This window comes from Diadema antillarum, unplaced genomic scaffold, assembly GCF_040938485.1.
Source record: "Diadema antillarum isolate AM-2024a unplaced genomic scaffold, OU_Dant_1.0 seq00001715_RagTag, whole genome shotgun sequence".
NCBI lineage: Eukaryota > Metazoa > Echinodermata > Echinoidea > Diadematoida > Diadematidae > Diadema > Diadema antillarum.
This window is the reverse complement of record NW_027272404.1, coordinates 551,559-695,737: the sequence shown is the minus strand read 5'-3', so window position 1 is coordinate 695,737 and position 144,179 is coordinate 551,559. Positions and strand designations below refer to the sequence as shown.

At 39.0% G+C, this 144,179-nt stretch overlaps 2 protein-coding genes across 2 annotated transcripts in view; one reads left to right on the top strand and one right to left on the bottom strand.

Moving 5' to 3' along the window:
* Positions 1–6,578, top strand: part of LOC139711857 (ribosome biogenesis protein NSA2 homolog) — a 43,473-nt gene extending 36,895 nt beyond the window's left edge. The window contains exons 8-9 of the mRNA XM_071623709.1: positions 2,310–2,361; positions 3,246–6,578. Of these exons, the coding sequence (XP_071479810.1) occupies positions 2,310–2,361; positions 3,246–3,313 (120 nt within the window). The 3' untranslated portion in view covers positions 3,314–6,578. The remainder of the gene's footprint in view (positions 1–2,309; positions 2,362–3,245) is intronic.
* Positions 6,579–28,735: 22,157 nt separating this feature from the next.
* Positions 28,736–138,748, bottom strand: LOC139711856 (GON-4-like protein). Its single transcript, XM_071623708.1, has 28 exons — positions 138,604–138,748; positions 123,685–125,092; positions 119,177–119,269; positions 116,159–116,212; positions 111,319–111,453; positions 108,863–109,156; positions 89,377–89,554; positions 88,729–88,848; positions 86,465–86,505; positions 83,601–84,035; positions 82,730–82,816; positions 82,079–82,265; positions 79,444–79,603; positions 70,226–70,394; positions 68,895–69,020; positions 50,985–53,009; positions 50,202–50,252; positions 47,948–48,037; positions 47,375–47,473; positions 45,848–45,988; positions 44,943–45,086; positions 43,953–44,045; positions 40,436–40,573; positions 39,135–39,802; positions 35,260–35,383; positions 32,118–32,413; positions 29,637–29,739; positions 28,736–28,915 (listed from the first exon to the last, which is right to left on the bottom strand). Exons 2-28 carry the CDS (start codon positions 124,570–124,572, stop codon positions 28,736–28,738), a joined length of 7,119 nt encoding a protein of 2,372 aa, XP_071479809.1. The 5' UTR covers positions 124,573–125,092; positions 138,604–138,748.
* Between the last annotated feature and the right edge of the window lie 5,431 nt (positions 138,749–144,179).

Sequence of the window (144,179 nt, the reverse complement as noted above, 5' to 3'; positions counted from 1 at the left end):
TCTTTAAAGATCTTCTCTAGAACCAGAAGTGATAGAGCTAAGTTTATACAATGAGTTAGTATATTGATGACTGCTGTTTCAAGTTTGTTCATGGCGGATCAGGGATGCTCCCAATGGGACCCAGGGGAGGGGGTGGGGTGGGTCCAAATGGGGACTTAAATTGTACATGTTCATATTCTTCTTGAAGACCCCTTGATGAATTTTCCCCAAACTTTGCAGGTAACATGCCTAGGGGATTAGAATCTCAATTTGTTCAACTAGGCACCATTGCCAAACTAAGGAATATTTACATGTACAAATCTTCTTCACTAGAACCAGAAGTGATAAGGCCAAGTTAAAGGGTGTGTACAGTTCTGGTTGAGGTGAAGATTTGGCTTTTAACGTTTTGTGAGATATTCAGAAACCACTCTATGAGATGTCAGAAGAGCATGCAGTTCTAAGGGGTATCAAAAGTTTATTCAGTGAAAGTCGGTTTTGAAATGGCTGAGATATCCAAAAACAAGTTGAAACAAAGAGATACTAATAAAGTTGGGGCATGTCGCCTTTTATTATTAGCACTTTTTTGGATATCTCAGCCATTTGAAAACCAATTTTCATCAAATAAATGTTGAATCCTTCTTAAAATTACATGCTCTTTCATATTTCATAAGAGGCTTTTCATTATCTCACTTAGGAATCTTCAAAACATGAATCCCTACCTCAACCAGTACTGTACAGTCCCTTTAATACTATGAGTCAGTACATTGATGACTGTAGTTCCAAGTTTGTTCATTGGAGATCCAGGGGTACCCCCACCCCACCCATTTGAAGCATGGGGGGGGATGCCTAAATTGTACATTTTCATCTTCTTCTTGAAAACAATGTCATGGATTTTCAACAAACTTGGCAAATAACATTCCTAGTGGGATAGGATCTCAGTGCGTTCAAATGGGCACTATGCTCCCCTTGCCCCCCCCCTCCCCCATCCCCCCCCCAAAGTTTCCAATGTTCTCAGGTAAGAGTCTGCAAGAATGCATGGAAGGTGAACTTGCGATACTCAGGTGAGCATGAGACCCCCGGGTCTCTTGTATGACTGTAGGATCTGATCTGGAGGATGCCCCCCTTGTGGCACTGGGGACCAAGTTTGCTGCATATTTTCACATTTTTGTCTTCTCTGTGAAAATGCATGGTCAAATTTTCACCAAACTTGGCTGGCACACACTGCATGCTGTGTTATGTACACTTTGTATGACTGGAGGTGACAAATTTGTGTCCAAAATAACTGAAAATATGTTTAGGAATGCAATAAAAGAAGCCAGTTGCATAGTGATCAAGTAGTCCATCATGTGTATCTGTAAGCAACAATCTGTGTGGTAATTTTGTGCACATGTAGACATGCAGGCCTATACAATGTACATGCATACTTTAAAATATGGACTTTTGAAAGTATTAACTGAAAATTTGTACTGTACCTTTCAGTGCTGTGACCCCATTCCCATCTAATTTCTTGTCCAAGGATCTGGTATCACAAAAACTCTCGTACCAGAGGAATATTCAGTGGTACATGTATTTCTGCACTCATACACTGACGACAGTTGCCCTTGCTTGGCATTGTACACATAGGTCAACACACAGCTGACACATAGCTAAAGGTGTACTCACCTCTTAAACTGTGTATAAAGTATCTGATGTCACAATCGGACACAGGAGGTATAAGATGCAAAGCTGGCAAACAATTAGCGTATAAAGTTTCATCTACTATAAAAGCGGTATGGAAACTTTCGCATATATCGCGCGACCACAAACTAGCAGGAATGTAAAGGCATGCAAATATTCAACACTATGTATTGTCTCCATTCTGTGAAATTAAAATCACACAAAATTTGTCTTATTCAGGAGAGTGTTAGAAATCATGCAGAAAATATCAACTTTTACAGAACCTGATAAAGCCACAAAATTTAAGTGATCTCGTGAGCTCAAAATTCTGCTCTACTGTCACCCAAATAATTGCAGTGGAGCTGTAATGTTGTCTTTACTTTTTGTATTATGAAGAAACTGTCAATGAGTGATCTTTAAAAAATGTGATAGTACTGTATTATAGTGCTCTGTAAGGATAAATCTAAGGTTTGTGGGTGCTTTGTATTGTTTTGTTTTGTTTTTTAGTGTTAGTGTGCATGTGGACATCATGTATTGTGTTACTGCAACAGCTATAAAAATCCTTTTTTATTCTTTTTTTTTTTAAATGGCCAACCATGGACAGGTGTTTATTTTCCTACTCTGAAAATGTTTGTTGAGTAGTTTGTTGTTTGTTGTTTTGTTTGCTTTCATAGGTCAACGTCAGTGAACTGGGTATGGTAACGCAAGGAGGAAAAGTTGTCTGGGGTAAGTGCTTGAGAATTCATTCACTTTTGTCATACTTACTAATGTTTCAGGTTGTTGAATTATCTTAAAGGACAAGTTCACCTTCATAGACATGTGGGTTGAGTGAATTCAGCAATATTAGTAGAACACATCAATGAGAGTTTGAGGAAAATCGGACAATCTGTTCAAAAGTTATGAATTTTTGAAGATTCTGCTCAGTCACGGCTGGATGAGAAGACTACTATAGCTTGTGATGTCATATGAGTACAGCTATATAAAGAAAGTATAAAGAAAATTCAAGATATTCTCACTTTTCTCACTTAATAAAAGACCACTTGACTTCTCTCTTTCAGAAGTCGGGGGGAATAATATTACCCCTAACATAAGTCAGTAACAAGTCGAAGAAATGTGCACTTTATTCAAAAAGTCAAGTTTTGTGAAATTCTCTTTTTATTTTCCTCATATCGTTGTACGCATGTGACATCATACACTGTAGTAGTCTTCTCCTCCAGCAGTGGTTGCACAGATATTTTAAAAATTCATTACTTTTGAACAGATTGTCGGATTTTCCCCGAACTTTCACTGATGTGTTCTACATTGTACTAATATTGTTGCCTTCACTCAATCCACATGTCTATGAAGGTGAACGTGCCCTTTAATGAGCTCTGCATAATAATGTTCATGCTTATTGGATATATGGTATGTGGTGTGGGCTAATGTTAAAATTGAATTTCCAAGGGTGAGTGCAGTATGAAAAGCCATTGGTGTTTTGATCGTTCAGTTTTTGTGGATTGGTTATTTTAAAAAAGACATGACCACTTATGCAGACATAAAGACAATAAGTGAGAATTTTTTTATGTCAATATCTGAACTACTGTACAGGTTTTCTGTCTCATTCCTTGCAGGTAAATACGCACAGGTCACCAACAACCCTGAAAATGATGGTTGTATAAACGCGGTCCTACTTGTATAGAAGGAAAGAGACTTCACATTGAGCAAGTGCTTTGGATTCAGGAACAGACTCAACTTGCTGACTTGCAAGCAGCAATAAGTGCTCAAGAATATTCATGATGGATGGTATCACAGAGTGTTTGGAATCAGTGGAGGAGAAGAAACGGTGATTGTCATTCACCTCATGAGGAATCAACATTGATCCAGGATAATCATTTTTGGATATTTTTGAGACTGTTCAGTGAGTTGGCATAAATTGTCATGAGTCATGAGTACAGATAGCATGCAAGTACATCTGTATGCAGTCATGTAAGTGCATTGTATGCATCTGCAGTAACTGTTATACATGAAAACCCCATTGTAATGTGCTGAGGCATAACAAGGTACTGCTGTCAACCAGTTGAGGATGGACTGATTTTGCTGCAACACGTATTTCCCATAGACACCTGCCCGAGTATACTTGGGACTCGTCCTCAACGGGTTAAGGAGGTTGATTGTCCTGGTCCCACGTTGATGTACTGTAAAAGTGGAAATTTTCGCGGTGTTGTATTTTTTTCACATTTGGGAAAACAAAAACTAGCGTGGAAATAAAAGCATGTGAACATTTTTGCTTGCCATATAGTCTAGTAGTCGATGTCTTGATTCCACAGGATTAAGAACACACAAAACTCATCTTACGCGGCCTAGCGTGAAAATTTAGTTGCACTAAAATATCCACTTTTATAGTACCTGTTGTTCAGTGAATAAGAGTACAGTTGTACCATTTATAACCAGCTTGGTTATAGCAAAGTCTTGATTATGTAAAGTATTCTCCCATCCAAGTGATGAAGATAAAGCCCTCAGAATTTCCTTGCATTAACGAGCAAATAGAAAACACTGTGTGCTGACCAAAGTCCAACAAGTAAATGTTTGCAGTCTGTGTTTCAGTGCATAATGCAATATTCACTAAGGTCACCTGCTTCCCATAGTGCAATACAATGTTTTGTATTTTGCAGACTCAATAATGAGGTGTGTTATTGCAACTACCTGTAGTTGACAAAGTGCCCGTCATTGACCTAATGTGCGCGGAATGTCAGTTGTTTCCAACCTGAGTATGTATGCCTATGATTTTTTTTTTTTTTTTAATGGCTACAACTATAATACTAAATGGTCAGTGCTTATTAAGCCATTGAGGACAGGCTGAAATTGCTACAGCACGCATTTCCCATAGACAACTGCCCCAGTATACTCGGGACTCGTCCTTAACGGGTTAAAGGGTGTGTACAGTTCTGGTTGATGTGGGGATTTAGCTTTTGAAACCACTCCATGAGATGTCAAAGAGCATGCAATTCTAAGGGGTATCAAAAGTTTATTTGATGAAAATATCTAAATATCTAAAAACAAGGTGAAACAAAGAGATCCTAATAAAAGGCGTGGCCTGTCGCCTTTTATTATTATCACTTTTTCGGGATATCTCAGCCATTTGAAAACCAATTTTCATCAAATAAATATTGAATCCTTCTTGAAATTACATGCTCTTTCATATTTCAAAAGAGGTTTTTTATTATCTCACTTAGGAATGTTCAAAACATGGATCCCCCATCTTAACCATTACTGTACAGTCCCTTTAAGATCAATTTGTCAAACTTGATGCAAGAATTGATTTAAATGGGATGTGTGTTCTGGCATATTGCATGTAACAGGTGCTGTGTTATTGACATACCAGTATTCTAGTCAGCCACAATGCGGCTGGCATGATAAACAAATATAAATTCTGATCACAGACTTGCACATTTCTTATTTCTGTCACTATTCTGAAATCCGGTTAATCATCATTTGTCGTGTGATTTTCCATACCCAAAAGGACTCCTGCATTTGTGTGTCCCACAAACAACTCCGACCCCTGAATCAGAGAAGTACAGGACGTTAATAGGTCTGTCACTATGTTAAGATGCCTGGCTTTTGGTCCCAAGGGTGCCAGATGCATGTTATCAAGTTGCCCGTGCATTTCTTCTATCTGTCTTTATGCATGTCCATTTGATCACCCCGGATCTGATCTGGGGTGATCCGGGGAGAGATCCATGTTGACGCCTTGGACATCCGTGTATGTCCGTGTAGATCTGGGGACATCCGGGAGGCCAACACAATTTTTGGAGGTCAAAAACATCCGGCTCATCCGGGGATTGCTGTGTTGGCAGAGCAATCCGGGATGGTCCATGTGGCTGCCGTGTAGCTGCCGTGTTGATACTGTGTGTACAGTCATATCAAAGCTCGTTGACACTCCCATCGAAGTCGAAACTATCCCGGATCTCCCCGGATCACCGTGTAGATGCTTGAGGATCTGTGTTTATACCATGTATGTGACTTGACTGGGGCCTTAGCAAGATCCAGCTTGGTGTGCAATCTTATCTTAAATAGTGGTCAGGATGCCAATTCTCAGAGATTTTATCAATCATTTGAAATAATTTGAATACCCTTGTGTGAACTAAAAACAAAACAAAAACAAAACAAAATTAAACATACAGGTGACAAAATCAGATTCTTTTCTGGTAATCTTGCTTGTGTTACACCTCATCAAAGAAGAGTCTGGTTATACATGCACATTGTACATGTACAGGGCTTGACACTCGTGCTTGCTCGCAGCAAGTGAAATTTAATGTCCGATCAGGCATGTAAAATTCAGATCATATTTGTGTTTGCGTAGAAGTCCAGGAAGTAACAAACCTACCGCACTGCTACTGTATTGCATTGGTAAGGAGCGGAGACAGTTTTGTGGCTGTGACGACCCCGAGCAGTGTTAGGTACCAGCTGTCTCGATGTCAAGAGCCACCAGTCCAAGAGCTGAGAGAAGAGCTTTAAAGGGTACTACGCAGTATTGTTTACAATTGAGATCCGAGATATGGTGGTTCAAACACATGTAAACATGTTGTGTACACTGTATAATGTTGTGTATGTAATGCAAACACTTGGTGACTGGACTCAGATTGCAACACAACAGTTGGGCGATAGCAAAAAAAGAAGAAGATAGAGGTAAAAATGGACTTAATTATTATGTTTGTTGACTGTTGACATCACACGAAGAAGTAAAATTAAAACCAAATCATTCAGTTTCATACCTCAATTGTTGTTTGTCTGGTGATCACAGAGATTATGCCCGTTTGTCATCTTTACCTTCTACTTTGCCCTTCTCCACTATCTCGTAGCGTCATTGATTTAAGTCTCAAATATTGTACAGTGTATAACTTGCTTACAGGTTATTTAAAAATTTCTACATCAAGATCATGGACATGAGAACCAGGGCTCCTTCCTCTGCAGCCTATGTTTTTAAATATATATCTGAAAGAAAAAAACAAATAAAAAGCATTAAAAATGTTTAGAGACATCAATGAAAATTATAATTATGCCTACCTGTTTGTCCTGTCTCACTTTGTTGTGACAATATTGTACAATGTATATATAATTATATTGAATCACAGCTCATGCCACCTTAGATGAATTTCAAAATGAAGCCAAAAAAAAAAAAAAAAATGCATTCCATGTAGTGATAGAGATTTCATCAAATGAAATAATAATCCTTACTTTTCCACCTTTTTTTTCGACAAGTAAAAATATGAAAAGTGATAAAATCTTCTCTCCAAAAGGGCAAGTAAAAGAATCTTTAGTGTGGAGCCCTGCCTTGAATTACCCATTTATTGGCCACCTAAAGCCACCACGTACAAGTACACTGTAGCTAATCCTCATTTTGGATGATGAGAGAGATTACCAAGAGTGAAATCGATACTGTAATAGTCTTTACAATGAGCTGATCATTGAATGTCCTGAATACACACAATCATAAAATTATGAAAACATTAGGTTTCAGTAGGCCTATTTTTGGCCAGTAAAATACAGTCAACCTTTCCTAAGTTGAATCTACTGTAAAACGAGGAATGTTCGTGTGCATTTTAATTTTGCGAATTTCGCGAGTGCCAACATTTGCAAAATTAAAATGCACATGGAAGTTCTTGCCTACACAATATGCATTGGACGCCAGTGGCATTCGCAAAAATTTCGTGCCGCCAGAAAGGTCGTCGGCTCCAATTCAGGAAATTTTCATGCCGCTAGTATCATGTTCTACAGTAATTTGGACTGAAAAAATACATCAACTTAGAGAAAATTCACCTTATGAGGGATTAAAATCAATAGAATATAAAGAGAAGAGGACTTGGTCCTACGAGTTACACCTGAAGGCAATTATTCAACTTATGCGAGGTCAACTTAAGCAAGGTTGACTGTATGCGTACATATTTTTGCTGTTTTCTTCAGCTCTCTTTGTCAAATGGCACATGACCAAGATCATTAGGTATTGTGAATCCCCCTGGAAGAAACCTGTATTGTTGGTGTAATATCTCATCACATCTGGGCCCTATTTCATAAAAGTTGTATGAGACCAACTCTTGCTAGAATGGCAGCTTCCACTAGCAACAGCCATTAGTTGCTATCATATCAACTCATGTTTCATAAAGCTGTTCATTAAGTTACGCGTGACTTTATGAACGCGTGGAATAGGAAGTGCCAATATGTGTGCCCATTTTTTCCCCTTGCGTGTAACAAAGTACGACTGTACGTCAATATTTCATCTACATTGGGGCAAAAATAACCTATAAAGGTGTGCTAACATGTAAATACCAGGTAATCATTATCATCTGCGATTAGGAAACCCACTTGGCTTGCCATATCATACACAACTTTATGAACAGCTTTATGAAACAGGGTCCTTGTTTACCAGTCAACGAACAAGTGCATGTTCTTCATTAAATGGCTCATCAAACTCATGGTTCAGTGCTCCTGGCATTAGGTGGTCCCTGCCTTCTTCAGTAGAGTAATGACACTGGCTCTGCACCACTCGACCAGTATAAAACCTTCCGTATAGACAGTGTTCATCAACTTGGCGACTGATTCAAGAATTTCATCTTCAGATGCTTGCAGGATATTGACCAGAATATGCTGGTGACAGTGTATTCTTAATGTTTCCCCATGTTATACAGTGGACTCCTGTTATAACAAAGTCCTCAGGACCAGTAGTTTTCTTTCGTTATATCAAAATTTTGCTATAAATGAACAAATAATAAAAAAAAACAAAAACAAAGAGCTAGTAATTTTTGACTTGAATTTTTTTAGCTCATTTTGAATAGAAGAGCTTTCAAATTCATAGCTCAGTTGGGAGTTGTGTGGGGAGGAACAGTGAACACTATCCCCTCTTCGGTTGTTTTGGGGGAAAACATGAGAAAGCCATATCTTTTTTTAGGCCAATGATTTGGCTCAGTCGGTGGTGCGTCTGCCTCCAGATCCAAAGGACTCTGGTTCAATTCCCAAGTCTAGCAGAGCAATGTTGTGTTTAATTTTACTGTCCCCTCTAGTAAGAGGCAAAAACACTCTGTCCCTCGGATAGGACACTGAATGGAGGTCCCATGTGTGGAGATCCCATATTCATGACTCGCAAAGATAAATAACTCACGTCATACATCTTGTACATTCATCACACTGCCAAGGTTGCTAACCAAGTGAAGTGGTCTCCCTATCTAATTGTACATGTACCAACACAAGATAATTTAACGGGTGAATGATGCCGACCCCTCATGGTTCACCCTAGGTGACTAGCAATTGTTACCAAACGGTATCAACAAAGCACATTGTGTCATATGAAGATTTGTTTTGGGTTTTTTTTTGTATTTGTTTTTTTCAAATTGGAAGGTTTTGCAGGAATGTAGTGCAGGAGTGTGCTTTTCATATGACATTTTTCTTTGTATTTCTTAGAGTCTGGAGAGTAATTTCATGGATGTACATGTATTCCTTGGAAACAATGCAAGACTACATTGTACTATTAAAAACTAACCTTGATCCTTGATGTAGTACATGTACAATGTACTTACTAATCTGCTGTTCTTGCAGACCTTTACAGTACAGTTTTCTCTGCTTAATCGGGTAGTGCCTGGCAGAGTACAGTTTCTTACCAGATTACTCGGAGTACCCAATTAGCCAGAAAGAATCTGTACTTCATTCACAACGCAGATACCACATACACTGTACTCATCACCCAGCAGGGTATATGTCACTTACAGCAACAGCTCATCTAAAGTAACACAACAGCCCTGAATACCTTCTGCAGCATAATTTTGCAAACAATCTGCATGCAGCTCCTGAGTCCTCATCAAGACACATGCACGCTTCCAAACATTTGTCATTTAAAACTACATGTACAAATGTAGATTTCTACGAACATTGTACATATGTACATTTGTGTATGCAGGGAAATACTGCAACAAATTCTGCTGCGTCCTCATGTGTTTCATGGAGACTACCAGTTTGTTGTCCCCGCCGAACGACTTCGAGCAGGGGACTATGAAACGGGCTCCGAACGTGTGTGTGTCCGTGTGTCCGTCCGTCCGTCCGTCCGCCCGTCCGTCCGTCCGTCTGTGCGTCCGTGTGTGATCAAAATGTTCAATTTGCTACTTCTGTCATTTATGAGCCAATTTTGATTCTATTTGCTTTATATGATAGCACTACATGGGAGCTTTGAAACTTCTACACAGAATTTCAGTTGTGACCTTTGACCTTGACCTTTGACCTATATTGTACATTTTGCTTCAAAATGCTACTCCTTCGCCATTTCTAACCCGATTTCGATTCCGTTTGCTTTATGTGATGGCACTAGGTGAGGGCTTCAAAACATCTATACAGAATTTTGACCTTTTACTTCTTTGACCTTTGACCTTGATTTTTGACCTATATTGTACATTTTGCTACAAAATGCTACTCCTTCGCCATTTCTTACCCGATTTTGATTCCGTTTGCTTGAAGTGATGGCACTAGGTGAGGGCTTCAAAACTTCTACACAGAATTTTGACCTTTGACTTCTTTGACCTTTGACCTTGATTTTTTACCTATATTGTACATTTTGCTACAAAATGCTACTCCTTCGCCATTTCTAACCCGATTTTGATTCCGTTTGCTTTATGTGATGGCACTAGGTGAGGGCTTCAAAACTTCTACACAGAATTTTGACCTTTGACTTCTTTGACCTTTGACCTTGATTTTTTACTTATATTGTACATTGGCAACAAAATGCTACTCCTTCGCCATTTCTAACCCGATTTCGATTCCGTTTGCTTTATGTGATGGCACTAGGTGAGGGCTTCAAAACTTCTACACAGAATTTTGACCTTGACTTCTTTGACCTTTGACCTTCATTTTTTTACCTATATTGTACATTTTGCTTCAAAATGCAACTCCTTCGCCATTTCTAACCCGATTTCGATTCTGTTTGCTTTATGTGATGGCACTAGGTGAGGGCTTCAAAGCTTCTACACAGAATTTTGACCTTTGACCTTGATTTTTGACCTATATTGTACATTTTGCTACAAAATGCTACTCCTTCGCCATTTCTAACCCGATTTTGATTCCGTTTGCTTTATGTGATGGCACTAGGTGAGGGCTTCAAACTTCTACACAGAATTTTGACCTTGATTTTTTACCTATATTGTACACTGGCTACAAAATGCTACTCCTTCGCCATTTCTAACCCGATTTTGATTCCGTTTGCTTTATGTGATGGCACTAGGTGAGGGCTTCAAAACTTCTACACAGAATTTTGACCTTTGACTTCTTTGACCTTTGACCTTGATTTTTTACCTATATTGTACATTTTGCCACTAAATGCTACTTCCGGCGGGGACATATGTTACGCACCGCGTAATTTCTACTTTTCCTTGTTTTCAATTAACGACCTGAAGAAAGATAAGAATCCCAATAGAATTAGTTTATTCTTCGTTTTTCTTGAGAGCTAGCCATATACAAACTCATAGGTAATAGTGATCAACGTGTCGCTGTGTGTGTGAGTGTATTGGTAGTGTGTGTGGTGCTGGTGCAAGGGTTCATACACAACATGCCTAAATTTGTCTTCTTATATCAGTGATTCGCCGAATCGGTTGTAAACACTGCACATTTTTCTTTATAACATTTTAAAATGCCTACCTAAGCGCTCTATCGACCTTCAGCACCTCACTGTTCCTTCATAATTTATAATTACACAAACCTTAAAGGCTTTCTGGGGGAAACTATGGCAATAAGCAGGCTAATCTGAAAAATACCTGGGTACCTACAAATTGTATTTATCTGGAATGCCTACCTGATTATCTGGTAAATATAACACTCACCAAGAACTGGTTGTCAGCTTCCAAGCGGAGTTTATGTACAGTACATGTACCTGATTATAGCAGAGAGTACAGTGTACTGTATTGTCATTTTTACTGGGTTTGTCTGCTGCCTAACTAGACTTGATGGGGAGTTTTAAAATTTTTCACTGCTGCTATGAATTGAGAAGTTCATTGGAAGTGAAAGGTCTTTTTTTTTTTTCAACACATTCTACTTGTACAAGTGAACATGTACAAAAATGTATGTCCTTCATACAGTGTTAGCATATGTGGATTACAAAATTGTACCTTCGTTTTGCTTGCCCCCTGCCTTGTGACCGTCACTCACACAGCTCACAAACCAAACATTAGCGGTACATTTTTCACATCTCCTCTTGGAAGAAGTGTACATGGTACCGTACATTACTTTCCTCATGAGATACATAAAGTGCACTCCCATTAAAACCAACACGGCTATAGCAAAACTCTCTTTACAACAAAGACAAAGTTAAAGTCTCAAAGTTATTGTTTATATACTGCAAAAACATGATATTTTCGCAGCATGAAATCTTCGCGAGCTGCTTCTAACATTCAATGTATAGACAAGAACTGTCGCATGCATTTTAATTTCGCGAATCTTGGCTCTTACAAAATTTGCGAAATTAAAATGCACGCGATCATTCCTCGTTTTATATTACACTTTCTTTGTATACTTTATTGTTCAGCTATTACAAAATTTAGATAAAATGAATGAAAACTGCTGGTTCTGAGGACATCATTATAACAGGAGTCGCCTGTACATGCACGTCTGTCCTCCACTCTTCCATGTGTTTGTGGTTTTGACGCTGTAACAAGTCATTTCTCCCTGATCTACATTCAGATATATAATGCATAGCCACTTTGGTTATTGCCAGGAAGTCAGGACATGCTATTGTCATTGACCCTTTAAAACGATAAGTGATAAATAAATAGCATAATTTCATTCTAGTAGCGGAAATATTTTGTCACTTGAAGCTGTAAGATCTTGGAGAGGCGAGACCATTATTTTAGTGCCTTGAGCAGCTGCAGCAACTAGACTGCTTGGGTCTGGTAGCAGCAGCTAAGCTGATGAAGACGAGCAACAGCAGCATGTTGAGCTGCAGGTGCAAAACTGGGCATGGCAGTTTCGTGGGACTTATTACAATGCAGCTTGTTACACCAGCATTGTCTTTACTGGACATGGGCTGTTCCTGTTCAAGGCTTCTTGTCATCACTTTAAACTGTAAGTGAATACAACCTGCCACCTTTGGTACCGGCACTGAATACTGTAAAAGGGTAAATTTTTGCGGTGTTGACATTTTCCCCGCATTTCACGTAACCAGAACCTAGCGCGAAATATATCCCAGTATACATTCCAGTAGTTGATGTCGTGATTCCACGGAATTGAAAACATGCGAAACTCTTCTCACCTGGACAAGCGCGAAAAATTAGTCGTGCAAAAATATCCACTTTTACAGTACTGTATACACTAACGAAGATGCCAAACAAAGAATATTTGACCTTTGACCCCACTGTGCACAGCCAAGATGGTATCGGAGCAATGAGTTGGTTTTGTTTGTGAAATGATTCTTGGAACACGGTCTTTACATGTGCAAAATATGGGAAAGATAGGACATGTATTCAACAAGATACAGGATGAAACATTTGTGACCTTTGACCCTAATTTACCTATTCAAGATGATGCTTGATGAGGCAGTTTTATGAGCCGATGTATGTGACATGGACTAAACATGTGCAAAATATGGGGGTGATAGGGCCTGTTTTTCTCTAGCTATTCTGAGGAAAGTTGCAGAACAGAAGACTCAGTAGTGATTCTCTTATCTACGAGATACAACTGGCCGCCTGTCTCTCAAAAGTATGCTATTCTTAAGGCTACGCCAAAAAACTCGAGAGCATATAAGCACAGAGAAACCAAAACAAAAACAATCACTTACCGCACGCACCCTCCGTGCGCCTGGCGCACATGCACTCGGCGTGCAGGAGACTGCAATTGAATCATCCTCAGTATTAACGCAGAAGAGGGCCCTCCGACAGGAGCGACAGCCCGGTGCGAAGCGAAGGGCGGGCGCCTGAGACAGGTGGCCAGTTGTATCTCATAGATAAGGAAATCACTACTGATTCTTCTGATCTACATTCAATACAACTGGCCACCTGTCTCTCAAAAGTATGCTAGACCAGCACAGATGTAGGTGGCCGGTTGTCAAGGCCCGGAAGGAGGGTGTTTAGGATTTTGGAATCGCTGTGAAGGCTTTGCATTGAAAGGAGCCTTCAGAGGCGGGTATGTCCTTCAGATAGAAAGAGGTGAAGGTGTTAGAGGAGGACCAGTATGCTGCGGACTGGATTTCCTCGAGGGGGACGCCGTCGAAGAGCGCCCAGGAGGCACTAATGCTGCGAGTGTCGTGGATGCGTGGCGTGGCATTTGAGATGAGAGCTGTCGGGCCTGCGTCTTTGATCGCAGTCAAGATCCACGTGGAGATGGTATCACGTGAGGCGGGCATGAAAGGCTCTTTAGTAATTATGATTTAGTAATTTAATAATTCGCCCTGCTGCTTAGGTTTCGTGCACGCTAGATACCATTTTAGCGTGCGAACAGGGCACCATACTTTGTCCTCGGGGACCGAAGACAAGTCTGCGAGAGGACAAAGGATGATCTCAACTGGCCCCGAAGAAGCTGATTGGTTTTTAGCAATGAAGTCGGCGCATGGGATGAGGCGAACGGCGCTCTTTCCCAGCAGCTGTGGCCGGGCACAGTGGATAGGGCGTGGATCGTGGATCTTGTCTGTCCTGAGGCTATGGCCGACAGAAAGACAGATTTAATGGTGAGATCTCTGAGAGACGCCTCAGCATGAGGCTCAAATGGTCTTTTTTAGAGCACTTCGAGAACCGTCAGCAGGCTCCACAAAGGAAGAAGTCTGCGCGTAGGGGGCCGTTGGAGGAAAAATGCCTTGGAGAGGCGCGTCAGCGTGGGCAGAGTTAGTGACGGACGAGCCGTCGGCAAAAACCCTTGTGAATGGCGCTATGGCTGATCTATAACCCTCTGATCATGGCTAGTGGTAAGCCTTTATCGAAAAGATGGATCAGGAGGTCCACGATCTGTTCTATGGGGGCGGAGCGGGGCCGGATTCCCGCGCTCCTGGCACCAATTGAAGAAACCTGCAAGACGGGAGTTATAGGTTTGGGCCGGGGATTGTCTATGAGAAGCTGCTACCCAGGGAGGCGGCTGCGCTCGGAGGCCTGCCGCCATCCCGGCATCCCTGATAAGGGCCATGCAGTCAGGGCGCAGGTGGTGGAGGCGGGGGAGCAGGGCTCCTGAGATGAGGCTGGGAGAGGGAGGTCTGGCTGGAGTAGTAGTGGATCAGAAGTCCCACTACCTGGCTCCTCAGCTCTGGATACCAAACCCTCTTGGGCCACATTGGTGTGATGAGCACCAGGGTCGCTTGATCCTCCCCGTGATGCGGGGAGTAATGCCGCAGCAGGTGGAACTGCAGGGGGTGCATTCGCATCCTGCAGGCAGGAAGGATATCCACGAGGCTGGCTAGCAGGCCCAGCAGACGTAGCCACAGCCTGGCTGGGGCGGTGCCCCTGGCGCTGGAGCGACTGAGCGTTGCTCACGATAGTATCCGATAAACTGCGGGTCGGACGGGCAGACCCACGGGATGTAGATTACGGCCGCGAGGAAGGTGGGGTGTTGTGTGGGAGTGAGCTGGGATTTGTCCCAGTTCACGAGCCAGCCGAGATGTTGAACCGTCTCGTGGAGAAAACGCAGCTGGCGATTGAGGAGCTGTGGTGATGCAGCCACTAGCAGCCAACCGCCGAGGTAGGCATAGACGCGGTAAACCGTGTTGGCCGGAGAAAACCTATCACGTGGAAACTAGTCGGCATGAACAGTTGCGGAGAGGATTTGAGACCGAAGGGGAGCTTTGTACCGATAGTTTTGCCCCCGACGCGCCCACGCATCCCACCTGTCCAGCGTTTGGGCCTACATTTCAAAAACCGTTGCGCTACTTGGCGGCGGGGCGGGTTCCGGAGCAGGAGGAGCCACGCCTGTGGCTCCTGCCGCAAGAGTTACAGCGCTGCTGTCCGGAGGAGGCATCCGACTTCGGGGCTGGGGCGGGGGCCACCAGCGGAGGGGGGGCTGCTGGGGCGGGGTGCGGAAGGCCCCGCGGCCGCGGGCGGGGAGGCGGCAGAGTTGTGAGTTAAGTTCTCTCGCTTGTTGACGCACTGCAATTTCTTCACGCAGCCGAGGCGCGAATTGACCGGAGAAGAGCTGAGGCCCTTCAAAGGGGACGCCTCTGGTCAGCTGGGTGCTGTGACGTTCAGAGAAACCGAGCATGCGCAAGGTCAGGTCGCAATGGCTGCGCGTCGTATACAGAGCTGCCCACGTCGATTGTTGTCACAGCAGTTCGGTCAGGGTGATCAGTAGGGAAGCCAGTAGGGACCGGTCCTCCTGAGTGACCGCTAGTGCATCGGCCTGCACCGAAGGGAGACAAAGGGCGGGGCTCGGAAGAGGGAGCGTGGGTGGGAATGAAAAAAGAATCTTTGAAGACCCGGTTACGGGGCTAATAATTCCGGGAGCCCGAAAGGTATAAACAAGGCTCCGAGAGCGAAACCATTATAGACAAGTCCCGTCACAGTAGAAACAAACAGGAGTAGGAGTAAAGATGCCTACGCGGCGCGCCATACCGACATGGCGAACCATACAGCTCGAGTGGAAAAGTACCGAGCCCTGACCCGCTGTAATGAGGTATGGCATTTGGCACTGTACCAACAACGAAGGCAGTATGTTATTTAACCTTATTTGTTAGAGTTGTAACTGCCGGGAGGACTGAGCGAGATAAATTAATGAAGTACTGTAGAGACGCTTGTATCCTAGGGTGTTCTGCCCGGTGGAGAAACCAGGGCGGAGGCCGTGGTTTCTCTGTCCAAACGAAATTTACCGCCGATAATATTATAACTAAGGCAGGTAAATTACTTGTCTGCTAAATAACCATAGGTTATTTGAAGCCACCAAATAAATAAAGGGTGGGTCTGGACCTTCGTACAGCCGAAAACTGCCTAGTCAAGTCAGTCGGGGAAAAGTCAGAATCACGCGGTAGCAATGTAGAAACACGGAGCGACTAGCAGACTCGTCCGGGCTCTGCGATTCGCGAGCGGTAAAAGAGGATGATTCAATGGCGGTCTCCAGCACGCCGAGTGCGTGCGCGCCAGGCGCACGGAGGGTGTGTGCGGTGACTGTTTTTGTTTTTGTTTCTCTGTGCTGATATGCTCTCAGGTTTTTTGACGTAGCCTTAAGAATAGCATACTTTTGAGAGACAGGCAACCAGTTGTATTGAATGTAGATAGAAAGAAACATCTCCCTACATCAAAGCTAAGCTTCAATTTCAACCGAATTTTGCGACGTGATCCCAACACCAAACAAATAAATGGAGGGCACACAAGCAATAGCCCAAAGTGTCAGCTACAACATATTGAAATCTGGGAGAAATTCACCAGAGGATAAGTGAGCTAGTGCTCGATGAAGTCAGTCATGTCAATTTCCATTTCCAGAAAAAATGCACTCCCATAGAGATAACAAGTAAACTGGTCAAATTTGACAAGGCTGCATTCAATCGATTTTTTTTTTGAGGTGATGACGTCATCCAATCTAAAATCTAAGGTTACATATCTGAGAGCATTCAACAAGCTACACCATACTGAAATCTGGATGAAAAACGGCCGAGGATACGTGAGATACATCGAGTGAACTTGAAATTTGATGACGTCAATTTGAAAATTCATTTTTTTTTCATAGAGGAATTTGATACCTTTTCATCATTTTGCCGGCATCAGGCAACCATGAAATATCAACAACCCATCAGCTTTCAAAATATGTAAAGAAAACAGGGGGTCACCTTCAATGCTAACGAGCTAGAATGGATTGAAAATAAGCGTGTTTTGCATACTTGCACTGTATATTGCCATCAATGCACGCACGGAATTTCAACTTTGACTGGCCTGTATGACGTCATATTGAGTCGGATTGACTTGAAACTTGGTAGAATCATTCCTTAACATCTCAGACATCCAATCCATTTATAAAAAACAGGAAAATTCCATTGCGTACAAGCTGTGCGTATGTATATCCGCGCACACGTATGTGTCCGTAAATTTTTTATTAAATGTTCCAAATGACCTGAAATGTGTGAACAATTCTGGGCCCGACTGGAGCATGTTAAAATTTCAACGCGCGCGTACACCCATGTTTATCTATACATGAATTTTGAAAACATAAATGGATAGAGCTTGACTTCAACTATATGACATGTAAATTTCATAGAGAATTTCTATCCCATTAATGAGATATGATTGAGAATGTGATTTGAGATGACGTCATACTGACATCACAGTTGACTGATCACAATGATACATTAGATTTCAAAGCCTTTGTGGTTGTAGATGCCCTTGTGCATATGTACAATATAAATGACTGATGTTTATGAATAATGCACTACTACAGTGCATATCAAATAATGCCTCCGGCACCACTTCGTGGCGGAGGCATAAAAACAGAAAGGTAATCCAACTTTGGAGGGCTACTACAGTTGTACATTATTTCATACCTGTCAGCTATGGAGAGCACAATGTTGGTTGTGATCGAGGAAAGAAGAACTCTTCCTCTTTCCATTGGTACCTAATTATGTTGACAAATGTCATTCATGACTGAGCACATGAACTTAAAAGACAATGACAAATTGCACTTTTTCACATGGAGGAACAATGAATGTCTCACCGAATGGATATGAGATCTGTCAATGAAAGTGGCCAAATTCCCCAGCCTGTATGAATGCAGGTTTGTTTTTAGGGGTTCTTCTGGCATTTTACAGTCTACAGTGCACTCCCGTTATATAACGAAATGCTCGGGACCGGCAGTTTTCTTTCGTTATAATGAAATTTCGCTACAGCCGAACAAATACAATATAGAACGAAAAAAGGAAGCCACGCATATATCATATTCTGTTTGTTGAATACTCGTCATACACTTGAAAGCTATGTGAACAATAAAACAAATAGTTATTCAATTTCAGATTATAGTATTACAATAAGGCAAGTTTCCCTCGGAAAATGTGTGTGACACACCAAGCGAACACACAGTGATGTGACGCGTTCGCCCATGCAGAGATGATATAAATGCTTGTTCTGTTATGTATTTTTGAAAGCGATTCTCATTTCGTTGTAACGGAGCACACTTCTTTTGTTTTTCTTTGTCAGTGGCACTCGGAACAGACTTCTTATAACGAAAATTTCGCTATAACCATGTTCGTTATAAGCGAATTTTGTACCATAGACTTTAATGGCGATAATTTTGGGACCAGAAGTTTTACTTCATTACAACGAAATTTCGTTATAACCGTGTTTGTTGTAACGGGAGTGCACTGTATAACCTATAACATGGCCACATGTCTGACAACTTGGTCACTCCCACAAAGGGCAACCCACATAATCAATTTTTCTCTATACATATTCATCACATAGCTTGCTATGACAAACCATGTCTTGAATATGAAGAGACAAAAATGGATAATGGATTAGCCTTTTGTGGGAGCGAATAAGTTTTCCACTACATGGCCATGTTGATGTTTATGGATCATAAAAGTTTAGAAGAAACCCTGAACACAAAATTGCAGTCATGCAGGCTGGCCTCTTACTTTGACCACTTTCATTGATGATCTCATCCATTCAGTAAAACATTTATTGTTGCTTCACAATTACACTCAAACTTGGAAAAAGTACAATTTGTCATTGTTGTCTTTAAAGTTCATGTGTTCAGTCATGTATGGCATTTGTCAACATAATTAGGTACCAATGAAAAGAGGAAGAGTTCTCCTTTAATCAAAACCAACATTGTGCTCTCCATAGCTAGCAATTATGAAACAGTAGCCCTCCAAAGTTGGATTTTTTTATATGCACTAAACAACAAAAAATGTGATCGTTCACCTCCAATGTTTGCATATTGTAGTAATTCTTTATTTTGAAACATGAAACATACTACAGTGAAACCCCGTTATAACGAGTTCGGTTATAACGAGGTGATCGCGTCAGTCCCGTTTTCCTTTGCGTGTAAACCTATGGCAGAGCGAGTTCAGTTATAACGAGATTCCGGTTATAATGAGGTCATTTTCGCTGCATCATGATAAAGAAAAACAGAAGCAATTCGATCGGATACAACGAGGTTCCATTTCTTGACCTGCCGCTTTTAAACACGCGACAAACGAAACATTGAAAAGCGAATTCACGCTATCCTCGTTTTACATAGTCTGTGTAGAACACAGTAACACACTGCACAAGTGCCCGTCCTGTCGCGATCTCTACGTGTACTATCTAAAGCGAGAAGACTCGGAAACAAACATGTTTCAGTCCCGCCGTTATCCTTCTTTACCACCCATTATCAGCGACGAATAACCAGAGTACCGTTCCTTCCATGTTTCTTCTAAATCACATAACATAATTATAATCATTCCATTTTCTTTTTCGCGAGGTTCCATTTTCTGACTTGCCGCTTTCAAACACAAGACAAACGGGACATTGAAAACCAAATTCACGCTATCCATGTCTCTTTCCCGTTTTGCAGAGTAGTTCATGTTTTCTTCTAAACCATGTGATAAGACACAGAAATATCTTCCGATGTTCCTCCGAAGTTATTGAATAAAATAATTCTATTTTGTTTTTTGCGAGGTATGCGTGCATGATATTAGGTCAGGCCACAGCGCAACGAGAGGAAAAAATATATAACGCATTCAAAAACTTGTCATGTAGCGACACTCGTGGCCAAAATGGACAATAATATTGGAATGCGTGTGCAACGCATCATTACATCCTTTCCATTTTTAGTTCTGACTTCCAGTTGTTTTGCTGGCTAGTAACTATGAGTGTATATGATTAAAGCCGAAATACAGTGAAACCCCGGTATAATGAGGTCCGTGGGACCGGCGATATTACCTCGTTATAACCGTACGCATCAAAAACAAAGAAACACATAAGCACGACGTCATATACCCAGCAAACTTAAGAACATCAGTTGCATTGTTATTACACAATATATGGTTCATTATCATTGAGACAATTAAGAGAAATTATTTGTGAATTGATACAAAAAAGGATGAAAAAAAGTAGGGGTTGAAACGTGTTAATTCTTTATTTTTCTTCTAAAAATCTCCTCGCATAATAGTTGCACACTTATGTTCTTGAGAAGTAGGATCGTATTCGTGATTCTTTCTACACCTATCTCTTCCTCTTGTATCGAACCATTCTCAAAAAGAATGTTTTTTCGTTTGTGAAATACAGTGTATAGTGTAAAATGACGTTGAACAAAATCAGATTGTATAAAATGCGTTTGCTAAGTTTTTTCTAAACACTAGCGCAAATAGAGTAACATAAATGCGTTGTTTATCGTAACTTGCGAGGTATGTTATGCTGTTGGTGCCTAGCGGGAATGTGATGATTTCATGAATTATTTCGGATGTAATCCTATACATTGTACAATGTATGATCGTTGCGCTCGAAGGGATGAAAAAATTCGTTATTTTCTTCCGAAAATCTCTTCGCGTTTTGTACACCCGTTCTTGAAAAATATGCGACAGGGTTGAATTTGGAAGGTTGTGATCCTTTTTATGCAAATCTGTACCTCATTGACCATTCTGAAAGAAAGAAAAATCTTCGGTGTGAAATGCAGTGTTAACTGGTAATGAACAAACCCAGATCTATTCACACTGTTAAATGCATTTCTTTCTCTTTCTGAAAATCGACTCACAAGTAGATTAAATGCGCCTTTCAACTATTTTACGCTATACTGTCACCCGGCGGGATCGCAATGATTTCATTAATTATTTCGGCTGTAATCATACACACTCATATATTATTTGTTACATGATAATGAACAAACCAAGATCTATTCAAACTGTTTAATGCGTTTTTTTTTTTTTTTCTAAACACCAACTCAATTAAGTAAATCAACATGCATTATTCAACTATTTTTACGCTACTGTCATCCGGCGGGATCGCTATGATTTCATGAATTATTTCAGCTTTAATCATAATCTTATACAAGCATATTTACTAGCGCACGCATTCCAATAATTATTGTTCATTTTGGCCACGAGTGTCGCTACATGAAAAGTTTTAGAATGCGCTATTTTTTCTTTCTCACGTTGTGGTGTGGTCTGACCTCACATCACGCACGCGTATCTTGCGAAAAAGAAAATCTAATGATTTTATTCAATAACTTAGTAGGAACATCGCAAGGTATTTCTGTCTTATCGCGTGGTTTAGAAGAAAACATGAATGGTACTCTGCAAAACAGGAAAGAGAGATGGATAGCTTGAATTCGGTTTTCAATGTTTCATTTGTAGCATTTTTGAAAGCGGCAAGTCAAGAAATGGAACCTCGCAAAAAAGAAAATGGAATGAGTATGTTCAATAACTCATAGGAACATCGGAAGGTATTACTGTTGCTTACTGGTATCGCGTAGTTGAGAAGAAACATGGCAGGATCGGTAGTCAGTTATTCGTCACCTATAAAGGGCGGTAGAGAAGGATAACGGTGGGACTGAAACATGCTTGTTTCCGAGTCTTCCCGCTTCAGATAAGACATGTAGAGAGACGGAGACCGGATGGGGATCGTACATATCCACAGTACACTTGTGTTACTGTGTTCAGCACAGGCTCTGTAAATGGGGATAGCGTGAATTCGCTTTTCAATGTTTCATTCGTTGCGTGTTTGAAAGCGGTTGGTCAAAAAATCGGACCTTGTTGTATCCGATCAAATTGCTTATGTTTTTCTTTATCATGACGCACCGAAAATGTCCTCGTTATAACCGGAATCTCGTTATAACCGAACTCACTATAACCGGTTCGTTGTGCCATAGGTTTACACGCAAAGGAAAATGGGACTGACGTGATCACCTCATTATAAGCGGTTCCTTGTTACAACCGAACTCGTTATAACGGGGTTTCACTGTAACTAGAACGAGATATGAAACTCGTCGCACTGAAGACGAGTTAGGTGATAGGCTTGGGGTCATCAGATGTCGGTCATCTGTGATCGACAAAGAAAAGAATGTAATATAGCACCTTGAAGTTTACTGTACAATTACAGAGTTGACATTGAGTTCCACAAGGTTTGGGTAGAAAGTGTGGTTACCATGGCAATGCATGTCTGATACAAACACAAGGGACATTTTGCATAACTACACTTAAAGACCATCATACACACCAAATTTGACCTTCATAGCTTGAATGGTTTATTTCCATACAAAAATGAGTGGTTACCATGGCAACACATTTTCCTTAAAGTAACACATTGGTGTCTTGCAAAACTACACTTCGAGACCATGATACATCCTAAATTTGACTTTAATTGCTTGAACGATGGAAAAGTTATTCGATCTGCAAGGTTTTGGTAAAATTGTGGTTACCATGGCAACGGTTTGTGTGATAAACACAAAAATTATGTGTCCCACATCTACTTGTATATCTCAGGGCCATAATGCCTACCAAATTTGGTTTCAATTGCTTGAAAACTGTGGAAGAAGTTCACTTCACAGGATTTAAAACAAAACATGTGGTTATCATGGCAACGCATTGTCCGATACAAATACAAAGGACATTTTGCAAAACTACACTTAAAGAGCATCATACACACTAAATTTCACCTTCATAGATTTAATGGCTCAATTTGATACAAAAATGAGTGGTTACAATGGCAACACATTTTTCTTATATTAACACATTGGTGTCTTGCATAACTACATCTCCCGATCATCAGACATACTAAATTTGACCATAATTGCTTGAATGATGTGCAAGTTATTCAATCCACACGGTTTTGGTAAAATTATGGTTACCATGGCAACGCTTTGTCCGACAAACACAAAAATTATATGTTCCACATCTATGCCTCAAGGCCATAATGCCTACCAAATTTTATTTCAATTGCTTCAAAACTGTGGAAGTTTTTCACTCCACAAGATTTCAAAGAAAACATGCGGTTACCATGGCAACATTTTGTCAAGTACAAACACAAAGAGTGTCTTGCATAACTACACCTATAGATCATCATAGATACCAATTTTGAAACTGATTGCTTAAATACTATGGAAGTTATTCAATCCACAAGGTTTTGGTAAAATTATGGTTACCATGGCAACGCATTGTCCGACAAACACAAAAAAACATGTCTTGCACACCTATATCTCAATATCATCATTTACCCTAAGTTTTATTTAAATTGCCTCAAAACTGTAGGAGGAGTTCGCGACGCAAGATTTTGCAACAGACCGACCGCCCGCGTGACAAACATCAAGGCGATTCCTATAAACCCCTTCACACTACGTGTGGCGGGGGTATAATTAATGAAATCATAGCGATCCCGCCGGGTGACAGTAGCGTAAAAATAATTGAATAACGCATGTTAATCTACACGGTGTTTAGAAAAAGAAACAAATGCATTTAACAGTTTGAATAGATCTGGGATCATTCATTATCATGCAACAAATGATAATATAAATATGAGAGTGTATGATTAAAGCTGAAATAATTAATGAAATCATTGCGATCCCGCCGGATGACAGTATCGTAAAAATAGTTGAATGGCGCGTGTTAATCTACTTAATTGAGTTGGTGTTCAGAAAAAGAAACAAACGCATTTGGTTTGTTCATTATCATTTAATATTGCATTTCACAATGAAGATTTTTCTTTCTTTCAGAATGGTCTATGAGATACAGATTTGCGTAAAAAGAATCACAACCTTCCATATTCAACACTGTCGCATATTTTTCGAGAACGGGTGTACAAAAGGCGAAGAGATTTTCGGAAGAAAATAAAGAACGCATTTTTTAATCCCTTCGGGCGCAACGATCATACATTGTATAGGATTACAGCCGAAATGATTCATGAAATCATTGCATTCCCGCTGGGCACCAACAGCGTACCATACGTTGCAAGTTACGATAAACAACGCATGCATGTTATACTCTATATGCGCTGGTGTTTAGAAAAACGCATTTTATATAATCTGATTTTGTTCATTGTCATTTTACACTGTACACTGTATTTCACAAACGAAACGATAACGATAGAAGAAAAGATATATCGCTACGGCGACTGATATGCCTCCGCCATAATGCATGGTTCTCCTAATAGGTCTATAGTACAATGTCTTGACAATGTGTGATGACAGTTTCACACAACTGGCAAAATATTAAAATGACAGGTTTGCCACAAATGTGCTGAATGTTCACTTTCCTAGAACTAGGTTCAATTGGATGAATGATTAAAATGTCAGAGTGCAGGTATTTGGGGAACTGATGATTTTACTTGACTTTTGACCCTTTTATAAGTTTATGCATTGAGTAATTTTCAAGGTATTGAGAAAAAGTATAATTTCAGTATCAAATGGGAAAATAGCATTATCTAAACCTGGCCTTTGACCTTTGACCTCACAGTTCCAAAGAGAATCACTGTTAGGTTGAACATGCATAAATATGTAAGTTTCATGATGATACCTTGAGTTACTTTTGAGATATGGAGGAAAAAGTGCAATTCAGCACTTTCACTTGACCTTTGACCTTTTGACCTTTGACCTTTTGGCAAGAAACTTCCCACAGAATATATATTGGGTAAAACATGCATACATCAAGTTAAAAAAAAAACAAACCTTCAGGCATTGCATAAATATGAGGAAAGTAGTGATATTTTGAGGAGTTGACCTTGACCTTTGATCCCTGACCCCCAACTTCCGTAGATCAGGCATGAGACAGAGAAAAGTTGAAAAAAGAGGAGAGAGTTTGCGAGGGAGCGTAGCGACCGAGCGGGGGGAGGATGTGGGAGGGGGGTGTCCCCCCTCCCACGGTGAGGACTTTTTGAAATTCAAGGTATGAAAAAACTCATTTTAATGCATTTTACAACTGAAATTTACTATTGTTATGAGGTACATTTTACAGAGAAACATTGTGGTAATTGAACTCATGAATGACACTTGCAAAATCTAAAGGAAGGAAAAGTATGCTTAACTGTTATACCTAGGACCTACTCAAATGTGAGGCCATAATAAATCACAGTAATGTACACCCAGGTGACGTCTTGCTGGATTCAGTTCATACGGGTGAAAAAAAAAAATTAAAATAAATCACAGCTTAGCATTGCCATTGTTGGCTGTCTTTACCTTAGTCCATTAACAGTTTACAGTGCGCAGACCAGGCAAAGTACTAGTATTGCTGATCTTGGTCCATGTAGTCTAGTAGAGAATCAGTATGTAAGACAGCTGAAAATAAATCATACATGCAGCTCAGCATTGTTGACCGTCTCTACGTCCATGCAACAGCTAACTTTGACAAAAAGATCGGTCTGTAGCTGTCCGTCGGGGAATGTTCCGCGGAGACTGCGTCTGGCTTCACGGATCCCCTCCGTAGGACAGCGTTAATGGCAAAATATGAAAGAGTCCTCCGGACAGACGGATCTTTCTGTCTACAGCTAACTTAGACTGCCTATAATACCTTACAGGAGGTACAAAAATTTGTAGACCCGGTTAAGTCCATAAACAGCTAATGTAGACCAAGCAAATGAAGTACACTGTATTGTTGGATGAAGTCCAGAATGTAAAGCGAATCCTTGCGGCGGATGATGTATCACAAGTTCCAGGTCCCGAGGAAGTCGATTGAATCGCTGGCCTAACGTGGTTAGAAGACGAAACTGGTTCTGGGAGATCAACTTCATATTCCAACCACTGCCACTTGAACTTACTGTATTGGAGACATCTGTGTCAATATCCGCTACACGAGGGTCATCCTTATCGAAGGTCTTCATTTTCTCGTTGAAGAAAGAAATATTCTCACCGGTCCACGAAATCACGATGACAAATGTAGATCACGCCAATGTAATCAGCGGGATACAAAAGCAGCGTATCGCGTAGACAGCTCCAGAAAGATCCGTCTGTCCGGAGGACTCTTTTATATTTTGCCATAAGTTATAACGCTGTCCGTCCTCCATTATACGGAGGAGATCCGTGAAGCCAGACGCAGTCTCCGCGGAACATTCCCCGCGACGACGGACAGATACAGACCGATCTTTCGGTCAACGCATCGCGCTGAATGCTGCGGCAGCATGCATGCCGAAGCTCCTTGATAGCAGGGAGGTCACCTCCCTGTTGATAGTAATGATACACGTAATACGCAGTTACAGCCTCACACACGTGTGCATCATATCACACCACACTGCAAGCTACAGTATAGTATAGCTACAAGTTGATCGACACGCACGTTTCACATCCATTTCACGCATGAAACATGCAACATCGCACAGCTGCCCGCTGACAAATGCACTCATCACCATTCACACACGGCGAGATATGGTGGCTGCAAAATAAAAAAAAAAGAAAGAAAAAGAGGAAAATCACGGAAATTTTCCCGACTGTGTATTTTCTCCCCAGAATTTCAAAATCCGCGGAAATCCGCGGATCCGCGGAGAAATCTCATGCCTGCTAGATAATCACTGCCCATTGGAACAAGCATATATACTAAGTTCCATGAAGATACCTCGAACCATTTGCGAGATACGGAGAAAAACATGAATTTTCAACCTTTTTTTTCACAAAATAACCTGTGACCTTTGACCCCGGGATATACCCTCATACCAAGTTTGATGTAAAACCACCACACGGTTCTTGAGATATCGACAAAAACAAAACGGGACGGACGTACGGACGGACGGACGACCCGAAAAGATAATGCCTCCGGCCACTTCGTTGGCGGACGCATAAAAACATTCTTTCAGAATGGTTTGATACAAGAGGAAGAGATAGGTGTGGAAAGAATCACGAATATGATCCCGCCGAGTAGGCCTACTTCTCAAGAACATAATGTGCAACTATTATGCGAAGAGATTTTTGGAAGAAAAATAAAGAATTAACGCATTTCAACCCCTTTTTTCCGTCTTTTTTATGTATCAATTCACAAATAATTTTTCTTTATTGTCTCAATGATAATGAACCATAATTGTGTAATAACAACGCAAATTATGATTGACGGGTACGACGTCGTGCTTATGTCTTTCTTTATTTTTCATCGTGTACAGTTATAACGAGGTACCAGTTATAACGAGGTAATATTGCCGGCCCCACGGACCTCGTTATCACGGGGTTTCACTGTAGAGTGTTGACTGCCGGTGGATTATGAAGATTAGCCATTGTGTACTGTCCTCTGAACAAACCGATTATTGACTCGTAATAAGGCAATGACCCATGATGAAAACACAGTTACAGTGGACTCCTGTTCTAACGGCGGTTTTCTTTAGTTATATCGATATTTGTTACAACCAAATGAATAAAAAATGAACATACAAAGAGTGGATAACGTTGCGGCCCCAATTTTCAGTTTGTGGTAACGGGAATTTCGTTATAACCATGTTCGTTATAATGAGAGTGCACTGTAACATAAAAGGGCACACATGCTGATAAAAATACACATATTATTGCATGAATTAATTTGTCATATCTCTTATCTTTTTTTCTTTATATTTCGCATTTAATATCCACTGAATACATTTCATGGAAAATGTATTGATGGAAAAATGATAAATTCCTGCTTTATGGTTACAAGCAACGTACACCAGGAACATAAATAAATAAGACTTAGTACACATAATTTACCAATCACTAGTAGTGTAAGTGCATTGTGAACATGTTGGATAAAAATCAACTCATACAAGATTGAGAAAAAAAACAACCAACAAATGTGCAAGAGTCAAATTTTGTCTGTCCAAGTATTCTCATGATTCCCAGAAGCTTTGACTCAAGGTTACTGAATTAATAAAGTGTGACCCATTTTGATTGCTGTCAGTAACATTATTAGGAAGGGCAACTTGAAAAAATGTTTCAAAATGATAGTGATCAAGCACATAATACAATACATTTGCTGGTATATTCTAGAGATAATACTGTATGGACTCAGTTTTTACTCTCAAGCTAATATATGATTTTCAAAACCATATACGCAGGGAAACAACTCTCAATACTTTAATACAAACATGACTGGAACTAATATCACCATCACAAGTTGTTTTGCCTCAGACTTGTTTAGGATTTGACGAGATTGCTGCATTGAAAAAAATGGCAAGAAAGCACTTGGTTTAATTCCTACACTTGAAATCCTGAAGATCGCAACATCATTCCTTTACGTAAAGAGATGTTCATGGAGATACAGCTGCAGCATCAATTTTAGTCTATTTCAGTCACCTCCCTTACTGTCAAGCAGCATCGTGCTCTTCATCTTCATCCTCCTCCTCCTCATCATCTCCATCATCATCATCATCGTCAATCTTCCATCATCTTCATTATCACCTTCATCAGCAGAAGCACCTTTCTTGAAGTGGAATAGCTGCATAAGATGAGCAAATCTCTTCCTGACCTGGAGACAATGTTACAAAAACAGCAGTGTCAATCATACACAAGATTTCAGACACTGCATTACAATTCTTGTACTGTTCAGTACAAAAAGTAATGTTATGATGGATATAATCTATGAAGATTTATTCTAATTTACAAAAATGCTTCCTAAAGGCTAAAATTCTACCCCTGGTTTATAACTGGAAAGATCCCATAGGGGAGAATTCCTGGGTGATATGATGTTCAGTACCAAACATTAAATCTAACGGTGAGCTTAACTTACCCTATGGAGTTAACTTCTGTCATTCAAAAATCAATTAAAAATTTTCCAGTGGCTAAAAACAAAGCAATTAAACTGCAGCATGCAATGGAGTGGTTGCCTCGGCTTTCTCATGCAACCATAAGTTCGTGGCCCTTTCTCTCTCTCTCTCTCTCTCTCTCCATATATATATATATATACATGTATATATATATATATATATATATATTTTTTTTTTTTGATTTTAACGGAAGATCATTGATTCTGACCATTGAAAGAGGATTGACATGCAACCCTTTTTGCATACATATTTTTGCCCAAAACCTATTCCTACAAATGTAGCATCTACACCTCACGCACCACACCTTGGCCAAGTTCTACGAACAGTCATCATGTGAGTCATTTTATGACCACCTGTTGGGCAGAATCATGTTCTTATGCTTGTTTCTATCTCTAGAAAGCAAAGACAAACAACAGACTTTACCTCTTGTGATGTCTTATGTTCAAGTTTGTCAGCTACTTTCAGGAAAGTCTTCTCATGGGCACCATGTTCTTGACAAGCTTGCAGCAACGTTTTGTCCTCAACCCTAAAATCACAAGGATAAAAATTGATCTTGTAAAGAAAGTTGGACCTCTGTTTCTTGATTATGAAGTCTTGTTCATTATACTCCTCTCTATTCTTCTTCTTTTTTTTTCTCTCGCTTGACATTCTTCTGATAACATATCCCTTCATTTACTTTCTAATAGATCAGAAAACTTTCATAAATATCTTTAGACTCATCTAAGACCCCGTTTACAGTGCAGGGCTGGGCAGAGTCGCGGCCAAGCACAGCCTCAATTGCGGGGCCCCCGCAATTTTGTCCGTTTACACTGCCGGGCTCGGCCGCACTTTTAATTCAAACCTTTCAATATTTTGTCGTAGTGGCGCTCTGCTTGTAAACAAATGCAATTTGGTATAGTCTGGTTTTCAGACCCCTTGCCAAATGGATTCTGTGGTGATGAAGTCGCCGTTCGGGCAAAGGCCTTTGCCGAAGGAAAAATCCTTTGCAGGACAAAACCACCTTAAACTATACTAGTTTTTGACGTTGAGGGGGTTAACATCCTGAATAACGAAATAGTACGGGCAGAGGGTTTGGAAGCCAGACTAAAATTGGCTGCGCATTTGGCCCAGTTTGCGTTTACACTGAGAAAAGGCCGGGCTCGGCCGCGGCCGAGACCAATTCTAGAGCGTGGCCAAATGCGCGGCCAATTTTGGCCCCGCATTTGGCCTTTTGCACGTTTACACTGAAATGAAGGCGGGGTCGGCCGCAGCTTGGCCTCGCACTGTAAACGGGGTCTTACTCACACTCTCATCAAAGTACAAGACTTGGTTATCAAGATTACACAAAACACCTGTGTTACTACATACCATCCTACATGCCATGGATGCAAATTGTGATACCCATTACATGTATCTTTATGGAGAATGCAATACATTTACCTCCTAATCCCTTGAAATACATATACAGTGTATAATGATGGTGCACATTTCTTGCAAAGCCCACATCAAAATGAGAGTCCTTATATGCACTTCAAAACTGCATCTCAGAAGAATGAAAAAAAAAAGAAGAAAATAGTGAGGTAGGAGTAAACTCTGCTTACAAGATACTCCGGTATGAAAATTTTTTCGTCATAACCAACTCTTGTAAGGCTAAACACCCATAGGCTTTTCACAGATACTAACATGTAGTACTACAGACTGTCACTACAAATTTGGCCCTTTTTGTGGATGAGAAAGTCATCTTATTAGCACATGTTTATGTGAAAAACAGAGTATGGTGAAAAGTACATGTGTGGACATGCAGATTCTTGGACCTCACAATGAAACCATCAGACTACTGTAAAACGACGAATTTTCGTGTGCACTTTAATTTCGCTAATTTTGCGAGCGCCAAGATTCGCGAAATTAAAATGCACGCAAAAGTTCTTGTTTACACTATGTGCATTGAACGCTAGTGGCACTTCGCAAAAATTTCATGCCACGAAAAAGGCTGTCAGCTTCAATTCGCGAAAATTTCATGCCGCGAATATATCATGTTTTACAGTATCTGCTACAAATATTCTCTTTGTGGGTTTGCAAGTTTAGTGTAAACATCATATACACATGTACAATTGTACAGATTATTTTTTTTCCAATATCAGCTTTCTACATCTGGGTGAGTTGTGCCATAAAATGTGTGTAAACTTCCATTACCAGGGAAACTCTTCTTGCAACAGTCGAAAACTCATCGTATAAGTGTTACCTGTTTTTGTTTGCAGTAAAACATTGGAATGAATACAACACGCTGAAAAAAAAGAGCTTCAAGGACACATTTTAATAGTATCCATACACATGATACACTGACGCAGTTCACAAAGTTAGACTAGAAATAGGTAGTGGTAACCACAGGAAGAAGTTCAAAATGTTGGGAGTGTCTTGTGGAGTGTTTAACAGCTTTGCAAGATGTTTACATGTTTATTCTTTGTACGAACTCTGACCTAATGACATTAATATTTCCTGTTATCAAACAACAATGGAAAATGAGCCAAAAACAACATAATCAATACGAACACATCCTGAACTTAATGGTGAAATGAAGGATCCCTCCTTTGTCATCATTAAGTTTCATTTCATCTAAAACATGCCACAACTTGATGTCAGAGCAAACAATGAATATTTTTGTGTCATAGGCATAGGTTATGACTTTATTTTTGTGATTTTTAAGTCCTGATTTGGAGCTGAGAAAAGAACAAAGGGAAGTGTATGCAAAACCAATCCCTGCAGGATGCCATGCTTCACAGGGAAGCTGCATGATTGAGAGTTACTATTAATGATGGACTGGCACCTACTTTGGCTGTGAGACCCAGAGAAAACACATAGTTAGATAATTGACAAGACAAAGGATGTGGTAAATGTCTGACAAGAGAACAGGTGTGAAAGACCTACCGTGTCCACACAGGTCCTTTCGTAGTCTCTCCTACACTGACATCAGTAGTGACAGCCGATTCTGCCTTGGTAGTAGTCTCTGGTTTCCCAGGCTGTGGTGTACTGTCCATGGAGGGGCTTTGTGTGTCTGGTGTTTCCTGCTTCGCCTTCCCCTCTCTGCCCTTTCTTGGAGTCTGCCTTCCATCTTTACTTCTCAGTTCTGTTGAGTGGGACGAGTCCTCTGATGAAAGTGGGACTTCACTGCTTTTGCTATGCTGTGCACCACCATCTGTAATAGCAGTTGAACTCTCTTTGTCCTAGAGGAGACAAAAAGGCAGATGATTAACTTGAGGTTTTAGGCGAAACACATAACAAGAGACCCGGGGGTCTCGCGCTCACCTGAGTGTCAAAAGTTCACCTTCCATGCATTCTAGAAGACTCTTACCTGAGAACATTGGAAACTTGTGGTGGGGGTAGCTTTGAGAGCTGGGGCCATGGTGTCCATTTGCATATTCCATCACACTGTAAAAATATCTGCCCAGTGCACTGTCCTTTCTAGTATGTTGGACTATGCAGTTTGGAAAAACAAAAAGACTTAACCCTAACGAAGGGGAGGTCACCCCTGATTCTGCCATGAACCAGCTTGAAACAATGTCAGTCATACTGACTCACTGTATTTGCTCAGCTCAATCACTTCTGGTTCTAGAGAAAATCTTTAAAGATTCCTTACTGGGGGTGGGTTGGGTCGCCCTTGGGGGCCCCCCAGGTGAAGCATGGTGCCCATTTGATCTAGGGATGCTATTTGCCAAGTTTGGTGAAAATTCATCATGGCATTTTCAAGAAAAAGATGAAAATGTACAATGTGGGCCCCACTAGGACCCCTCCCCACCACCTTTCCCATGGTCCTAAGGGGGGCACCCCTGATTCCGCCATAAACAAACTTGAAACTACAGTCATCAATGTACCAACTCATAGTGTTAACTTCGCTCTATCACTTCTGGTTCTAGAGAAGAAGACTTTCTTTAGATTCCTTAATTTGAGGGGGGGGGGGGGGGGGGGGGTTGGGCCCCTCTGGGGGCCCCCAGGTGGGGCATGGTGCCCATTTGAACAAATTGAGATCCTATCCCCCTAGGGATGCTACCTGCCAAGCTCGGTGAAAATCGGTCGCAGGGTTCTCAAGAAGAAGATGAAAATGTAAAAAGTTTACGCATGACGGACGACGCACGACGGACGAAGAGCGATCGCAATAGCTCACTTGAGCCTTCGGCTCAGGTGAGCTAAATACTCAGTATGTGTACCGCAGTCTACACTGAAAATCACAGTAGATCATATGAAGTGTTAGCACACTGGCGCATATCATCTCAAACTCTTCATATAGTGTGATCATGTAAATACATTTATTGTATCACACTGTCCTTTATGGGCTAATGTTATATTATTTTATGTTACACTTGGATGGGGTAGTCTCGGGATATGAATATGTTTTGGAAGTATTTCATCAAATGCAACTGGAATGGGAAGGGAGTTGCATAATTGTGCACATGACCAAATTTAATGTAAGTACAATCAACCTTGCTAAGTTGACCTCGCATATTAAGTCGAATAATTGTACATCTTTTCAAGTCCTTTCTCTGTATATTCTATTAATCCCTCCTACAATGTAAGTCGAATTTTCTGTAAGTCGAAGCTATTTCTTCAGTCCAGATAGATTCGACTTAGGCAAGGTTGACTGTACTACTGTACAGGTTTTTTTTTTTTTTGTGGTTTTATTTTCCCTGAATTTCATGAATCGCCATTAACTGCTAATATAAAGTAAAAACAAGAAAATAAAAATCAAGCCTTGCAAAGGCTGGATCACACACAACTATTGTGTAACGATGGTTGGGGCAAACAACCTGCAATCACACAGTACTTCAAATGCAGAAGACAGCACTTGCTTATGTACAGTACTGAGTAACACAGTATACAGTCCTATAAAATCATAAAGCAGATCCTAATCAAATGTTTGGTTGAGAATTTCAGCCCTTACAGCATACAAAATACATGTAGCAAAAGATTGACTCATTCTAGCAGCACCACTGCATAACAATCTGATCCATAGTTTACTACAATGAGTAATGATGGATGTCATGCAATGACAGTAATCAATCAGCTTTCCAGGGAACAACGATGTCAAAGCTCATGAGTTTTAATAGTTTGAATAATATATCTATCAACTATGCTGAATCTAATGCTTTGTCTGCTTTTGCATACAAAGTCTTGGTCCAAGTATGGCTCCCATCAACTATGTTGAGCATTAAATTTCTTCTTTTTTGTTCAAGACATCTTGTATGAGTACATGTAATCCTATCAGGTCATATAAACATAGTGGCAAAACGTGGTAGAGCCATTTGAAAATGTGCAAACCAGACCTATAACTCTCAGACAGAGTGACCAAATCCCAAGGTTTATGGCCTCTGTGCTTTCCCAATGGTGAAATTCTACACCAGATTTTAGCACACTCTATACATTTTTGATACATGCTGTACAGACAAATTATGAAACACTGTAAGTGTAGAGGAAAGAGCCGAGGAGCCCAGGAACCCTAAGTTGCAGAAGTAGGGTTGTATAACATTCCAATACATTTTTAGGGATGATGGGTTAATAAGATTGTCACATTAAAAGCTCAGGAAGGTAAAAATACCACAAGCCAACTATAGTTAGTTTAAGATGGGTTGGAGGATAAGAGCAGACTCGAGCACTCTTCACAAAGAACAACCAACTGGCTGTGGGTGTTACTGCAGCCGTTATATGGCCTGTTGTTTCTACACCAGCCTCTTTCTTTGTGACTTTCAGTCTTAGGAATTAATCCGGGATAAATGACTAAACCTGCGGTGGACTGGTTGAGTGATATGCCGACTCGAGTGATATGCCATGGTTGAGTGATATGTCACTTGTAAGTCTTCATACACCAGCTCAGAGAGAAAGAGGCAGAGATGGAGCTCCCTGAACAAAGTGCTGTGATGGTGCTGCTGCACAATTCCTTGGAAATGCACACTAGTAAAAAAGTACAAAGACCTCCTGAGCTTTGTTACAACAGGAAAATACTACTGTGAATTAGATCAGTCCTTAACCACTTGAAGCTTGATTTCTATCAATATTTGCTTGGATTTGGGTATCTAACCTTTATCTGCTGGAATTTGGTCGGTGAGCTTGTGACACTCCTGCTGTCTGTATCACCAGTAATACCAGTAAGAAGAGTGGTCTGTGAAGAGGCAGGGCTTGTGCTCATGGGTGATCCAGAGTTACTGAGAAGGCAAGTGAAGAGTGTAAACACATCAAATGATAAGATTTTAAAAAGAAATCACACTCAAGCATACAAGTTCATCAAGGTCACATATGTACACCAGTGACCACCCATAGATTTTATTTGTCAACATGCTGTCAATGCGATAGTTTACTGGATTCACCGCCCAGAATTTCCACAAGAAACAAAGTTAGACACATCAATGATGATCAAATAGCCACAGAAATCTCTTGCACAATATTTGTCACATTTTTCTCACACTTTCACAGATCAATTACTCTACTTGCAATACATGTCAGGAGTATATTTTATTTCAGAATTAGAACTTCCAAGACTGTGAGTGGTGGAATTCACTGTCAAGAACTAGTGTTAATTTTGCAAATATCACACAACTCATGAAAAATGCCAGGTGTACAGCACTTTTGTCACACAACTAAACGGCCGTAATCTGGCAGAACTCCCTAAGTTGATTTTGGTCGATTTTCAGGTTTTGAGTGTTTTGTGTGTTTTTTCTCATGCTCTTTCAAGTGGGCCAAAAAACAAGTTGTGATTCGGTACAGAAAGTTATTTTTAGAAAGTAATTTTGGCAAAATTCCTGAGGAGAGAGGGTGATTAATCTGGCAGAACTGCGTAAGTCGACTTACGACAACGCTTGGACCAAGGTGTTCCTGCATCCCGCACGGACATGGTATATCTTAACACGCGCGTGCGCGGCCTTGGTAGTGACAAACGCGCTGCGCGTTCAAGCTAGTAGCAGTGCCCAGCTAGCTAGCTAGACACGTCGTACGGCTACGGAGTGTACATACATGACGACAGTCACGCTAAAGCAATGGATCCAAAAGCAATGACCCTCAACTCTTGGGGGAAATTGCCACTTTCTTTCCATTCATAGACAGGCAGGCTTCAGAACAGGTCAATATGCGGTATGCCTTACTATTAAGCATTGCTACAATCTAGGGTTTTTTAAGCCTAGAGCATTTCTAGATCTAACAAACGTTATAGTTTATCTTGTCTGACATCACGCTCCAGTCAACTTTAGGCCTAGGGTCTAATTAGTATTGTAGCACTTGTCCATTGTTAGTGTACGTGAAATCAATGTACTGTGCAGTAGGTCACGCAAACAACAATATCTGTAATCCATAGCTTCTTATTTTGTTTTTCATTGTAATAAGCGATTAGTTGGCTTGGATCTATGGGATTGATCTCGAGAAGTTTAATGAATATCTAGGATACCGTCCATGACGATGGCATTTTCGATCCAATCCTACAGACGTCAGAAATTGGCCAATACTAACACTTTTAGAGCTACAAGTTTACTTTTTAATACCGGTACCGTACTGGTACTCCCGGCAGAGTTGTACAGTACTACCGTTACTTAACTTAAGCCAAATCGCCGGTTATTCTGTCTTTACTCCGTTTTCTATTTTTCTAGATTTGATATGGCATAGACATTCTTTAAGTCTGTAATATGAAGAATCTAGAATCTTCAGGTTAAAAGCTAAATTATAATCATTTAGCCCTAGAAATAGATCTGAAACTAAGATCTAGATCTGTGATCTATTAATTAGGTCTATATAGGCTATAGATTTTATAGACTTACCGTAAGTCATTAGATAGGCAGGTTAGGCTTTACGTTGTTCTTAGATCTACTATAACATTAGTAACATTAGTACTAGATCCCCAATAGACAGTCTAGCTCTAGATTTTGCCCGTACCTGGATATAGAGTCTAGATCTAGAGTCTAGACTAGAAACTAATTTTCATTGATATTACAATGTACTAGTCTATTAATGACGCCCCAAAATAGACGTCTGGATGTCTAACATTAGACCTAGACGATCGAGTAGAAAGAGTTCGAGAGTTCTAGTACGTTTTATAGGCCTGCGTAGAGAGTAACGGTTAGAACACTACTAGTACTAGTACTACCCTAGTACTGTAGTACTTGTACTGTAGGAGTCGACACAAACGAGGCCTAGGGTCTATTTTCTATTTCTAATAAAGCTGTAAATAAACTTTTAGTCAGGCCTAGCTCCTAGTATTCTTTGGTTTGAATAGAGTTTAGGCCTTCAGCCAAAAGGGTCTTGGCATACTCTTACTTTGGGCATAGAGTAGGAATGATGAGATCAGTAGGCCTATCGTATGCAGATCCCTACGTACCGCTCTACTAGTCTCTAGATGTCTAGTGTATCGTTTAAGGCCTGAATAGACTACGGTCTAGACGGTCTACAATGTAGTGCCTGTAGTCTTGATGAACATATAGCTTAACATCTAGTGTAATAATGCTTCATGAGATCGACAATAACCCAAGACAGCAGCCAGGCTTTTGATGTAGCGCTACTTCTCGTGCCGCTATTTAATACTGAAACATGAACACAGACTGACAACATTTGGGGGAAAGCAAGTTATTTTCCACATACGAATGAATGGATAAAATGAAATTGAATGTGAATCAATAATGATGACTTTATACAATGTGAACAAATATTTCAAAAAATTGTACTCGATCTAAAATATTCATTGTTTTGACACTGCGTCCGCTGAATAGTAAGGGGGGTGGATGGTAAAATATGATAGACAACCCGCAGAAAATAGACAGAGATACGTAGTTCTGGCTGATAAACCACGTGCTTATCAGCCAGAACTGCGTATCTAAGCCAGAACTCTCTAAGAGATACGCAGTTCTGGCTGATAAGCACGTGGTTAATGACGAAAAGAGATACGTAGTTCTGCCTGATGAAACACGTGCTTATCAGGCAGAACTGCATATCTCCTAGAGATACACAGTTCTGCCTGAAAAACCCCCTCGCATGGCCAAAGACTTACGCAGTTCTGGCTGATCAACCCGGGCACGTGACCAGAGATATGCAGTTCTGCCAGATTATGATCGCAAAAATTTGGCGACAATTAATCTGGTAGAACTGCGTAAGTTTTGTAAATTGGTAATTATTACTACTTAAAAAGGTCAAATTGTCATTTTTTGCTGGAAATAAATTCTTTAGACCAATTATGACCAAGAAAAGAAGAAAAATGCAACTCATAGTATCCCAGTTTAGAAAGGTGTAACATTGAATCTTTAAACCCGATTTCTGGCGTGATGGGTTAAAGGAGATGCGCAGTTCTGCCAGATTACGGCCGTAAAGTAATACTACATGAATTCTTTCGTTATATTTTGCCAAAAAAATATCACAAATGTTTCTATTATTGTACAAGCTGTTATTTTCGTGAGGGTTTAATTTTCGTGAATTTTCGCGAATCACTGTTGGATCGGGAATTTAACAACACTAGAAAATATCCCGAATCGACAGTCAAACTCGCAAAAACAACATCCCGCAAAATTGTCCGTGACCTCCTCATTCGCGAAAATATCTGTACGCACAAATAACAGCTTATACAATATGTGATATTGGAATTCCCTCTGCCTGTAGGACTGATGAAGGAAAATAAATATCAAGGCATTATCACTTTTTTTTTTTAATGAATTCTAATAGCAAGAGCTAATATGCATAGCTATTGTTCTAATATATGATATACATCTTTTAAGAGTAATTTGAAATCCTATTTGTTTAGCAGTGCATTTTGACGACAGACTTTCATGTCTTCTTTTCATCTTCTTGTACTATGGTATATGTATTCTCAGTCTTTTTGCTTTGATGTAAAGTGCCTTGAGCATTAAGTCAGAGTGCAGAATGGTGCTATAGAAATTGTATGTATTATTATCATTATAATACATACACATGTAATGTCACAAATACCTTAGATCTGTTGCAGCAGTATCATGACTTCCTTGGCTGGTGTAAGGTGATTGGTCACCTCCAAGCTCATCATTGCTCTCTCCAGATGTCATGCGGTTATTATCCCCTTCTTCCTCTGCCTCATCATCCTCTGACGACTCCCCTCTCCCCTCCTCATCCTCATCTTCCTCAATGTCAACATCTTCATTTTCCTCTTCCTCCAGCTCATTTCCATCAACATCATTTTCATCCTCATCTTCATCATTGGCAACATCCATTTCATCTTCTTCCTCATCACCTGCCTCATTCCCTTCCCCATCATCATCTAGTTCATCATCTCCATCATCATGATCTTCTTCCTCATCCTCGTGTTCATTTTCCTCCCCTCCTTCCTCATCTTCTTCTGCCTCATCTTCATCCTCAGTCGCGGAGGTATTGTCCTGCAAGTAGTCTGCCAGGTTATCACAAATCTGTGAGAGGTGATTGACTGCCTCACTGTAAGGGTAAACAACACCCTCATCCTCCTCCCCCTCTTTTTCTGCATCTTCAGCTTTTGACCCCCTTGCTCTCCTCTTTCCATTCCTCCCACCACCACCACCTCTCCTACTGCTACTTCCTCCATCTCGGATGTTGCGCCTTCGGCCAGGGCAAAGACGCCTCAAGGAGCTGATTAATTCTGCTCGGGTAACCTGTATATAAAACAATAACAGAAGCATCATCTGAGAGACATTGACTCCAGCATGACAGAGGGAAGCAATATTAAACTTGTGTTTTCATTGTTTCGATACATTGCTGAGAATTTTCACAAATTCTAATACAATGGCATTGGTTACTGAAACAATACACTGGTTTAGGACTACTCGGGAGATATGATAACGCTGTGGAAGCCACATGCTGTGTAACAGCATATGCATAATATGTCCTTGTCATGTGAAGCAGGACCATAAAGTCTTTTGGCTTATTGCTGACTGAAGTCAGTAGTTTTGGACCAATGTTTACACTATATAAATGACCCTCTAATACATAAATTGGCAATTAAGACAGAACAATCACCGTGTTCATGGTATCATATAGATAGGAGATATTACATCACACAATATTCATTAGAATGCAGATGCAAGTGGAAAATTAATTAAAGAATAATGGCAACAAATAACTTATTCTCCCTGACTGACAGAATATTTTTTGTGATGATGTACATATATATTTATATATATATATTTGAGAAGTAAAAATATTATGCCATGTGTAGGACTCAATATGTCCACTTCTACGAGGTGTGCCATGCAACTACTGCAGTATACGTACTAAGAGGGACCTACCATTGCTGAGCAGTAGGCACAGTGGCGTGCCTTCCTCTGGACCCTCCAATCCTGGGAGGTCTCGTGGCAGTTACACTTACAGCTTCTGGTCCCGTACTGGAGCTCGTCATTCAGACCCTTCCATGGATCTAGCATGTTCTGCACTCACACCAAGGAAAGAAAAGCGAACACTTACCAGTTTTTGTCACAAAAACTTAAAGGGGATGGCTAGTAACTGATCAGTGGGAATCAGTGGGAATGCTGAGGAATGATTGTTCCAATCCTTGTGGGATTCATTTAAGAGTACATTATATATCTACTGTTGTGTGAAAATTATTTGCTTCAGAACGGTCTCATATTCAAGTAATGTGCAGATTAATGCCCCGTCACTGACCAGGGACGCTATCCTGGAAGCATTAAACTGCACATTACTTGAATATGAGACCATTCTGAAGCAAATCATTTTCACACAACAATAGATATACAATGAACTCTTGAATGAATCCCATAAGGATTGGAACAATCATCGTCCAGCATTTCCACTGATTCCCACTGATCAGTTACTAGCCTCCCCCTTTAAAGCACAGATGAACAGAATTTAACCTGGACAATTCAAACCAGCATGAGGTTCAAATACAGTCAAAAATCAGTCATGATGTAAATTGTTTGTCTACATTAAATCTTGGTCACAAGTATGGAATGCATTTTCTGTACAAATATTTTCCGTAGAAACTGCAAAGGCATGCCCTCCCATACATCCACAGATAGTGAGGGGGTTTGACAGGAGCATGTAGTAATCATATTGTAGGTTTAACAATGACATTCTCTGTTATTTCACCATTACACAAAACACAAGGAAAAGTAGAATTTACGCAGTGCGTAATATATGTCCCCGCTGGAAGTAGCATTTTGTAGCAAAATGTACAATACAGGTTACAAATCAAGGTCAAAGGTCAAAGAAATCAAAGGTCAAAATTCTGTGTAGAAGTTTTGAAGCCCTCACCTGCTGCAATCACATAAAGCAAACGGAATCGAAATCGGGTTAGAAATGGCGAAGGAGTAGCATTTTGTAGCCATTGTACAATATAGGTCAAAAATCACGGTCAAAGGTCAAAGGTCAAAATTCTGTGTAGAAGTTGTGAAGCCCTCACCTAGTGCCATCACATAAAGCAAACGGAATCGAAATCAGGTAAGAAATGGCGAAGGAGTAGCATTTTGTAGCAAAATGTACAATACAGGTCAAAAATCAAGGTCAAAGGTCAAAGAAGTCAAAGGTCAAAATTCTGTGAAGAAGTTTTGAAGCCCTTACCTAGTGCCATCACATAAAGCAAACAGAATCAAAATCGGGTTAGAAATGGTGAAGGAGTAGCATTTTGTAGCCAAAGTACATGTACAATATAGGTCAAAAATCAAGGTCAAAGGTCAAAGAAGTCAAAGGTCAAAATTCTGTGTAGAAGTTTTGAAGCCCTCACCTAGTGCCATCACATAAAGCAAACGGAATCGAAATCGGGTTAGAAATGGCGAAGGAGTAGCATTTTGTAGCAAAATGTACAATACAGGTCAAAAAATCAAGGTCAAAGGTCAAAGAAGTCAAAGGTCAAAATTCTGTGTAGAAGTTTTCAAGCCCTCAACTAGTGCCATCATATAAAGCAAACGGAATCGAAATCGGGTTAGAAATGGCGAAGGAGTAGCATTTTGTAGCAAAATGTACAATATAGGTCAAAGGTCAAGGTCAAAGGTCACAACTGAAATTCTGTGTACAAGTTTCAAAGCTCCCACATAGTGCTATCATATAAAGCAAACAGAATCAAAATTGGCTCATAAATGACAGAGAAGTAGCAAATTGAAGATTTTGATCACACACGGACGCACACACGGACACACGGACGGACACACACACGGACACACACACGTACGGAGCCCGTTTCACAGTCCCCTGCTCGAACTCGTTCGGCGGGGACAAAAATTGCACAAATGGATGAAAGTAAAGCTGGTATCTCACTGAGTGGCGAACGTTTGCGAACGTAGCGAATTTGAGATTCGCCAACTTTTCTGACGAATGTTTGCGAAAAATCAAGGTTCGCTTCTGCCATTAGCGACAGTTAGCGACTTTTAGCGATGTTTAGCGACAATTAGCAACACTTCAGCGAATGTTTGCGAAAGTGTTTGCGAAACACAGGTGGCGACTATTAGCGACTGTTAGCAAATGTTAGCGACAATTTTGCAAATGTTAGCGACAGTTTTGCAAATATTAGCAACTGTTTGCAAATCCTTCGCGACAATTTGCGAATGTTCTGGGACCTAGAAAAGTACCAGGCGATTATGTATAGTCAGACCCATAAAACGAAGGTACAACCTTCCACTGAATTCAGATCTCTTTTGACAACCGTTCAAGACGGATTTCCAGTATATGGAAATAAATTTCTGCCAAGAAGAGGCTCAACGTGCTGATATCCTTGAAGAGCTGCTTTGCCAGGCTGCTGCTACAGCTATCGTGCAGCATAAGAAAAAGAAGATAAAGAAAAACAAGACAGGAAGAAGAAAAGAAAGACTGTTTGGGTCAGAGAGTGGTTGTTGTAGAGGACAGACTTTGGTCAATATGAAAAGCTTTTGCAGCAATTACATGATGGAGATGTCAAGAGCTTCAAGAACTTTCTTAGAGTGGAACCTTGCCTGTTTCAGGAGCTTTTATATAGGAACCATATGGTTACTTGTTCGCTAGCAGTGGCGAATCAAATAAGAATGTTAGCGACACCGTATTACGACTGTTTGCGAATTCTTACGAGTGTTTTGCGAATGTTTGCAACTGTTAGTGAAAATACAAATTCGCACAGGTTCGCAAAGAAATTTTGGACATGTTAAAAATTTCTTTGCGACAATAAAAACCGTTTGCGAACTTTCTTGCAACTGTTCCTGGCGAAATCCCAAATTCGCTACGTTTGCAAACGTTCGTCGCTCACTGAGATACCCCCTTAACTAACGAAGTGAAAAAGTATGATACTAGAGCATTGAAAGTTGTAGAGATTTCCAACAAAGATTGAATAGTCATGCTTTATGGCAGGTGTAGTGATACAATAGTAGCATCTATCAGTAGACAGCAAGACAGGGCTTTGACAGGGCTTTATTGGGGATAGAATGACAAATTTCCTCTGTTAAGTGAGCTGTATAGTGGTGTTCATATTTAAAAAGAAACAGTCAAGCATTCAGTATGTAAATTACACTGTACCCAACAGCACACCTACAAAGAAACATCACTATGCTAGTTCACCACATCTGAAACAGCTTATTCTGACACTACTGTCTTTTACAGGAAAATTGAGTACTGCACAGCACAGTAAATGAGGTCACTCATTATATTCTTACCTTTTTGAAGCATTTAATGATCATTTCAGCAACAATTTCTTTTTCATAGTTTCACATTTATACATCAGAGACAGTATCAATGTATGACCACATAGCTATGACTTAATAAAACTGTCAACAATATTCCACAATGCCTTTAAGAGGGAGTCTATCAAGTCAGACTCGATCAGCTCACCTTTTTTGCTGCACCAAATCCTGGGAGTTTGGATGTGTTCCCATCCTCTTCATCATCACTGGCAGGCAACTCAATCTCCTCAAAACCATCATGCTTGATAATTAACAGAAATGGAACAAGAAATGCATTCTTCAAATGAGACAAATTCCTCTGCAGTTATGATTTAGTAAAACATGCATGGTCCCATCCCCACCTTTTGTGGCCAATATAATAAAATATGAACTCTAGAAAGATCATTAGGCCATCAATTAAAGTTGTGAGTAGTTCATGAGTAAACTAGAAAAAAATAATAAGATTGCTATTGAAAAGTAAAAATGAGACATCACTGTTTAATTGACAAATGAGAGATCGCTGTACTAAAAGATTTAGTGGATTTGCGACAAAGCGGCAGGCTGCAACTAGTCATATCACAAAATGCTGTGCAAAATAAGTCACTCTTCCAAATCAATTCATGCGACTAACCACTGATCAATCACTTCAACCCAATATCAATCACAGCAAAACAATTACATCTTCACAGCTTTTAAGAAATCCTTATCATTATTTTTTTTTCCCACTCATCACTTTTCATTTGCACTGGTGTAAACAACATTCCCAGTGGCTGCACAATCTTATCATTCACTCCTCTATTTTGTTCATTCCTTCATTCCACTACTGCAGGAACATTATCTCCATTATTTCTGCATTGCTGCCCCACAATATGACATACACAAATTATTTTGAGAAGTAAAGCAGTGATATTTAAGGTACACTGACACTGCCTACAGAAGGCCATTTCTTTAGTAAGACAGTGATAGTGACTCCAATGAAAATGAAAAGACATTGACATGGGCTGAAAAATTGACTTCTTCCCATGTGTCATTTATGTGTTCAATGAGCTGTGACTCTTCTGAAAGTTCTGTCAAATTTAAGAGATGTGCTGAAGAGGAGAGGGAGAAGAGAGAGAGAGAGAGAGAGAATGAAAGCAAGGAGCCAAAATGAAGTACTCACAGTGACACTACTATCATTGCCAAGGCTGACCTCCTCAAAGTCCATCATGTAGTTCTCTGGAGGCCTGCTGTCTGGGAAAAGCATGGAGAGTTCCTGTTCCAGGTGGGGCTGGCCCTTCAGCAGTGGGGTCAGGGCATCTTTTAGCTGTAGTGACAAGACAAAGATCAAGCCAAGGGGAGAGAGAAATCATGACCCATCTATAAGCATCCAAATTATATGAAGGACACTATTAACAAATTATCAATTATTTAATACTGGTACCTCAACCAGGCTGACTTTGCAGAGCTGAATGACAAGGGTTCAAATTGATTTGCTGTGAATAGTTCTTGAAAATTCAGATTTTTTTTTTTTAAATAACGAAAGTACCATGCACTGAGAGCCATTAGTTGACATGCAAGGTGACAGGAATAGCACCATTTTTTTTTTTGCAGTCCCGAAGAAAATATTGTGATTTTTTACACCAAGGAATGCATAATTTTACTACAGGTTAGAAATAGAGCATGATATATGTATCTTATATCCCCAAACACATCTTTTAACATAGCATTATAAGATTTTTCACTAATAAATTCATTTCCTCAGCTTTGTTTTGTAGTTAATGCAGCACATTGGATTATGCAGTGTACTGTGCACAAGCAGTGGACATGATTATATACAGTAGTCCACGAGGCCGATACCGATAGCATTTTACGCACGCTATTGAAGACTATACTATGAATATGACGTCAAATTTATAGTATAGTGCACTGCACCATGAATATGATGCCATGGTAACCTTGTCTTCAGTATAGCAATGTTTGGTCACATGGCACTATGTAGACTAATCAGCAAGCAGGATTTTATTAATGAAAGATATAATACCAATCATGATGCCAAACATGATAAATGACAAACTGTTGACACACCTCAGAATAGTTCCTCTGAGTCTCACCCCACTCCACAAGGGTCTTTACAATCTTCTGGATGTGGACAGGGTGCTTGTGGAAGTGAACTTCCACTTGGCGCAGAAAGAGGCGGGCTTTGGAGAACTCCAGACATTCCAGAAGCTGAGTGGAGAGTGAATGATGTTCAGAGAACTTATTACTTATAGCAATTGAAGTTTAAGGATTGCAATTGAAGTTTGACTTCTGAAAGTAGTAGTCTTAACCCTATTTTAACTGGGCTATTTGAGACCAAGTTTTTACTGGGGGGGGGGGGGGGGGGGGGGGGGTGTCAATTTGACCCCCCCCCCCCCCCCCCCCAGATCTTGGCCACCAATCGCGCGATTGACGCAAAATTTTGCCTGAACATAGAGCCGGATGTCAACTGTAAGATTATATGGTCATACAACAGAAATATTTGATTTAATATTTTTCAATAAATTAATTATGCAAATATACGCATGAAATCATATTTTCAACTATAACTCCATTTAAAAGATTGAAGGATTGCTAAACCTTTTGTGTCAGAGTTCCTCAAGACACATAGAACAATTTTCTTGTAAAAAAATAGCGCAATCAAAATCAATTTCTTTTGTTTTTTATTGTTTTGTTAATTTCTTATGTATTTTATTGTTTTTTCGACCTTTTGTTTTCTATTGTTTTTTTGCCAAGATTTGTTGAAGGCACTTTTTCACGCTTATCTACATTAGAATTGATTAATTTCAATGGTCAAAAGTTGAACTAATCTAATTTATATCAATTAAACAAAAAAACACAATTTGCATTGGATTTGCACACGTATCATGAATTTGAGCTGTTTTCGGGTTGACATACATACACAAAACATTGCGTAACTTCAGAACGGTGTACCCGGACGTCGCAAATTTGGCCTCAAAATATGCGGAAAACTTCAATGAAAAAAGTCATGAAACGACGCGGCAAAATCTTTGCGCGTTGCAGAATCGTGGCGCGAAATGTCGAGGTGGGGGGGGGGTCAATTTGACCCCCCCCCCCCCCCCCCCCCAGTTAAAATAGGGTTAATCCTACATAATCCTACATCATTTGAAGTCTCCTTCTTTTTGCTGCTCCTAACCCATCAGAGCTTACGGGGTACTAAACAGAATAAGTTACAACCTTTGTGCTGGCACTTAGCACTTACAGACAGAGAGAAGAGAAATATTTCTGTTTTATGTCATTTGGCAATAGACCACTTAACTAACATTATACAAATAGTGAATGGTCACGGGTGCGATGGTACAAGATTTCACACCAGGTGAAAGATAGAAGCTACCCTTTTTCCCTGAATTTATCAATTAATGATGATACACTAAAAAGAAACAAAATACCAGAGGAGAAAAAAAAAATCAGCTATGACAGTGCTCTCAGTCAAAAAAAAATAATAATGATAAAAAAAAATATTATATATGCAAATACTAACATCAGATCCCCCTCAGTGATGTTTCTATACAGCATGGTGCAGCTACAGCTGTAGCCCCAACAGGGAAAACCTACCACTCCACATTGCAGTGCCACCTCAGGAGGCATGAAAGCTGTGAATTCCTCCACAAGCCCAGGGTAGTCACATAGGACGGATGTCACTCGATGATACAGCTGAGGGATAAAATAATGTATAGCACATTGTGATGTACATGTAATAACTTCAATAAGGATGAGATTGATATCAACACCAGGAACTCAAACAGAAGGAGAAACCCTCCCCATCTCCCCCCCCCCCAAAAAAAAAAAAAAATAAAAAAATAAAAAAAAATAAAAAATAAAAAATAAATAAGATAAAGTACAAAAAAAAAAACAGGACAAAAACAGGTAGATTAAATTAAATTCTAATAACACAACTTTATCAACTCCTTGGAAAATACAAGCCCATCATATTCAGGAGATTTTGCTCTCAGTGAAGTGGTAATTATGCAAATGGGCAATCTAATAGGCACATTGTACATTGTATCATATACAGGAAGATAAGAAATATTTCAATTAATGTATATTGCATGTTAAATAATGGACTGGCAGAGAAATGTATGGGTTTTCCATCATCTGAAAATTGACAAGTCCCTACAGCTGTCTTACATTGCTGATGGAGGAGTTGGGATTGTCATCATGGTCGTTGAATACTTTCAAGAAGTCGGCATACAGTGTTGAACGCTCACCTAACGTGTCCTTTTGGCAAAAGCAAAGGGTAAAACAGAACCAGTACCACCATTATTAAGGACATAATCAACCAGACCTTCATTACATTACTGACAGCATAGTTCAGGTATTTTTCAAACATTTTTTTTTCTTCAATTTCCTGACTGCTTAATCTGTTTTGTAGAATGGACAAATGTTTGGATATCATATGAACCGCATTGCTACAAAGTTTTGTGTTTAGATGTATAAAGTAAGTTACTGAAAAACGGTAACTGTTGAACTTTATTTCAAAAATAACAATAAAAATCGTTCAATAGTCAAAAGCAACTTTGCAGATGACAAAAGAGGTCGCACAAAGTTGAATCTAATCAATTGGAGTCAACATGGCTGTACAGTATGTCCCCCAAAAAAATTACAACGGGACCCCCAGCAATGATATCTTTAACAATAGTGAATCAATCTAAATACAAATTCAGGGTATGAAACTATAACTCATTGCCCACATCTTACAGAAAACCCCATTCCATTTGCTTCAGTGGTCAAAGAGAAATGTAAAACAAAGCTAAGATGTTATATTTTAAGACCCTGAAGTAGCACTTAGACAGGTTGATCATTTTTGGTGTTATCAATTCGAAAAGCTGATTGTAATTTTTTTTTTTTTTTTTTTTTTTTTTTTGGGGGGGGGACATACTGCAGTATGTCCCACCAAAATTACAATCAGATTTTCGCATTGATAACACCCAATATGATTATTTTTTTAATGCTACTTCAGGGTCTTAAAATATAACATTTTAGCTCTATTTTGCAGAAATCCCCATTCGATTTGGTTAAGTGGTAACAGAGCAATGTGTATTGTGGTAAAGCATGTCATGAGTCTGATCCTTCCAATTTGAGCAATTCAATGCTCTTGTGCGTGAATAATAGAACTTGGACGAAAGAGATTCCCGGCATCCTCTACAAAATTCCTCATTTCTCTTTGACCACTGGAGCAAATCGAATGGGGTTTTCTGTAAGATGTGGGCAATGAGTTATAGTTTCATACCCTGAATTTGTATTTAGATTGATTCACTATTTTTAAAGATATCATAGCGGAGGGTCCCGTTGTAATTTTTCTTTTTGGACATACTGTATACATTATGCCAAACAGAAATAAATTACATTTCTGCTGGCATGTCGCATTTATAATTCGATAGACAGGATAAATCAAGAAGAGTGTAGTGATGCAGAAATCATTTAAAATGATCAATGCAGAAGATAAACCTTGGTTTGATTTGATTTGATTGATTACAGATCATAAACAACTCTTACCTCTTAGAAACAAAGTCATACCAGTCTTTCTACAAATATCTATGGCAATTTCTGATTATTATCATTACTTGCAACTGCAATAGTGACATTCTGAGGCAACTATTGATGTTTTCTATGGCAGTACATCCTGTACAGACTATTAAGTGCCTTTCAGCACTCAGAGAAATTGTGCCATCATTGAAATGACTTGACCCTTATAATTCATTATTTTTGACGGCAGACAAAATGTGTATCACTTGCATGAATGATCAAGATACATGGATATACAACGATATACAGGTGTATGCTTTCTGTCAGCAGCATTGCAACAGGGCTGATGATGTTTGGTACACTATGAATATGCTAATCGCACTCAAAATAATAGTTTAGTTCATCTATTAAATTATAGGAATGAGTAACATCAATATAGAAAGAATCAGAAAGTCAAGATTTGTCCAACCACTGTAGCAAAACAATTGCTGCTTGTACACTGAATTAGAAGGCAAGCAGACAATACTATCATTTATCACTCGTAAAGTGCATTCCACATTCTTCACTAAGAACATATCGTACATCTGTAATTGTCTGATTTTCCTCAAACTTTCAATGATGATGTGTTCTACTACTTGCTGCTTTTACTCAATCCACACTTATATTGGGGTTTTTGTTGTCTTTGATAGGCTCTCCTATTTAAAACTGTGCTTTTCATTGTCACATCCATCAAAGTTGCTTTTCCACAGGAATGTAGTAAAAGAAATTGAAAATAGCTTAAAATGTGATGCCACACCAAGATTTAAAGGCTCTAATAAAGTAGAATCCGACACTAAATACATTCTAAGACAACTTGAACGCAGTGTGAAACTGCAGTCTAAACAAATATGATGAATGACTGGCAAAGTCCTGTTACCTTCACTCGGTCCAAGTAATCTTTTGCAAAGGCAAACTCCCTGTCATCCTTCTGCAGTGTCAGAGCATAAATTAGTACAGAGACAAAATCACACACGTGCACGACTAAATCTAAGGAATAATACAATGCTGACTTCAACATATCTAAAAGAACTTGTAGTATTTGATCTTCACCCCTAGCCAAAGGCTCAACTAAGATTTCCTAAAATCGAATCATTTGACTTCTATGTCTTGCTTTTTAGGAGACCAAGTGTGCTGAATTTACGATTGAGACTTTTAGAGCAATCACAAGCATAGAAATTGGAAGATAGACATTCTGATAGCCAACATGTGGCATCTTATTGAGACATTTCATTAGAAAAGTGTACAGAAAGGTAATAAATAGTGCTACAGTAAGTTGACACATCAAATTTCTCCAGTACATCATTTATCTAATTCTGATATTGTGTTGTGAACATCTTATCATAAAGATGCTGTATCATTTATATTCTTAAAATCTCCTCCTTCTCTCCCTCTTCTTCTTATTTTTTTCTTCTTACTTCTTCTTTGTGATGATACACCACAAGTCACGGCCAACATGACGAAAAGTGATTACAAAAGATCAGATGAACTGAAATTGTAAAGATGTTACTAATGATTGATATACAATAACACGTAATTGACAAAAAGTCATGAGAGCTTAAAATGTCCAAGTAAAAAATGAAAAGTACACATGACTGACTGACCTGGGTGAACAAAGTTAAAAGAGGGGGCAGACGTCAATGAAATCTGGACCACACCTTACCTGGGGATCATTACAGACGATTTCTGGGTCAAGGAGAACTACTGTTGACTCAAGATCTTTCCTGAGCTTGCTCTTGATCCTCTTTGCTGCCACCTTAACACCATCCCTCCTGCTAACCTCTACCTCTTCTTCTTCTTCACCATCCTCCCCTGCACCTCCCTGTTCCCCACAGGATAGGAATTCCCTGGTTGATGACTGCTCATCCAGGGTTGGAGACTTGCCTCCTGTTGCTACAGAGACCATCATCTCTGCCTGCTCATTGGGCAGCTCCAGAGGCACCTTGGTGTTACTGGACACACTGGCTGCCGTCTCAGACATCCTGCTTGTTGGGCCTTCTTGGTGCTCAGTAGGCAAACCATGTAAGTTTGGGATGTCTCTGCTCTGAATGTCTGACAAAACAGTCCCTTCTGGGACACAGGCATCGGCAATGGTCATTGCCGGGCTTACCTCATCTCCACGGCCAGCTTTTAATATATGTTGGGTAGGGGTGTGAGCTGTCTCATCATGGCCAGCAGCAGCTTGGAAACCATCCGTATGTGCAGACTGATCATCTTTCACATCGTCATAATTGTCCCGAGGTGGTAGTGTCAGATGTGACAGGGACTCTTCACAATGCAACGATGTTACCTGCCTTTCAGAATTTGAGAAAGCATTTGTGCTCTGAGAAGAACTACTTTTCTCCTCCTCTTCCAGTTGCTTGAGTGCTGCTTCTAGTGGTATGCAATCACTGCTCCCATCTTGGGAGCCTTCACATTGTCTTGATTCTAATGCTGCCTTTTCATTGACTTCTGTTTGAGTTATGGCTGTTTCAGGCATGTCATCTAACATTGTGGAAGTCTGAGTGGAGCAGGTAGCAGAGACAACACACTTTTCTTTCAGTACAGAATCTTCACTGGGGCTCTTCCTCTGTTCAACAGTACTTTTGCTCTTCCATTTTGATCCACTGATTCGAAATGTGTTAAGACTTGAGGCTCCTAGCTTGGCAAGTGATGCCATGCTGACAAATCCTGAACACCTATCCTCAAGTCTCTTCAGCCTCAGTTTCCGCTTTTTGAGTCTTTGTTCATTTTCTTTTTCCTTCCTTGCAAGAAGTTCTCCAACAGTGACATTACATTTTGTTCTCCACAAAATATCTTCCTCTGACTTTCTACAATCATGGTCATCTTCCAGCGCATCTTCTGATTCTGAACTTGCACTCTCCTGTGCACTAAGCTTTTCCTGACAACCCGCTGTAATTATGTTGTTACTCAAAGCAGTACTTTGATGTAGTGATGCAGTTGTGGGTGACCCTGCAACAGAAGAAGCCCTGTTATCACTACTACAAAGTTCTTGCCTTGCACTCCTTGGCATTGACGCTGTGGCTGCAGTTGTGTTTGGATGCATTGATGAAGTGAAGTTTAGGCTCCTAACTACATGACGCCCTGTTGATGCCACAGAGGACTCCGCATGTTGATCACAATTCTCCTGAGAAGTAGTGATTACACTAAGTCCTGCTGGAGTTGAAGTTGGGATACCAGTGACTGCTATGCTAGTCTGACCATTAACAGTAAAGCCTGCAGGCACAACTGCAGCAGCACCTAGTTGGGTTTGATGAGGTACCAATGAAACCATAGCTCCATGGGGGACGGCAGCAACAGGGGTGTTCATGTTCTGCACTGCAAAGGGAGCAGGGGATGCCACTGCTTGGGCAGGTGCCAACTGAGCTGACCCAACCAGGCTGCCATCTCCGGCAGAGATGGCTGAATCCTGGGGACTACTGACCACAAACTTAACCTGGCAGACTGTTCCAGAAGGCAGTCCAGTATTGAGCAGAGGCTGGTTAGGCTGTAAGATCAGTCCTCCAGGAGCCAAATTCATGCCTGGGGTGATGATGATGCTTCGTGTCTCAAGGGAATTTGACTGTGCCACAGCCAAAATACGCTTCTTGTAAAGTTGGGCTTGCTCTTGTGGCTTTGATTTCACAGGTGACCATGAGGAGCTCTTGAGACCTTGCTTCTCAGCAGTACCCATGTGCTTCTGAACTCCCTGAAATATATAAAAAAAAGTAAATAAAAGGAATCATATTTCCATGAGGGGGGTTCATGGAAGCTTTACAGGTAAACAAAGTGTCAATGGGCCAATTCTTTCATAACATTGCTATAGCTTTTTTTTTCTGTAAATAAAATTGTTGATCTGAAGAAATACAAACACGGAGATATACTGTAGATGTACTGTAAAACCAGAAATTTTCATGTGCATGAAACTTTTGCAAATTTTGCAAGAAGCCTAGATTGGTCTAAGTAATTTGCACAAGAAAGGTAGTGTCTACACAATGCACTGAATGCCAGTGACAATTCACTAAAGTTTCATGCCACGAAAAGGATAGTCAGCTCCAATTTATGAAAGTCGTATGGCACAAATGTTTCTGGTTTTACAGTTATTAGTAATGACTACAACCATTCAAGTGTTAATTCAGTAAACTGGGATAACTCCTCTTCCATGTTGTCATTAAATCTACCATAAGAATGTGCATCTTCATACACATTTTGATGAAGCTAATTGGTTACGACCACCAACCATGCATTTACCTTTGTTCCAATCTGCAAAAAGGAAACATTTTGAATGACATTTGAGCCACAGTTCGGTGAATTTTGACCTTTGACAAGAAGGCATTTTTTTATTTTTTTATTTTTTTTTGCTTAATGGCCAATCAGCACATCAACAATTTGCAAATCTGATGTAGCACACCTGGGTCATAAATATATATATATATATATATATATATATATATATATATATATATATATATATATATATGTATGTATGTATGTGGGTGAAAACGTTGAACGATGTACAATTGGCCATTTTCGGGCTTTTCAATATTCAAACCCTTGTAAAATTGTCACCAGGGGGTGTTTTTCATTATTTTGGGTATCATTTGGTAGGGGAAACGTTGAATTCACTTATGTCTGAAAAAGAACGTCTCTGAATGAATTATCTTTTCCTTTCAGAAAATATATACTTTGTAGTGTTCTTACTGCATATCTTTAAAAAATAATGCCTTGAAGCTGAAAAAATTGACAGAAATGCATATTTTGTGGAAAAATCCCAGAATCACACGTCTTAATTTTTGTTCTAATGCAATTCTACAGCTTTGTTTTTCCTTGTGAGTAAGCCCACACACTTCAACTATTTAATCAAGTACTTCTGCCATGAACGTGTGCATTATCTATCTTATTAGGAAACGTTGAATTCACTTATGTCTGAAAAAGAACGTCTCTGAATGAATTATCTTTTCCTTGACGCCAAAAATTCAGGATGACTATGAAAACATGTAAGGCCATATTTATTTAGCGTCTTATCCATACTACCATTCCATCAAAATTTGTGAGTGAGCTGTGTGAAATAATCGTGTGGTGGCTCATTAAAGAAAATTATACTGAATAACCATCAGAGATGTTCAGTTGTTTAATGGCGACATTAAGGAAAGTGGATTATGCTTGAGATAAAAAGTGGTTATCAGTATGTCAGTGTGAGCCAGGCGACTATGATGATTGGCAACTTTAGTAGCATACTGTCCACAAAAATGAGTTCTGGTTGAAAACCCGAATGGGCGAATGTCTCTGATCAAAACGAATGTCCCTGATTGAAAGTCTCTGAAGGGATATTCCCTCATCTGACACTTTCGCACTGCATGATACTTTATTTGCGTGCTTATTTTACGCACTGACGAGCCATCCTGGAATCGAGTCAGCACAGTTCAACGACAAATATGCCCACAAATCTTGAAAATGTGAGTAATAACAAAAACTTTCCTGGTGTTTGTGCCGATTTATTAGAATTATTATTCCGTAGATTTGCCAATCAGTATCATTTGTGAAATTATGTATTTTAATCTTTGGATTAGAGGTAAATTAAAAAAGGGTAGACAGTAAATATGTAAGAATCTGCACGAAAATCAAAGACCGCACGTCTCTGAGCAAAATGAAAAACGTCTCTGAAAATTACTATTTCATGAAATAAAGACATCCACTATACAAATTATGAGAACATTAAAGTAAATTTATGTCTGGATGGGCTCAGTTAGTATAATAGGAACAAGTAGAACCAAGTTAACACGGGCGTGTTGTAATGTTAAGAAAAATGAAGCTTCCTGAAAGATGTTGAAAATATGTAAAAGAGTTCAAATTTAAGATTTTCTGTTGATTGAGCAAGTGCAAACACATTGCCAGGACAGAAAATATGTTTTATGACTAGTAATAGGTCAATAGTCTATGATTATTATGTAGTAGTCACTTTAGTTTACGTATTTTTTGTGAGAGAGGCAGAAATGTAAGAAAAACAGGTTTAGGTCAGAGACGTTCTCTGAGCAAATAGGATCTGCTCTCAAACCAATATCAATGACCCACCATGGCGAATTGGTGCCTATGTTTGTAGCACATTGGTTCCTCAATCCAAATATAATGCCAATATCTTGTAAAAATCAAACCCATTAAATACTGATAAGCAAAGATGTTTACGTCAGGGACGTTACATTGAACGTTTAACACATTTTCAACTACTACAATAAGGAGTAGATCTTTCATTATTCCACAGTATATGGCCCTCGTATACATACATCGTTCTAGGTAATTTACGCAATCTAAAAACAATGTTGATTTTATAATTTTGATCAGAGACGTTCATTTGTGCGTACATTTTTCTTCCAGTGCATGGTAAATTTATTTTGATATCATTTTAACTCTATCTTTTTTTTTCTTACAGCAAGATGGGAAGACCGGATGGATTTTAAATGCTCCGAATATCAGAATTTCGTCCTGCTCAGGATCTTTAGGCTCAGTCATGTTCAGGGAGCCTACAAGTTCCAGACAACGGCCGTGGTACTGGCAAGACCGGACGGACATCTTGGAGGTGCCATCTGTTTACAAAATAATGACTATCCCAACCCCTGTTTCAGGTAGCAAGCGACGCAGTCGGTACCATGCACTGATTGAGGACATGGAATACCAAGTGGAGGGGAAATACAATTCAATGTTATAATGCGGACTCTGTTTTTAATGCACATCACTACGTTTGTTTTTGAGGCTGTAAAATCTGAGGCTTACACGCTAAGAAATAAATGTTCAAATTTGAACCTAATTTGTAACAATAGCAGCACACCTGCGGTGCATACTTGCACCCTTAATTGTGCTTAATTGCACCCTTAATTAACCGCCTTTTTGAAGTTTTGCTAATTTCTGCAAACAAGTTCTCGTACAGTTGATAAGCATATGCAAATGAGTGAGCTGACCATGTCATAACCTCACAATTTTCCATTGATCGTGTACAAAAAATAACGAAAATTCAATTTTTCTGTCTTTGAAATCTGAAACATGATGCTATTCCTGGTTGATTACCTTCAGAATAGTAATCAGTTAGATATACCCGGATTAAAGCCTCGGGCATAATTATGTTTGAATGAAAAATTTAAAATTTCAAGAGTTTATGTGCAAACATTATGGCAAGTTGTGAGGGAATGACAAGCTCAATTTGCCATTAGCATATTCATAATAACCGTTCAAAAACTGTTTCCTGAAAAATTAGCGAAACTTCAAAATGTCATAACTTTATTATTTCTTTCTTGAGCCCGTAAGATTTTATTCTTTCTTATCAGCGGCTAGCTCATATTTTGGCTGAATTTCCCCTGTAATGACTCCTTTTCTCTTAGAAGTAAGGTGAGATTTTCTAGTGGTATTATTTTTGAGGTTTGTGAGCCAAATACATGAGAAAAGGTAAAATACTAACATCTATGATGAAACAAAATGTCTATCAAGAATGTCCCTTTACTTAGTTTCCTCTACAACACTATACTTATGTATCGCCCTCGAATAGAAAGAAGGATTGATAATCCCCTACCGATGTGACAGGTAAAATGTGATATTGTAATGTTATCATTGTCAACCTCTTGAAAGAGGTTTTCAGTTCATTTTGGTCAAACGTTTGCTGTACCACACCGTTGATATTCTTTTGAGTTTGGCGTTTACAATTTATATCTGCCATATATAGTATACAAAAAAGCACAGCGGAATTTGATGCTTCTAGGATAAGTATAGGTTAATTACAGCTTTCTGAGACGACATCATAACAGTGGCCCAGGTACGGTCCCTAATAAAAATCCGAACTGGCCTGACATACACATACAATCATATTTGAGGTATAGTGGTCAAAATCAAATAGTATTAGTAAATTCGTGTTTACGTTTGTTATAGATTTGGACTACATTGAAAGAAAACATATACAAAATTGATAGCATGTGGGCAAACCTTCGCATACACCGGAAGGTGAAATACAAAGTAGTGGTCATCATAAGCAAAAACAATTCTTGACATATGCCTCGGTAAATGATTTCTAAATTGAATGTGGAATGTTGAGTTACGAGGATCTTTTAAAATAGGGAGTTTGGTGTTTAATTCTAGTGATAACATACAGCCGAAACGTCCCTGATGGAAAAGCAAATGTCTCTGATATAAACAAATAATTTAGGTAAGGTAGTCAAAATTGCAAGTATTTCATGTAATTTTTATTTGTCTGTCATTCAAAAGTGTTGTAAGATATGAATAATATAAAAAGGACAGGTTTGTTGTTGATTTTTGGTGTAGAAATCGAAATTCCTCTTACAATTTGGAGGTTTGTAGTTACAATCGGTTATTATGAAAAATAATTCAAGTTGAAATTACCATTCTGAATTGTTTACAAAAGATAAACATGTGTTTAATAAAAGAATAATGTTGTTTGTTCACAAACCTCGTAATTATGGATCAAAGGACATCGTTTTTATTGTCTACGTCTGAGGAACGTCTATGAGTGAAACCTGAAAGTCTCTGATCAAAACATGGCTTACTTTCAGCATATGTAAAGGGCTTTTATGGGGATTTGACCAAACGAAATGCACTAAATTCATTATTAGTATCTACTGAACATTAACATTTAAACAAATGAGACCCCTGCTATATGTTTTGTTCAAATGAGATGAAAGTGAAGATAAGAATATAAAAATCTCTGCTTAAATGACAAAAACTCCACTTTTACTTTAACTTCCGTGTGTATTAGCTTTTGTAAACTTCACAGGAGGTAAACAATATTTTAGGAACAAATTAACACAGTCTTCAAAAGCATCAACAAGATGAAAATATATTCATTTGAATGTTTTTATACCCTTCATTTGAATTTTCACTAAAACAATGTTTATTTTAGTCAGAGACGTTCGCCAATATGTCACAGTTCTATCTAATCTTGAATTAAAACAACACCCTTGGAGCTATCCCAGTATAATCGGGTTTCCAAGAAAGCTGATATCAATGACATTTGACTGAGATATATTTACATCAGTGAGTGACATTTTTTAATTTTGACCCCTGATTTGCCCAATTGTACATCGTTCAACGTTTTCACCCATGTATGTATATATATATATATATATATATATATATATATATATATATATATATATATATACATTGTAAAAGGTTTGTCATGCCGTCAATCCCTCGTTTGAGGCGAGTCCCCAACTGGGGCATACCCAAAGTGGGGTGCGTATATTTGTCGTTTGGGAGTTGGGAGTCAAAGGACTTGTCCATTGCAAATAAACTTTCTGCTCAGGCGTGACAAACCTGGAGGCCAAGCCAGGGTTTGATGACTCCAGCAGCTGTCGTATTACGTAAGAGCATGATAAGGATATCTGCCTGTGGCAGACCATTCAAAGTGAACTCAATTTTCTCTATCCTTTCTAAAGTTTTCAATTTTATATTCTATTGAGAAATTCTATGGTCATCCATTTTACATTTCGAACGAAAAAAATTGACCCGTAAATAACGAAAATACAGGAATAAGAAGGAGAGCATTGCTAGTTTGCCGGTGCTGACAATGTGCTATTTGGCAGTGAGTTACAACGGGGAGGTGAGACTACCTCCCTGGTTACAATCAGCCTGCTGACTGGATCATTGAGAAAGCAGCTGTCGTATTACGTAAGAGCATGATAAGGATATCTGCCTGTGGCAGACCATTCAAAGTGAACTCAATTTTCTCTATCCTTTCTAAAGTTTTCAATTTTATATTCTATTGAGAAATTCTATGGTCATCCATTTTACATTTCGAACGAAAAAAATCGACCCGTAAATAACGAAAATACAGGAATAAGAAGGAGAGCATTGCCAGTTTGCCGGTGCTGACAATGTGCTATTAGTGGCAGTGAGTTACAACGGGGAGGTGAGACTACCTCCCTGGTTACAATCAGCCTGCTGACTGGATCATTGAGAAAGAGAGAGAGAGAGAGAGAGAGAGGGGGGGGGGGGGGGGGGGGGAGAGAGCGAGGGGGAGAGAGGGAGGGAGAGGGGGAGAGATAAGGGGAGAGCAAAATGGAATGACAATAGTTCCGGTCACTACAGTACAGGCATGCTCTGTCTGCATATGCTGAATGTCTACACTCACACACGTACACACACACACGCACCATGGAGCTACATGGCCCATGCCAAAACCAAAACAATCTCCTCCTCTCGCGGTGCCCCCCCCCCCCCCCCCCCCCCCCTCCTGTGGCGCTGTGGCGATGACTGATGCTTAGATTAGGCCAGGGTCAAGAAACAGGTGTTTTATATCTTTGACTTTAAGTCATTGATTGCCAAGATATGCACTGGCATTATTTACTGGGGTGTAGCCTCTTCAAACGAGAGATTTGCGTCATGGTTTTCAGTTGCTAAACCCCTGGGCCATCGCATCTTAGTAGTGTGTAGGTGAGTAAGGAAGAGGCGGTAGACGTACAGTAGCTTTTGAATCCTCACAATTTGATTTTAATACTCGAGCTTTCGGGCCCTGCCCTTTATCAAGAGATGTGAGATGCACAGTTCACATTTGGCCTGGTTGCAAGCCGGCAATCAAATGGCCATCACCTAGCAACCGGTTGCCAATTGATTGCCGGCTTGCAACCAGGCCAAATGTGAACTGTGCATCTCACATCTCTTGATAAAGGGCCCGAAAGCTCGAGTGTTAAAATCAAATTGTGAGGATTCAAAAGCTACGTCTACTGCCTCTTCCTTACTCATCTCTATATATATATATATATATATATATATATCATATATGGGACTGATATAAAGATGGTCAGACAGAAAAAAAAAAACAGCATTGCTTCCAGCACCCTTTGGGGGCAAAAGTATGAAAACCTAATGTCCCTAATTTGGAGATGTATTGACAAGAAAAAAAATATGTAACTCCCTGCATCATCAAACTTGCACTGAAAATGACAGTTGTGGCCTTTTCCTTTCATGTGCATATTTTTTGCCTGTTACACAGAAATTCACATTCTACGTCACAAGACTGAAACAAGAGCCATAGGGGCTTCATGTGAGTTTCAAGACAAATTCAATTTGGATCCAGTTTATTTCTTGTGCTTCTTTATGATGTGTCATTAACTACATTGTGACATTCTCTGCAGGGGTCTAACAACTAATTGTAGTGCATTATCTAATCTAACATTCATTTTCTTTGATATCAATGCACATTAAAATTCATCATTTCTACTGGAGAAAGTGGTGAAACATGATATTTGCATGTTTTGCCTCTAGTAACAGGAAGACCTCTATAGTGACCATATGCGCCTTTTTAATGACTCTGCATACCCTCCCCAACAGATAACTTCTGGGTATATGCCTAACCGGAGTATCAAAATTTCACCTTCCATACATTCTTGCTGACATTTCCGCCATAAGAACTTAGCAAAATCTCAGGGAGTTTTGGGCAACCTCGAGGGGAATATGGTGTCCATTCATATATTCTAGCACACTGGTAATAACACCTGCCAAGTTTGTAGAAACTTTGACCATGCATTTTCAAAAAGAAGTACAAAATGCAACAAGAGACCAGAGGGTGTTGCGCTCACTCGGGAATTGCAAAGTTCACCTTCCACACATTCTTGCAGACTCTCGCCCGAGAACATTGCAAACTTGGGGGGGGGGGGGGGGTGGGAGCAGCTTTGAGAGCTGGGAGTGTGGTGTCCATTTGCATATTCCATCACAATAGTAACGAGACATGAAAACTCGTCACATTGAGGACGAGTTAGGTGATACGCTTGTGGTCATCAGATGACAGTCATCTGTGATCGACAAAGAAAAGAATGTGATATAGGCACCTTGAAGTTATATTGAGCGTACATGTGAAACCGTTTCTGTAACCACTCGGCCACGGGTCATACACGGAAATGGTAAGACAAAAAAAAAACAATGTATAGATATAACAGGGGGAAAGTCAATGCCCACTCAACCAACGTGGCCGTGTGAACATCTATTGCATTGCTAGACGGAAAAGCGGCCTTGTAACGACTGAGGTCGCTATGCCATTTCTGGCAACTTGGGAAAAATACGTCCCGCAGACATAAAACCTATAATCGGCTGGTTTTGATACCTTGCCTTTAATCACAATTTTCAGTGTAATGACGTCATCAAATTACAAAACAATGACATCGTCTTGAAAGACAATTGTTCAAAGTACAACACCTCAGTCGTCGTCATTACATACTATGATCGGTTTGACAAAGTCAACCTGCAAAATTGTGCTGCAGTCGAAGCAATGTGGTCTCCAACACACAAAAAGAGGGATATGGCGTGTGTGTGTGTGTCTGTGTGTGTGTATAGGTGCGTTTATATACGTACGTGATTTCTACATGGACGAATATGTAATACAAAATTGAAGAAAAAAAAGTAAAAGAGCTAAGTATTTTGTTTCGTGATCTTGTGGGGTTCGAACCCGCAACCTTACGTCTCTGAGACGTCGCCTTTAGCCACTCGGCCATACGTCTCGACGAGAAAATATGGGGAACGTAAACTTATGTATGTGAAAGATACATGAGGAATCGTTTTGTCCACATTCCATTTTCATTTTCAGTTTTAAACTGCAAAATTGTCAATCTGATGAGGAGATTTCAAAGAATAAAATGCATGATTACTGCAGCTTATTGTCTCAGCTACGACATACTAAAGTTTCAGAGGAAATGAAGCAAAATCAGCTAAGATAGAGGTGCTTAAACGTTGTCAAATCAATGCATGGTTTAAAAAAAAATCACCTCCCATAGACATAACACGTAAACTTGTCCGATTTTGTGTCTTTACTTTTATCACAATTTAAAGTATGATAACGTCATCAAACTAGAAAACATCGATATGGATTTGAAAGACAGTTGTTTAATGTATAATATATTAATCGTACGTTGTCAGTTTGCTATTGACATGACGATCAATCACACGAATATGAGGCAGCTATTAGTACCTGTATGAAATTATTATAGGCATGGTTATCAAATTCCCTTAAAATTTCCTTATTATTGCTTTATTTTTACACACAGTTAAGCTATCTCTTTAAACTCGTCACAGTTTAATGAGAATCATGAACATCATACATTAGTACCATATTCAGTTCCATAGCTGATCGCGTTTGCTAATTAATTAAGATTTATTGTCTAGAATGTGCCATATGGCCAACCTGTATACACACGTGGACACACAAACACAATGCTAAATGTATGTATCAAACCTCTGTAACACAACTTTGAACTAACAGTAGAAAGTATCGCTGCACTTATCATACATACTTTTTATCATTATCTGAAACTCCACAAAAACCACTAATTGACAAATAATCATCAATACAGAAGACTGACTTAAAGGAACAATTCAAATACCTTTTTTTACAATGTATAGCTTCTTACATGTATAAAATCAGCACAAAGTAACCACGACTACATTGTGTTACTGAATTGATATGAACAAATTTCATTTTGTTACAATATACCATGATCAGCTTGAAAAGCCCAGCCTGCAATATTTTGCAGCAGTCGAAGCAATGCAGTCTCCAACGATAAACAAAGGGATACTGTGTGAGTGTGTGCGTATAGGTGTGTTTACATGCGAACGTGACTTCTACATGGACGAAGGTGTAGTACTCCATTGAAGAAAAAAAGTAAAAAAAAAAATTATTATTTTCTTTCGTGCTCTTGTGAGGTTCGAACCCGTACGTGTGCAACCTCACGTTTCTGTGACGACACCTCTAACCACTCGGCCATACGTCTCGACGAGAAAATTAGAGGAACGTAAACTTATGTACGTGAAAGATGAATCAGGAATCGTTTCGTCCGCATTCCATTCTCATTTTCAGTTTTAAATTGCAAAATTGTCAACCTGATGAGGAGATTTCAAAGAATAAAATGCATGATTACTGCAGCTTATTGTCACAGCTACAACATACTTAATTTTCAGAGGAAATGAAGCAAAATCATCTGAGATAAAGGTGCTTAAACGTTGTCAAGTCAATGTATGGTTTTTAAAAAAATCACCTCCCATAGACATAACACGTAAACTTGTCCGATTTTGCGTCTTTACCTTTAATCACAATTTAAAGTATGATGACGTCATCAAATTTCAAAACCATGACATGGACTTGAAAGGCAAATGTTCAAAGTAAAACATATCTGAATTTGGGGTGATATTAAGCTTAAACAATAGAGATACGAGTAAATGAATGTCAGAAAGAGTACCTCAAAAAAATTAATTTCACTTTTTTGATTTCAGATGATGATATGATGACGTCATGAGTTTTCCTGGCAATATTGGTACTTGAAACGTTATTTCCAATTCATATGCTTTTGTAATATGCAATAGAAATATAGGGTCAATGGACGATTTAAAGAGCTATGGCGACATAAACAAAAACATGTTTTTTCACTATATTTGCAGAAAGACGCGCGCGCGGAATTTCAACTTTGACGCCAGTGCATTCCTTTGTTATAGGTCAAAATCGATCGGAAATCAATGGATATTGTTACTCAAAGTATCAGAAATCCAAATCAGTCAAAAAAATTGCATTTTCATGTTGGTTACGCCCTCTGCGCGCGAAATTGCGCGGACGGACGCGCACGCGAGAAAATGTTTGAAACGCTTAGAATTGTCTGAAACTTCGAGATTTCCCATTGGGAAGTCGTTTTGAGCCTTTTAAAATTTTGACGCGCGCAAACGCGCGCGTAATGATGACCTTGGTAACTAGCGTTAAAACGTAAGATAGAGCCTGACCTGAACTTTATGTCCACCGAAAATGATACAGAAATGATATCTAGTTATGAAGTTATGATCGATCATGTGACAAGGTCCGAAAATCACAAAATGGCGCCTAGATGACGTCATAGATATGTTACTGTCATGAAAACCTTATTGTGGCTAGATATTGTTATGAGACATGTTGACTGAAAATGTTATGTTATTCCGTAATGTCATTGTTGAGATATTGACGACACAAAATGTGGCAGAAAGAAAGAAGAATAAAAAAAAAGAGAAATTTTGACAATCACAATAGGTGATACGCTGATAGCGTATCACCTAAAAATACCTGCCAAGTGCACTGTACTTAGAAAGTTTGACCTTTCTGATTCTAGAGAAGAATATTTGTGAATAATCCTCAATTTGGTAAGTGTGGGCCCCCAAGGGAAGCATGGTGCCCATTCACACAAATTGAGATCCTAGCCCCCTGCAAATGCTACCTGCCAAGTTTGGTAAAAATCTTTGGTAAAAAAGAAAAGAAAAGAAGAGTAAAACTACAGTCATGAATGTACTACAGTGTACATTGTAACTCAAGAGTATTAACTTCACTTTGTCCCCCCCCCCCCCCCCTCCCCCATGACAAAGGGGAGGGGAACTCCCTATTCCATCCTGAACAAACTTAGATCAAGAGTCATCAATGTACTAACTCATAGTATTAACTTAGTTCTATCACTTCTGGTTCTAGATAAGATTTTTTTTTTTTTTTTTTTTTTTTTTTTGCCCCCAAGTGGGGCATGGTGCCCATTTGAACAGATTGAGATCTTACATCTCAGGGATACTGCCTGCTAAGTTTGGTGAAAAGTCATTATGGGGTTTTCAAGAAAAAAAAAATGAGAATGTACAAATTAGGCCCCCATTTGGACCCCTCTCCCATGGGTCCCAAGGGGGGCACCCCTGATTCCGCCATGAACAAACTTGAAACTACAGTCATCAATGTACTAAGTCATAGTTTTAACTTAGCTCTATCACTTCTGGTTCTAGAGAAGAAGATTTTTAAAGAGTCCTTAATTTGGGGTTCAGGTAAGCTAAAAACTGGCCTCCATTTGGTCCCCACCCCATGAGGGCTAATTTTGGATCTGACATGAAGAAACTTGAGAATACACCCGCTAATGTGCACTGTTTATTTTTTCAGAGCACATCTGGTTTTAATAGAACAAGTTGTTTTTTTTGGAAGGATTCTCTAATTTTGGGGTGCTAGGCAGCCTTTCAGGGCCACCATATGGGGCATGGTACCCATTTGTATTTTATCATCTTACTGATAATGCTTGTACCTGCCCAGTTTGGTAAAAATTTCTAGATGATGATAATATGAAAATTGGGTCCAAATTTATTGAGATAACATTGCACAAGGCTCACCACTTGCAATATAAAATACACATAGCCAAGTATTTTGGCTACATTTACACCATGTTCCTGGCAGCCACGTTTGCCTGAAATGTAGAGCGCCCTGGGTAGGTGGGGTTCTCTCCCTTCCCCCCCCCCCCCAAGTATTCTAGTCTTGTTCGTCCCAGTCCTTGCTCCAGTTAACATGTAGCTGTCAGATGCCATTCTCATGGCGTCTGGTCAGGCTAGACTACACAATATTTTCCATCACATCCCACTATGGACTGCCTCCAGATTCTGTTGCGGCTTATTATGTGTTGTAACATTTTGTTGCATTCAACCCATTTTATTACAGCCTACTAAGTTTCTCATTTGCATTGTGACTGCCTTGGCAAGTTCTCAGAGGTGCTCGAAATTCATTTGCCACCATTTGGTTATTGCTTGCAATACATCGAAAGGGTCTACCAAGAAAACGATTTGCCAGGATAATGAGTTGTTTTTGAGTATTTTGAGATTGAAAATGTAGAATAATTTTAATCATAATACACAACTTTTGTTCCAGAAGGGTCCTCCCTGCTCAGCATTGTGGGGAGGTAGAATCTTATGTGATGATCGATCATGCCCTTGCAATCGCAATCTGCATGCAATTCACTACAGCGTGGAAGATCAATGGATATTGCTCAGGCCCGATTTGTTGATTATTTACAAGTGTATCATCAATTATGAAAAATTATGTACCAACCATGACTGCTTAAGCTCCAAGATTTCAGACTTCCAGCAAAGCGTTTTGGATAATATGATTGCATTTCACATTTTTGTTACAATGCAATAACTAAACCTGTGTTATTACAGCCTTACATGTACTTCACTCATTTCTTATGCATACAAAAACTGTATGTTTACATTTTGGAGCAATAACTGACGGTTCTGAAGGCATACAAGAACTAGAAAAGCACTCTCGGAGCGCAGACCTCCGACAAGCAGTTACTTTCCACCGATGATCTTGCTCTTCCCAAAGAGATTTTTTCTCCTCTCTACCAATGGGGAAAAGCTGATCTTTTGGGCTCTTCCATAGAGATTAGAGATTTCCACCCATAGGTCTACACATGCGGAAAAATTGCCTGATTTCCCAATATAGAAACCTTTGTTACGTCATAAACCCTCAGCTGCCCAAAATATCAAAAATCCTCATAAATTAAAATTATCGGATCACTACTAAAAGTTAATCGTTTCTTACTTGTGTCATTCTCAACCTTTCCTGCAAGTTTCATCCCAATCCGTTAACTACTTTTTGAGTTATTTTGCACACGGACAAACGAACTAACGAACTAACAAACAAACCAACGGTAACGAAAACATAACCTCCCCCCTTGGCGGACGTAACAATGCCTTGGCTTTAAACATGACACAGCATTCTGGGCAATCACAGCCTGGGCAATCACAGCCTAACATGTCTATCCATCCCATCCCCTTGCCTTGTCTCATGTCCATTCTGTTTTGTCTATTGTGGCCTAAAACATGACTGCCACAGCTACCAGAAAACATAGCATTACGGCATGCACTGCATGCATGCGCTTCTATAATCTTAAGTTTACAGTATGTGAACATGTTATGTACAGAGATGCCAGCATACAGCCTGGTGTGTAACAAAAAGGGCAATTTGGTGCTATAAGGGTTGTTTGGATGCTATAAGGGCAGTTTGGATGTTATAAAGGCCCCGTGGCATGGGCCATTGTTGAATTTAGGCCTGCGATTTGAAACAATCAAAATCCAGGATTCATCAAATAATGTACTGTAAATGTTGCTATTTTCACATAAAATAATTTTTTTTTGCGCTCTGGCTAGTAAGAAGAATTTTGTGCGTTTTTAATTCCACAGAATCAACATATTACAACTTGCAACATGTATCAAGCACAAATATTCATACGTTTCGTTCTTCTGTTTTTTTTCTTCTGCACTAGTTTCTGGTCTTCTGGCATGCACGAAAATTCCACACTACAAAAATTTCCACTTTTATGGTTTATGATCAAGGTTATATCCATTTTGAAACTAGAAATGTGGCTATGGCGACTGGTATGCCTACGCCATCTAATGCATGGTTCTCTCAGTAGGTCTATAGTACAATGTCTTGACAATGTGTGATTGTGGTTACCATGGTAATGCTTTCTCCGAAAACATAAATGACATGTCCTGCACACCTACACCTCAATATCATCATGTACACCAAATTTGAGTTCAATTGCTTCAAAATTGTGGAAGAAGTTCACTCCACAATATTTTCAAGCACATATGCCGTTACCATCGGATGGCAGTGCCTTGTGAGATACAAGCACACAGTGTGTCTTGAATAACTACACCTATAGATCATTATACATACCAAATTTGAATTAAATTGCTCAAATACTGTGGAAAAAGTTCACTCCACACAGTTTTGGGAAAATTGTGATTACCATGGCAATGCTTTCTCCGACAAATAAAACAAACATGTCTTGAACATCTACACCTCAATGTCATCATGTAACCCAAATTTAATCAAAATTGCTTCAAATCTGTAGAAGGAGTCGTGATGCAAGATTTGCAACGGACTGCCCAACTGACTGCCCGACCAACCACACGCTGATTCCTATATACCCCCTTATACACTTTGTGTATGCGGGGGTATAAAAAGTGAAAGTTTTGCATTTTCACTTGACCTTTAAACTTTGACCTCATGACCCAATACTGGAGAGAGAGAGAATGTTTATTTGGTAGTATAGGTATACACGTTTCATGAAAATACCTTCAGGCATTCCATAGATATGGGGGAAATAATGACATTTTGAGCATTTGACCTTGACCCTTTGACCTTGAACATGTGCACCCAAAAGTTGATATGCACAACTTTGCCCACTCATAAATATACATGCCAAGTTTCATTAGTATACCTCAAATGTTTTTTAGTTACGCTGTCCACAAAATTGATTATGGATAGAAGGATGGACAGACGGACAGACTGACGGAGGGATGAAAGGACGGATGGGCCGACAACCCGAAAACAAAATGTCTCCGGTGACACTTCGTGGTGAAGGCAAAAAAAAACAAGAGACCACTTCTTAATAGCTAGTAATTACAATCTAAAGTGTTTGTGAATTCGTAGGTAGCTTGTTCTAGAAAGATCCTTTTTTTGGCCTAACATACAAGGCTCACAGAAACATAAACTTGACTGATGAAACTCCAGTAGTTCATCATTACAGCAGATTTTCTGCCAACAAATTTTCAATGTATTTACATTTAGTCACAAAATTAGTAACAGGTATGATGTTCGATTTATCCATTACTCTACAGCTCAATTTATTCAAGATTTTTACACCATGCACTCACCTGGATGGTTTGCAACCACCTAGGAAGCTTCTCCGCTGTACATTTAGTCACAAAATTAGTAACAGGTATGATGTGCGATTTATCCATTACTCTACAGCTCAACTTATTCAAGATTTTTACACCATGCACTCACCTGGATGGTTTGCAACCACCTAGGAAGCTTCTCCGCTGGAAGCTGGACCGGAGGGACAGCATTCTGGGGTAGGACCACCTTGCACATTGGGGGAAACGATGGCAATGTCCTTGTCACTTCAAATGCCTAGTTAGTGGGGAAAAGACATCAATACACTGTAATGGTCAGCGGCATGAATGCTGATTCTCACGACACATAGTGAATTCACAATATAGTAAACTGCCAGCAGTGGCAGAGTGAATGACAAAGGGATATTGGTGGAGAAAAGGTCAACATTAAAGACCTGTGCAGGCAGGTCACTTGATTCATCTAGTTCACATGATTAGAAGTTACAACATTCACAGAGGATTGTAGATATAGTGAAATCAGTGCATTTAAGGGAACATATAGTTCTGGTTGAGACCTACAGTATTTTCAGGTTTCTAACTTTTTTTGGTAAGATAATGAGAAAAGAGCATGTAATTCTATGAGGAATTCAAAGTTTATTTGATGAAATTGGTTTTGAAATGCCTGAGATATTCAAAAAAGAGCGATTCTGATAAAGGGTGGGACCCACACTTTATTACGATCGCTTTGTTTTCCTTTGTTTTTGGATGTCTCAGTCATTCCAAACCTGATTTTCATAAAATAAACTTTGAATTCCTCTTAAAAGGGTATGCTCTGTACTATTTCATAAGTGTTTTCTTGGTATCTCGCAAAAAGTAAAAAGCCCAATTCTCATCTCCACAAATACTGTACCATCCCCTTAAAATACAAATAGAATTGGCACATTGACCATGACCATAGTTTGAACTTGATTAACACAGCCATTCCATCTGCATAACTCAAAGCCCACATTAAAAAAAAATGATAATATGTACAAACATAGTCTGTTAATCTAACATTGAAGAGACACTTTTCCCCACCTTTGATACCATGGTGATTCCTCCCACCTAATATTGACATGTCATGTCCTTCAATACTAACATTCAAGTGTGTGTTGACCATGTTCATAATGCCTGGACAAGCAGCAACTGCATTTACCCCTTGTGGCATCGTGGAGCTTCTTCCCCACAACAATTATACAGAGGATTGGATATAAAATTAGCCACAAAGAATCATTTTTATCATTGAGTACCATCAAATTTACCCAAAAAGCTCTTCCTTTTGTTTCGTTGTCAGCAATACAAAAAAGCTAACACAAATCAGCAACTACACCATAAAGAAAGTGGAAGGTTTGCTGTTCATATATGTATTCCACAACATTTTTGTCCTACAATGTCTAGTTATTTAATTTCTTTCATACGAGAAGTGAGCTGAACACTAAATGTATTTTGCCAAGGGATCAATACCAGGATGGGGTTCTGCTTCCCTGATGTGCTGTTTGTCCTGCGCTGACCAAGAGCATTCTTGATGTGAGTTCTGATCTGGACATCAGTCTTACATGGCATCATAAGTGACTGGACAAGCTTTATCTTGTTGTCAAACTTGCCAAACTGCTGTAGTCCCCTGGCAATCAGGCTGCATAGTTGAAAACAGAAAAAGAAAAACAAAGAGTGCCTGACTGCCATTCTGGACTGTCTATAATCCAGGATAAAATCTGCAGTTGAGCTGTCCAACTATCAGACTATCCGTATCACACACAGAGCATGGTATATCACTCTACATCTGTAGCTGTCAATTTGACCCCCCTCACTTCAGATCTCAGCTGCCGATGGCACAATAGCTGCAAAATTTTGCCTGAACAAGGAGCCGGATGTCGACTACAAGATTATAGAGTTAAACATTAGAACACTATTGATTTTCTATACTTGGTTAATCAATTCTGCAAATTTACGTTTGGAATCATATTTTCACCTGTAACCCCACTAAAAAGGCTGAAGGATAGCTTATTCTTTGTGTAAGAATTCCTCAAGACACATTGAAAAATTTTCTTGCAACAATTTTAAGCTATTTATTTTATTGTTTCTTGACATTTTGTATTTTATTGTTTTTAGCCAAAATTTGTTGCAATCACTTTTTGAAGCTATCTACATCAGAATTAATCAATTTCAATGATTGACAGTTGAAACAATTTAATTCATATCAATTTAACAAGAAAACACAATTTGCATTGTACACCAATGTATTAGCACACAATATCACAATTTTGAGCTGTTTTGGGGTTGACATACATGTCAGCCCCAAAAGTGAAGGATTGCTTATTCTTTCATAACTTCAGAATGGTGTGCCCGGATGTTGCAAATTTGGTCTCATAATATACAGAAGACTGCAAAGAAAAAAGTCATGAAATGGCGTGGCAAAATCTTTGCACGAAGTGGAATCATCGCATGAAATGTTTCTCCCCCATGTAGTGATTACTGTTAATGTAGAAATATTTGCGCCATGCGGTATACTAATTTTTGCAAATTTCACGGTCCTTCTGGACAGCAGAATTCTAAAGTATCTTCACAATTTTTTATGCACATTTTGAACAGATCCAATTGTGCATTTCACGAGCTGATAAATACTACTTCTGGAGTTTGTACATGTGTGTGTGCGAGTGTGTGGCGCACATGTATGTGTCCTACATGTGTAGTACTATCACTTCGTAGCCAATGTTATCAGCAAAATTGCACAAGATTTTTCGCAAACATGTCTCTTCCCTCCCCAAATGTCACTTGTTAGTTAAATTCATGTTTAAGTACCAGGGCAATTGGGCAGCGCAAAATGTAGATCAGTCTTCATAGTGCGCTAAAATTTCAAATCAAATTTTTCCTTTTCTGTGAATTGGATGAGAACATACAAGCACACAATTAAAAACATGCATACATACATGCATGTTTTAGCTGCTCAGCGTGAAAATACAATCTCATGAAAATAAAAGGTTCACAGCAGTGCATCACTTGGTGTATGTTGGGTTGAAAGTGTTTGGTTGGGGTGTATGTGTGTGGTGCTGGTGCAAGGTCTTGTACATGGCATGCATATGCACCTACTTGAAGTCGCACACTGTGCACTTCACATTTAAAACAGTGCTATAAGCACTCTAACATATTGCAGTTCCTTCAGAATTTACATCAATTTCAAAGACTCTCTGCTGGAAACTATGTTAATATTCACATGAGTCCCTCTTTTGGAGGGGGTTGTGATATTTCTTTTGATACCGCTATGTACTACATAATGAATCTTACCATAAACCTGGATAATTAGATTTTAAAAATTTATTTTATATAATGGATTAAGAGAGGAGGGTGGGTTGGCTGTCGATATCTTCGAAAGAAATGTGTAGTTTGATATTTTTTGTCACTCTACTATCATTAGTGAAGTGCTCTAAGGTAGAGCTAGTGATGTACATGCTTATTTTTCCGTTTGTCTCTGCATTGATGTTTAAATGTTTCATCCTTGTATTCATTGGCAACGCCAAATGTGCACATTTGCCCTTAAGGAAGGTCACATGTTTACAATTTTTAATTGAACGTACCGAAGTGTCACCCGCACAGGTTGAACCTATGCATCCCTATGTTCTCATATTTACCTATGGAAAATTGTTTCATACATTATCCCACCTAGTGTCACATTCCATTCGCATTTGCAGTGCCCCAGTACTTCTTAATTGTTCACTTGTTATTCGCATTTCCGAATTCCATGCATTCACGCTGGTGTATTTTTCCTCCTTCTTGCATAAACATGTTTTTCCAATGTCGGCATCAACTGTCCAGGTGCATGTATGTCTCAAAGACAAACATGTTTACGTGTCTTCTACCATTTTGTGTCCAGGTCAACGGCAATATGGCTTGCCCAACATTGCTGTACATTCTGTTACATTTCCCAACGAAAATAGGATGAATTGCTTTGAGTTTTATCACAATGAATATGAGTAATGCTTTTGTAGATGTTCGGTCATTGGAAGGTGAAAGTTCTGTAACCATTACAAATAATGAGAACGGTGATAATTCTGACTTAAAATTTTTTTCAACCACAGAAACCGATGAATTAAAACTTGATTTTGATCCTAATGATATTCCACCTCACATGTTTTCTACAAGTTACTGCTTAGAAAAAGATGTCATTACATTATCCAATTCGGACCCAAATCAAATCTTTTTTTCTCATTTTAATATTAGGAGTTTAAACCAACATTTTGATCAACTTCGCTTATTCATTGATGAATTACGATTCACATTTGGTGTCATCGGCCTCAGTGAAACATGGTTACAGGAGGTGTCTCCTTCTTCATTGTTTCATATTGATAGATTCAAACTGATTACAAATAATAGACCGTGCAAGAAAGGAGGTGGAGTTGGTTTTTATGTAACAGAAAATTTAAACCATCGGTTATTAGAAGAGTTCAGTTTTATGACAGAATTTCTTGAAAGTATTTTCATTGAGATAAAAGTACCAAATAAAGGAAATGTAATTGTTGGAGAAATTTATAGGCCACCAAACTCTAATTTTACTGAATTCGGTGAATTAATCCACGGTATTTTGTCGAATAACTATTTCAAGAATAAATTATGTTTTCTTATGGGTGATTTTAATTTAAATCTTTTAAATTATGATAATCATAATTGCCAAGAGTTTCTTAATCAACTGTTGTCTAAGTCTTTTATTCCTCTCATAAGAAGACCTACAAGAATCACCGACCTCTCTTCTACTTTAATAGATAATATATTTGTTAACAAGTCATTTTCTGATATTTCATCTGGTATTGTTGTTACGGATATCTCTGATCATTTTCCTGTGTATGCACTTATTGGTAGTATCCACCCTCTTGCTGACAGTGTGCAAAAAAAATCCGGTTTTCGTGTTATGTCAGACTCGAACCTGAATAGTTTTAGAGAAAGGTTGAAACTCGTTGATTGGTCGATTGTATATAATCAAAATGACGTAAATCTATCTTTTGATATTTTTATAGATATTTTGATAACTCAGCTTAATATTGCTATCCCTTGTCGTAAATTCTCTAACTCAAATCATAAAAAAGTACCCCGGCAGCCATGGGTTACAAAATCACTTTTAAAATCAATCAATAAGAAAAATAAACTTTATCATAAATATCGCAAAGTACCCACAGTTACAAACAAGTCCAGATATACTCAGTATCGTAATATCCTCACTTCTGCATTACGGTCAGCCAAACGGATGTATTTTATGAATCAATTCGACAAATGTAAATTTGATGTGAAGGGTACGTGGAGGGTGATAAACCGAGCGTTGAAACGTAATACTGATAATAACGTGCCTAGTTATATTCAAGAGGATGATGTTCGTATTGATGACCCCATAGATATAGCTGAAGTTTTTAATGATTTTTTTGTAAACATTGGGCCAAATCTGGCTGATAGAATTCCTGAAGCACAGCGAGAATTTCACTCTTTCCTGGGTAGTAGGAATATGGAATCTTTATTTTTTGTCCCAATTGTCGAAGATGAAATAATAAAGATTGTAGATAAGTTAAATAATAAAAAAAGTTCGGGATATGATGGAATCACAAACTTCTTGGTAAAAAATGTGATTCATGAAATAATCTCGCCTCTTACTTATATTTTCAATCAATCTTTGTCTACTGGTAAAGTTCCTCAAAAAATGAAAGTAGCCAGAGTTGTTCCCATTTTTAAAAAAGGGCGAAAAGACCGTGTCAATAATTATCGCCCCATTTCTCTTTTAACTTCTTTTTCAAAGATACTCGAAAGACTTGTGTATAAACGCACCCTTAATTTTTTTCTTCAGGCAAAAATATTTACTGAATCTCAATTTGGATTTCGGAAAAAACATAGTACAACTCACGCATTACTCAAGTTTATTGATAAGATAGCTCATGCTATAGATGATGTTTCTCACACTGTCGGTGTTTTCCTTGACTTCTCCAAGGCATTTGATACAATAGACCATGACATTTTACTTTATAAGTTAAATCATTACGGAATTCGGGGAAGGGCGCTAGAATGGTTCACTGATTATTTAACGAATAGAAAACAATTTGTAAGTATTCACGGTCACGATTCCCAACCAAAACTGATTTCTTGTGGTGTTCCACAGGGTTCCTTGTTAGGCCCACTTCTTTTTATTTTATATATTAATGATATCCAGAACTCCTCTAAGATTCTCTCCTTCGTTTGCTTTGCAGATGATACAAATTTGTTCTTCTCTCATCAAAATCCTGATGCGCTTATAAACATAATAAATAAAGAACTTGTTTCTGTCCAATCTTGGATTTTTGCGAACAAATTATCCTTAAACATTGATAAAACTCAGTATATGTTATTCAGTAATTCGCTACCTGTGTTACCTCTCTCTGTCAAGATAAACAACATTGATCTGTCACAGGTCAACAATACAAAATTTTTGGGTCTTCATATCGATAGTGATTTGTCTTGGAGAACCCATGTTAATTATGTAAGCAGAATTATTGCTAGAAATACCGGGGTTCTTAACAAACTTAGCTATTATTTTCCAAGTAATATTCTACAGAGCATATATTCAACTTTGATATCTCCCTATCTCAACTATGGGATTCTGGCGTGGGGAAATGCTTCTAAAAACCTTATCGATTCGTTATTTCTTGTACAAAAACGAGCTGTTAGAATTGTTAACCACACTGGATATTTATCTCACACGAACGAACTTTTTGTAAGTAATAAAATTTTGAAAATTCCCGAGTTATTTTATTACAACGTCGGCCTGTTTATGTTTCAATTTTCAACTGGCCAATTACCAGACGTATTTTCCCAAATGTTTACAAGAAATTATACAGTTCATGATTATCCAACTCGTCAACGTTACGCATATCACCTTCCACGTACCCGAACAATTTTCGCGAAAAAAACCATTATGTTCGCTGGGCCCAAATATTGGAACGAACTCCCTATGGAACTTGTAAGTTGTACCACTGTAACCTCATTCAAACGAAAACTGAAGCAATATCTTCTTAGCAGCTACATTGTACGGCATGCATAGTGTATAGTTCTTGTTACTCTTTACATGTTACCCCTTGTCTATCCCACCTTAGTCTGGCGGGATCCTAACCATGAACACTATTTTTGAACAGTCTGCCTATTGCGCAGTTCATGCACCTATTGTTCCACTCGGTTATCGAAACTCTCGCGCGTGACAGCTGTCGGTTACTATGGTCACACGGAATGCTTGGTTTTAGGACCCATGCTGGAATGTTACTCCTGAGCTTTCGGTATTGTTTACATTCACGACAAATCTCATTATCCCACCTTCTACTTATGTATTTATGACATACAGTTACGCCATTTTCTATACTCTGCAACACACCCCTTGAATCTCTGCAGTTGTTGCTCACTGCTGCAACATGTGACCTTTCAGCTTTCTGTTTTTCTGTATTTTTATTTAGTGATATATATTTAATTGGATTTTTTGTTTTGTTTGTTTTAATCGGTTTCCCCAGATATAGTTGGTCTTAAAAAACATCCGTACTTTAAACTTCCCCTAATCTGATTACTCACGGGACCTGCGGCTGTACAAGCTAATGCTTTTACGCAGGCCCCATCATATTTCTTTTCGCATTATGACCACAGTGTAATTCGCATGCATACAGACCTCATGTTTATACCAAATCAAACTTCTGTACATTCTGATGAAGTCTCATCTGAATTATGTTTTGTATAATTTTCTTATTTATATACTTTATTGTGATATATGTGAGAAATATGAAAATAAATTGAAATGAAATGAAATGAAATGAAATGAAATAGATCACGTTTGGAAAAATTTTCTTCACATTTAAGTGAAATGCCTACATGTTTATCAGGTCTACAAAACATACATCAGAACTGTTTGTTCAGTATCAATTAAGCAGAGTACACGATAAAGTGCTTCCAAATTCCAGACTGCCGTACTGAATTCATAATGAATGATACTGAGTTATTTTATCACGTGATAGAAATTCACAAGCACTGACGTTTGACAAATGGAACTTTATAACAGTTCAGTTTTCCTTGAAGAAAAGGGCCCAAAAACATCCAAGGGCAGAGACAGGTGCACAGTCTGCCTGTAAGTTATTTCTTCAAAGGGGAATTTCAACATGGAAATGACAGCAATGAGCCACGCAGACTTCGGAGTGTTATTTCTATTTGTTTCTCATATTTCTCAGTACCAGGAAAAATATTTGTGATAATGTAATATGCAAAATAACAAAGTTACACTATACAGAAAAGGAACAAATAACCTTAATCCTGTAACTGTACTTTGCTTATTTTCATATTTTGCATTGTGTCAGAAAAAAAAAATGTTGGATTTTTAATAATTTGTTTCAACTGTCAGATTCAAATTATACTGTGCTCAATTTGTTTGTTTGATTGACTTTCTATTTCATTTATATATGAAAAAGAAATTCCGAAATAAAATCAAAATCAAAATCAAATCATTGCTTGATAACAAGACTACTACAGTTCATGATGTCATTATGGACATTACAAAAATACGCGTTCAACAAAATTTCATTTTCGTGAGAAGAGCACACTCCTTGGACTTGCTGCTGACATATGCTAAGGGCAATATTATTCCCCCTGCTTTCTGAAAGAGGTAAGTCAAGGGGCCTTTTATTATGTTAGAAAAATTAGTAGAATTACGTAGAATTTTCTTTATAGTTTCTGTATATTGTTTTCCATAATGATGGCATGAGCTGTACTAGTCTTCTTATCAGGGATGCCAGTGGCAAATTGCTCTTGGGCCGGAAATTTTTTTTGTGAACGAAATTGATGTGCGCAAAGCGCACATCACGAGCGCGAAGTCCCTTCGGCCGGGGTCCAGGGCCCGCTCAAGGGCCCTGGAAGCTCTGGGGTTCTTAGATGCTCTCTGGTGCAATCTGAGCATTTCTGAGGGCTCTTCTTCCCTCAAATCTAATCCAGAGAAATGAATTTGTAGCAAAAATAAAGAAGTCCTAGTGCCGTAAACTCCGTAGTTTTGCTTCGTTCAGCTGACTCGATCGACTCACCATACTCTCTCAGCGCTGTAGCTATAGCGAGAGCGCAGCATGATCCATGCACCGCACATATAGTACATCGCCTAGAAACACCACACGTTGTTCGATCGCGATCGCACGTGCTGGTATAACGCTTTCCAGACAATAATGTGGTCGTATTCTAGAAAAAAAAAAAGGAATTTGTAGCAAAAATAAAGAAGTCCTAGTGCCGTAAAATCCGTAGTTTTGCTTCGTTCAGCTGACTCAATCGACCCACCACACCGTCTCAGCGCTGTAGCTATAGCTATAGCGAGAGCGCAGTATGATTCATGCACCGCGACCGCACATAGTACTAGTACATCGCATAGAAACACCACACACTGTTCGATTATAAAATGGGTTCAAGAATGTAGCCAATAGGAAGCGCTGAAATGAGTCACATGTGCTTCCTTTATTCTAGTCCCATTGCACTGCGTGTTAAATCCTATTGCCAATCGTCTGTGCGCGCAGCGGCTCCTTTGAATTGCATGCATACGCGCTGTCAATCCTGTAAACAACTTCTAGTTCGGGCTGCCGGCCGGCCAGCCTTTCTTCCCTTGTGCATAACATGTGTAGCGTATGTATACTCTTATATACGTACACTTTGTACAGTACAGTAGACCAAGCGTTGTGGGACCGGACGAGTACATGGAGTCACTTTGAAGGGCAAATCCAACGATTTAGCAGGTTAATTCTCACGCCGTTTTCAGAGTATGTTGTCTAGTAGGCCTATATGAGGAGTCTATATCAAGTCTAAGGTAAAGGGTGCATATTCTATGTAAAATAAGTAAGTTTTCATGCGGGAACTTAAGTGTCCGGAAACCCAACCCCCATCATACTTATACTGTATGTGCGGGATTTCCGAGTGCGACGTGCGTAAATGTTTGGGACGAACATCTTTGGACATCTTGACCCACAAAGGTACGTGAAAAACGCTGAAAAATGCTGTTAGTTTCGAATTTTCGACCCATTTTATAAAACAAATGATGCACAGGATTATTTCGTGGCGTTAGTGGAGGCGTAGCTCACTCTCGGGTATTTACAATGTAGTGCATGTTTCACAATTGTAAATATCCTTGAGTGCACTATACGCCTACACTAACGCACTCTATCCTGTGCATCATTTGTATATCATCGAACGTGTTGCATGTCCCAGCTAGCAGCAGCAACATCGCGCTAGTTTTGCATGACAGTCGTTTTGTGATATTCTCATGCCCAAGTATATGCGAAACATACTACGGAAATCGTGTAAGTGAATGTCCCGTAAGTTTAGATGATCATATTTTTTCGTTTTTCTTTCTTTCTTCCTTTGTTTCTTTCTCGTGTTTTCCGGCTTTCCCACACAGACAGAAATAATATCACGAAGCCGGAAATTGGACACCAAAATATGAAAACGCCGGAATTCCGGCTATTGCCGGAAAACTGGCATCCCTGTTCTTATTCAGTGATGACAACACTGAACTTTAAAATTTTGACCTTCTGAATCGATTGTCTGATTTTCCTCCAAATTTCAATCATGCGTTCTACTACTTTTGCTGTTTTCATTCAATCCACATCTATATTCGGTTTTGGTTTCCTTTAAGCCATTAATCCTGTACTGTATTCTCATCTGTTTCTACTCACTGGTCCTCAGACAGCGTAAAGATGATCTTGTTGTTTGTCTCAGGATAGAAACCATTCTTAGGGAGCAGTTCAGAGTACATGAAGACAGTGTTGTTGGCAATAATTCTTGCAGCTTCCATTGACACTCGAGGAGGTCTCTGACGAGAGCCTGTAGATTTTGCTGAAATTTGATTCACAGCAGTGCAAAAACATTTGAGAATGGGCATTACCATGGGAAGGTTTTGAAAACAAACTTATGAATTTTCAGTTGACAAAAAGATGGTATTCTCAAATATATATCAAAGAGTAGGTGGTATTGTAGAGATTGGCATGAACCTTTAACAGTGGTCTAGTGCTCACCTGAGTTTTGCAAGTTTACAATCCATGTATTCTCACATATGAAGAATGACCTCAGAAAAGAAAAAAAAAGCATATGTGGAGGGGGGGGGGGGGGGGATGGGGGCCCTCCAGGCAGCATTGTTTCCATTTCTATATTCTACCAGGTTTACTGCCACTTGGTCCAATATCAGATGGTCTACTTCTCAGTTCGTCTAACACCACTACGTCTTAATTTATTTGGTCTACTATCAATTTCGTCTGATGTCCCTTTGGTCTACTTTTCACCTGGGGGATGGATTCTGCCCCCCCCCCCCCCCGAGATCTCGGCCATCGGTGGTGCGTTCGCGATGAAATTTTGCATGCGTGAGACCCGCGTCATAATCTACAAGATTGTGTCATAAGATTTTTTGAAACAATCAATTTCTAATTTTAATTAATTAATTATGCAAATTAAGCTCAAGATCATATTTTAGCCTAATTAAAAGCATTGAGAGTCTAATTTTTGATCTGTAAATCTGCTTTAGCATATTCAACAATTGTACATCACAAAAACTTCCAAAATTCACTTCAATTCTTATGTATTTTATTGTTTTCAGAATTTCTTATGTATTTCTTTGTTTTTCAACTTTTGTTTTTTTCTTTGTTTTTTCATTGGAAATTGTCACTGACCACTTTTCTACCATAATTAGCACAAAACTAATCAATGAAAGTGATTAATTGTGAAAATAATCAGGTTTTTATGACTTTCATGACAGAGCACTGTTTTCCATAGGAAATGTACACAAAATCACAAAATTGTGCCCGTTTTGGGGCGACATTCCGTTTCAAAAATGGGCGTGGCTTCGCAAAAGTATGCACGGACGTCGCCATAATTAGCACAAAATTAATCAATGAAAGTGATAAATTGTAAAAATAATCAGGTTTTTATGACTTTCATGACAGAGCACTGTTTTCCATAGAAAATGTACACAAAATCACAAAATTGTGCCCGTTTTGGGGCGACATTCCGTTACAAAAATGGGCGTGGCTTCGCAAAAGTATGCGCGGACGTCGCAAATTTGGTCTCAAAAGTTGCGCGAGACTTGAACAAACAAAGTCAAGAAGCCTCGCGACGAGGCCTTCTCGCGTTACAGAATTATAGCGCGAAACGTCGAGGCCCTTTTAGGGTTAAGAGAGCAGGTATTTGGAAGTTTGGATGGAATTTGAACATTTTTACTTGACCTTTGACTCTTGTCCTTTGACCCTATGGCCAACAATTCGTCAAATAATAACTAACTAGTAACATCCATTTTTATGACAATACTTAGAGCTATTTCCAAAATATGTGAAAAATTGTGACATTCTAAAAATTTTTCCATGACCCTTGATCCCATGGCCAAATTCTTTCCAAACAGCATCATTATGCAGTAATGCATGCATATGACTAGTTTGATTAAGTTTTTACATTGAGTAATCTCCAACGTATGAAGAAAAAGTGTAATTGCAGCATTAGTAAAATCTTAGCATTTTAAGCCGACCCTTGACACCATGACCCCAAAATTTCCAAGAGAATCATTGCCAGGCAGTACATATATACGTACTTCATGATGATAGCAGCCATTTTTCAGATATGGAAAAAAGCGAAATTTTAGCAGTTTTACATGACCTTTGACCACATGGCCCAAATCTTTCCCTATAGAATTTTTATCTGGTTATACATGTACACACTGAGATTCAAGAAAATAGCTTCAGATAGATATATGGGAAATAGTGAAATTTCGAACAATTTGATCTTTGACCTTGAGAATGTGCACCTAAAAGTTGATAGGCACAACTTCGTCCACTCATATACATGCCAAGTTTCATTAGGATGCCTCAAACTTTTTTTTTAGCTACCCCGTCCACAAAATTGATGAGAACAGATGGACATACGTTGTAAGGGTGGATGGACAGACGGACAACCCCAAAACACAATGCCTCCAATGACATTTCGTAGTGGAGGCATTAAAAAACGACAATTGTATAAATTTTAAAATCAGTGATGATACGTGATAATAGCTACATATATGTACATGTAAAATTATGACAATTTGAATGCTAGTCAGTTACAAAGAAGTGGCATGGCACTGTACACACACCTAAATAGCAATCTCTGTCACAGAATTATAACACTGCTTGTCTTCAATTAATCTGTTTTGTTTATACACTGAACCTAATTCTAGATTTGTTGACACTCAGTGCAATTGTGCAAGGACTGTATATGTGAATGTTCAATGATCTCTTCTTTATCAAGTCTATACACATACAATTTGTAATTTCACCGGACTGCAATTAATACCATTTGTAGCCTTGTAATGTAACTCGTCATCAACATCATCTCCTTTGGGGGGTGTGTCAACAATTCGAAGGGCTTCAGTCAGGTTGCATGAGCGGAAATTTGAGTGAAACTGGAGATGGGCACCACAGGACTCCCTTTGTGTCTTGACACCTTCCTCATTCACACAGGCCAGCAGCTCTAGCTCCGTCTAAGGGACAGGGAACAGTACATAAACTAACGAGGGCAAGTCTCTCAGTTTAGGAATATTAGTTTAACTTATAATGCCAAAAGGTGATGGCCTTTTACCTACAGCACTAGACTATTGACCAATACATAGTGGCATTTTTATCTAGGCCTAGCCTAAAGTAATGCTGGTGTGTAGGATATTTGTTTACAATTGTTGTTCTACACTATTTTGCAATAAGGCACAAATATATCTGGTGGTTTATCTACATACATTGAGCAAAGGTTCCCTTTCGCTCTTTCACATCACAAGAAACAGGGACAGATTTCTACCTTATGCACCTTTATCATTGAAACAATGAAAACATAATGCTTCCAGGGAAACTTCATGGCTGAAACATTTAAAAAAAAAAAAAATGCTTAAAATGTTAGATGCTAAGGCTCAGAGTGCATACCAGTACATATTACTTAATGCTATAATATATTTACCAGAAATTGTTTTGACTGTTCAGCATACTCTGACAGCTTTGGTTTCTCCCTTGTAAGAAGGTGAACTTGACACAGAAGTTGTACATGCTGGAAATGAAAATGATGAAAACAAAAGAAGTAGGACAAATTGTGTTATGAGGAATGATATGCCTGTCAGATCAGTAACAAAATGATATTCAAACCATTCTTACTTACATATTCAGTCAGTTCAAAGGTCTTGTTTACCTTTGGGAATAGTGATTAAAATTTTTTTTTCAAGATATGACATTTAATGCATTTGTGTAGGTCTTTCGTTCCACAAAACATCCCATCATATAAAATTTTCGCAAAAAAGCCAAAAATATATGGATATCTGTATTTTTCTCATTAAATTGTAATTGTATACAGTTTAGTCTGGAAGCATTTTTATTATAACTATTGTTTACATTTTTTATATTTAACATCGATTTTACCAAACAATTCAATTTTTAACAGTGGTTGTTTCTTTCCCTAACTCACATTTTAGGACTATTTTAAAGCATTATTGCTGGGTTTTTGTTTCATCTGCAAATGGTAAAGTATGCTTTTAATGATAGAATGTTTAAGAGTATACAATTGTATATGTTCTATCACAAATTCACACAGGGTTTTCCTTTTGATACTAAATCCTGAAGATATATCTCATGTCATCTTTTCTGATTATCCCTGCAAACAGTGATATTGTGATGATGTCATTTACAGTCTAGACTAGTCTCGAATAAGTTCATCAGGGAACTGAAAATCACAGCAGAGTATCTCTAGTCCCTGATACTTCTGTTCTGTTCAGAGTGACATTAAACAGTGACAGCATCTTCCTGGTAAGACTTTGGGAGTCTACTGTCACCCATCTCACCTGCTGCATCTGCTGCTGGAGCTGAAAGAGCTCCTGCACCCCAAAGGTGAGGGCAGGGAGAGGCTTGGGCTGAAAGTCAAAGCCTTGGCAGACAGCCTGCTGTACTGGCTGCATCACCACCAACTGCCCCTCGGCACGTTCCACTGCAGTGGCTACCGACTGGAATGCCTCTGCTTGCCCTGTTGGTGTTGACACAGATGGCAGCAGGATGGATGGTAGACAGGAAGGTGGTGTTGAGGTGGACTGCACAAGGGTGGATGAATCAGATGTAGAGCATGTTGTTGCTCCCAACTCAGGAACAGCTGGAGATGAAAGAAGCTTGCAGGGGGACAGTTTCTGCTTCTGCTGCAGCAGGTTTCCTATAAGAGTAGGCTGTGGCTGCTGGTCAAACTTCTCCATGTCAAAGTCTTCCAGCCAGTCCACCTCATCCCCATACTACATAATGGATTGGATTAAAAAAAAAAAAAAAAAAAAAAAAATTATATATATATATATATATATATATATATATATATATATATATACATATTGTAGTTGTTCCGCGTATTGGCAGTACTAGAAATAGCAATAATAAAGTCACAACAGAGGAATGCAGGGAATGCATTAATAGCCAATCTTGATTTTAATGAATAATCCAAATTTTCGAGGATCCTTCCTCTTCATCAGGGATGACAGTGGCCAAACTGCTCGCCAATTCTCTCATTCTCCCTTATTACGATTATTGCAGTATCTCATGGAGCAACTGCAGTAAAGGAACAAAAGACATTCTGATTAAGCAACATAAGCAGATGGCAAGAATTGTCCTTAAAACAAACATGCTCACTTCTACTTCCGAAATGTTCCGTACTTTGAAATGGATTGATATGGAAAAAAGATGGGAGTTCCAGAAAAGCAAACTATTGTTTGATATCATGAATGACAGCGCACCCTCTTACTTGTGTGACATAATCACATTGTCCACCCGCACTCATGGATATCGAACACGAAGTTCGGAGAATTATGGTGTTATTATTCCAAGAGTAAGAACTGAATGTGGTAAAAGATCCTTTTCAGTTGACGGTGCTCTACTATGGAATAGCCTGCCACCCCAAGTGCGAAATGCCCAAAGTAAGAACGTTTTTTGTTCACAGTATTTGAAATGGTGTTCTGGGTAATAAGTTTATCAATTTTTTTTTCTCTCTCGCGGGATGTTGATTCACGTTGTAGCGGAGGGTAGAAGAAGAAGCAGATTGTATGTTGTTGTTTGATATTGTATGATGATATTGCAATGTTGAGTATAGTTGATTTTGTTGTTAGAAATGAATGTTCACTTTTGACGTACAAAATAGTATAATGTATAAGTGAATGAAGAGTTTAGTGTAGATAATAGTTTTTGATTTGGTAAATTGATAGAAAAAAATTTAATGGTTGTATAATTTTTTCTTCTCAGACATGTATATTTTGATATATATGATATATTTATATTCATTTAGGGGGTGCATTTTTCTTTATAAACTCAGACAGTAAGTTGCATTTTTTCCCATCCCGGTTGCAAACTGCTACATTTTGTCTCATTCTTCATTTTCCCAATGTTATGATCAGTTCTATTCTGTTTGAGGTACTATTCGGAGTTATGTAAATGTTATTTGTTGTGATTGTCACCTTGTATGTATGTGTTTACAGGGCCCCCTGGAAAACATGACAGTGCGAATCTTCACAATGATTATCATTGTGAAGATTCGCACTGTCATCCCTGATGAAGAGGAAGGATCCTCGAAAATTTGGATTATTCATTAAAATCAAGATTGGCTATTAATGCATTCCCTGCATTCCTCTGTTGTGACTTTATTATTGCTCTCTCTCTCTCTCTCTCTCTCTCTCTCTCTCTCTCTCTATATATATATATATATATATATATATATATACATATATATATATATATATATACATGTATATCAGGTTGACAGATGGGACTGTTGAATGGCAAAATAGAGTAACATAAAGATAGAGTAAATAGCAGTTTGTTGTCAAACATAGGTTGAGGATCACTATTTCCTGCACTCATATTACTGTAATTACCATTGCTTAATTTCAATTTTCAACTACATCCCCTCTTCAAATAAGTTACTTTGGCACACACACACAAAAATAATTTTTTTTAAAAAGGTGAAGTAGTTCAAATGGCAAAGGTTCCTGTTCACAAATTGCTAAAGGCTTGTAAGCTCCATACTGAAACTGTACAACAAAAATCACTCAAGGGCAGCATGCCATTTTTAGGTAATGGTAACCAGTATGATTTTGTTTCTCCATCACTCATGTGATCATAGATCATAGTGCTTTCTACATCTTGCTAGTGGAGATATCTAGTAAAATAGGCTGCACATTAAAAATCATGCACCAAAATAGTTCATCATCTATATGAATCTGTGTTCCATTTATCTCTCTCTCTCTCTCTCTCTGCCAGAAGTCCTCATATGGGTCCAGCCTAACAAGAGGGTACAAGTACTCAGACCTAGAGAAGAAAGTACAGCAGTATTTCTACAGAATGAACAATCCCATTCACATGTTGAATTGGTAGTTTAGTGTCATTCATTACAAATTAGGAGGAGTGTCACATGCAGTACTCAGGAGCTTCTAAAACAGGAACTAAAAACCTCTGAAGTTATATGTACCACCCATATGTGTATAATGCTCTAGAATACCACCTTTGGCATTTCTTCTGTCAGGTGAGACACTTTTCATGGGTCACATACTGCAATTTTTCAGGTGAATTCATACTTGGCTGTACAATCAGACTGCCCATCTGGCCCAATGGAGTACATTCAGACCACACTTCAATCAGCAATAGGAGGAATCAGGACAAGCTTTCCAAGATTTGTACTCACAGCTTCAACAACTTCATCCAAGAGTTCATTCAGCTCCTTCTCTATTCAGACAAATGACAAACAATATACAAATACAAACAAAACTATCACAAGTAGAAAGTGCAAGTAAACTGAAGTAGTAAGGATAAGAGTGAAACAGTAGCTCCCTTCACTGGCCCTGACAATAGCATACCGTCATGAAGGATGCCATATAATTCAACCACTTACTTTGATTGTTACATTTAGTACCCAAAATACCTTGTTCTGATTTTTTTTTTAAAATGCAGCAATATGTCTGCAATGTACAATCAAGAAGGATGCTGTAAGGGAAATAGCAGATCGATATTGTAGATTATGATGTGTGAGGATCGATGGAGAGATGGAAATGTAACAAAGAAGAGGTAACGCTGTGTGCCAAGTTGGCAGAAGTAAAGAGGAACACCTTACGTAATCCTGGGGCCTGTCTTATAAAGACTTGTGATAGAAATCAATCACAAGTTTTGTGAGAGCTGCAATGCAAGTTGAGATTGATTTGGGGACTTGTGATTGATTTGAAGGCTTTATAAGACGGGCCCCTGGTTAGTGGTGTCGATATCAGTCATTCTGTATGTTGTCAGACGTCCCCCTACACTTTGACATTTCTGGTTCATTCTCTTGGGGAAGCACCTCACATGGTGGAAGTTACCATCATGGCAATGCATTATTCAATAAAAACACCTACATGTACTGACAAAAAAGGTGTCTCACACGTCTACCTATAACTGTGACACAAAATTTGATCCTGCAACAATTACTCCAGTCTTATTTTCTCAAAGGACTTAATGTTAGGGTTAGGCTTGTGGTAGGGTTTTAGGTTTAGTTTGATGTGAAGATGAGGATTAGGAGGAGGGTTATGTTTGCGGATAGGTTTTGTGTTTGGCTTAGCATAATGATATTTCATGCAACTGTCGCAGGAGTAAATGTCACACATGCCAAATCTTATGTCAATTGCTCAAAAACTGAGGGAGTAGTTTCATCAACAAGATTTTGCAACAGATTGACCCACTGACCTCCCACCTGCCCAACCGACTTACTGACTTCACATCCGACCTAAGAGTGACCCCCAAAATCCCTTACACACTGTATGATTCAGTGTCATGCTAGATGAAGTTCATGATTTTGACCATTGACATAAACAAAATGATATCTTTGTGAAAAGGAAGTTTCCTGTATCATATTTATCATCACACCACATTACATTGTTTTCCAAGTTACTATAAGCTACATGTTGTATATTTGTAAAAAGAGTTTTAAGGTGGACTTCAGTTTCATTGATCATGACCTCTAGCCTCTTACCCTAACATATCTTTCAAAATATTATCTAATTAGTTAAATCATTCATCCCACATAATAGGCGTTTTTCACATCAGCCCAATAATAATCCAAGCTCAAGATATTTTTCGCGATCGCAATTAGCGCGCTGTTTCATTTCCTATTCACATCAGCCCGGAGAGAATTAGCCCAAAATTTTTTCGAGCTAATTCGACAGCTGAGCATGCGCAAACAGTGTCGGGTATACCAGTAGAGCGCACGCTTTCAAAAAAAATTACCTGCGTGATGGCCATCACACATGCTAAGCATGATGGGATGCATCGCACTAATTTCTTGAGGTGATTTCACATTATCAAATAGTGCGCTAGTTCCCAAATTATCCCGTTATTTCGGATACTTCTCGAATTGGACTCGAGAAATTTTCTCGATCAGAGCGATGAAATTAGTGCGCTAATTTGTATTCACATTATCAAATAGCACGCTATTTCGTGATCGGGTTAATTTTCCAAGTCAGAAAATAGCGCGCTATTTCGAAACATCGGGCTGATGTGAAAATGCCTTGTATTACCACTCTACTGTACATTCCAAGCTTAAGTTCTGGTTCAAAATCACAATTTTAGTCCTGAAATCCAATGACTTCGAAAAAATTGGCTCTTAATCTTGTCAGCGCCTCATGTAGCATAGGTGGGTCAAGCATTGAGAAAAATCACTAAAATCATGATCACATGATCTGGACTGTATGGACAAATGCTAGGAAGAACAACCTGAAAGCATTATGCATCCAACCTACTTCAGGAGAAATAGTACATAAACAGAGTAGTCCCTGTTTGACGAGTGAGCTCCTGTGCTGTGCTAGTACACAAGACACATCTAATTTTTAAATTCTGGTACTTCCCAACGTGAAGAAAAGTGCGTCTTTTACACAAGTTTTACTTTACACAAAAGCAGCACTGAAAATGAGATGGATAACTTACTGCTAACACGAACTGCCTTATCAGTTCGGTAGTCTTCTTTATCCATTGTTTCTTCTTCTGCCAGGAAATTGTATTCAGGATCATTTTGTTCGTCATCATTTGTGTCCACGTTGGTCACATCTGAATTGCAGAAATTGGAGAGGATGTTTTATTGCACACTGTCACATACTTAAAACAATACATACTAGAGTATACTGATTACAGGAAACTGAATCAACTTCCTTGATAAATGCAGAAATATCATGCTTATCAACTAAAAACAACTTTTCTTTTGCACTTCTTCATGGACATACCTTGCATAAAATTTTAACTGACGGGTAGAAATACAGTTTGAAAACATCAAATCAGTGAACTTTCTTTTAAGAAGAAGATGCATCATGACTGACATCCTTTCTTTAGGAATATATTGAAACATGCATAACAGTATACAATTGTACCAGTAACGCTAAAAGTGCATTTCAACACCATGTTGGCAATAACTGAATTGAGTAATATCACAACAATGCTAGATGTTTCATAGGAATTGAACCTAAAATAAATGAGTCATATACAGATGTTGCAAAGATCATGGACCAAAATCTTAAAGCCTGTTTAGCACACCAGATCATATTGACTTTACTGATAGAAAAAACAGAAATGTCTTTATACCCTCAGTACGAAAGAGTCCAGCCAGCCATTTTTTCCATTCCACATCTTCATGATCGGATTCATACACATCATACATGTCATGTTCTGCATCTGGCGCAACAAATGATGCCTCGATCGCCTCCAAAGGCTTGTCTATTGGACACTTGGATCTGGTACGATGAGCGATTATAGTGGCCTCCTGGTAGTCATTTGTGGCACAAGATAGTTTTTCCACATGAAAGAGAAAATGTGACAGAAAAAAAGTGAGTATTCATTCACAGCTAAAATGTAGAAGAGATTCCCCCAAAAGAGAGAGAGAAAGAGAGAGAGAGGGAGAGAGACCAAAGCGTCTCACACTCACCCGAGTATTGCAAGCCTAGTTCACCATCCATACATTCTTGCAGACTTTCACCCAAGAATATTGCAATCTTTGAGGGTGGGGCAGCTTTGAGAGCTGGGGGCATGGTATCCATTAGCATATTCAATCACATTGTTAAAAATACAGGTTTGCTAAGTAGGTTCTACACTGTACTTGGAAAATTTGACAATGCAGTTTTGAAAACTAGAAATGTCGCTACGGCGACAGGTATGCCTCCACCATAATGCATGGTTCTCCAAATAGGTCTATAGTACATGTGGACAATGTGTGATTACATTTTCACAAAATTGGCAAAATATTAAAATGCCAAGTTTGTCACAAATGTGTTATATGCTCACCTTCCTTGACCTAGGTTTAATTGGATGAATAGGAGAGCATGTATTTGGAGATTTAAGAACTTTAACTTGACTTTGATCCATTCATAAGTTTATGCACTGAGTAATTTTCAAGGTATGGAGAAAAAGTGCAATTTCTGTATTGAATAGTAAATTGTTGCCATTTTCATCTGGCTTTGACCCTCAAATTCATGTTAAGATATTCACTGTCAGGCAGAACATGCATAAATATGTAGTAAGTTTCACGATAACTTGAACCATTTCCTAGATAGTATTATGGAGGAAACAGTTAGTTCAGCACTTTCACTTGATCTTTGACCTTTTGACCTTTGAGGCAAAAAAAGAAAAGAAAAAACTTAACAGAGAATCTCTATTGGGTTATACATGCATACACCAAGTCTAAAAAAAAAAATAATCTTGCTAGCATTGCATAAATATGAGGGAAATAGTAAAATTTGGAAGTGTTGCCCTTGACCTTTGACCCCATGAACCCTAAATTCCCTAGATAATCATATACAGTGTATAATCATATGTTCCATGAAGACACCTAGAACAATTTCCAAGGCACAGAGGAAAAAGTGAAATTTGAATGTTTTTACTTGACCTTTTGACCTTGACCTTTGACCTCATGACCCAAAACTTTCACCAGAGAATCTTAATTGGGTAATACATGTATACCCTAAGTTTCAAGAAAATATCTTCAGGCAATGCATAGATATGGAGGAAATAGTGAAATTTTATGTATTTGACCTTGACCTTTTGACCTTTGACCTTGAGCATGTGCACCCAAAAGTTGATAGGCACAACTTCACCCCCTAATACACATACATGCCAAGTTTCATTCGGATACCTCTAAAGGTTTTTTAGTTACGCTTGCCACAAAATTCATTACGGACGGACGGAAGGACGTACGACCTTACGGTGATATACTTGTGTGTCTACCCCTTTGTTCTCCCTTTTGTTAAAATAGACACACAAGCAAAAATTTTAGCCACACAAGCCTGACGGAATAAAGGCCATCTATTGTGCACTATTGTTCTCCTAGCCACACAAGCATACTCTCGTTAGCACGCTACGACGGACGGACGGACGGAAGGACGGACGGACATCCCGAAAACATAATGCCTCCGGCACCACTTCGTGGCGGAGGCATAAAAAAAAAAAAAAAAAAAATTAGAAATGTCGCTATGGCGACTGGTATGCCTCCGCCATAATGCATGATTCCCTTAATAGGTAGTACATGTGGACAATGTGTGAATACATTTTCACAAAATTAGCAAAATATTAAAATCACATGTTTGTCATAAATGTGATGAATGTTTACCTTCCTTGACCTAGGTCGAATTGGATGCATAGGAGAGCATGTGTTTGGGGATTTAAGGACTTTAACTTTACTTTGACCCTTTTATAAGTTTGTGCATTGAGTAATTTTCAAGGTATGGAGAAAAAGTGCAATTTCTGCATTGAATGTACATTGTTACCATTTTCATCCGGCCTTTGACCCTAAAATTCATAATAGAATCACTGTCAGGCAGAACTTGCATAAATATATACTAAGTTTTAAGATAACTTTAGCCACTTCCGAGATATGGAGGAAGAAGTAAGTTTAGCATTTTCACTTGATCTTTGACCTTTGACCTTTTTGGAGAAAAAAAAACCCTTCCCACAGAATCTCTATTGGGTTATACATGCATACACCAAGTTAAACAAAAAAAATAATCCTGCTGGCATTGCATATAAGAGGGAAATAGTAAAATTTTGAAGTTTTGCCCTTGACCTTTGACATTTTTACTTGACATTTTGACCTTTGACCTCATGACCCCAAACTTTCACCAGAGAATCTTAATTGGGTAATTACGTGTATACACTAAGTTTCAAGAAAATATCTTCAGGCACTGCATAGATATGGGGGAAATAGTGAAATTTTAAGCATTTGACCCTGACCTTTAGTCCTTTGACCTTCAGCATGTGCACCCACAAGTTGATAGGCACAACTTCACCCCGTAATACACATACATGCCAAGTTTCATTACGATATCTCAAAAGATTTTTAGGTATGCTGTCTACAAAATTAATTACAGACGGACGGAAGAACGGAAGGACAGACAACCCAAAAACATAATGCCTTCGGCACCACTTTGTGGCAGAGGCATAAAAACTTACAGCTCTATCATCTTTGATTCTAGAAATTAATATTTCTGATTATTCCTTCATTTGGGCAGTGTGGGCCCCCTGATGCCCCAAAGGGGAGCATGGTGCCCATTCGAACAAATTGAGATCCTATCCCCAACAAATGCTACCTGCCAAGTTTTGTGAAAATCCACCACGTTGTTTTCAAGAAGATGGAGAAAAATAAATGTACAATTTAAGCCTGTATTTGGATCCCTCCTTCCCCAGCTTCAATGGGGGGTGGGGGGCAAACCTGGATATGCAATGAACAAACTAGAAACTACAGTCATCAACAATGTACTAATTCATAGTATTAACTTCACTTTATCACTTATGGTTTCAGAGAAGATTTGTAATTATTTGCCCTCCTCTCCCATGAGCCCCTACGGTGAGCATGGTGCCCAGCTGAAGAAATTGAGATCTTAACCCCCCGACATGCTACCTGTCAAGTTTGGTGAAAATCCATCAAGAGTTTTTCAAGAAGAAGACGAACAAATACAATTTAAGTCCCCATTTGGACCCCCGGTGACAAAGGGGGGCTGGGGATGGGGACACCCCTGATTCCACCATGAACAAACTTGAAACGTCATCAACATACTAACTCATAGTATTAACTTGGCTCTATCAATTCTGGTTCTAGAAAAGATTCTAACGATTCCTTAATTGAGGGATGGGGGAGGTCCTGGGGACACCCAAGTGGGGCATGGTGCCTATTTGTACAGATTGAGATCCTATCCCTCTAAGATGCTACCTGCCAAGTTTGGTGAAAATTCATTCAGAAAATTTTCAGGAAAATGATGAAAACGTACAATTTAGGCCCCAATTTCAACCCCTCTCTTCAGCTCAGGTGAGCTACAATACAACTAGAAATGTCGCTACGACGACTGGTATGCCTCCGCCATAACGCATGGTTCTCCTAATAGGTCTATAGTACAATGTCTTGACAATGTGTGATGACAGTTTCACGTAATTGGCAAAATATCAAAATGACAGGTTTGCCACAAATGTGCTGAATGTTCACTTTCCTAGAACTAGGTTCAATTGGATGAATGATTAAAATGTCAGAGTGCAGCCATTTGGGGAATTGCGGATTTTTACTTGACTTTTGACCCTTTTATAAGTTTATGCATTGAGTACTTTTCAAGGTATGGAGAAAAAGTGTAATTTCAGTATCAAATGGTAAAATATTATCATCTAAACCTGGCCTTTGACCTTTGACCTCAAAGTTCCAAAGAGAATCACTGTTAGGTAGAACATGCATACATGAATATGTAATACCCCCGTCACACAAATTCAGAATCAGCACGAATCAAGCAGAACCAACCGGAATTAAGGATTTTCAAAATTTGGGTCACATTCCAGAGAAAAATTCAAATTCTAACAGCTTGGTAGGGAATGCTGTTCGAATATTTGGAATGCACTTTGAACCTTTCTTGAATCATTCTTGCACATTCCACATGAATTAGCTCTCGAATGCTGCTCGAATGTACTTGGAACGCTATAGGAATATCCAGAATGCTGTTAGAATGCGGTCAGAATTTGAAGAAAGCATTTCGAATGCAGCACGAGCGTGGTTAGATTGCTGCCAGAAGTCTGATGGTCGAAAAGCGCCTTGAATTCAGTACAAACTCATTTTGAATGCGGTCAGAACGTTCCCAGAATGGCTACCAAATATACTTTGAGTGTTCACGAATTCAAATAGAATGCAGCCCGAAAAATTAGAATACAAAAAGTTTAGAATGTACTTTAGAATGCAACATGAATGTCCCGTGTGTGTCAAGAATGCCGCCGAAATGGTCTCCGATAGCGTATAAAATGGTCTCAACCCGATCATCCTTGGACCATATGCTTTGCTACAGATTGCTGTCCTCCAGCAAGACCTCCCTGAAAGAGTGTCCAGCCCAATTACCCCCTGGGCAATTATCCCAGACCCTTCCCATGACCCTAACCCTACTCCTAATCCTGAACCTAATCTTAACCCTTACCCAAACTCTAATCTTTACTCTAACCTTTTCCCTTCAGAGTATTTGACTGGGGGTAATTGTATGAGCATTTGAGCATTTGAGATATTTTGGCAGAATTTGAGGTGCAACACCGTTCCAATTCTCCCTCAAATGAGGTCAGATAGTTTCAAATGCTGTTAGAATGCCGTAGGAATATTCAGAATGACGTAGGAATGTTTAGAATGTAATCAGAGTCCAATTAGAATACCCTTCGAATGCAGATCGATATTTCTCCACTTCGAATGCTCCTCGAATGTTTTAAGCATGGGTAAAACATTCGCACTGGCCACAAGAATGGGCCCGAATGTTTGGAATGCAGTCAGAATGTCGTCGGAATTTTTAGAATGCACTTCGAATATGCAGGAGTGCAGGAAGAATTATCATTCCAACGGCAACGGCATTCCGGCTCATTCAGCCTCTAGTGTGACGGGGGTATAAGTTTCATGTTTTTTTTTGTGTGATCATTTACCGCGCGCACACACCGCTACAGCACGAGTATGCACCACCGTACGCTCGTGTATTAATTTGCCGCGCACGCACGCATCTCGACCTCCAAAACAGTCCAGTCTGGTTTGCCAAAATCTCCCCGAAATATTTCGGAAAAAATTGGCCCCCCCCACCCCCTCATTCATTTCGAGCATCCTGATTGGTCGATGAGATCGCGTCAATCATTTCCAGCAGGCAATTTGCGGGATCGAAAAAAGTCGATCGATCTCTAATCTTGTAGTCTTATTGCAAACAGGTACGTTGCATTTAGCAATATAACACACGTATTTTACGCCAATATTTGTATTAATCTCAACATATATTAATGGAACTTCAAAATTATTTTTCTTCTTATCAAAAATTGCTCAAATAATATATCTAAGAGATCATAAGAGGAGAATGAAATTAGAACGTACATAAACCGTGCGTAAGATTAAAACTAACTTCTACTCGTTCCCATAACTGTTATAAATTAAACCATAAATATCACAATTATTAACATTTTAAATCTATTTTTGACAAAAAAAATGATATAAAAATTACAAATGAAAAATTGATAAATACGTATAGAAAAGATATTCGCCCATTTAAAGCATCGTGACCTATCGTACATGTCAATTTCAAGGTGGCTTTTACTTCTCGATCGGGGATCCCTCGGATCGCGTGTACGGCATACAGCTTGTGCAATGTGCTTTTCGTATTGATTCCGAGTCTTGTGTTTTCCGACCAAAATCTGTGCAACATTTCAAGTATTTCCTCCAAATCTTGTTTACATGATCAATGGATGTCAACATCAGCGTCTCCGCGTCGCTTTTCTGACAGTGATAATGAGAAGAGCATTCAATGCAATGTGCTACTGAGAAGCTTGGATTCGTTGACGGTTTCAGGGAGCAGCAGCAGAACCAGAACATAGAAGTCCCTACTACACGTACTCGTTTCTCCGTGCGTGGTCATGATTTGTTTATCTCCCTGCCGACTGGTTTCGGCAATAGTGTGGTGTTCCAACTTCCAAGCTGCACCGTTATGCGTTGATATTCTTCGCAAACTAGATCTACATGATGGACCAGACTCTCCAAAAGCTGTGGCTCTTGTTCTCATGCCTTTGAAGTCTTTAATTTCGGACCAGATGAGCAGGGCTATGGATCTTGCTTGGCCTGCGTGACAAAGTCAAAGACTCAAGTGGCCTAGCGGTAAGCTAATCATTTAGATCTATCCAGTTTCTAAAAATGATTCGTCAAGGCAACTCTCATTACGTGTCTCTCGTCTTGAATTACAAACTGTAACTGTAGGCCCCTAGTTGAACAACAAAAAATGATTGTAAAACTAAATGTAGTTATATGTCTGGCCTCTGGGCCGGGTAGGGTAAACACATGTCAGGCTTCTACTACAGTACTACTCTTGTGAGTGTTCCTAGGTGTACTGAGTTAAATCCTGTGTAATTGTGATAAATTGTTAACACCGTAACTGCACTGGTTTAATTGTTTTGTACAGTACAGTAACTACTGTAACTTTCTCGCATACAAATGCAATTACACATAGGCCTACTGCATTAGCTTTAGTCTGTGAGCCCCAGCCTGTGTCTCGTCGGCTTTGCTCCTCTACACAGAGGAGCGATCGAGACACACGCTGTGGCCCACAGACTAATTTTTCATGTGTATATACATTGAGAAAAAACTCAAATAGGAACATGCTTCAGTATGCAAATGTACTCATACTTGTTCATCTATAGATTAAAATTATGCAGTCTTATGGCTATGCGATATGCATTGTAGAGACTGCAGGCATTATTAAACTCACATGTGCAATGTAGAAAATGTTTTTTTTTTTAATCTTACTGTTTTTTTTCTTCTTATTTTTCAAATAGGGGGACTGCATCTGGAGACACCAAAGCATTTCGAGCAGCGTATGGAAAATTGGGTGAATTACGATCGAAACTCAAGTTGTCAGTCCCACTGTTGCCCTGACAGCCACTGCAACCAGAGATGTGCGTAGCGGTATCATCAAAAACTTTGGTCTTCGCAATTATGTGCATGTGTGGGTAAATCAGTTGCCGGACAAGCAAAATATAAAACATGTTGTCAAGTCTGCTGCAAGAGATTTAGATACAATGTTCAAGTGGCTGGCAGATGACTTGAAGATCCATGGTGCATGTATTGAAAGGATGATAAGAAAAATGTGCAGTAATGTGTATGCGGCCTTTATGGCACTGCTTCCAGAAGGTTGCCACAGGTATGTTAATAAGTTTATATGTACCACCGTGGAAACTGATATCCAAAAGGAAATTGTTGACAGCATGTTGGCAACAGATGGTGAAATCAGAGTTCTGATAGCTACCATTGTGTCTGGCCTGGGTGTTGACGTAAGCAACATACACAGTACGGTTTTGTGTGGATGCCCAAGTAATCTAGACGATTATATCCACTTTTTAAAAGCACTCAATTTTCAGGCCTTATCAGATATACTGGTAACATGAAGAATCATGTACAGCTGTACAGCTGTACATCGTAGCTCAGATTTTTTTTTTTTAACTGAAAAATGTTACGTATACACATGTACATGTAGCTTGTACCATTGGGCTTTGAAAATTGTTTTTTAGAGAATTCATATGATTGTTTTAAAACAAGAATCCACTGTGGGTGTTTTTCATCCTTAAGGTTTGTAATGGTGAGTGGTTGGTACATTGGTTTCTGGTGTACCTAAATTTTTGCAGTTCCATGCTACATGTACAATAATTTTCTTTTTATCACTGCAATTACGGTACCTTGCTCTTTTGTACACACCTACTTTTCATACTGTACTTTGTTTTTTAGGCGTGAATATTTTCATTTCATTGGACATGTTGATGGGTACATATCGTAATTACAAGTGATAAAATTATGGAAAAGTTGAAATATTTTAGTTCAAGGTTGTGTTTTTGTGATGTAGTGGATTACACGTACATGTACATACAGACCATGCCAAGTGGGGAAGGGCTGTGTGTTTTGGGTGTTTGGGTGGGTGTTTGAAAATTGAACTGTTATGCTGTTTGTCTGCACATGTAATTGTACATCGCATGTTCATCTATGCATACAGTGTACACATGTGTAGAGTATGTTTTTGAGTTGTACAACTACCAAGAACTTGTCTACATACTTTCTTTACATACAAAATCATTCATGAGAAGTACAGTATATTCTTTGGCCCATTTTGATAAAAATAAAACTAGTTCTGTTAATGCACATGAACATTTGTACCTGTAGTTTGAACTGTGTAGCAATTAATCTATTTTCTTTTTTGAACTTCGAAGCAATTTTTTTTTTTTTAAACCAAGAATTGTTGTAAAACACAACAAATGAAAAAACAAAATCTACAGTGGGACCAGGAAGATTTCTTTGTCTTAACTTGTAACCAGTTTGTGTTAATCCTGTGTTTTTGATGTGTAATGAGAGTCTACTACTCACGGTAATCAGACTGAAATGTGACATATCAAATTATTTCTCTGACATTAAAATTCAGAATCAAACAGTTTACAATGTATTTTATTTGAAATAATTAAATGCACTGTTGTTGAACAATGATCACGAACTATCATGAATATACAGTAAATGTATTGTATATTACAGTACTTGTACATGTACATGTACAAATGAAAGTGTATAATGAAGGAATTTCAAGAGCATGGAGAAACAACTGAAATATAAATATTCTATCAACTATAGAACATTTAATTTCAGTTCCTTATGAGTACTTGGTGGCACAGAATACTGTAAAACATGATATATTCGCGGCATGAATTTTTCGCCAATTGGAGCCGACGGCCTTTTTTGCGGCATGAAATTTTCGCGAACTGCCACTGGCATTCAGTGCACATAGTGTACAAAAGAACTTTCGCGTGCATTTTAATTTCGCAAATCTTCACGCTCGCGAAATTCGCGAAATTAAAATGCACGCGAACATTTCTCGTTTTACAGTATCCAACTTTAAAGACACTTATACACCTGAGGAATTATTTTGAACGTCCTTCCCAGAGTGACAACTTTTTGAACTCATTATTGACAGTTGGGAGTGGGATGCTAGCTTTGAAACTTCCTTGGTAGTTGGTACAACATTAACAGTTTTACCATCATGGCCAAATTTTTATAATGAAGGCTTAAGAAGTAATGTGAATGGCCAAATTTTTATAATGAAGGCTTAAGAAGTAATGTGATTAAAAAATGTACAAATTATACATATGTTCAAATTACACTACTCGTACTCCATTTGTTTTCACTTTGCTGTCTGCTCTTACTGTACATGAAATGATGAAGACTACACAGTGTATTTAACAGTACATACAGAGACTCCAACCCCAAGCACCTTCTGATCTGGAGATTCTCCCGCCTGAAACCCCTAGCAAACGGGAGACCCAAGTTTATGTGTGCGAAGCGCGAAGTTCCTAGGGTTATAGATGCTCTCTGGTGCTATAAGGCTTATTTTTGCAACATACGATAGCAATAAGTAAGAAATCCTTTCCAACGGGAGACATTGAGCCAGGGCGGGAGAAATTAAATCTCAAACGGGAGAATGGGAGATTTTGCAAAAGTGGGTTTTCGGCGGGAGATCTCCCGTCGAAAACGAGAGAGTTGGAGTCTCTGTACATATATTGCACATGATGTACACTGTACATTGTACATTTCAAAGTACAATAGTGATAAATTGATGTATTTCCTGACCACACCTCAACACTGAAAAAAAAAAATCTAAATTTATTTACCAATAATCAGGTGCCATAAATGTTGAAAAAAAGTAAAGTCTACTACACTGTACAGCTGTATGTACAAAGTACATGTACAATGTTTTAATTTGAATGTGATTTGTAACAGGGGGTTTAATCAAATTGCTAACATGTGAGTGTGCGTGTGTGTGTGCATGTGTTTGTGTATGTTTGTGTGTGTGTGTGTGTGTGTGCACATGCGTGTATGCGTTTGTGTGTGTTGTGTGCATGGCCCACACATTTCCCAAGCATAATTTCACGCTGATATCCCCCTTAAATGTTTGTGAATTAGAAACAAACAAGTTGCTCTGTCAGACTGTCTTTTGATATGAATAGGCCTACGGAGCTACTATTTTGAGCAAATACAGGTATGGTTTGCAAAAAAAAAAAGAAGAAAAAAGGAAGATATATATATATATATATATATATATATATTATATATGCATATCATATGCAGAAGGGCAGTTCAACCAAAACTGTTCACTTCTGTAATGCCAGAGACAAATGGACCAATATCTCTGTAGCAAAAATGCCCTTAAGCGTCTTCATCTTGGTTTACTAAATTTAGCTTTATTACCATGAAGACTAACAAACAAAAGACTGAGTGACGGGGTATTCTTACAACAGGGATATTGGTCTAATTGTCTCTGTTACAGAAATTATCAAAGTGAATAGTTTCGGTCTAACTGCCCAGTAGGCCCTACATGAAGTGGTAATAAAATGATAAAAGTTGTACAAACTTAGTGCAATTCTTTAAATTTAGACTGCTCTCTACTAACATTTGGGGAAAAGAACAAACAAAAAAGGCACTTTCTGGTTCCTTACATGTACTTCAAAACTTTGCACTACAAATTGTGTAATGCATCCCCTTCACCTCCACCACCCCTGAATATGCTTGATATCTTGTATACCATAGCTAAGTACCGGTTCATAGAACCCACATCTCCTGAAATAAAAAGGTCTTGAGTTCCCTCTTGAACAGAGGGAAAGAGGTCTCCATTCTCAGTTTCAAAGGCAGTGAGTTCCAGAGAGAAAAACCAGACTGGGTGAAAGTTCTGTTGCCCCATGAGTGATGAGTACAGGGAACTCGAAGGGTGTGAGCAGTGGATGAACGAAGAAATCTAGTTGGTTTGTACTTATGAAATAGTTCCTGATTTCATCATACAATATTATTAATGACGAATAATTGATGACAAAATTATTTCCTTTAATGAATATGATTGGCACAATCCCCCCCCCCCAAAAAAAAACATATATTGATCCCCTTTACCAACAATAACATCGCCAAACAAATCTTCCAACTTTTCTTGAGGTCCACATCTCACGACCTTCACAGACTTCTTTGCAGTTTCATGTAGTGTTTGGACGTTAGAAGTGGCACATCACAAATCATACATCGCCGAGCTGGCGATTTGTGGCTCGCCATTTTCAATCTCAAGAATAATATTCAAGTCATCATCGAATCTGGGCACAACAAAGTCCAAAACACCACGTGAAAGTAGGTCCTAGATGACTGCAACCATAACTTTCAGCCAATCAAAAACGTTGCACGAATCAGCTGTGCAACAATGCATGGTACGGATCACTGAAGAACTGAGTATCGCATTGCATTGTGATCAAAGAGTTGGATCTTTGATTGTGATAATGTGTGTTGTGCAAAAATGCAGGCATCTCTGTGCACATAATTAGTAATTGTTGCAGATCGCACTGTATTCACGGTGCAATGCACACAGCTGGCTGCAGATCGATCGATCCCACAGAACTCTTTTCTGTGATCGATCCCTTAGTTTTCATGCATACGCAATGAGCTTGCGAGGGATAGGGCAATACGTCAGCATACCTAATATGAACTTTTGACCCTACGCACTGTCAAACCATTCTGGACGTTTTTTTTTTTTGGACAGGTTTGTTGGCATCAAGCGGTTACAGGGGATAGCTCGATAAGCTGTGGAGCGGCGCGTGGACTCGTAATGATAAAAAACGTCCAGAATCTGGACTAGATGATACCTTGAGTTACTTTCGAGATATGGAGGAAGAAAAGTAATTTAGCACTTTCACTTGAACTTTGACCTTTTGACCATTGACCTTTCGGCAAGAAACTACCCACAGAATATATATTGGGTAATACATGCATATATATCAAGTTTCAAAAAAAATCCTTCAGGCATTGCATAAATAGGAGGGAAGTAGTGACATTTGTAGGAGTTGACCTTGACCTTTGACCCATGACCCCCAACTTCCCTAGATAATCACTGCCCATCTGTACATGCATATATACTAAGTTCCACAAAGATACCTTGAACCATTTGCGAGATATGGAGAAAAACATGGAAATTTCAACTTTTTGACTTGACCATTGACCCTTGACCTTGTGACCCAAAACTCTCTCTGGAGAATCTTCATTTGGTAGTTCATCTTACACTAAGTTTCAAGAAAATACCTTCAGGGATTGCATGGATATGGGGGAAATAGTGAAATTTTTAGTACTTGACCTTGACCCTTTGACCTTGAGCATGTGCACCTACAAGTTGATAGGCACAACTTCACCCACTCATACATAAACATGCCAAGTTTTATTAAGATACCTCAAAGAGTTTTTTAGTTACGCTATCCACAAAATTGATTACGGACGGAAGGACGGACGGGCGGAAGGACGGACAACCCGAAAACATAATGCCTCCAGCATCACTTCATGGCGGAGGCATAAAAACAAACAAACAAACAAACAAACAAACAAACACGTCAGACAATAACTTCAACACAAATCACAATAATAACAGTATTTTTTTAAACAACAGCATCATACTAACAATATCAGGAGAGAGAAAAAAAAGGCATATTTTCAGAGTGCCAGGAGCACAAGAAGCCTTTGCTGAGCAGTGACTAGTTGGATTAGAATGCAATACTAAAGAACCTCCTCTGGGTATCATATCATTGTACAGTGTAACTTCAGCACAACTGATGGTGTAGATATACCAGTACACAGGATATAATGATGGTGTAGGATATGCTGATACAATAAGAGCATGTGTTTGTACACTTATCTGCTTCTCAACCATTATATAATCACTGCTAAGTTTTTTCTTTTTCACAACACATATTATTATCCGCCAACAACCTTGAACAAATCTTGTTTTAGGCCCCACTGACATGCTCTAGTTGCTTCACAGGGGTCCTGATGCTGATTTGTAAAAATTATGTATGCATATGCATTGCTTTTCTTTTTACCATGTACAAAATATACCAATACTTTTTTGGTGCCGAATAAAATTTGATCGAACTGAATTGAAAGCAAAGATATTTACATTTTTCTAGGAGAATGCAAGTAGCACTTCACTCATCTCCTTCAGAAGGCAGGAGAAATACTGGTCACCTTTGCATAAGCCAGCAACAAGTCAAGAGAATGTGTACTTTCCATAAAACATGAAATCTTGCAAAATTCCTTTTAAATTTCATTTTTCACACTCCCTTTATTAATGGTTACAGTTACCAGAACAGAGGCTACAACCCAGAGCTACACTGTAGCTTTCCCAAGTAATGGAGTAACTGAAACAATACATAGAAAGAAGTCTTGGCACTCAATACTCACTCATAAAACTGATCAATTACTGTTGACATCACTGAGTAACTTGCATTTATATGTCAGATGGTTGCCCTACTTTCATGCTTCAGGCTAAATAGGCTGACAGGGAGTATTCTGCAAATGATTTGAACTAGCAGTACCACTAAAGGTGATTAATACCCCCGCTCCCGTAGCCCAGATTCCTATGAAAAAGAATTGAACCTGGGTTTGATAAAGGTTATGTGTGTGTGTCTGTCTGTCTGTCTGTCTGTCAGCCTGTCTATGTGTATACATGTGTGTGGTACCTTGTGAGTACCTGGTGAGTTTGACTGCTTCACAATTGTGGAAGTAGTTCAATCCACAAGATTTGAAGAAAATATGAAGTTACCATGGCAACACATCAGGTACAAAAACAAAGAGTGTCTTGCATAACTACACCTATAGATCATTATAGGCCCTACATACTGAATTTGAAAGAAATCGCTTAAACACTGTGGAAGTTGTTCGCTCCACAAGGTTTTGGGGAAATTGTCATTACCATGGCAACACTTTCTCCGATAAACACACACACAAAAAAAACATGTCTTGCATATCTACCCCTCAATGTCATTATGTACACCAAATTTGAGTTCAACTGCTTCAAAATTGTGAAAGTAGTTCACTTCACAAGATTTTCAAGAAAATAAACTGTTATTATGGCAATGCCTTGTCGGGTACAAACACAAAGTGTGTCTTGCAGAACTACACCTTAGATCATTATACATACCAAATTTGAAATGAATTGCTTAAATACTGTATAAGAAGTTCACTCCACAAGGTTTTGGGAAATTGTGGTTACCATGGCAACGCTTTTTCCAACAAACATATACACAAAAAAAAAACTAGAAATGTCGCTACGGCGACTGATGCCTCCGCCATAATGCATGATTCTCCCAATAGGCGTATAGTACAATGTCTTCACAATGTGTGATCCATGACAGTTTCACATAACTGGCAAAATATTGAAATGACAGGTTTGTCAGTAATGTCTTGAACTGGGTTGCTTTAATTTTCTAAGAGTGCAGGTACACATATTTGGGGAATTGAGAATTTTTACTTGAATTCTGACAGACCTTTCTATAAGTTTATGCACTGAGTAATTTCCAAGGTATGAAGAAAGAGTGTAATTACAGTACAAAATGGATTTTTTTTCTTTTTTTGGAGGGCATTGAAACCTGGCCTTTGACCCTTAACCTTTGACCTTTGTCCTTCTGGCTGGAAATTTCCAAGAGAATCTCCATTAGGTAATGCATGTATTAAGTTTTGAAACTAATAATGCAAGCATTGCATATACTAGTATATGAGGGAAATGGTAAAATTTTGAGGTGACCTTGACCTTTGACCCCTGACTATTGACCCATGACCCCTAAATTCCCTAGATAATCCCTGCCAGTCAGTGCATGCGTATGTACCAAGTTCCACGAAGATACATTGAACCATTTGCGAGAAAAGTGATATTGCAACATTTTCACCTAACCTTTGACCTTTTGACCTTTGACCTTATGACATGAAACTCTCTCTGGAGAATCTTTATGCAGTAGTACATGTCCACACCAAGTTTCAAGAAAATACCTTTGGGCATTGCATAGATATGGGGGAAATTGCAACATTTGTAGCATTTGACCTTGACCTTTTGACCTTTGACCTCTAACCAATGTCACTAAAATCTACTCAACTAATTGTCCCATCATATATCATCCTTGGACCAAGTTTGGTGAAAGCTGCTTCATCCAGTTTTGAGTTATCACATAAACAGTTAAATTTTAGGATTTGACCTTGATCTTTGACCTTTGACCTCTGTCCGATTTCAGTGAAAAACTAATCAAGTAATTGTCCCATCATACATCATCCTCCAACAAAGTTTGGTGAAATTTCCTCTATCCAGTCTTGAGTTATCGCGTAAACGGATACAATTTCATGATTTGACCTTGACCTTTGACCTTTAGCCGATTTCACCCAAAATCTAATGAAATAATTGCCTCATCATACTACATACTTGGACCAAGTTTGGTAAAATTCCAGTAAATATTACTCAAGTTATCGCGTAAACGAAAGCGGACGGACGGACGGACAACCCAAAAACATAATGCCTCCGGCACCACTTCGTGGCGGAGGCATAAAAATTGCGTCTTGCACATCTTAATCTCGATGTCCTTATGTAAACCAAATTTGAGTTCAATTGCTTCAAAATTGTGGAAGCAGTTCACTCCACAATATTTTCTAGAAAAATGCCGTTACCATGGCAATGCCTCGTCAGGTACAAACGCAAGTGTGTCTTGCATAACTATACCTATAGATCATTATACATACTCGGAGGGCGGCCTCCGAGGCCCCCCCCCCCCCCCTCGACGTTCCGCGCGATGTATCGCAATCGCAGAAAGCTATCGCCGCGACGTTTCATGACTTTTTTCTTTCAAGTCTCCCGCATCTTTTGACACCAAATTTGTGACGCCCGGGCGCGCGGATCTGAAGTTACGCATAAATATGTACATGTATGCATGTCAGACCAAAAATTGCTCAAAAACGTTAATTCGTGTACAATTTCAATGCAAACTGTTCTTACTGGCAAATTTCATAAAAGCATGATTATTTTGGTGTTTTATTGATTAAAATCGATGAATAACATATTTTCTTGTTCGTAGCGATGTCGCGGACAAATTTCATCGAAAAAACAATGAAAAACATAAAGTCGAAAAAACATAGAAATACATAAGAAATTAAAAAAACAAAAAATACTTAAGAATTTTTTCTGATATCACAATTTTTTTTGATTACATTTGCTAAGGACACTAAAAAGAATATTTACACAAAAGATGTGCCTGTTTTGAGCTTTTTTTTGTGATGTATACCAAATAGTCTGATTTTATGCATCATCATGCATAAATTAGCATAATTTAGCATAAATGATGATTTTTTTTGAAAAATTAACTTCATGGTATTTTAGATTACATCATAGGTAATGTGTGTGCCAATTTTCGTCGCGATCACGAGGTCGACGACCGAGATCTGGAGGGGGGCCTGGGAGGCCCCCCCCCCCCCCGGCTCTACCAACTACCTAAATAGCCCGGCCTAGTTAGGGTTAACACTAGTGCATTATTATGGCTGAATGAGGGATGAATGCAGCGGTGGTGATCACTGAACGTTGCCCGCACGGCTACAAAGCAGAAAATCACGCTGAATTGTCGGCTTGGCTACAGCTCCATTGGGGTTTGGGCCCCTATAGACAGGTTAAAATCTACCGCGGGGAAACAAAATTTGTGGCCGCTGGCCGCATTAGACAGGTGGCCGCTATACACAGGGTCTTTAACAGGGCTATTCTCTCGGGGGGGGGGGGGGGGATTTTTCAGTGGCTGCTATAGACAGGTGGCCGCTAAGGCAGGTTTGACTGTATTTTGAAGCAGTAAGGCTGGGTTTTTGTTTCATCTGCAAATGGTAAATGATGCCTTTAAGCACTATAGTAATTTTCGCATTTCAACCTGACCTTTGACCCTTGACCCAAAATCTCCCACGAGAATTGTCATCCAGTAACTGTATATTTAATACTATGTTTCGAGAAGACATCTTGAGCAATTTCCAAGATAAGAAACAAAAATGAAATTTCAGCATTTTCATTTGACCTTTGACCCCATGACCTAAAACTTTCTCAAAAGAATATTTATCTGGTATACTACATATAAGTTTAATGAATACCTTCAGGCATTGCAGAGATATGGAGGAAATTATGAAATTTTAGTATTTGATTTTGACCTTTGACCTTTAGCCTTGGCGCCCAAAAGTTAATAGGCACAGCTTCATCTACTCCTACATACATGAGCATATGCAAAGTTTCATTTGGATACCTTAAAGGACACGTTCACCTTCATAGACATGTGAGTTGAGTGAATGCAGCAATATTAGTAGAACACATCAAGGAGAGTTTCAGGAAAATCGGACAATCCGTTCAAAAGTTATGAATTTTTGAAGTTTCTGCTCAGTCATGGCTGGATGAGAAGACTACTATAGCTTGTGATGTCATATGTGTACAACGATATAAAGAAAGTATAAAGAAAATTCAAGATATTCTCACTTTTCTCACATAACAAAACAACACTCGACTTCTCTCTTTCAGAAGTAAAGGGGAATAATATTACCCCTAACATACGTCAGTAACAAGTCAAAGAAATGTGCACTTTATCAAAAAAGTCAAGTTCTCTGAAATTCTCTTTTTATTTTCCTTATATCGTTGTACGCATGTGACATCATACACTGTAGTAGTCTTCTCCTCCAGCAGTGATTGCACAGATAATTTAAAAATTCATAACTTTTGAACGGATTGTCGGATTTTCCCCAAACTTTCACTGATGTGTTCTACTAATATTGTTGCCTTCACTCAATCCCCATGTATATGAAGGTGAACTTGTCCTTTAAATGGTGCTTAACTTACGCTGTCCATAAAATCAATTACAGATGGCAAGAAGGACAACATGGCACATAATGCTTCAGGCAACACTTTGCAGCAGAGGAGTAAAAACTCCAGAAAACATATTGTACATACCGGAAGATGTAAAGAATTTTACATTTCAACATCTTAGCTAATGAAGCTTCGCTGTTCAACACATTACTCAATTTGCTCAAAATAATATGCAGGGTACCCCTGTCAAGAAGACACCTTGAGGGAGCAGAGATGCTTATGATACTAGTAAAGGAAAAAAAAAGAAAATCATGAACATATCTAATAGTTGGCAAGATCAACAATGGCAAGAGAGCCAAGTCCATTATCAAGACACTAAACACTGACCCCACAATGGTAGTAACTGACTGTATTGTTGTAACAGCAGATCTTATTTCTCACCAGCTGGTTGTGAATGGCAAACCACCACACAGGAAATACATAAATTTAATGAAGAACCAATTCACCACTGTAACAATGTGGAACTCTAGATAGCAATCAACTGTCTCAAGACTGAAAAGGCTGCTAGGTTTGATGATATTCGTACAGAACATATCAAACTCGCTTGGAAGGCTATGAGAAAGCAACTACCTGTACTTCAACTGATAGATAATCATCCTTCCCTCTCCAACTTCCTAAGATTGGGTAGAAGGCTCAGTTGAGAGCAAGTTTAAAGCCAAAGTAAGACAAAATTGAGGTCAAAAACTACAAATCAAACAACATCTTATCCAAGTGGACACTGGTCTCCAACATGACCGATCATGCACTGGAAATGTGTTATAGAGAATTACTTGAAGAGGAACAAAAATAGTTGTGGTGCCTTTCCCAATGTGACAGCTACAATGTACCTACAACACTGCAAACCACCAGCTCTTCCTCAACAAGCTGTATGGACTTGCTAAATGGTGTCCATCTAATCAGCTACTCTAGCTGCTGAGTAAGGCACTTCCATGTTCAGCTTGACAGCAAGAGTACTAGATGGAAAAATCTTGATCAAACTTGAATCAGTGCTCCTCTGATATACTGTGACTATATTGGAAATACCATAGACTGAACTTTGTCACATCCACAACACAATGAAATGGTGAATGGCAAAGATTGAAAAGGTGAACAGTGAAGGAAGAACAAGGTACAGCCTACTGCACAAACGGGCAAACTCCTGTTTGGGAGCTGATCCATATACAGTGATGTTGACTGCTCTTACATTGCACTATCCTGCAACAGAATATGCCTACCCCAAACAGTAAGGACTACTTTTCAAAACTTCTGCCTATCTGCATAAAAATTATCTGAGTACGCAAAAACAATAATTCATATTCAATTCAACTATAAATCATTGAACATCAATTTGAATGAAATTAAATCACACTCACCTCCTTGTTTACTGCATCTAATTCACGCAAGAAGGTTACATCATCACCAAGTCTTTCTGGGTCTACTGGTGGTGGAGGCGGTCCCATGGGTATGGGGGCCACCTGAAGATGTCGAGCCACTGGACAAGGACTAGGCTTGGCTGTCTTGTTGGCACAATCTAGTTCTACAGTGGGAGTGGTTTCCAGTTCACTTTCTGCTATGCTGGCTTGAACAGATCGTGGAGGGGTGCTGGCACATGGCGAGCCAAAGTCACTCATCTGTGATGTTACACTCTCATAGTCACTTTCTTCTTTCTATTTAGATCAAGGGATGGAAAATCATATAAATCTCGAACAGTTCCAGCAAGTGGCTGTTGAGTCCATGGAACCTCAAATTTGGTATGGCACTAAATCTAAATTGATATGTGTAGAGCCACAGGTAAAATGAAACCAAAACAACTGATAGAGTTACATGAGGATTATGTCCTTATTCAACTCAATATCACCCAATATTGTGAACTCTGCCTCTGACTAGCTAACAAGCAATTTGTACACTTCGCAAAACTGCAAGAAACAGAAAACATCATGACAGCCCCTTCTTGGTAACTCACCTTTAGCAGCCCATTCTAGCTGTGTTGTAACACACAATGAACTGTTCACTTTTGTACAAACTCATTCATCACATATATGATGAAGCATGTTGAGAATATGGATAAGATGAATAAATTCATAACTGCAGTAATGGAGTGCACATCTTAATTTTAATAATGGTTGAGATATACATGTTTTACCACTGAGCTACAGAACAGTCCAGCCAGACCATCTAGAGATGAAAAATAAATGTTATCAAACAAGACATGTAATAAGAAAAGAAACCAAATTGCTGATAAATCCCTTTCTTGAAACAATGTATCAAATTAGAGAGTGCTTCAAAGTGCTGAAAAAGCTCCTCTTTTCAAGACAATACTAATAAAGAAAGTGTCCTGAATCCATTGAGAAAATTTCAGTCACTTCTCATCTGCTTCTGGGGATTGCTGGATAAAGAGATGTAATCTCACATGTATGTAATCAATGATCAGCTGTGTAATTCAGACACTGGAGTAGTATAAGCCTTGTTTGCCCCATGGGTAATAGCTTCCAAAGGGCATGTGATGTGCTGACAATGGTCTTTATTATGCTGACAGTGGGGTTTATACAGGCTGACGCTGTCCTATTCAGCGACCAGGGGTTATTATTCATTGATCAGCTGACAAATGACCACTCATTTGATTCATTAAAATTGTCTGCAAGGGGAAGGAACTGTGTGTGATATATTTGATGTTGTATTCTAAAACTGTTTGCTAGAAAGCGTAAACTTGGGTGAGATAATTAGATGCATAAAGCCTTGGAGTCTGACTTAAAAGCAGGGTGCAGGAACCCCAAATAGTGAGTAATGACCAAACATATTCAAGTAACTCATCAAGTTAAGTCTAATTTAATTCCATCTGTACACATTATACGTTTTAGTAAAAGTCTAGTGGACACAATGTTTCACATAAGATTTCTGCAATATGGGAATTTGAATTTTCATGACTGCTGGTGTGTGTGCAGGTGCACAATGCATGAAAGGTATGTGAACATGCATGATGTTGAAAACCTGGTAATTGGTAATCACGGGTTTAAAATACATGCCCCCTGTACCTACATGTATCTACCGAGCAAAAATAAAACACTATAAGCCTCTGTAGGTTTGCCTATCACCTGAGATACAAGATATATTGACCACATACACTGTATCTACTCTGTACATGTATAGTCCCGCATGGCATTATATATACTTTATAAGATATCACATGGTATGTATACTTTAGAAAATTTGTTTATGTATCTTGTTCTACATATGCTTGCATAGTACACAAGGAAAGGCTAATATATAAAGTATATATATAAAGTATAAAGCACCATATAAATGCAATCATTATTATTATTATCATTATTATTTCATTATTATCATTATGATTATCATTTTATTATTGTCATCATTATAATTATTATTATCACTATTTTATTATTATCTTATTATTATTATTATTATTATTATTATTATTATTATCATCATCATCATCATCATCATTGTTCATTACTTTGTAACACTACCAATAGGCTATGCTTCTGCTTGATATTTTACCTACTGAATGTCATTTACCCTAAATCTGATCAGAAAGCCAACCTCTTGAAAAAAAAAAATAGAAAAGACTTCCTTTGTCATCGGGGAACCACATAGGGCTATCCTTAGAACTGTCATAAACCACTACTATCTTTCCCCTTTCTAAATCTCCATAAATGTATATACAAAATTGCAACAGTGCACTACTTCATTGAATAAGAAGAATTATATGATCAAAGCTTTGAATTTGGGGGAATTGTTCTGCGGTCCTGTTCTGGGCCCAAGGTATAAAAAAATTTGTTTTGTACACCCCATTGTAACGCAAACAAACCATAAGTTCATCCAGAGTTGGTTCATAGTCTTCATCATCTGATGTATCGTCCGAGAAATTTATCTCAATGAATCCTGGAGTCGCTTTCTTGTTCTTGTTCTTCACTGGGGAGAGCGGCCACACATAAGGCATGTGCTGCAGAAACAGACCGAATGTTTACATTCTTTTACCATTAAGTTATACAATGTAAGTAGCACAGCTAAAATCTCATTCATGTGTTTTCAGATTAAAAATAAATATCAACCTACCACACTGACATAGCAAACAAAGAACTTTACTCTAGTTTTACAACTGACAAGAAATAAATCTAATATTTTGATGGTACTGTTCAAATTTTCCTACTACTTGTCAGTAATGCCTAATATTATGACAATATAAACAAAACACAAACATAATCTCCAACTTATTACAGCAAAATAACAAGGCGAGTGCCATAATGTGTCTCGCCATTCGCGTACAAGAAATTGCAGCGAATAGGATATAACAGATAAAAAAAGAGATAACAGATAAAAAGAGATATGATTTTTTGGGTAAAAAATTATGGCAAATAAGAAACATGCCATAAAAAGATAACATTGGGCCCTTAAAGTTCGTTGACCCCTTCCTGTGACCTTTGACCTTGTGGTGACCATCTACTCCCCAAGGGACATCTACCACCCAAGTTTAGTCACAAATGGAGTTATGGATCAAAAGTTATGACTTATAATAGAAACGCGCCATAAAAACATAACATTGGGCTCTAAAACTTTGTTGACCCCTGCTTGTGACCTTTGACCTTGTGGTGACCATCCACTCCCCAAGGGACATCTACCACCCAAGTTTAGTCACAAACGGAGTCATGGATCAAAAGTTATGACCCATAATAGAAACACGCCACAAAAACTTAACATTCGGCTCTAAAAGTTTGTTGACCCATGCTTGTGACCTTTGACCTTGTGGTGATCATCCACTCCCCAAGGGACAAGTACCATCCAAGTTTGGTCACAAATGGAGCTATAGATCAAAAGTTATGACCCATAATAGAAACACACCATAAAACTTAACATTCGGCTCTAAAAGTTTGTTGACCCATGCTTGTTACCTTTGACATTGTGGTGATTATCCACTTCCCAAGGGACATCTACCATCCAAGTTTGGTCAAAAATGGAGTTACAGATCAAAAATTATGACCCATAATAGAAATGCACCATAAAAACTTAACGATGGGCCCTAAAAATTTGTTGACCCCTTTCTGTGACCTCTGACCTTGTGATGACCTTTAATTCCCCAAGGGACATCTACCATCCAAGTTTGGTCACAAACGGACTGAGGGATCAAAAGTTATGAGCCACAATCGAAACATGCCATAAAAACATAACATTGGGCTCTAAAAGTTTGTTGACCCCTGCTTGTGACCTTTGACCTTGTGGTGACCATCCACTCCCCAAGGGACATCTACCATCCAAGTTTGGTCACAAACGGACTGAGGGATCAAAAGTTATGAGCCACAATCGAAACATGCCATAAAAAATAACATTGGGCTCTAAAAGTTTGTTGACCCCTGCTTGTGACCTTTGACCTTGTGGTGACCATCCACTCCCCAAGGGATATCTACCATCCAAGTTTAGTCACAAATGGAGATATGGATCAAAAGTTAAGACCCATAATAGAAACACGCCATAAAAACTTTACATTGGGCTCTAAAAGTTTATTGACCCATGCTTGTGACCATTGACCTTGTGGTGACCATCCACTCCCCAAGGGACATCTACCATCCAAGTTTGGTCACAAATGGAGTTATGGATCAAAAGTTATGACCCATAATAGAAACATGCCATAAAAAATAACATTGGGCTCTAAAAGTTCGTTGACCCATGTTTGTGACGTTTGACCTTGTGGTGATCATCCACTCCCCAAGGGACAAGTACCATCCAAGTTTGGTCACAAATGGAGTTATGGATCATAAGTTATGACCCATAACAGAAATGCGCCATAAAAACTTAACATTGGGCTCTAAAAGTTTGTTGACCCATGCTTATGACCTTCGACCTTGTGGTGATCATCCACTCCCCAAGGGACATCTACCATCCAAGTTTGGTCACAAATGGAGTTATAGATCAAAAGTCATGACCCATAATAGAAACACGCCACAAAAACTTAACATTGGGCTCTAAAAGTTCATTGACCCCTGCCTGTGAGCCTTGACCTTAAGGTGACCTTCATATATGGTAAAATGTGAAACTTTGTACGACCCCTCTTCCCTCGAAATTTGATTGCAATTGAAGCCAAGAGTAGAGTTATCGAAGTTTTTGTAGCGTTACGGACGACGGACAGACGGACGCCGCAGGCGATCCCTTAGTCTCCCCTCCCCTCCTGACCAGGTGGGCTTGACAAAAACTGTGTGTGTCATGATATCTAGGACACAGTTTAAAAATTTGGGTTTGAAGCATGATTAATATGCATATTCCGCCCAAAAATGTCCTCTCCGAAAACAGTTTAAAGTGTATCTTTGCCCAAAAAATTACTTTTGATATGTGAACGAGACACATTTCAGTAGTCCATTGCACCATATTTCAGAGAAAAAGGATAATTAATAAGTGAAATAATGCATCTGAAAGTTTCTAAACATAATGGGTCTGGGAGGCAAGACTACAGCAAACCTATTGTTTGCAGTGGGTTACGGAACCACAGCGGTTCCTGAATCTCCCAGACACAGTGTGTTTGGAAAGAAGCATTATTTCACTAACTAATTCTCATTTTCTCTGAAAGATGGTGGAATGGATTACTGAAATGTGTCTCCTTCACATATAAAAAAAATATTTTTGGGGGGCGAAGATACATGTACTTGTACACTTTAATAACTTTTTTTAAGACTTCAGAACTCAAAACAATTACATACCCTCGGCAAAGTCTCACTCATACCCTACACATACAAAGTATTTGTGTAACCCACACTCATTTAATTTTCAGGCAGGGAACATTTGAAATTCGACGGTTTCAATTCCGTCCAAAAGTGTCCTCTCTGAAAAATGACATATTTGTTTAGTACTCCACAGGAATATGTACGTTTTAAATCTCAGTTATGTTATCATTAGTGCTAACAGTTGTCTATCTATAGATCATTTTCATTTGTCAAGACTTATTCATGTATATGCTTTTCTTCATTTATGCAAAAAACAATGGGCCCTAAAAATTTGTTGACCCCTTTCTGTGACCTCTGACCTTGTGATGACCTTTAATTCCCCAAGGGACATCTACCATCTAAGTTTGGTCACAAACAGACAGATACATCAAAAGTTACGAGCAATAAACGAAACGCGCCCTAAAAACTTAACATTGGGCCCTAAAGTTCATTGACCTGCCTGTGACCTTTGACCTTGAGGTGCCCTTCATGTTTGGTAAAATGTGTAACTTTGTATAACCACTCTTCCCTCCAAGTTTGATTGAAATTGAAATCCACAGTAGAGAGTTATTCAGGTTTTTGTAGCATTACGGACGGACGACGGACGGACAGACGGACGGACGACGGACGGACAGACGCCGCAGGTGATCCCTTAGTATTCCCACACCTCCGGTGGGCTCAACAAAAACTACTATCAGCAATTGTCAGGCTCCAATGTGTGGCTCAACAAAAACTACTATCAGCAATTGTCAGGCTCCAATGTGTGCCAGTGATTTTGAGAAACAACTGATGGTGTGCCTTTATCAAATATGACAATATTAAGCTCTTAGAAATATGAAACGCCATCAAGATTGTTTCTATGTGTGTATATAATTTAAGCTAAAATTATAGAATAATTTCGAGTTATATAACAGAAACATAATCAATAATTATCAAAAAAAAATATTTTTAACATAGATTAAAATTTATATCAAAGTCAGCAAAATGTCAGATGTTTAGGGGAAGACTGTTATATTGTGCTGGTGCCATTTTTCCAAAAGGGCTCCCTATTACCAAATGCCTAGGATCTAAAGCATATTTTAGAGAAGAGATATTCTGACTTATGAACGTAGATTACCATCAGGCAGATATGGCTTAATCAGTTCACTGAGATAGGCAAGGGCATTTCCATGAAGACATTCAAATGTAAGTGAAAGAACTTTATCAAAGTTCTTCCATCTTGAATTAAGTCTAAAAATTAATACAAGCTGTAATCAGCAAACAACGAAGACTATTGTCACTTACAAACTGTGTTTTACAACAGATTTTCAATGGTAAACTCTGAAGCCTACGAAGGTGAACTGTCACCATGAAAACCTGATGAACTCACCACAGACTAACATCTTTATTTCTGTATTGATTCTCCCGACTCTAAGCTTGCCCATGAAACATACAGGCTGCTTTACGGAACCCACAGATATACTACAGAAACAGTGAAGAGCCAGCACACCCTATACACACAGATTCTTTTTTTTTTTTTTGGGGGGGGGGGGAACAAACTTTAAAGTCCAGATGCAGTCAAGTAAACCACAGATCATGGATTTAACACAATGGGTCCAATTCAAAACACTGAATTATATACAGGTCATGAATACTTGTCAGATTTGTCAAGAGGGAATGAGAACTTAGTACAACTACCTCAACATCCACCAAGTACCCTGTACATGTACTCTGTCTTCTAAATAACTTATGTTTGTAAAATGTTAAATCATGAATACACAGTACATGACAGTAATGAATATAATTCTTACAAGAGTATTAAAAAAAGTTCGAACAAATGCAAAATCATGAGCAAAAGAGCATATTTAAATATCTTATACAAGAGACTTCAGGCTCAAAATTTCTTCCCTCTTTCAAAATTCTTGGCGATAAAAAGCAAGAAAATAGAATGGAGCTGACGCCAATTTTACTGGTACTTACATTTCCAACCTTTTCAGAAGCTTCTTTTAACTTGGACCTTGTCAACTTTGGTTCCTGAATATAACAGTAACAGAAAGCAAGTTATCAAGGTAAAAAGCAAATTGTTATCATTACTGAAATATCCCTCAAGATCTGAAAACTGTGAAAACTATTTTAAGAAGACATAATACCCTGTTCTGATGATGTACGTATACTGACAATGTAAGATTTCACACAATGTTCAAGTTGGCATTTATGAAAACAATGAAATCTGCAGAACAAAACATTATAGGGTTTGTCAAAATATGACTTACAAAACTCCATTAAGTTTCATCACCAAATACACACAAATTGGAAAAGATGATGGTGTCATCACCTCACAACTCTTCTGTTGAGTTGTACAAACAAACAGCAAAAAAATAAAAAATAAATGCTTTTGACTAATGATTTCCCAACTGCTTCTCATCAATATTAGCTACTAGAGACTACAATAATATAATACAAAGAAAACATTGTACTGTACATCCTGTTCTTACTGATTTCATGTCAAACAAGAGATTGTATATACAGTGCTCATTAATACTTTATGGCACTCCACCTGACACAAACTATTTACATAAAATCATGAGATTGGGGGGATTGCTAGTAAAGACTTCTTAGTCAACATCCTCCTAATTTTGGGTATTTGGGCCCTTCCCTGTGGGTCCCCTGGGGGCACCACCATCATTTGGAAATACTGTAATCCTCTTCCCCATTCATAATTTCTGATATGCTTGGTCAAATCCAGCCATTAGTTTTCAAATGGAAGAAGAAAATGTCCAAAAAAAAAAACACCCCTAAATATGAGGCGATTTGGGATATTTTGGCCCCATCTTGGGGCCATAATGGTGACACCACCACATTTGTACAAGCTACAATCCCCTCCCTCCATTCGTGATTTTGCCAAGTTTGGTCAAAATCCAGCCCTGATATTGCAGAAGATGAAATATTTAAAAACATTAATATTTGGTGATTTGGGGAATTTGTACCCAGCCCTAGAGTTTCTCCTGGGTTATTACTATCATTTGTACTAGAAGTACTCGAGTTGAGTCCCAATTCTAAAAGCATGTCAAAGTGGTCCAGAGAGGTCCAAGCGAACCATGCCAGAGCAAACTGTGACAGGAAGATTACCATGTTGGATACCTAACAATGCGGTCCAGGGGCCCGTTTCATAAAACTTGTCATCAGTGACAACTGGCACATTTCTATGACAAATTTGCTCTCAGCCAATCAGATGCAAGCATTTCAGTAGCTTGTCACATCTATGACAACTTGTCACTGATGACAAGTTTTATGAAACGGGCCCCTGAACATGCCACAGTGAACCGTGCCACACAGATTTGTATCCTATTAACACCTACATACTGGGAAAGGTTTAGCATACATTCGAGAGGTAAACTCATCAATTTGTAAAAAGTCTTATTACAACCTTAATGTTAATTCACCTTATCTAAAACAGAAACAATGGGTGGTTTCAAGCTCAGTGTTAATTCTGGCAATTATGCTATCCTAATACCAACACCAGCAATAATCCAAAACTGGAAATCGGTCAGTGTCAGGTTGACCACAACGACACATGGTTCCTGACGCTACTGTTGTGCACGGCACTGAATCTTGTCTACTAAACTGAGCTCTACAAATGGATTCTTGTGGTGACTGTATGCTTTTTCCCAATTGGCAAACATTAGCCCCAAGAATTATCAAATTTGTCATTTTAAATTCAGTATTGGTGTTAGCACTGTCATTGCACAAGACCAACATTCACTTCCATGAATGCGTGATGTCACCACTCACATTGAGTATACATGAATAGTCTCTACTGTATGTACAATAAATGCAATAGGCACCCATGGAAAGTACACAGTATACCATTTAGACCTGGCCATGTAAATGTACATATATGCCTCGGAGCAAAATTAAGACCGTTGTATTTTGGAGATGTTTAAGAATGTGGGACATTTTAATTCTTCTACATCACTCCTTCAGTACAAAGCACATATTGCAGTACAAGTGTCTTTTCACAATTGACTTGAACCAAGGGTCAACACTTTTCACATTATATGCAATTCCTGCAAGACTCTGCAGTGGTGTGAAGATAGACTAGTGTTGAGGAGCAATAAGCTTATATTGTACTTGGTATTGCTTGCGCTAATCTGACCGTCACTGTTGGATGTCAATTCCTGGCACTTGTTTGGGAGATAACACCAGCATCAGCACTGATATTGAATTTGAAATCACTCAATATTTAATTGACTATTTATCCTAAAATATACAATGTACTTCATCACAAAATGTTGAATATGACCTTATAATCTATGGGCTAGGATAAAAGTAATTAGAAAAGTAAAATGGAATATCACATAGTATCTGCTTTCATCCCTCCATTTCCTACGAGTGCTCAATAAGCTTGCTGAAAGTTGCCTTGAGTGAGCAAAGCATGTTTACGATGCATCCTTGTAGCACACTTCAGAAAATTGGACTGTCTACTCCCTGAATAGTGTCACGCCATGGCAGCATGGTAAGCCTGGCTCGCTCTGGCATGGTACGCACTGGCACACTTCATATTATATGAATGCACCCTACAACATGTATGATCACCATTTCAGATTGGTGATTCCAGCTAAGTTTGGTAAAAACCCAACCACCAGTTTTCCAGAAGACAAAAAATGTGAAAAAAGTTTATACACTTATAACACACAGTGAACAATAGCTCACTTAGTATGTAGGCCATTTAGTTTGGGTGATCTAAAAAGAAAATGTAGACCAAATTTTGTGTACACTGCATGATTGGAGACTTTGAAGGACATCAACACTTCTGTTGATCTATGGAAATGGTTACAACTAATATCACTGTATTGTGAAAATATAGAAAACTTGAAAATTCAATAACTCTCTTATTTTAGGCATGATTTCCATGAAACCTCCTACCATTGTTTGTCTGATTTTACTCATTCATTTGAGGATGGAGTGGAAATGCTCTTTGAGCAACACTAAACTTACATATAGAGCAGGCTCCTGCTCAATCTGAACAAGGCCAGCATCAGTCATTGTGTTTCTGACCATGGAGAGGACATGTTCGTTGGTTATCACGTGCTGAGGAGAGTTTGACAACATAAATGGGTAATTCCGTGAAGTTGGGGCACAAAGTGTGACATTTTAGCATAATTCAATACTAATTATGCTATACCTACATTCATCTGTATATTGTTTATAGGCTTTACATTTGTATTGAGACCATACATTTTCCTGGAAATTTTGTGCCATTCAGACTCAATTTTGATGAAGTTATTAAAACAATATGTAACGGTGTCCTGTAGCATCGTGATGTGTCCATGTAGCATCGTGATAGTTAAAATCTGGTCCTAAAAGACAACTTAATGCAATTAGCTTGACCAAAATTTGATATAATATGCATAATTACTAGATTAGTCAGATAGCTAAATATCTTAACTCTCCTTTCCACAGTTTTACTTTTACAAGAAAACTACACAATGTGTCACTATGCTATGCAGTGTCCACCAAATGTCACAAAAAAGGACACCGCATAGCATCGTGATACATTTTGTAATTTTCTTTTAAAATTAAAACTGTGTACAGGAAATTTGAGATATTTAGCTACATTATCTCATTCATATCTTGTAAATATGCATATTGCATCAAATTTTGGTCAAGCTACAACTGTAATTGCCATAATTTGTCTCTTAGGACCAAATTTTAAAATATCATGATGCTACATGGACACATCACGATGCTACAGGAGACTGTTACATATTGTTTAATAACTTCATCAAAATTGAGTCTCAATGGCACAAAATTTCCAGGAAAATGTGTGGCCTCAATGCAAATGTAAAGCCTACAAACAATAAATGTATAGCATAATTAATATTGAGTTATGCTGAAATGTATTTTTTAAATATCACGATGCTACATGGACACTGCCCCAACTTCATGGAATTACCGAAATACAAATGTAGTGAAAGCACAACACGAGGCTTAAAGACTGACTGTTCTTACAGTTTCAATCTTTTAGTATTACACATACAATTGTACATTACTCCTTACTTTAGCAAACATTGCAATTGTGATGAAAAAGTCATTGATACCATGATTGAAATCCACTGATTATATGTGACCATGCATCACAAGACCAACAAAAAGTAACACATCTTGATTTTGTGTGAGGACTCAATATAAGTGAAGTGGGTCGACCTAGTCAATCTTCAATTTTTCATATTTTCTGAAAGAGCAATTCTTCCTCTAAATTATCCTGAAGTTTGGGATCATACAATGACTTCGAAGGTTGTTGTGTGTGTATTTATTCTTCTCTTTTTTCCCCCAGTTTTTCAAGAATACTTTTTGTAGCATACTGTGATTAGGTATACTGTAAAAGTGGAAATTTTCGCGCATTTCGAGCAACCAGAAGCTAGCACGAAAATAGAAGCACGTGAAAACTTTTGCATGCCATTATGTTCCAGTAGTTGATGTCTTGATTTTGCTGAATTAAAAACACATGAAACTCTTCTTATCCGGCCAAGAGCGAAAAATTAGTCACGCGAAAATATCCACTTTTACAATATCTCAGAGGACCCTTTCCATTTCTAATAAAACCCTATACACACTCTTCACTTTCAACTCCCAACAACTTTGAAGGGATGATACCACTTTGAAAGTTGGTATTAGATGTTAGTACAGTGCTTATAAAAAAAAAAGAAAAAAAAAGAAGGTAATCCAACTTTGGAGGGCTAGTATTTCATAAATTTTATCAGCTATGGAAAGCACAATATTGGTTGTGAGGAAAGGGGAACTCTTCCTTTCTCCATTGATACCCAATTATGTTGACAAATGTCATGCATGACTGAGCACATGAACTTTAAAGACAACTATGACAAATTGCACTTTTTCCAAGTTTGCATGTTATTGTGAAGGAACACTGGATGTCTCACTGCATGGATAAGATCTGTCAATGAAAGTGCCTAAATAGGCCAGCCTGTATGAATGCAGGTTTGCGTTTAGGGTTTAATAAAATCCTATCATTTTACAACGGTTCATAACCTTTAACATGGTCACCTGTCCAATAACTTCGTCACTTCCACAGAGGTGAACCCACACAGTTCATTTTTCTCTGTTCACAATCAACATATAGTGTGCAGCGACAAACCATGTCTTCAATATGAAGAGAAAACTAGAAATGTCGCTACGGCGACTGGTGTATGCCTCCGCCATAATGCATGGTTCTCCTAATACATTGTAAGTCTATAGTACAATGTCTTGACAATGTGTGATGAAAGTTTCACACAACTGGCAAAATATTAAAATGACAGGTTTGCCACAAATGTGATGAATGTTCACTTTCCTAGAACTAGGTTCAATTGGATGAATGATTAAAACATCAGAGTGCGGGTATTTGGGGGAACTGATGATTTTTACTTGACTTTTGACCCTTTTATAAGTTGCATTGAGTAATTTTCAAGGTATTGAGAAAAAGTATAATTTCAGTATCAAATGGTAAAATAGTATTATCTAAACCTGGCCTTTGACCTTCGACCTCACAGTTCCAAAGAGAATCACTGTTAGGTAGAACATGCATAAATATGTAAGTTTCATGATAATACCTTCAGTTACTTTTGAGATATGGAGGAAGAAGTGCAATTTAGCACTTTCACTTGACCTTTGACCTTTTAACCTTTGACCTTTTGGCAAGAAACTTCCCACAGAATATATATTGGGTTATACATGCATACATCAAGTTAAACAAAAATCCTTCAGGCATTGCATAAATATAGGGAAAGCAGTGATATTTTGAGGAGTTGACCTTGACCTTTGACCCCCTGAGATTTAACCCATGACCCCCAACTTCCCTAGATAATCATTGCCCATCGGTACATACATATATACTAAGTTCCATGAAGATACCTTGAACCATTTGCGAGATATGGAGAAAAACATGAAATTTCAACCTTTTTTTCACAAAATAACCTGTGACCTTTGACCCCGTGACCCTAAAATCCAAACAAAGTATTATCCCCCCAGGATATACCCTCATACCAAGTTTGATGCAAAACCACCTCACGGTTCTTGAGATATCAACAAAAACAAAACGGGACGGACATACAGACGTACGGACGGATGTACGTACGGACGTACGGACAGACGACCCGAAAACATAATGCCTCCGGCCACTTCGTTGGCGGAGGCATAAAAAAATGGATAATGGTTTAGCCTTTATGGGAAGGACCAAGTAATCAACAATGTGGTCATGTTGAAGGTTATAAACCATAAAAGGATAACAAAACCATAGAAGAAACCCTACACACAAACCTGCAGTCATGCATGACTTGACTACTTTCATTGACAGATCTCGTCCATGCGGTGAGACATGCATTGTTCCTTCACAATAACACACAAACTTGGAAAAAGTGCAATTTGTCATTGTATTCTTTTAAAGGCAGCCGATCGCCATCCCTAATGGTACGTAAACTCCGAACGACCGAAGTTTGTGTAATGCTACCACCGAGACAAGTTTTAGTGTATGTGTGTGCGTGTGTGTGTACGCATCATACACAAACATTGTCACCGCGAGCTGCGGTGATTGGAGGAGAGAGGCCAGAAGACGCTGCGGCGTGTGTGTGTGTGTGTGTGTGTGTGCGTGTGTGTGTACGCATCATACACAAATATTGTCACCGCGAGCTGCGGTGATTGGAGGAGAGAGGCCAGAAGACGTGTGGCTCTTTTGGCCTCTCTTCATGTGCATGCGCACTGAGAGTGTGCGTCCATTCGGAAGCTCTCGGGACAGCCATTTTGGGTTAGGAGATAAGCACAGGGAGCTCTCTTCTAGCCTACCATATTTTCGCTGACCCATTGAGCCAGCGCTATTCTCATTCGGGGGTCACTACATTTGATACAGAATGGGGGAGGCAGCGTGTTGCATTCGTCTCCGTGCCGCACAAACCACTCGCCACGACCGAGTGTCTTTAATTTCATGTGCTCAGTCATGCATGACGTTTGTCAACATAATTAGGTATCAATGAAAAGAAGAGTTCCCCTTTCCTTACAACTAACATTGCACACTCCATAGCTGACAATTATAAAATAGTAGCCCTCCAAACTTGGATTACCCTTTTTTTTTTCTTTTTTTTTTTTATAAGCACTGTAGAATATGCTCAAATACATGTAGTATGCACAATTACAACTTAATCTGATAATCCCTAAACATGGTTGTTAAGGAGTTTTATATCCTGGTTACTTTTTTCCCCTATACTTTGCACATGGAAGAGTTTTGTGAGATTAAACACCTGAACAGACCCTTAACTTCAGCACCTCTTTTCTCACTAAACACTTTTTCAGAGTGTATGCTTTCTTTCCATTATTTAGATTTATTTAGTTAGGCAAGTCCATTTATATTGAGTAATACATCAATTTAAAGCTTCAGAAAGAGTCTGCTCCTACAGAATCTGCCCTTTACTAAAAACTCATGTCTGGTAACTTAGAGAACAATTTTGAAAACTTACATGAAGTATGCTTTTGACATTTATGGCTGTCAGGTTATTCTTGACAGCATTCTCCTCAAGTTTTCTCTCCAGGTCAGCATCAAGGTCAAGAGATTCATCCAACTCATCATCATCATGATCCATCTTCAGATTGATCCTCCGCTGCTTTCTCCTCGCAAAGTGAAACTTCCTACGCTTGCGCTTACGTGACCGCATACTCTTACACTCATGGGAAAGAGGGGTTGTTGGAATAGCCTTGGCCTCTAGCTCAGTAGCACCAGTTGTTGAAGGGAGGCAGTCTCCAGTAATCTCCACTTCGCATCCAAGATCAGCAGGATGTACACTCCTGTTGACCTCTCCAAGGCTTGCTCCAGGGATGCATTCTATGAGAGGTGAGGCAGTGGAGGATGGCATGCTGATAACCAGACTTCCCTCTTCACTGTTGGCTGGAGATTCTGTCACGACAGTGGAGTCTTCCAGACAGGGGTTGGCAGCCAGCCCACCTCTTCCTACAGATGACTGCTCACCGCTGAGCTCTGGACCTCCTTCCAGAGCAGTGTCTGGAATGGCTGTCATTCTGTGATAGCATGATGAGTTATTGGTGCTAGAGCATGATGCATGGCTTACTAGCACCTTATTCTCTGTACAAGCTGACACTGGGGTAGCAACCGGTTCATGAGAACATGTGTAAATGTCATTCATTGTTTCCTTGCTGGATATGGCATCAGTTGCCACATCAAGTTCAGTAGCCTTCATGTAACCCTCACTGCAACTGGCTTTTTCTTGTCCCAAGCACTTATCAGCATTCATAAACACAGTTGCTTCACTCACAGTAGTTCCATTGGCAGAGCACTGATGAGGCTGGCTACAACCTGTCTGCTCAACACCTTTGGGCAAATCACAAGACATTTCATTTATGCTCCTTGAGCTTTTGCACACTCCAATTTTTTCCTTCAACTCAAAATTGTTATTTCCTTATGGACTAGTTTGTTCTGCAAATGTTTCATATATCCTTTACTTTCTGAAAATGCATACCATCATCTTCACTTTGAGTCATCAGTTAATCACTATGTGGTAATAGTGCTGTCTTTGCTTGGGTCCTGGATGTACCTTCAGTGCTACTTAAGTTCCTGGTCACTTTAATAGAACTACATTGTACATGAATTTACCCTGTGTTCAGTTCTGTGTAAACATTGGCTACTTGCTCCAAGCTATCCTTTCTTCCCATTATCACACTTTATTTCTCATTTCCATGAAAGCACTTGAAGCTCCTCAATGATATCTCCAACTCTGATCCTTGGAAACAAACATCTCCCCACTTTCACCTTGCAGGTTTCTGAGAATATCAAAAAGTTGATGCCTGTTGATGTCTGTTAAAGCTCCGACTTCAACGTAGAGGGTGTTGTAGCTGAGAGGTGTTGAGAGTTTCCTGAAAATTCAGAAGGGAAAAGTGTACATCAAATACAACATTGCTAGTACTCATTTTCAATGTTGATCTACACAAGGCATGTAATTTTATAAGTAATAAACAGGGGCCCACAGAATGTTTTTGAGAGTGGGGGAGGAGGGCTATGAGCTGGGAGAGGGAGATTCAGAAAGTAAGGGACTGGTGCTTTTGTTGCTGGTTTTTCTACCATTTTTTCCCTAAATATTTTTGTTTTGTTTTGTTTTGCAGACCTAAAAAGCCCCCCTCCCTTCCATGGCCCCTGATACACGTGTCTTCTTTTTTTTTTTTGTCTTAATATAGACCATTCTGCACTAATAACTCATCAAATTCGTCTAAAAACAAACAAACAAACAAACAAACCAAACGAATTGGCAGTCTTCTGCAGAGACTATAGTGCCTAGGGCAGTCGTCACATGGCAAAAGGGTGTATTCTGCACAAAAAAACACACATATATATCGAGAAGAATCACTTCGCAGTTTGCACAAATCACTGATTTTCTAACAAAAAACTTTTGACATTGTCATTTGTTCGATTAGATACTTCATGATCAAAATGATCCTTTGGTATTGTGTTCATAATCTACAATTTCATATTTTCTTTTATATATCTCTCACTTTTATGTATCCCATTTTGCCAAAAAAAAAGAAGGATACAATATGTATCCATATTTGTCATATATTTTGGCAAAAGAGTGTATTTGCAGATACTCCCTATATACAGTTTGTGATATACTTTTGGCAAAAGGGTGTACAATTGAAGGGTTTGTTTGCAAAAACCAATAAGTCCATTTTTGACGATTTTTAAGTACCATCTCTGTCATAAAGTACAAAATAATACCTTTTAAATGATATATTGGTCACTACATATAAAGCTATATTTTTGAAGTTATGGTCAAAAGAAGCAAAAATTTTCTTATTATTCTCTTTATTTTTCTTGACCTTTAATCGCAAATATCTCCATTTGGCAAATATGGACTTATCGGTTTTTGCAAACAAACTCTTCAATTGTATCTGCAGATATTCCATTCATGGTTTGTAATACATGTACTTTTTGTAAAAGGGTGTGTCAGTAGATATGCATTAACTATTTGGCAAAGTGGTCTATGTTGCAGATACTCCATATGCATTGTGTGGCATAATTTTGGCAAAAGGGTGTATGCGCAAATGTAGGGGCCTAAAATGTAGACCTACAACATTTACTATACAGTATTGGTATGGCATGGCCAAAATAATAGGGCGAACAAACAAGATAAAAACACAAATTTATATTTTCTCACAAAATGCTCACCTCCAGATTTTTTCATCTTACCTTTTTTTTTCAAAGCTAGGTGGAGAATAAAGAGGCCAAGGCTTGCCATTTTCCAGCAGGACATGAACCCTGTACGGCCTTAACCTTCATGGTACATGTGCACATGTGTTTTCTGAATACGCATAAGATCTACGACAAGTCCTGAAAAGTAACTTGGCCTACCTAAACAATTTCATTCAGAAAATTTATGTGCCTATTGCTTATTTAAACATTTTAAGCACTTGAACAAATGCCAGTTCCATGACATTATGTGTACATGTAAGTATATCAAAGATTTTCCACATGTTACTACTTGTTCAATAAAAAAATGCCTGTTGTCATGGTTGGCAAAGGAATGCAACTCTACATGGACCATTTTGCTTTGAGATGGCATAGATGACACTGGAACATGTAATTTAGCAAAAAGTTGTTTCTACAATATGCATCATTTTGCCATGACAAACTATAAAAACTTTTGGTGAAAAAAAATGGTAAAGGGTGTTTGTTGCAGGTAAACTATTATACCATAATATAGGAAGTTCAGTAAAGGCATTATCTGTCAGATACACCTTTACGCATTATAACATTCTGTAACTTCAATGGTGTAGTATAATTGAAAAAAGGTGTATGTTGCAGATACACCGTTCGTATAAGGACAATTACCCCCTCCCCCCTCCCCCCCCCCCCCCCTGCCTCTTAGTGATAGGATTAGATTCATGATTAAGGCTAGGGTTAGGGTTAGAATTTGGGTTAGGGTCAGGATTAGGTTCAGGATTAGAATTAGGGTTATGGTCAGGGTAAGGGTCTGGGGTAATTGTCCAAGGGGTAATTGTCCAAGTACCATACTGTTCTGCCAAAATCATAATGAGCTCACATAGAGGGTGTACAACTGTACCTACCACATACACCTTTTAGCCAAAATCATGAAGAACTCATAGAAGGTGTATCTATCACATACACCTTTTTACCATTACAAAATTATGTAAACTTGACAAAAGAAGTGTAGATAACCCATGCTAGATCTTAAAAAGGAAATTCCCTGCAGCTATGAGAGTTCAATAAATAAAAAGAGTGCCCTTGACAACCCCTCAGAATGAAAACATCTCAAAAAGTAAACGTTTTCAGATACATTGTACACCCTTTTGCCATATGTTGGTTGAGGGGCTGCAGCCCCCTCCCCCGCAACACACACACACACACACACACACGACTTTTACAAAACAAAATTAGAACTATCACTGCATGTAATACCCACCAAAACTGAGGAAAAAAAATTATAGCACAATCCACAATATTTTTATACGCTTTTTATAGAAAAAAAAAATGCATGAACACATTAGTATTCAACATTGACAAATATGTTTCATTCATCTGAATATGATATTGGTCACATTTGCCAAATTTCAAGTCAAATGCTCAAAAACTGAGGGAGCTTACCAAATTCACAATATTTTGGCACATTTTCATTTAAAAATGCTGCTACCATGGCAATGCAATGCTCAATATTGATGAAAAATGGAGTTTGCCCATCCATCTACATACAAGTACTATAGCAGCTGAATTTCAAGTCAAATGCTCCAAACTGGGCAAGTTAGCTCAATCCACAATATTTTTGTGCCATTTGTAAAAAAATAAAAAATAAAAAAAAATAAAAGCTGATATCATTGCAATGCATAGTTTGACACTGACAGAAGATGAAGCTTGCACATCTTCATACAAAATAGTGGTCACATGAGCAAGATCTCAGGGAGTTAGCTTTGAACCCCAAATATTTCTGACACTACATGATCTTTACTGGAAAATGCTGAACCATTACAATGCAGGGTTTGACATTGACAGAAGATAAAGCTTGCAAATCTGCATAAAATAACAATAATAATAATAATAATAATAATAACAACAACAATAATAATAATAATAATAACAATAATAATAATAATAATAACAACAATAATAATAATAACTAGAACCGGAATTTGTCAACACTGACAAATTAGGTGATCCGACTTTTTTTTTAAATCAATGATTCGAGTCCTGGGGGGCATTTCATGAAGCATTTTGGTCGGATATTTTTCTGACAAACTGTTACAAGCTACTGAAATCCGTGCATCTGATTGGTTGAGAGCAAATTTGTCCGACAACTTTGTCGGACAAAATGCTTCATGAAATGCCCCCCAGATATGTAAAGTCTCAGCTACAACATGTTAAAATCTGAGAGAAATTCACCGAAGCATAAGTAAGATAGTGCTCGATAAAGAGAGTCATGTCAATTTTCACATCTACAAAAAAATTCCCTCCCATAGAGATAACACGTCATAACGAAGATAGAAAAAGAAGTACATATGACCTTTGACCCCACTTTGCACAGACAAGATGGCATCTGAGCAAAATGTGGTTATTTTATTAAATGATCCCTGTAACATGGTCTTTACGTGTGCAAAATATGGGAAAGATAGGACATGTATTCACCAAGATACAGGATGAAACATTTATGACCTTTGACCCTAATTTACATACCCAAGATGGCATCTGATCAAGTAGTTGTTATTTTATGAAATAATGTTCGTGACATGAACTAAACATATGCAAAATATGGTGGTGATAGGGTATGTTTTTCTTGAGTTATTGCACAGAAAGTTGCAGAAAGACAGATATATTTCAATACATCGAAGATAAGCTTTAATTTCAACCAAGTTTTTAGACATGATCCCGACAACGTATGAAAAAACGAAGGGCACACTCACGATAGCCCTACGTCTTAGCTACAACATATTAAAATCTTAGAGAAATTCACCGAAGCATAAGTGAGCTAGTGCTCGATAAAGATAGTCATGTCAATTTTCATTTCCATAAAAATTGCACTCCCATAGAGATTACACGTAAACTGGTCAAATTTGACAAGGTTACCTTCAATCATTTTTTTCGAGGTGATGTCGTCATCTAATCAAAATTGTGTAAATACATTTCTGAAAGAGCATTCCATAAGCTACAACATATTGAAATTTAGGTGAAAATTGGCAATGGATAAGGGAGATACGCTCGAGTAAACTTGAAATTTGATGACGTCATTTTGAAAATTAATTTTTTTTACTTTATTAAGAAATTTGATATCTTTTAATCATTTTTCCAGCATCGCCAACCCATGAAATGACATGTACAACTCATCAGCTTTCAGAATATGTAAAGAAAATTGGAAGTCACCGTCCATCCTGACGAGTAAAATCGGATTTAAAACTGGCGTTTTTTTGGCATAGTTGCACTGTATATCGCCATTGACGCGCGCGCGGAATTTCAACTTTGACGGGCCCGTATGACGTCATTTTGAGTCGGATTGACTTGGAACTTGGTAGAAATATTCCTTGACATTTCAGGCATCCGATCTATGTAAAAAAAGTGGAAATTTCTATTGCATATGAGCTGTACGTGCGTATATGCGCTCGCGCGTACGCGTCCGTCCAATTTTTTCAATTTTTCAAAAAATGCTCCAAATGGTCTGAAACGTGTGCAAAAAAAATTTGAGCTCGATTTGAGCATACAAATATTTCAACGCGCACGTACGCGCACGTTTGAAGAGAAAATGTGAATTTTGAGAACATGAGTAGAATGCGCATCAGTTGAAATATATGTGAAGTAAATTTCATTTAAAAACTCTATTCCATTAATGAGATATGATTGAGAATGTGTTTTCATATAATGACGTCATAGTGACATCACGATCGACCAATCACAATGATACATTAGATTTGTCGTCTTTGGGACATGATACATATATGGTATGAGTTTGAAGTTGATACTCTGAGTACTTTCTGAGTACGTAGATACACAACTTTTGTCCAGAAATAAAGAAAGAAAGAAGAAGAAGAAGAAGAAGAAGAAGAACAAAGAATCCGTACAGATACAGAAGGTGATCCGAGAGGATACTCGGATCACCTAATAATAATGGCTACTTATACCGGGTGTCCCCAAAAAAGCGGAACAGTGGATTTTCAGTACCTTGCATTCAAAGTGATATATTTTTTGACATTATTAGAAAGAGCATCTTCCGCAAAAGACAATGATACCAAAATCATTAAATTTGGTGCAAATGCAGTCATTTTCAAATTTCGAATTCGAATGAGGGAAGGATTTGGGTGCGACACGCGTTCCATACAGTGTCTTGTGTAAGCCCGTTCATGTCAACAAAAGATACAGTTTTCACATCGGGCGCGTGCACACACACACACACACACACACACACACACACTGCTTTTTCCTGGCCCGCGCCCAATGTGAAAGCTGTATCTTTCATTGACATGGATCAACGGGCTTACACAATACACCGTATATGGAACGCATGTCGCACCCAAATTCTTCACTCATACATCGCAAAAATCCAGCGAAATTTGAAAATGACTGCATTTACAGAATTTGGCGTAGAATAAATAGTTCTGAACCAAATTTAATGATTTTGGTATCATTGTCTTCTGTGGAAGATGCTCTTGCTAATGATGTCAAAAAATATATCACTTTTAGAACACAAGGTACTGAATATCCACCGTTCCACTTTTTTGGGGACACCCGGTATACACAGGTCCACTTTTCAGTGCTCACAGCGGGCACATGTTCAATCAAGGTCTAAGTCAAATACTGGTACTAAATAAGTTAGGGTATTCACTCAATCCAAAATATTTTTGCATGCTTCTAATTGAGAAGTGCTGTTATCATGCCAACACATTATTCAACATTGACAAAGGATTGCACAAACTGTAGTGGTCACTGTATGGTGGTGGTCATATGTGTCATATCTCCAGGCAAATGCACAGAAGCAAGGAGAGTTACAATGTAGCTCAATCCACAGTATTTGTGTATCATGCTCTTTATAGAAAAAAAAATGCTGCTCCCATGGCAATGCATTGCATCAAGAAATTTGAAAAAGGATGTGTTTTGTACATGTATTTGATCATCATATCGGTCACATGTGCTAAATTTCAAGTTAAATGTTCAAAAGCTGAGGGAGTAAACTTGCTAAATAAATCCACAATTTATTGGTATGATTCTCATTTTAAATAGTGCCCTTACCATGGCAACAGACTGTTTAACATTGACAAAAGATGAAGTTTGAAAATATGCATACTATAGTGGTCACATGTGCCAAATTTCGAGTCAAGTGCTTAAAAAACTGAGTTAGCACAATCCACAATATTTTTGCATGTTTTTTATCGAAAAATTGCTGTTACCCTGGGAATGAATTGTTCACCATTGACAAATTATGTGTTTTGTGCATCTCACATTTTTAGTCAAATGTTCACAGAGTAAGGGATAAATCCACTGTTAATGTTTTTCCATTAAAAAAAAATGCTGCTACCATGGCAACACATTGTTCAAAAATGAAATTTTGCACATATACTACAGTAGTCACATGTGCCAAAATTCAAGTCAAATGCTTACAAAGTGAGGGAGTTAGGTGAATTCAAATATTTTTGTATGATTTGTATAAAAGTGCAGTTGCCATGGCAACAGATACAGTGTATATTGACACTCACAAAAAAAAGTATTTTGCAGGATAGCATATTATAGTGATCGTGTGTATAAAATTGCTACTTAAATGCTCAAAACCTGAGAGAGCAGCTCAATCAACAAAAATTTTTGAATGAAACTGTAAAACCAGAAATGTCCACATATAACGTACGCATTCTAATTTCGCAAATTTTGCAAACCAAGATTAGCATATTAAAATGCACTTAAAAGTTCTTGTCTAGACTATGCTATAATGCAGTGGATGCCAGTGGTGATTCCCGAAAATTTCATGCGGGGAAAAAGTCCATCAGATTTAATTCCTAAAAATATCATGCTGCGAATACATCTCGCTTTACAGTAACTTGTAAAAAAAAAGAAGAAAACTACTGTTGCCATTGCAACAGATTTCCATACACTCATGAAAAAGTGATCAGTTTGCTGACAAATTTGAGTACCCAGTGTGGAACAGGAATTTGGAATATATGCACAAGATCAGTCGCAGCGGATGACTATGATTAACTCCCCCGAAACCCATGAAATGTTTTGAATTTTCAACCATCATCGAGGCACTCCGAATAGGGCGTTCTCATTTTCACCAAAATTTCACCTTCTCATATCTCCGCTATATACCGACCAAAATCGCTCAAACTTTCAGTATTGACGTAAAATGATTATCTCTATCCACATACGATAAATCACCAGAAACGATTCAGTAATTCTTATGTTATTTAACATTTCATGTTTTGTTGTCTCTGAAAACTACCGTCCCATTATTTCCAGACACATCTGGTCGCACCACTAAATATTCCTGAAACTTAAGATGTGTACATATTCAGAAGACATGTGCGGATGTTAATGGAGCCCTGTTCGCTTTGCGGAAGACCTATTTTTGAAGTTACAAGTGAAAATAATTGAGGTATTTTGTCAGAAATCTCAAATTGTGCGGGAGCAGCAAACGAGAACAGAGATGCCAAGTTCAAAAAAATTTTATGAGTGATATTTTCATGACTCAACGTCTCAGCGGGTACGCATGCACGCGAACGAGGGGGTGAAGTGACCGAGCAGGGGGAGGGTGTGGGAGAGGGGTGTCCGCCCTTCCACGGTAGGGAGCTTTTTCAATTTTTAGCTCTTAATGGTGCGATCTGGTGCATACTCAAGTGACTATTTTTTAGACAACATTCCGTACTCCTGTAATCGTGATCATTTCCCGTAACAATTACGGGAAATCCGTAATAGTTGGCATCTCTGCTTGCGGCACAGTCTCCGGGGCTAGGTTAGGTCTAACGTTAACCACAGCCCCCACAGTTAGAGTCTAGAATCCTATTTTACTTTTAGTAAAGATTTTAAGTTAAAGGAAGGTACCGGTACGTTATACTAAGAGTGGGTGAATAGAATTAACGTTAACGTTAAACTCTTCTAAACTCTATGCTATCTCAAAAATACTAGAAATTTCTGTAGAACTCTAACAAGTTAGGCCTACTTATTTACGGTAGAGTCTTTACAGTCTCCATACATTTATTGTAAAATTAACTGTTAAGTGTTATACCCTGGCCCTGTAAGCACCGTACCGTCATTCACCGTACATCATTCTGCTGCTACGATATTCCGAATGTATGTGCATGCAATCCATAGCCATACATATGACTTGTCTGCAGATGCGCTGTATGTGCGCGGCCATTTCTAGTCCGGTTGAATGCAACACATGTACGATGTACGTTCGATGAGGAATATAAACGAGCACGCTGCTCACTTGCGAATTGCACAGCGTTAGCGAGCGAGTCGCGCACCACTAACACTCGACTTGCCTGCCACTGCAGGTACGCGCAGTACGCACCACGCAACGGTATACCAAAGATCGTATACGGAATTCCGTATACGATCTTTGATTTTACTATTTAGTACTGTGAGGCTGAAATCGTTATATTGCTAAACAGTCCGTCTGGCTTGAGATTGAGTATGCGTGATTTCATGAGTTTGTTGGAAAGAAAATGTGAGGAGAAAGGGTGGCTTTTAACCAGATTCGGGCAAGCATTTTCCCCTCTTGACTCTAGTACTGGTACTAGGGCTCCAAATTTACTAACATTTACTTACTGTAAAAGTGGTTTCTTTCGCGTACAGAAACTTTCGCGTTTTCCATCGGTGCTGACTTTTTCGTGTGTGTTTAAATTCGCGGTCGGTAATGATGGCGTTGTAACAAGCCACGAGTTCAAAACATTTTCGCGTGATGTTAAATTCGCGGTTCAACCTCAAAGCGCGAAAAGCGCGAAAATAAAACCACCGCAAAAGAAACCACTTATACAGTAGTATGGTAGGTGTTCAACACACCGACCGGGTCCATATGAACCGACCGCGCTCTATAAATAATGGCATTGCGCATACAGAAAGAAAATGGACGCATGTTACTACGCGCAACGGTGTTCGATTCTTCACTGGGCTACGCTACCGAGTAAAATGAGGCAAAAACAGATAAGTATTCCCTCTAAATTACCGAAATTTAGCAAAATAGAATAAGATTTATTGTGTTACTATACATATAACTAGGCGGCGTAGGCCTACCTTTGCTGACTCGTTAGATGTACTAGAGTATCCTTCTGTAATATTATTGACAATTTTGACCGCAAAATTGTCATTATGCCGCTCTCTCAAACTCCGCCGCTTGTACGATCGTGCACACACGTTACACATACATATGACATAATTATTTTGTTGCCCACTACGACCGTAAGAGTTGAAGCAGAAACGAGAAATGAATGTGAAAAAAACAAACCGACTCATCTAATTTATTTCCATTACCAGTACGATGAAAAGTTTCCTAATGAAAATCAATTCAAATTCATCAAACAGTCCTTCAAAAATAATATCGAAGGATTCAAAATACAATGTATATTCAAATATTATTGGGGAAAAAATGACGGCTAGAAAAAACACAGCAGCTTGTCGAAAAAAAAACGCATTTAAGTGCGCTTTATACGCATTGTCAGGGTGGTCGGTTTAAATGTACAGGGCAACTGAGTGCGGAAAAAATGACACCCCACGCGTTTGAAGCCGCCATCTAGCTAGAGCGCGTACCTCAGATTGCATTTTCAGTGCGCGCTTGTGAATCTGGAGTAATTTCTCCCACACATGAGTAAAATTTCAGGTAAACTGTGAGATTTTTCACGCTTCTATTGATAGAAAAACATTAGGTGGTCGGTGTGATTAACACCCAACCATACTAGATCTAACACGCAGTATTACTATTAGTACTCTGATAGGTCTAGATCTATTTGTACTAAGTTCATGGTTTTTAGATCTGAACATTCAGTCATTAGATCTAGCGTTAGATCTCTTTAGCCATTTTAGGCCTATTTGTCAGACTCTACGTTACTATCTTTAGGTTTAATGCACTTGTCAATTGTAGTCCCGGCCCCTGGGTACCCGGGGATGGCCGGGACTTGCATCCCACTTGCAATTTTGGGATGTTACACCACCCGGCCAAGTCCCGGCCAAGTCCCGGCCGAGTCTCCGACAGGTCGGGCAAAATTTTCACGGGAAATCCCCCGCTAAGTCCCCGGCAGGCTGGGCAAAATTGAAGTTGGAATCCCCGGCCAATTCCCCGACAGTCCGGGCAATATTTGTGCAGAAATCCCCGGCCAAGTCCCCGACAAGCTGGGCATATTTGCATAGAAATCCCCGGCCAAGTCCCGACCCTCAAGGCCTGGTCATACGGCCCAAAAGTCGTGTAAGTTTGCATGAATCACGCAAGAAATTTGGTTGTGCGTGCTTGTCCTTCGTTGAGAATTTTCGCTGATTTACGCGATGAAAATCACTGATGAATTGCGCAAGAACTACGGAAATATCACTCAAAAATCACTAAACCACGCACTTTCAGCGCATAGGCACGCAAAGGCCCCAAATAGGGCGAATTCGTGGTTGTGCACATCGACTGAGGTCCACGGAAAATCACGCATAATCTGGGCTTTATCACAATGAATTGCGTATGAATCGCGCATGATTCGCACATGAACGTGATAGCGGCAACATTTTCGTAAACAATAGCGATATTCCACACATATTTCGCGCGTTTTTCGCGTAAGAACAACGCAAACTACGCAAAAATTATGTAAAACAGCGCAATACTGCCTAAACTTTTACGCGAGGCCGAGTTTTGAGGTACTCAAAAACCTGGCCTTTGAGGACCTGTCACACTGCCCAAGAGTCGCGTAAATGCATGAATCACGTAAGAAATTCGAGCCTTATTTACGCGATACATGCGCAATTTGCGCATTTCATGAGTTTGTCTACAACGTGGAACCTTCGTAGTTGTCAGTCGATGTGCGCCAGATCGGTGCTTTACGCAATTCCGGGTTTTGAGGAGCTCAAAACTCGGCTTCGTGTTAAAAAGTTTACGCATTATTGCGCTGTTTTACGTAATTTTTGTGTAGTTTTGCGTGGTTCTTATGCGAACAATGCGCAAAATATGCGTGGAATATCAGCGATTGTTCGCGAAAATGTTGCCGCTATCGCGTTCACCAACGACTCTCAACTGACGATTAGCAGACATAAATAATGACGCATGTTTCGCGCTTGTAACAACTAACACCTACGTATCACTGAAAATCACTGAAAAAAAAAATATTGGCATAGGCCTATGTATCTCTAACAGAACACGCAAATAAGCGCATGTAATTAGCTAGTGTCATTGAGCACTAGATGGCGCTCTTGCGCAAGTACATCGTTTTCTACACACGCAGTGCTCAACTCTTCGCGATGATCGCTAGCTGTAGCAGTTATGACAGGGTGCATTGATATCATTCTTTTCAAAAGTAATACGGCCCTATGTCAAACGACATGTTCAAATCACAAACCTGAACTACTTTTGCCTTCCTTGTACGTTGGTTTGAGTCTGCTACGAACTGCTAAGTTAGCCCGAGGAGGACGATCTGTTAGCACGCTAAGTCGAAATTTCGCACTTATTTGTCGTGACCTTGGTGTATTTTGTACTTAATCCACATTGCGCAAAATATGGCAGTGTTGAAACTTAACTTTTTTCAAAATTGAAGTGTTTTCTGATTTTTTGAAAGGAAGATTTATCGACCCCAAGTAAGCCCATGTGGTAAGAACGGTACACGAAATGGACCTTGCAATGCCTGTTTCAGTGAAATTGGCTGCCCGATCGCGCAGCCCATGGAGAGCTTCGCGGTTGCTCCCACGGGAGTCGCTATAGGTGTTGTGTGATTTACGACTGCCCGCGGACGCCGCGCGCTGGCTCGGCGCAAGCGAGCTCTCTACTTATGAATATGATGATGGGCGAATCGAAGCCACCGCTAAGACAGGCCTACGTGTATGCGAAAAGTTATTAAAATGCGAGATTTTTCCAAGAAAATGAAAAGATGGACTGATTTAAACACTGTTTATGTGTATGTTACATATCAATCTACGGATAATTGATCTCATTTCGTGGTTCGGTGAAAATCTGATTTTCTTATGATGAAGGCTAATGTAATACTTACGAAATACTGATCGATGAATCACTAATGTATCACTAACAACTCACGTATGATTGGCGCTATATTTTTGCGTGATCTTTCCGTAGTTCTTGCGCAATTCATCAGTGATTTTTCATTGCGTAAATCAGCGAAAATGGTCAAATTCTCGACGGACAGGCACGCAAAACCAAATTTCTTACGTGATTTATGCGATTACGCAATTTTTGGGCAGTGTGACCGAGCCCGCATGGAATCGCGTAAAGCGCCGATCCGGCGCACATCGGCGGACAATGTGCAGACGTGGCGACTGAGTCTCAGTCGCCATGTCTGCACTCAAGCATTGCCGCGCCGCCGCGCCTGGCGACACTCGCGCCAGTAATCGCTCGCATTTCAGCATTCGCATGGGTCGTTTGACATCGCATTTAAATCCATGATTTTAGATATGATGCCTCAAACCGATTTTGCTCAAATTTCGTGAGTAACTAGGAAACTTGTGAAGCTTTATGGACATAATCAAGCGAATTGCCGCAGTCCTTTCATTTTCGCGTTGCATTGCAAAAAAGCGTGGAGACTCCTTATAAGGGGTGCCCCGGGGGTTACTTATAAGGGGGACGGGGTTACTTATAAGGGGGACGGGTTACTTATAAGGAGGGGCCCCCCTTGTGAGTGGGTTTCCCGAACTGAAGTGAATCTCCCCCAACAAAGCCCGGTCTATTCCCGACCCACCCGGGCGAAAAAAATGCTGAAATCCCCACCCAACTCACACTTGGTTGCAAGTCCCGGCCATCCCCGGGTACCCAGGGGCCAGGACTACAATTGACACATGTGCATAAGGCAGCCGACCAGTATTTGTAATTTGGTCACCTACCGGAATTTGGTCACTTACCACTAACGTTAGGCTAGAGCCAGAGGCTAATCAGCAGCCAGTGAGTTCTACTGACTAGATAGCCTACTGTCACAACACACGCAAATCACATCATGATCAATTCACACACTCGTGTAAATTAACTGTTGAATAGACCTATGATTTGTAAACGTTAGCTAGGGAGGGTAACCGTTAGCTTTTCATTTGACTCGTCGGCGCGGCGGCGGCCGCGGCGCCGGCGGTGCACGGTAGCTGCGTAGTGCACGCGCCGCATGCATGGCGCCAAAAAAAAAAAAAAAAAAGTTGTCAAACGATCCCCATTTAGATCTCACCAGAGCCTAGATCTAACGTTAGAGTCGTTAGATCCCCTACTTACTTTAGAGCCATTATTGAGCTTGACTTTAGTCGCCATCGATGGTATGTGGATGTTCGAGTCACTTGAGCTTGAGTCACTGCACAGTTGTTCCAGCTGTGCTATGTTAGAATTCCAGGCACAACTCATTTCTCTCTGTGTGGGTACAGTCGTGGCGTCGGGTACTACATGTACATTAGTACCGACCAAGCTCATACTCATATAATACTAGTACAAGTCAACAGTTGCACACTACATAATTATGCATGATCGGTGATGAACTCTCCCGATACTGTACATGTATACACGGCCGCTGGTGAAACGCAAGTGGCTGCCGCCCTCTAGCGTTCAGCGGGGATAATCGAACCTGTGGGTCACAAGCACGTCACAAGCACTGACATCGATCTACAGCAGTGACAGTGTACTAGTAGGGTTGGACATACTACTCATCGACCGCCTAATGTTTATTTGCTTGATAAGAATATTTAACACTGAAATTCACGTAAAAAAACTTGACCTACGTGATTGAGAAAATCCAGCTCTATCAAATGCCGTTGTTCCCTTTTCGATTCGAAGTTTCAGTGCAAAAATATCGCCGACGAACTTGCGTGGCCTCGTTTCAGCTCCCCGCGGTAAATCGCGTTATTAGGATCGACCGCTGTTTTTGCATTGACAATGCACGCAAACCGAGTTGTATTGAACACCGTGTTGTACGAAGCTTTTTAGAAGCCTTTTAGAAACTTCCATAGACATTACATTGTGCCCTCATTACGATTCGGTGAAAATATTCATTCGAAATTTTGTCCTTGATTAAAACCATTAATGAACAGTGAATTATCGCATTTTCCCACACCATCCTCTTCTTACATCAAAGTCAATCCATTTTCATGTGCTTTGCGCGCAGAGAAGTGCGTACTACTAAATGTAAGTGTTCAGTGCGCGAATTATACGCGGTCGGTTTAAAAGAAGGTGGTCGATATGTAGTAGAGCTACCATACTTAGTGGTCAGAAGACGTCCATGGCAGTATTGTGTCAACCTATAGGAATTTTGAAATTATAGACCTTTTCAGTGTTCTTACTTTCAAATTACAACTTCTTTATGTGAATGAAAGTATATATTTCTGGAGTGAAAACTAGTCAAAGAATCCACTGTTATATCATATTTCACTGAAAATATTAGGGTATTTTTTTCTCTCCCTAAGAAAGTGGCAAGAATTTTTGTCAACTTCACATGTTCGCTGAAATGTTTGTTTTTGTAGTAATGCTAAACTCGCTTTAAAATCATGTTACAGTTTTTGTAAGGCTTATTGTAATTCAGATTTAAGCAATTTAAAAAGAAGGTATGAATTGACCAAAAAAAAGGTTAAAAAAAAAAACATTTTTACGGGTACCTGTAATGGGTTAAAATTTTGAATCTAATCATATAAGTTTCTTAGATGCAATACATTTTAAAGTTCATTTTTTTCTGCCATTTTCTTTAAAAGAAAAATATTTATGTATAGGAACAAAAAACAACAACAGACCTTTAGCAGATAATATCATAGCTTATCATCATGACTTACTGACGTTTGAATGACATTTATCAAGATATAATTTCAATCAGAGAATTTCATCTGCTCTGTATTTTTTTTTTTTCAATGGAAGCGGCTCATTTATGTGAGTCTATAATCAACGGCGTAGCCAGGATTTCATCTTAGGGGGGGCGGTTAGTCTGCGAGGGAGCGAAGCGACCGAGCCCGAGCGAGCGGAGCGAGCGAGGGGGGGGGGGGAGGGTGTGGGAGGGGGGTGTCCCCCCTCCCACGGTAAGAACTTTTTGCATTTGGATGTTGTAAATGGTGCAATTTGATGCATGTTTTTGCGCGTTTTATCGACGTGAAACAGTCCCACTTGTTTATGGTAGCAGTTTATTTTGATGTAGATTATCATTGAACAATTTGCCTATAAAATGATATAATTTAGATACACTTCTTGTATTAATTCTTTTCACTGAATATCATGAACGCGACTGAGCCCGGGCGAGCGGAGCGAGCGAGGGGTTAGGGGAGGGTGTGGGAGGGGGGTGTCCCCCCTCCCACAGTAAGAACTTTTTGCATTTTGATGTTGCAAATGGTGCAGTTTGATGCATGTTTTTGCGCGTTTTATCGACGTGAAACAGTCCCACTTGTTTATGGTAGCAGTTTATTTTGATGTCGATTATTATTGAACAATTTGCCTATAAAATGGTATAATTTAGATACACTTCTTGTATCAATTCTTTTTACTGAATATTATGAACGCGACTGAACCCGAGCGAGCGGAGCGAGCGTGTGGGTATAGGGGAGGGCGTGGGAGGGGGGTGTCCCCCCTCCCACGGTAAGAACTTTTTGCATTCTGATGTTGCAAATGGTGCAATTTGATGCATGTTTTTGCGCGTTTTATCGACGTGAAACAGTCCCATTTGTTTAAGGTACTCTCTTAATTTCTAGGACTTAAATTTTAAATCTTTCTTACGACTTAAAATATTTTAAGTCTTTAAGACTTATTTTAGGTGGCTTCGATTAAAAGTTGAGTGTCGAAGCTGTTCGCAATCTAAATCTAACAAGGACTTAAACTTTCAGCCAATCAGCTGACTTGTAAATGACGTCATGCGCTATCTTGAATCGCCTAAAACCGGAATTGGCGCTGGCCGTCACTTTGCTTCATGCGATGCTAGATAGCGTAGTCCAGTAGTCATACACACACATTCAGTGCACAATATGTACATTGTACATGTACTATAGTACTGTACTTGTACCTACCTACCATCGACCATTTGCAAACAAACGCTATTGACTCGAACAGTTGAGTTGGTCTTGAAGGCAGAAGTCATGCAGGCCGGAGTTTTTTGAGGGCATGATCTGACGGAAGCTTGACCAAGTTGCTTAAAGGTGAGCATATTACTGTATGAGTGCTTAAGAATGTGTTTGATAACTCTGGGACTCAGTAACCAAAGATAAAAGATGTTAAGATGTGCACTAACCGCCCTACATTTTTGGCGAGTTTAAGCCTTGCCGCTGTATACAGCGCTGTCCATCCCTGAAGCGCCAGTGCTATTAACACGTTAGCTGTTCATGGCTAATGTGTCTATCCAAACATTGTAACAAGTTACATGTAGGCTAACGTTATACTAGTATTGTGGGGGCTCTATTTCGGTGAAACTGCAAGTACAAGTGTAATAATACAGGGACTCTTATAAAGCGCCCATTCTACCCAATGATTTACGATGTTGGTGTCTTGACTGAAAGGTAAAGCTATGGGCATAACAGGCTACTGTAGCGTAGGCCTAACTGTCGTTTAACACTGAGTAGCAGTAACAAGTTAGTGTCAGTTCACCCCTTCCTACACTCTTGTAAGGTTTAATTTATCAATTTCTACGTAGAAAGGCACAGTTCTAGGCCTTATCATGCCCCACTATGCTGTGATAAAATGTAGGGCATATGCTGTTAGATGGGTTGTATTTTTAACGTTGTGTTTAGGCCACCAATAGTACGTACGTAACATAGACCCTATGGGCGCTACAATAGGACTGCGACCAGCCCAAACACGAAGCCCCCTTCGTGATGAGTGCCCCAGGGTTTAGGGCGCCAATGTTGCAATGCCAGTGCTGTGGCGTCAAGCTCTGAACTGTAAAAACTTCTATCGCATGGACCATATTGGCTGACATCACCAATTTCCATTGACTCCCATATTAAAATAGGGGGTCTACAATTAATAAACAGTTTCTGTTCCATTGCATGACTAGGTCTACTGAGTCTGATGTCACAGTAAACAATTACCTTTGGCGTGTGCACTCAACACTCTTACTACCAAGCGTGCATCATGTCACTCATTTTACTGGAATAATCAACTTCAATGCTACTTGCACTCGGCTGCGTACATGTGTATGTAATGTGAATGTGCTACTGATTTGCATTCCATGAAAATACTTCTACTATTATTACTACCACTCAGTAGTAGGCCTGGACACCTAGGCCTTATGGTTGCCATTTCTGCACTGAATTCAAGACTCTTTCTTGAACTAGTAAGTCTGTTAGTGTTATTGTTGAAGGCGTTGTGTGAAACAAATAATGTATGGGATTAACTCGTGCAATGGAACAAGATTTCGCACCTGGATAAAGGTATTCTACTCCAGTCTTTCTCTTTGTAGCATAATCAATGTGGTGATCTGTGTTTGAGTAGAAGGATCTAGACTTAAAAATTCTACAGATCTACACTTCTGGCTGAGATGTATGCATTAAGCATCACATACATCAGTGAGAGAATGTAGTGAAGTTTTACAATATATGAGGCCTTTTTTTATTTTTTACTTTTAATATTTTTTAAGATAAAGGGAATGCAAATTACCTGTTATTTGTATAATTTGTACTCCAAGGAGTACTCTGTCAGGACTATCCCTTCTTGGTGTTTAGATATGCAAGACATCCCTGGTATTTCTAAAAATTGATTTTAACGATAACATCTGAAACAAAAATCAGAGATATCGGTCTCATTTTTTCCTCCAGCATGAAATACAACCCTCGAGACCAATAAGAAATAATTAATTACACAAAAATCTAGAAATATGGCTATGGCGACCGTTTATACCCCCGAAGCATATTTGTTTTCTTCCTTTTTTTTTTTTTTTTGTTAAGCGTTTCTGTTTTTCATTTTCCACTTCCTGATCACTGATATTTCACAGTTTTTGTGTTTATTTTCAGATCAATGCGGACTTTGCCCAGTTGTACCGAGAAAAGTGCAGGAGATGGTGAACAGATGGGGGCCATTTTACGTCAATAGAATCTTGCACTTGCCAAGCGAAACCACCCTTAGTTGCAAGACATCGTAAGAAGATGTGAAGACATGGATGGAGACAGTAAGTCCTTCCGCCAATCCTCATAGATCTTGTGGCATTGATTATAATTACTGGAACAATTTCTGTCCAAAGTGTAAGAGTAAAACTTACTCATTCGTTTATGCTTCATTGCTATTACACCTTTCAGGAAAGTGAATGTGTACGAGTTTGCTCTTCATAGACTGATATTGATAATAAGTCGAAAACTGAATGTTAGGGATTGTCAGAGCTGATACAATACGTCATATCTAATATGTTAAAGAGAATGGGTGAAATACTTAAAGTTGAAAAAAAAAAATTGTATTGTGTTCCATTCTATAGGAATTTTGTGGAATGTCACTACTTGCAGCGATGCTTCACAGACCCAACATCCCCATGTAGAAGAAAGGGAGAGGACCTCTCATGCTCCCGAGGGATGCCCAGCAGTACCTGGTGCAGAATGACTATGTGCCTGTAAGTACAGTATATGCTTAATGTTTATAGACTTGAAATCAGTTTATGATCAAATCATTGAGCTTCCAATTTTGAGAATTATCAATATGCATGTTTCATTGGGCTTTTAAGTACCAGCTCATGTTTAGAGAAGAATATTTGAGCTTCGTATCTTACAAAGCAAGACTCGTGTAGAATCTGCATGTACTCAATAACAGGTGGAATTTAAAAATCTGAATTTCTCATGCTGTCGTGAGAAATACAAAGTTTTCTTCTCTGATATATCAGTGTTTTTGAAGCGATTCTTCTCAAACAAACT

Coding starts and splice junctions, on each gene's coding strand:
- LOC139711856 (XM_071623708.1), bottom strand. CDS start 124,572: ATGTCTTGTGATTTGCCCAAAGGTGTTGAGCAGACAGGTTGTAGCCAG. Junction 47,474..47,947: donor CCAACTCCTCCATCAGCAAT/GTAAGACAGCTG, acceptor TTTATCCCTCAG/CTGTATCATCGAGTGACATC. Junction 45,087..45,847: donor CTCAGAGGAACTATTCTGAG/GTGTGTCAACAG, acceptor TTGTCACTACAG/CTAAAAGATGCCCTGACCCC.